Here is a 127,942-nt window from a genome sequence, read left to right as displayed (position 1 = left end):
GACACAGCTACATACAACCTTATTCTCATTCTCGAGATCAAAACCCTGTCGAATGATGTTCTGTGAACAAACTGAGCCAGTGTGGTTCTGTCCTCACAGCTGAGCTGTATGAACTTCTTCGTCACTGTCGATGCTTTTAGAATAAAAGGTGTAGACCAGTGGTTTCAACCTTCTCCAGCTCATGTCCCAGTAGAACCTCTTAAATGTTGTTTGTCTACATCTGAGGCTGTGACAGTACAGAGGCTGGATAAATCCTCCTCAGAGCAAAATGAGAACAGGTGGAGATCAGGTTTGATTTAGTGTCTGATGGGGAGAGCTCATGTGTTGATTCACCATCTGTCTCTGACTCTTTCCTTTTTTTAATTCTTCCTGTTTTTAAACAGCTTCTCCAGTTTGTGTCATAGCAGTGATCTTTTAATCAGACCGAGACACACAACAGGTCCATGATGTGGTCTGACGACAGGTTCCTGTCAGGTCTATGAGAAGACAAAACAGTGAAAGTTTTTTTTTTTTTTTTTTTGCATTTTTAATTGTTTTACATTTCATTTAAAAACATGATTTCTTCATTTCTTTTGTAATCACACCTTTTCACTATAATTGTACTGTTTTACAAATGATCTGCTGGCCCACTTGCAGTACCTCAGCAGGCCACCAGTTGGGAACCTCTGGTGTGGAATGTTGTGTGAGGTGTAGGGAGGTCACAGAGGAGGGAGTGGGTGGACAGTGAGCTGAGGACCTGGGGGCCTGCTCAGGACCTCCAGCTGGAGCAGAGACAGGAGACATGTGGACAGTGAGGACAGACTGAGCTGTTAGACAGCTCTGGACACTGTACTGTGTTTGTTGTGTTGCAGAATGTTGTATATACTTTGTGCCATCATATGGTGGATTATTGTGTGTTGAGATCTGACGTCTCTTTAACTCAGGTGTCATCGTGGATGTTATCTATGGTTATGTTCTCCTCGCTGGCTTCTTTGAGCTGTAGATATGTAAAGTGTTTAATAAGATCGAAGGTCAGGAACAGGCCATCTTTCAACTGGCCCCCGGGAGCTGATAGTCCCCGTGTTGAACAGACAAAAGGCCTCTTATTTATCTGGAATATTGACCCAGATTGGGACAAGCTGTGACTGATAGTACTGTTGGTTTCCACCGTGCTGATAGGTCAGTGTTGAAGGTTGGGCAGTGGGATAGGTTGTGATGCGTTCAGTCTGACACAGGTGTAATGGGTCAAACAGTCTTGCTGTCAGTGATACTAATGATGTTTATGTCTGAGTTTAATCATGTGACAGTGTTGTACGTTTTGATGAACGATGAACTGAACATCTGTTTGAACTACTGGACGTGAACTCATCTGTCGTTGTGCCATTCATCCACCGCCATCGCCTCATGTGCGATGATGCACGGCCCCACGTCCTGAAACCTGAACACATCCCACTTCTTTCACAGCCTGCGTACTCACCATGTCACCCCCTGAACATTTTTGAGATGCTCTGGACGTGTGTGTACAGCAGCATGATCCACTTCTTGTCACTATCCGACTGAAGAGGAGTGGTCCAACAACTCTGTACAAAGCACATGTGTGAGGCTGGTAATGGTGCTCACACCAGATATCAGCTGGTCCAGGTACTGCTCCAGTTCAAAGTCTACCCAAGTACACATCAAATTTATGTGTTCTTGCTCCATCGTGGATGGATTGGGACCTGACTTGCAGAATGCATTTTTCACCAAATAGTGACAGTGGCAGGGATTCTGACTGAGGCTCAAAGCTGTGACAGTTTTCATCTCAGGACTGTTATTGTATCACTTCATTAAGTGTTGATATTTGACCAGATTCTGTATCTGTGTCAGGTTATATAATAACGCCTGTTTGCTCTGGCATTTTCAGAGATGTGAGGACTGTCCTGCCGGGTGAGACCACAGGTCATATCAGCAGCTCCAGAGAGGAGTGGCTGGTCAGCATCTCTGCAGCTCCTTGCCTCTGTCTATTTTGATTTATGATAAGAATCCTTTTGAAGATCAGTCTGGGTCTCTGAGGTGAAGTGTAGTAGCCTATTTGTTGCTGCTAGTTTGAGAAGATAAAGCTAAATAAAGAGGTGTTATTACAGTTATTACAGATTGGATATGAAGTAAACTCTGTTCAGTCAGGTACAGGTGTGGAAGAGGAAGACGCCCTTTATGTGGTTGGGAAAAATCTCACATCTTTTGCTCATGAAAAATGGGAGCAGAAATAAAAATGTGTAGAGATGATATTTGTTTTGACAGTGTATTTGTCAGATACATAAACAAACAACATGTCCTCCTGGTGAACAGGAAACACACCTGCTGTCGTAGTTTCCTTGTATAGAAAGGTCATTTCCAGGAGACAGGGTCGCTCACATGTATGCACTTAGAGAACAAGTGACAGCATGTTATTCTGCTGTTCATTCAAAAGCCCCCACTCAACCCCCCTCCCCCTCCCCTCTCATTCTCTGTGTATCTCTCCCTCTGCTGGCTAATAATACCTCTGTTCAGGCCTGAGTATACAGGCCTGTGATGGAGCCGGCCACTCCAGACTGCCGTGCGTCAGCCGTGACGTCAATGCATCTGAACACACAGGGCTCTGTGTGGAGGAGCAGCCTGCTGTGGGTGGGTTAGCTGGGTCTGTAAGCTGCTGCATCCCCGCTGTAGCTTTGCCTGGTAGCATAGCACAGTGAATGAGAAAAGAAAAAACAGAAACGCATGAATGGAGTGTGGTGGGAGGGAGGGAGGGGGAGAGGGAGGGGGAGCAGGAGGGACAAAGAGGAAGGAGTGTACCAGAGAGCTCTCATGAACTGTCTGCCATTTTCATACTGCACGATCTGATACACAGCTGCTCTTATTGCGTTAATGCTACATTTTCTTTACATCCAGTTTCATTTGGAGTTGATGAATCTTTTCCACCTGAGACAAGTGTAAAAATGTTTCTGCAACACTCCATTTCTTTGAATTCCCAGTGTCACTGGGCTTTTTGTTTTTGTAATGCACAAAACAAGGACCAACAGACTCAGGGATAGCTTCTTCCCGAGGGCTATCACTCCAGTCAACAAAGACATAAAGATCCGGATGACCGGATGATCACAATGAATAACTACCAATTACCTGTGCAATAAAACTGGGCCTAAAGTGCAATAATCGGGTTTTTCATTCTTACCACGTGTAAATATCTGTACATATTACCTGCCTTTTTATACCTCCTTTATTTTTAATTTTGTGCTCTCTTTAGGTTTTTATTTATTTTATTTAATTACCATTGTTTGAACCAAGGGAGCAGCGCTCAAATTTCGTTGTACTATGTATAATGACAATAAAGGCAATTCTGATTCTGATTCTGAAATTGAAAAAGCATAAAGCAGGTGGATGTAAACCGAGCTGGTGGTTACAATAATAACAATGAACGGTCATGGGTAATAGAAACAACTATCTCCTGTGCTCTCCTGTGTCATATTCATCCATCCACCCCAACCTCCTCCTGACCTGGACTTTGTCGCTCTATAAACTACATCACCGCACTTTTCCCTTTGCTCCTGTCATCATTACTACAACCACTAGATGTCGCCTAGCAACAAAACCTAAGTATGGGTCGTTATCACCTGCTTACAGGTTGGGCTCATTTATTACAGGACAGTCTCACACCAAATTACTGGAATCTGGAATCATTTTCTTTCACAGAAGCATTTTCCTCAAACACTGTTTTATTGCTCACTAGTCATCACAAAGTGTCAATCAAGACAAACAGGGCGGAGCCTCTTATGTGACTGGCTGCGGCCTCACTCTGAATAGCAGACACAGTGTTTCATAACTCTTTATTTATTCATTTTGTTATGTAGTCCTTAACACTGTGGGAGTCCTGATGTTGTTGAGTGTAAAGGAGGAAAATGATGGATGACCTGCTTCAGTTTAAAATCAGTATCCTGTCGTGGGCGTGATGGGAAGTGATGACAGACAAATTACTGCACCAACAGCTGTCTGACTTATATAACAATTATCCATCTTGTTTTGTCAAATCATATTGTATGGACTATCCTGGGTGTTGATGGAATGGTGGAATTAAATAGCGTGTTTGTTTTCACAGTATCAGAGCCACAGTTAAAGCCTGCTCCTCATCTGTGAGGGTCACTGCTGCTGCTCACTGGTACAGTACAGTATGATTATACACATTAACAATATGAGAAATTCATCTGACCAGAGGTTGAGCTCCTGCTGTGACCTGATGACACAGTGTGTGACTGGTCAATCAGAAGAAGTGGTTGTGGTGTGTGTGACAGGGGTTCTGTGTCTTCTCTCTGACTCACATCTTCTTTGGGTGTTTACTAGAAAACAACAGAAATAAACAAATAAACAACTGTTGAAATCATGTAGAAAAAAAAACAAAACGACAGAGAGCAACTGAAAGTCTTTAGTTGATAATTGCTCTAATTTTAGTTCCACTCGGTGAACTATCCAGTTACATCAATAGCTGAGTGTCATAACACACACACACACACACACACACTCACACACACAGACTCCTTCCTCGGCAACCGCACAGTTACTAAGAGACTGATTGCAAAGAGGCAGTGTTTCCATGGCAACACTAGTGGCTGACTCATCCTCACTGCAGTGCGTGCTCTTATATGAGCACACATGTGTTTGTGTGTTTGTGTATCAGTGTTCATTCATTTATCTTCACACAGTGTTTGGATATGATCAGCAGAATTATACATAATGACCTATTATCAAAATGTCTGCGGAGCATCATCATCATCATCACCATCATCACCTCCGAGGTCACAGATGATGATGATGATGATGACGATGTTTCTTCTTTTCATTGCTGTAAAGCAGTGTATCACTTTCAGATCCACTGTTGCATCTTTCCTGTTCATCTTGTCCAAGGGAGCAGTGCATTGCAGAACTCTTCCACCACTAAAGACCCCACCCCCTCCCCCGTCTTAAAGTGACAGTAACCCCTGAAGATTGTTATTGTTTTGAGTGACTGTGGAAACACTGTCACACCACTGAAACACCACATGAAGGGAAACCAACAAACACATGATGCTGTGGTAACACCGAGCAGCTTCTTCCATCTGCGCACTACGGTCAAACCTCCAGCAGCTGCAGGAGGATGTGGGGCTGGGATTCATTTTACATTTTCTCCAATTGCTGATATCATGAGAGATAATTATGCATTGACTGTTGAGTAGCAACAACAGAACATACAGTATGTCACAATATGTTGTGATGCATTAAAACTGACATAATAACAACTTACTAACTAACTTAATAAGTGATATTTGAACCATGGCTTTTACAGAGCTTTCCACTAATGAGTTTCGGCTCATTGTTTATGTCCAGACACAACTTTACTGTTCTGATTCACTCTCACGATGTCACAGAGAAACAGCTGTAAACAGCCTCCGTCCTCCACCTGCTCATCAAACAGACTCAGTCAGAGAGCAGCTGGAGAACAGATGTTTCCTCATAGCTGGAGGAGACCAATCACTGAGCTAACAGAGAGGGAACACTGGACTGAGACTGAGACCACAACACATCCTGTTGATCTGTGGCTGCTGGAGATAAGCAACTGATGTTAAATACATCACCTTAAAGCTGATGATCAGTTCAGTTTGTTTCCACTGTGTCACTGTAACATCCCTATGGGAATATTATGGAAACATTTCAGGGCTTGTAACAGTAAACTAAGTGAACTAGTCCTCCCAGATTGTATGGTGCAGTGTTCAGTGTGCAGTGCTCCCAACCACATACAGTTCATTCTCATTTTTCACTGAACCGGTTAAATAATCCACTCATCAAACAAATACCACAGAACCCAGAGAGACATGTTTCTTTACTGTCAGCTGGTGGAGGCAGTGTGTCTCCTCAGAGGTAAATATTAGTCTGTGTGGAGGCTGATGGATCAGTGGTGAACTGACAGTCTGTGGAACTGTGATCAGTGCTGTCTGTAGAGGAACATCCCACACAGTTAGCTCCACCTTTCCAGTTTGTACAGACCACCATACACACCACCATGAAACCAGAGGCCTAAGTGCTGCGGTGAGAAACTCTGAATGTGAACACAAGTCCACAGGGTACCTACAAAACACCACCAAAGCTGACTTTGTAGAACACTAGTTTTATAGAAATCTGCACTGCGGCATTAACACACAAACAATAACCCATCTGTCCATCACATGACAGGCAGGTAAGACTGCAGGGGGATGTAGCTGCAACACACTGGTATTTTCAGTGTTTATGTGGTGGATCTGTCAGACACACACACACACACAAACACACACACACACACACACACACAGGGTAGATAAAGGAATGGATAGGTAATTGTCCTGCTACACTACGCTAGAAGCTGTAAAGGAGTGGAAGTCCCCTCCCCCTATATCCATTACAGGGAGTGTTCTTGTTCCTGCTCACTCGCTGCATTATTAATGCTGTAGTATGAGCAAAATGACGTTTTCCTGTTGTTTACTGGGCTCTGCTTTGCTCCTGACATTTTTATGCCTGTATTTGTTCACGTGTGCAAACTGTGTTTCTGTATTTGCAATGTAAATGCATAAATTCACATTCTATTCGTGTGTGTGTGTGTGTGTGTGTGTGTGTGTGCATGCACATGGTTTTTACAATATGGTGTGACACCCTGTGTGTTGTGCTTGCATGTAGGCTGTCCATGGGTGCTTTGTGCTTTGCTTTGTGTGTCTATGTGGGTGTATCTCTTTGTGCCGGAGGGGGTGGGAGGCTGAACAGGCGGTGGGATTCTATAAATAGAAAGCTCTCCAGCTATCTGCCTGTTTGGACCGAAAGACAGAAAGAGGAGGGGAGGCAGTGAGCCATGGCGTCACTTCCTCCGTGAGGTGATGCCCATAACAGGACAAACCCCAGGAAGGAGGTTTATGGCAGTGATTCCCTTAAAATGAAACCACATCTGCTCGTGACCTCACGTCACAGGTGAGTGGGCGTGAGCTGCGAGTAGATCCAGTGGTTTTCCCTTTCAGATGGTTTCATTTGAAAAACTTTAAGCTCCACACAGGTGAAAGGGCTGAGTTTCACAATATACATCAGTAAAAAGAGAGGAAGTCCTAAAAAATAAACATATCAAATAAACTGCAGACTTCAGCAGCTGCAGCACAATATGGCTAGTGTAGTTTCCACCTTGTGAGTTTGTGTGTGAGTCATCATGGCAAAATATGGCCTTGGAGACACCTCCTGTAGCGGCCACCAACACAGAGGGGGTTTTGAACAGGGGTTTCAGTCTGTCTGTGGACAGATGTTGTCACCATGATAGTGACACAGCTGTGAAAGGTACAGTCACTAAACTTTACAGGCTGTTTGAAGATGGTGTGGTATCACCTGTGAGTACTGAATACTCATGCAATAATGTAGTAATGAACACTGAGTACTCATCCCATTCTGACACTCAGAAACATCTCTGATCCTGCCTGAAACACTGGACCACGAATAAGCAAGTACTCAAGTCTATGCACCGATCTGATGCCTCGTACTGTAGAGATAAACTTTAAACTCTCACATCAAGATAAAATGGCAGGTTTCCCAGAAATCAATTCTTTTTTGTTGCCCTGAAACAGTAGCCAACACAGGGAGTTGTGCTGTGCAGCCACTGGCAACTAGAGCAGTGAAGAAGAACTGATTTCTGGTAACTACTGTAATGTTAGTCTTTGGCCGAGGTCACCAAGAGGTGAACGGCGCTCCGGGATCAGACCCAGATGTTGCCCTATCCAGAGCTGGACCTATAACCTATTAATTGTCATTACATTTTGATGGTGTGTTTCTGTTTAAAGCGTCACAGCTTTTCTAGTCTTTGCGGCTCTAGTCATGTGATGCCACTTAGCCAATCACTGCGACTCGGTGAGTGAGATACACAAAAGGTGAGAAGAGACAGAGGCAGTCTGAGACGTAAGTCGGAGAGCCTCAGCATAAGACAGCTGCAGCAGTGGGCTACAACAGTTTTGAATTGTTGTTGTGTATGTACAGACCCAGAATGAAGACTGGGAAATTAGAACTAATTATTTAAACAGGATTTATGTAGGAATGATTCTGCACCGAGCTGTTAGATCCATATAAATGGCTGGTTACTGTAACTGATCAGCATAAGAGGTTTCCACTGTAAAAAGAGATTATTAATGGATTTGCTCATGTTTTACAATGAGCCACACAACAATGACACAGTCATATCACAGCCACACAGTGTTAGTAGTATGCAGCTGATACAGATATTACATTTGTTTTTTATTGCATTAGTATCAGATCAGTACTTGGTATCGGAACTGGTATCTGTAAGAAGAAAATGGTATTGGAGGATCTTTAGTAGTATTGACCTCTGAGTACTCGTGTAATATTGTAGAAAGGACCAAAGTACTCGTGTAATATTGTAGAAAGACCAATATTACTTTCTAATATTGTAGAAAGTAATAATGTCATTTTATTGTGTTAATAACCTATAGAGAGTACTCACATGGTAATGTAGTAATAATATAGTAATGACTACTAAGTACTGATGTAATAATGTAGTAATAATGTAGTAATTTATAATAATTTATAATATAATAATGATGTAGTAATTTTGTGTCCCAGTCTCCTGAACTGGGAGAGGAGGCTGTAATTTGTAATGTTGTATTTTCCTAATAATGTGCGGAGAGTTTCCTGAAAAGAACTACTGATCCCAATTCTAATAAAGGGGGATGTATAACTGTCCTTTAAAGAAAAGCTCTATTTAAACCAAGTAAATGTCCATTCATTTTTCATTTATTATTGGAAATGTTTATTTTCCTAAATATATTATATATATTATATATTTATATATATATTTATATCATATATATTATATATATGTGTTATTGTCTGCTGACAGATTTCATGTTTGCATGTTCATGTGGGACTGAATTAAAGGTGGAGTAAATGTTTATCATTGCTCTTTATCCATTTTCCACCATGATGATCTGATGATGTATTTACCTGAACTCTACATATGATTTATTATTAATCTATTCACATCAAATGTGCAAAACATTCATATGTGGATGTAACTGAGAGACACATGAATGGGAGGAGTACAGGAATGAACAGGTTAATAACAAAATAAATAGTTATCACCTCACAATGGAAAACAGCCATCAGCAGATTAAATAAAGCATAAATAACGGTCAGTGCTGCTGATCTAGGAACAGTTCACTCCTGCGGCTCTGAGCTCAACACATGCTGACAGAGGGCTGCAGGAAGGAGTCCTGAAACCAGACAGGAGGCACTCTTCAGCCCCTCCAGCTCCCTCCTCCTGAAGCCCGTGGTTTGCTTAGATGTTCTGCAGTAATCCAAAAGCCAATGGACAGATGTTTTTGTGTAGGGAACCAGGATTAGGTTAGCCTAAAAAACATGCAGCACTGTATAGATTGCACACAAGCCGAATAAGAAAACACCTTTAGCAACCTGACAACATACACAGCGTTTACAACTAAATGTTTGTTCTTGGTTTTGTGTGTTTGCAGTGTGTGTCAGTGTGTGATTGCTTTCTCACTTTGCAGCAGTTTTGTAAATGTTGTGTGTCCCTGATCTGAACACACTGAGTTTACTTGTGTAGACAGTGATCACACTGTGTGTCAGACGTGTGTATGGTGTGTGGAGGACACACACTCTGCTGCTGGTTGTCATGTTCCCCAGCATGAAGCAGCAGTTCAGTGCTGCGTGTTTTTGGATGCATCAGCTGACATGTCCGGTCAGTTAGCGGTGTGGTGGATGTGCCCCCCTCCAGTGACAGAGGGGGGCACATCCTGTGAGTCACACAGGTGAAGCAGTCACCTGTGCCTGGCTGCGGAGCGGCGAGGAGCGGCCCCGGGCCCAGCCCGCTCCCGCGGCCTCATCCTATCTCTTTAAATGCGAGGAGCTGCTCCGCGCTGCGTGCGTGCGTGCGTGCGTGCGTGGAGGAGAAATTACGAGGCAGAGAGGGCCACTCTGCTGTGGAGGAGGACGAGGCGACAGAAAACACAACAGAGGCGCCGTTCAGCTCAGATTTGAAGGGGCTTTTTTTGGGAGCAGGCCGTGGACCGGTCCCCCTGCGCTGGGCTGATTCTGGTTGTGGACCCAGCCGCTCTTCGTGTATGTATGGGCTCGGCAGGCGCATCTCTCGCCTCCCGATAGGACATAACGGGCAGGGCTGCCTCCTAATAATTATTTATTTCGCCCTCTCTGCGCCGCAACGCTGCGAGAAACGTGATCGAGAGGCAGCGGCGCTGATCATGGATTAATGCCCGAGTGACTCTTCATCTGAGAGGTAAGAGATGCTGGAAAAACAGGCCGGGCGCGGAGGATACGTCCATGGGCGCAGTGTGTGTGTGTGTGTGTGTGTGTGTGTGTGAGTGTGTATGTGTGCTTGTGATGGATGATGGGTGTTGGGTTATGGCAGCAGCATCCACACTGCGGCTCCTCCGCTCAGCCGAGGCGGAGGAGGGGATGTGGTGAGCGGCGCTGGGTCTGGGTGCTCCGGCTCTTTGTGTGCGCGGTGCGGCCTGTGGGAGACGGCGCTGATCAGCCGCATCGAGCTGCGTATTATTAACAACACAATGACGCCAGCGTCTGTCAGTGACGCAACCTCTTCCCCTCTCATCTGGGCAGCAGCAGCGTGATTTCTCTCCTCCACACGGTTCTTCTCAGAGCTTGTGTTTTGTCCTGGTTCCACATCTGATGCTCGGTCAGCTGTTTTCAGTCTCTGTCTCTTTATAGCCTCCAACGTTAATGATGACAGAGTTAATGATGACAGAGTTAATGATGACAGAGTTAATGATGACAGAGTTAATGGCTGTGGACTCACACACAGTCTGCCCCCACCCTCCTTCAAGCAGCTTTAATTCTGATAAATCATCTCAGTGTGTTTGAAACTTTCTGATTCCCTGCTGATCAAAAAAGCTTCTGTGGACATAAACAGTGTTTGGTTGCAAAGCATTTTTTCTGAGTGGGAGGGAGGTACACTCCCCATAATGCAACTAGTCTTGAAACTGAGATAACCCTGACAACATCAGTATGACATCATCAGACTTGACAGAGCTCCTACATGAGGGAGGTTCAAGATGGCAGCCGACAGGCTGTGTCACTAGAGGATGGAGAGTGGCCATTAGACCAACAGTGTTTACGTTTGGAGATAAATAACCAGCTTGTGAACAAACTAACAGACTCTGTAAAGTAAACTTCTTCTAGTTACGCTAAATGCTAACACATGCATTTAGCTTAGCATAGCTAACCGAATGTTAAAACACCTAAAAATGAAAAACGGTGCTGCCTGTTGCATCAGCCAAGATCCCAGAACCAAAGACCGTTCCCTGCAAAGAGTCCAGAGATTCAGAGGAGATGTGTAATGCTGACACTGTGAAAGGAGCTCCCCTCTGAGCAAAACATCTCCAGTAACGTGGAATCATCACCTTGGTGTGTGAGGAGCTGTGCTTGATTCAGTGAGGCTGGGGTAACAGGAGGACCTGATGCTCTGACATGATACAAGGAAACAAGCTTTGGTCAGAAAGAAGCCAGGAAAGAAAAGCATACATCAGACACATACTGACAGGTGACAAACCAAATTCTTGCAAAGGACAGAGGAACTTTTTTCAAGCTCCCACAAATCAAGTTTATGTTGTATAAATGTGAAGTGGCAGTTCTCCTGTTTAGCAGATGATGTGATGGAGAATTCAGTTTCTTACAAGAAACATTCATGTAATAGTAATGAAAACCTCCTGGCCCACATGGTTCAGCTGGAGCTTCTGTGCTCTTGAATAGATTTAATGGTGATACACTGGAGTCTGAGGCTTCAGGGGAAGGAGGCTGGAACATTCAACTTGCCTGTTCTGTTTTTGGACCTAATACGTGAAAGGAATATGAAGAGTTTGCACACTCTCTTTAAATCTGACTAGTGTTCTCATCACCATCTCAGTGTAGTTTTACATCTCCTCTCTCAGGCTTCTCTCTGGAGCTCTAGTAACAACAGGTCAGTCAGCCAATCAGAAGAGAGGATCTAAGCCTCTCTTCTGATTGGCTGTTTTCTGTGTGATCCAATAAAAATATAGCAGATTTCAGATGGTGGATGGTGGGTCCAGGTGGGCGGGGCTTGGGGTGTGCCTGAGGACAGTGATTGCTTTGTTGTGACATCACAAAGTTCCAGAAGTCCTGACGGCTGGTTTTAAGGCTCAGTTTCTGAATACAGGCTGTGTGCATTTCTCTGTGGACTGAGGCTTTGATACTGTCACAGTATTAATATAGAACCTAGACCTGCTTTATAATCACAAACACATGGACATCTACCTTTAGACTGTGGAGCTTTAATACTATGAAAAGTAGCTAAAGCTGCTGGGAAAGTCGCTAAATATTGCCAGATGTTTTTAATGTGATAATTAGCATAATCAAGACGTCATCATGTTGTATTACCATCCAGTCTAGTATCAGCTGGTCTCAGCCTAGTGTCAGCTGGTTTCAGCCTAGTGTCAGCTGGTTTCAGTCTAGTGTCAGCTGGTTTCAGTCTAGTGTCAGCTGGTTTCAGTATAGTATTAGCTGGTTTCAGTCTAGTGTCAGCTGGTTTCAGTCTAGTGTCAGCTGGTTTCAGTATAGTATTAGCTGGTTTCAATCTAGTCTCAGTTGGTTTCAGTCTAGTATCAGCTTGTTTCAGTCTAGTATCAATTGGACTCAGCTGGTCTCAGTCTAGTGTCAGCTGGTTTCAGTCCAGTATCAGCTGGTCCATTAAGATGACATGTTAACCAGCAGTCACTTCCAGCTGCTGCTAAAATCCTGATTTTATGACCACGAAGTTGTCTGACAGAATCACAAAACATATCAGTTGCAGACAAAGACTGAGCTGTGATTTCAGCTGGATTTACTGTAAGATGAAGTTAGAAGACACAGAGAATGCTGACTGAAAAACAGACTAGATACAGAGAAAGGGCAGGACCAGAGACTCTCTGCTCCGTAGCTGAGGTTTGTCCAGAAAGTTGCTAGGTTTGCTGCTAGGTGCTAAAGGGGTCTAAGAATGAAAAATGTTGTGGATCTGGAGTAATTATAATTCATATTAATGTTAGGATGGTAGACAAAACATGTGTTTCACACAGGAAGATGCTGTTTGTTTTATCCATGACTGTTCCACTACCTTAACCACATAGGTATTACGTAACCATGACGATGAAGGTCCTCTCACCTTAACAAAGTACTTATTCTAACCCAAACAATAGTTACCTCCTTAACCTAACCAAGTAGCTTTTGTGCCTAAACACAACCAAACCAAACCAAACTGGGATCATTCAACCTTAACCATGTGTTTATTATTGTAACTGTGATAAAGGTCCAGGACAGACTGCTGCAGGGCGCTGTTTCAGGAGACCCTCCTATGGGTCGTATCAGAGGGTAGGGGGTCCAACCACCTGTGTAGTCGCTCAGGTTGGAGACTTGTTGTAAAAGAGTGCAGTGTGTGTGTGTGTGTGCTGTCAGAGTGTCACTGACAAAAGCTGAAGGTGTATCCAGATTAGCATATCCTAATCACTGTCACTTTTTGTTAGTGATAGAATCTGTAAGGAGATTAATAATAAAGATATACTGAGTTTAGATCAGAGCAGGAAAATGTAATTTGTATTAATCTGAAACATTCTTAAGGATAAATGTTTAAGATTACAGAGTTTCATAGCACATATTCAAAGGATTAGGTGGTTTTTATTTATTTATTTCTTAATTTTCACAATGAAACAAAATACAAACTCCACCTAATTCATGTTAAAATTAACAATATTAGAGAACACAAGACAACTGAAGGTAATATGAAGACCTGAACGTGATAGCAGTGATACAGTGAAAACAGCAATAACAACAACAATAATATTAAAAATAAAAACAAGAAAATGTGAAGTGAGTTTCTAATGTGTCGCATTTACATAATTTCTAATCTCCCAGTAAAAAGTTCAGGTTCACACAGACAGGAGGAATTCATTTGAAAATGTTGTTTAATATAGTAAGAGCTGCTGATTGTGGTGATGTGGTTTCACTGACTCAGACTCCGTTCTCCTCATCAAGTATGTTCTGGTTACAGATATTCATTTTCAATGAAACCACCTTATACCTTACTGTGCTATGTTGCTGAGTTCTCTGAATAACTGTTCCTCTTTTTATTTACCCCATATAAACTTAAATAATGTTGATTAGATACATTTGCAGCATGAATCTGTCTCACTGAAGAACTGTAGGTTGTAGTACTCAACATGACAGGTGACGTGAATTGTTCCCCTTTAACTTGTCCTATCTTGTCAGTATCTTTAAAGAAGAAAACACTACCCTAACTCCACCCACCCCAAATGTGTCTGAGCTGACCCCTGGAGCAAATCAGGACTCAAGTTGGACTTGAGTCCTACTGCACTGGTGGATGGTATCTGCTCACAAAACAAATAAGGAAGGAGTGTCAGCAGAGGTCTGTACTGCATCAGTACTGAACTGGTCGGTTGATTCTGGTCCAGAGGGCGTAGGTTGGTGGGGGCCACAACAACTTCTTAATGCTGTCAACAGAGTGGTTCATTAACATATAAGATCTATATTTACATATAAATAACATGACACACGCTAACAGACCAGTTCAACCTGATGCATCAGTATTAACAATCTAATAATGAAAGGCTGCTGATGTTAGCTAACAACAGCAGGTTTAAATCACTGTGGCTGCTGGCTGGTTACTTCACTGCCTGTTACTGATGCTCTTGTGCAGTAAAAGCCCCTGAAGTCTACTACCTGGTTAACCTGGTTAACCTGGTTAACAGGTGAGAGCTGGTGTCAGCTGCAGACGGAGCAGGAGCTGCTGCTGCTGAGAGATGTCACTGCAGCTCATCGTCATGTGTTGTTGTTGTGCTGACACAGATCAGACCAGGCTCACACAGATTGACTCAGCTGTATGAGCCATGCTGGCCCTTCACTGTATCACACAAGTCTTCTCCCATCATGCATTTGTGGCACCGCTCTTTCTGCCACACGTCTGTACACCTGGTACAGGTACAGTGTCCTCACTGTATATAGACAGTAAAAACACATCAGGTGTCACATACACACACACACACACACACACACATACACACACACATACACACACTGGCTTTGTGTTGATTCACACACAGGTTGTATCAGTTTTCATTGCAGTGAGTCTCAGCAGGTTTTTACTTGGGAGGTTGGCAGTACGACTCCCAGCATCCTTTGGGCCAAACACTGAACCTCAAACTGCTCCAGATGGTCAGGTCAGCACCTTACATGGTAGCATGCTGCTATCAGAGTGTGTGTGTGTGTGTGTGTGTGTGTGTGTGACTGGGTGAATGAGGCAAGCTGTAAAGCAGTCTGGATAAAAACACAATGTAAATGCAGCCGTTTAAAAGGAGCAGAGTCCACAGAGGCAGCATCATTGTACGTTAACATGAATCTTTAAACTTCCTCCAGACATGTTTTAAACTCTGTAAAAATCCTCTGCTCTGATTCATATTTTGTTGAACATATTTTCATAAAAACTGGCTTCCTCTCTTCTTCCTAATTGAGACACCTGGATCAGGCCTTGGCCCCGCCCACCACCTGCTGGCTCCAGGTGTCCAGGTGAAAGAGCAGAGAGTATGAAGATGTTAGAGGAGGAAACATCAGAGAGACTCAGCCTCATGTTGGAGCCTCAGTCAGACCCAGACTCAGAGGAGGAGTCTGTTGAGACCAGAATCAGAGACTAGCAGACAGGTCAGAACGGTTAACGTAGTTAGTATCTTTTATTTGTTTATGTTGTTTGTCAGCTTGTAACTGGCAGTGGCTGACACAGTGTTAGTGGTTATGCTACTGCTAACTCTGGCTCCCTTTATTGTCCCTACAAGTTGACAGGATTGGTTCCTCAGGTTCTATGACGTATTAATCCTTAACTGTCTGAATCTGTTTTTATGAGACAGGGTGGAAACACTCAGTCACTGATTATTTCACTCATCGTATGTCTTTGATATATTAAAACATTGTGTGGATGTTAACGAGGTGAAACTTTACTGTCAGACAAACATCAGATCCATGATGATACAATGAAAACAGGATTAATGTTCAGGTCTCTCCAGATGCTGGATTGGGTTCAGGTCAGGGCTCTGGTCTGTCCACTCGAGGACATTCAGAGTTGTCTCTGAGTATCTCCTGTGTTGTCTTGGCTGTGTGAACCTTCAGTCCATTCTGAGGTCCTGGGCTCTGGACCAGGTCTTCATTAACGATCTCTGTATTTAAACTCTCGCTCACATCTACTAAAACACTGGGAAAAATCTTCCAGTCAGTGTTATTTTGATAAATTCACCACATCTTCAGATTCTAACAGTCAATTTTTCCCCAACTAGTCTCAAAATGTAATTGGTCCTGGTTTTGGTTTGGCTCAGGGACACTGGGTGAACCAGCAGAGCTGTGAATGGTTTGTGGTGTTGACTCAGTGTAACTTGCTCTCTCTGGTGGTCTAGTGGTCTTACATCAGAGCAGGACTCTCATCCTCCACTCTCTGTACCTGTAAAAGTGTTTGTTCAGTTAAATGTTTCCAGCAGGTTCAGGTGAATTTATTCCTCTGGAGTATTTCTTTGCTCGTATGTGTGATCACAGCAGCAGGTTTCCTGTAGAGGGTACAGGTGTATGATGAGACAGTGAGCCAATCAGGAGCCACAATAAATCATCTGATCAGTATCAACAGGATGTAACAGAGGCTGTGTCTTCATCATCATCATCACCTCATGCTGTTTACTGTGAGATCTCTGTCCCTGATTTCTGTGGAGCTACAGTCTGGTGCACTGTGTGTGTGTGTGCATGTATGCGTGTGTGCACATTGTTGGTGTGTTAACAGCACACAGGCCTCAGGCCTCAGGAAGCATTGTTTCCTTGTTTCATTGTTTCATATTTACTCTGCAGTGTTAATGGCTAAACTCTCTCTGAGCATGTGCAGATGATGGAGCAGCAGTTCTTCACCATGCTAACAGGGTTTCCTATTTGTTCTTCATGTGATGACAGATGCTGACTGTTGTATGACTCAGGGGGGCAGGGCCATGGTGACCTCTGTATCAGGAGAGCGGTGTTCGATTCCCATGTAAAAGTAGCAGTTTATGTTGTTTCTATTATCCATGACTGTTCGTTGTCATTATTTTAAAGGTTCCTTTGTTTGGCCACACCTCATTGCTGTGTACTGTACTGTGTCAGCTCACCTGTGGGCGGAGCCTGTATGTTTATAAATGTGAGGAGGGCCAACAGTTTAAAAGGAGGGACTAACATGCACTAACATGCACACGCTACCAGACTGGCTATCAAAACAAAGAGAACCTCAGATTACATCACACACAGAGGGGATGTAGCCTCATTCTCTGCTCAGGACTCCATGACTCCATTATATCTTTACATAGAATATAGTTGCTTGCTGCGATCTGGTTTGCAGGACCTTTAATGTTCTGTTGGTTTGATCTGTGTATCCAGATCTTGAAGTGAACCTTGAGCAGGATGTTAATCCCCAACATGTTTGTACAAGAAACTGTGTAAGATGGTTCAAACAAAAGTGAACAACTCAAACATCTACATCTACTAAGCTAATTGTTATTAAAGGTCCATCCAGTCTAAAGGCAGATGTCCACGTGTTTGTGATTATAAAGCAGGTCTAGGTTCTATATTAATACTGTGAAAGTATCAAAGCCTCAGTCCACAGAGAAATGCACACAGCCTGTATTCAGACACTGAGCCTTAAAACCAGCCGTCAGGACTTCTGGAACTTTGTGATGTCACAACAAAGCAATCATTGCCCTCAGCCATGCACCAAGCCACCTGGATCCACCATCTAGCCTTGCAGGATTTGGTTTCTCTGAGTGTTTACCTGAAATCTGCTATACTTTTATTGGATCACTCAGAAAACAGTCAGCCAATCAGAGAGGAGGCTCAGATCCTCTCTTCTGATTGTTCAAACTGTTAAAATATGGATCTTTAAGTGACATGGACTCTGAAGACAGTTTGGGTCAAGGACTCAGATATTGTTGGTCCTGTAGATTATGAACCGGGTCTTCCCAGCGGTTGTGTAAATGATGGGGCTCAGATGGAGCTGAGTGATTCACGCTGCTCTGTTTCACATGTGCGGGTCCTCTGCAGTGAAGCCTCACTGTGTGTATTAGGACTGTGTTGGAGGGAAAGTGTTGCTGTGGTCATCTTTAGCCCCAGGCTCTCTGCAGTAAACAGAGATAGTACTCCTCTCTTCAACACTGTGTTTTTAGTCCAGTGAGAGCTGTCAGCTGATGTGACTCAGCAGGGGGGGCTCTGCTGTACAGACTGGGAGCGTTTCATCACAGAAATACAGCTTTGACCAGGGAGTTCCCATACGTGAATATACAGTGTGATACATGTGTGTGAATGTTGACTTTAAACCATGGGTGCATATGTACAATACGTTATGACACAGAGAATGTTATATATGCTCTAACAGAGGACGTTATTACATCTGATGTGGATGAATGAACAAGTTTCTGTCATGGGCAGTCTGTTGAACAGTGTTGTACAGTGTGGTACAGTGTTGTACAGTGTTGTATAGTGTTGTACAGTGTTGTACAGTGTGGTACAGTGTGGTACAGTGTTGTACAGTGCTGAACAGTGCTGAACAGTGATGTACAGTGTGGTACAGTGTGGTACAGTGTTGTACAGTGTGGTACAGTGTTGTACAGTGTTGTACAGTGTTGTATAGTGTTGTACAGTGTTGTACAGTGTGGTACAGTGTTGTACAGTGTGGTACAGTGTGGTACAGTGTGGTACAGTGTTGTACAGTGTTGTACAGTGTGGTACAGTGTTGTACAGTGTTGTATAGTGTTGTACAGTGTGGTACAGTGTGGTACAGTGTTGTACAGTGTGGTACAGTGTTGTACAGTGTTGTACAGTGTGGTACAGTGTTGTACAGTGTTGTACAGTGTTGTACAGTGTGGTACAGTGTTGTACAGTGTTGTATAGTGTTGTACAGTGTTGTACAGTGTGGTACAGTGTTGTACAGTGTGGTACAGTGTTGTACAGTGTTGTACAGTGCTGAACAGTGCTGAACAGTGTTGTACAGTGTTGTACAGTGTGGTACAGTGTTGTACAGTGTTGTACAGTGTTGTACAGTGTGGTACAGTGTTGTACAGTGTTGTATAGTGTTGTACAGTGTTGTACAGTGTGGTACAGTGTTGTACAGTGTGGTACAGTGTTGTACAGTGTTGTACAGTGCTGAACAGTGCTGAACAGTGTTGTACAGTGTTGTACAGTGTGGTACAGTGTTGTACAGTGTTGTATAGTGTTGTACAGTGTTGTACAGTGTGGTACAGTGTTGTACAGTGTTGTATAGTGTTGTACAGTGTTGTACAGTGTTGTACAGTGTCAGGGACAGACTGAGGCCTCAGTGTGTTATTTGCGTTCATTATTGTTAGTGTGACGTTGTTGTTGTTGGGACGTCTGCTCAGTGATCCTCCATGATGATTATTAATGACAAAAGTTAATGGACACTTACTTCACTTAGGTTTTTGCACTTTGACATCTGATTTTCAGGCTGTTGGGAAATGAATGGAAACTGGATCAGTGGAGAAATACATTAGGTTCTTTTTAAAACAAAACAGCTTGGTTAGCAGACTGTGGGGGTGGGGGTAGGATTTAGTACAATAGAATTTCAGTAAACAGTATAATAGGGGCATTAACCATCAAAGTGAAACTGCAGTCAGTGGATATGAACAGGGTTCAGAGAGTGGAGGTGGTTTATAATCAGGCCACTGCAGGTCAGCAGGTGTCATTTAAAATCTGTTTTCTTTTTTTATCTTAACTTCTATGTCACATTTTTATAATCATTGTTATATGATTTACACATGAAGTGAAGTTAATGTAGGCTGCTGCCTTTACAGGACAGATAGTCCAGGTGTGTGGTGAGGGTTTTATTTGGACGTCCTGTTATTGATCAGAGGCAGGATCGCCATAGCCTCATGGATAGATAGATAGATAGATAGATAGATAGATAGATAGATAGATAGATAGATAGATAGACTGATGGATGGATGTATGACTTTATCAATCCCCAGAGGGAAATTATACTGTCATAGAAGCTGAATTAAAATACAATAAAATCCGAAAAAAAAACAAAGACAAAAATATTCAGAAAGTCCTCATGTATACAATGGAAATGAGAAAGTAGATAAATAAAAACTAATAAGTATATGTATATGGACCAATGTGTAAGAGTGTTCAGGTGGGGAATGATAGAGATGCATCATAGTCTGACTGCACCAGGCAGGACCGACTTAATGTCCCTTACGCAGCAGGGTTGTTGAGTCCGTTGCTGAATGTGCTGTTAAGTTTGTCTGGAGTTTTCAGGAGGGGGTGGGCAAGGGGAGAGGGTGGGGTGGGGTGTCACATTGTCCTGTCATAACAGACAGAGGTAAATACAGGTTGCACTGTAGTTGTACATTGTTAGTTTACAGTAAACTCATTGTATTGTAGCGTGGTCAGTGACATTACTGTGCACATACTCCTCGTGTTCTCTGACAGGTCAGTCCATCAGCGCTCTGAGTGTTTGTGAGTGCTTGCTCTAGTTGACAACACTATTATGTAATGGATGAACCTCACTGATGCTGCAGCGGAGGCAGAGCCAGTCTCCATCTGCTTAGGGACCGACAACAAATTCTTGACAGTGATGAAACGTGAAACGCTGCCAGATGTGCTCGTACTGAAACACGCCCTTGATAACTCATAGATGGTACATATATGTATAAGCAGTCGTGCGTGTAACTGGACGTAGCAGGTGTGAATGGCGCAGCTGGTCGTGTCAGTAGAGCGGGACAAAGAGATGCTGTGGTGTGTGAAGCCCAATAGTCAGCACGTTACATAACTGAGCCGCCCTCCTGCTGCTGATACAGTGAGATCATACAGGCTGATGAGGCCATGGCTGCCATTTACACTGTGGTGTCCAGCTCTGTTCAACACACACCACAAAGAGCAGCAGCCTATTCACACAGCCTGCTGAGTGTGGTGACATGTCACCTGAGCTGGGGTCAGTCACATCACAAACATCTGAACAGATTAAACCACACTGTTTATATCCTCTTCTCTGTCAGAGTGAAAGCTCAAAATATTAGTTTGCTCAGTCTTTGCTCAAGAGCTGCTTACAAGCTTTTTTCAAGTGCCTGTCACAGTTTTCTCAGTCGTCATGGAGATGGTGTAACTGTCATCATGTGACCAGTGGAATGTGTGGAGAAAAAAAAGAATTAAATATTTTATTTGTGTTATTTCTTTATGTATGTGCAGTGTCCTGTTGTCATCTACAGTGGTGTGTCTCCTGTGATTCCTGTTTCACTGTGTGTGTGTGTGTGCAGGTCATCAGTGTTTGACTATGGATCTTCTCTCTCCCCAGGTTCCCAATGTTGAACATGTCCACCCCCAGCGAGCTGAAGTCTCCCTGTGTGACTCGTAACGGTATGGTCAAGTTGCCCCCCAGCCAGCCCAACGGTCTGGGCAGTGCGAGCATCACCAAGGGGACACCCGCTGCCAAGAACCGCCTGTGCCAGTCCTCCTCGGTACCCTCCATCCTGCCCCCTCCGCCCTCCTCCCTCCCCTACCACCACCACCACCACCTGGACGGCCCCGGCATGCCCCACTCTGCAGCCTCTCTCCTGGGCTCCGACCTGGAGCCTGGAAAGCCTCTGGTGGGCTTGAAGCCATCCCTTCGCCAGCTACCCCCCCTCACCCTACCCAAACCCCTGCTGCTGGAGCGCCAGCTGGTCCTGGATGAGAAGCTGCTCAACCGACTGCTCTGGTACTTCACCACAGGTGAAAAGTGTGTGCTGGCACAGGTGTGCAAGACGTGGCGCAAGGTGCTATACCAGCCCAAGTTCTGGGAGGGTGTGACCCCCATCTTGCATGCGAAGGAGCTATACACCCTGCTGCCCAATGGGGAGAAGGAGTTTGTGAGTCTACAGGCCTTCGCCTTGCGTGGCTTCCAGTCCTTCTGCTTAGTGGGTGTGTCAGACCTGGACATTTGTGAGTTCATCGACAACTACCCTCTGTCCAAGAAGGGCGTCCGCTCCGTCAGCCTCAAGAGATCCACCATCACAGACGCTGGCCTGGAGGTGAGTCAGGACGTCTGGAGAGGACTGAGCTCATTGGATGATGAGTAGTTCAGAGTCCCTGGGAGATTAGAGAATTCACAGCTATACTCAGAGTTGTTCAAGCTCTCCTGCTGTCTCAGCATCAGAGTAGAGGAGGTGGTCAGCAGCTGTGAGCAGACACCAACATCTCTACGGGTTTTGTATCATGTTTCATCTGATGGATGCTGCTCTCTGATTGGCTTCGTGTTTTCAACCAGTACAACAGCAGACATGTCAGAGTCTCTGTTACTGTTATACTGTGAAGATACTGTCAGGGGAATTCAACACTTCCTGCATAGAAGTTTCACATTAAAAGCATTCCAGCCACTCAAAATCTCTTTGCCTTTAATTTGAAACACGGACAGGAAGTGTTGAGATTTGTTAACACTAAGGAGAAGTGATTGGCAATCATTAGAGAAGAAGACAATAGTGGTGAATTTGCCATCTGCACCATGAAGGTCAGGATCCCCAGTGTTTTTACAATGGTCTGTATTTGACTGGATGATTTAAGGTGGAGACCACACGGAGGCCCTGCAGTTAAATCAGTCAGTCAGTTTATAGTTTGTATAGAGGTGATATGTTTGTATATCAGCCTGGCGGTTGTGTTATGGTAACACAGTGTGTTAGACACTGTGTTGTCGTTGCTCCGTCAGTAGCTGAGCTGCAGTTTAAAGTTTAGGAGGTCTTTGTCTGGGTCCGACTCACATGATCACTTTATCCCACTGAACCTGCACCTGTGGTTTAGTGTGAACCAGCTGCTGTGCCTGATTCAGCCCGTACAGTTGTCATGAAGGAGGAAATTAGCTCTATAGACCAAAACTGTTGACTCACTGTTGGAGCCAGACTCTAGTGGTCATTAGAGAAACTGCAGCTTTTAGCTCTTCGCTGTTGATGCTTCATGTTTCAGACCTGGGGGTTGATGGTTGAAGCAGACCTGGTTTAACTGAGGCTCAGTATGAGGACAGATTTGTAGCTCAGGTCATTTTATTATTTTCTTTTGAAGACAACAGTAAAACCAAGGGTCAGACTTATACAATTGTGTAATTACAGTTAATAGAGTTCTGCAGGAGTGAGTCCTAAAACCAGAAATAAGTCATATCTTATCACTTCCTGTCCCTTGGTCAGATCTCATTTTCAGGTTTGATTCTCTGACATAAAATCCATCAGTAAATCCCTCAGTCCTGATTTCTTGAATCTTTTCCATCTGTTAAAATGGCCGGTTGCTAAATGAGATGACAGGACGTTAAACGTCATCAGTCCAACATGGAAACCGACCTCCTCACCAGTCCACCTTTACAGCCTCGCTGTGTTTCTACAAACTGTCACTAACTCTGTCAGAGAAAAGGCTTCTGTAGAAGAGCTCAGAGCTAAATCTAACTACAGGTTGAAGTTGAGTGGTGGTGACGGTGAAGTCATGTGACCGTGGTGTAGTTGGTTTATAGCCTAACATGAGCTTTTTACTGCTGCTGATTGCATTTAGGCTTCAGACATCATAAAGTGGTGTCATTAGTGAAGATTATCAGGATCAGAAACTGTTGCTGATATTCTCCAATCATCCAAAACACAACGGAGAAATCCTATTGGGTGTTAGTGGAGGGAACCAGGTGATGATGACATCAGGGTTGGATTACAGAAATACAAATTTACAGGCGATTTCCACCTCAGTAAAATCAGACGTCTGCCTTAGGAAGCAGAGTTAAGCAAAGTTCTATTTGTTCCACACCATGTGAGGAACAAATAGATGAGGACTGAAGTCTCTGAAATCTCTTCCCACTGAGTCTTTATATTATACACAGAGGCTGGATTCAATCATGATCACTCCAGTTTCATTGTGAGATAAGTTTGATCATGTATAGATTATTGATAGATATAGATCTGCAGTAGACAGAGGGGAAACAGATGTGCTGTGACAGGGACCAGTTTCTCCTGGATGTGATTCATTGGTGACAGACAGAGCTGAGACCCTCAGTGATCCTGCTCACAGCTTCACCCCCGCCGACTCAGTCTACAACAGATCACAGTGACACCACTCACACTGATGACAGTGGTCATTCCATTGCCCCAGTGCATGCTGGTCCACCATCATCCCGACCTCCTCCCACTGCTCTGTATGATGATGAGGTTCCCTGTCAGACCTGGTTTAGGAGCTGAGCCTGGGCTCATGTTTACGCAGCAGTCGGATCTAGATTCATGTGAAACCCCTTGTGCGGCTCCTCTCTGAGACTCTCAGGCCTCACGGTGTCAGGCTCCATTGGCAGGAACAAGGAGGCGTGAAGCTCATAATGCAGAGTGTTTCTCAGATGGCTCTTCATACCTGCTAGGCTACGCTGCTATTCTGGGATGAGTGGATGGTTGCCATGGAGAAAGATGGAATTGTTGGCTGCAGGATCTAAATATGGGCTTTCCTGTTATGGGGTGCTGATTTGTGTATTACCATATTATCTTGTGTAGATCTACAGCACAGTCATGTAGATCAGCTGTCATCAGGTTATTATGACCTGTCAGTTTTTATCCCAGCTCTCTTCATGTCAGCTGAGACAAACAGGAGCCAGGGCAGGTCATGTGACAGGCTGAGGTGTGGTCACCTGATTGACAGAGAGAAGCATGTGATATTTTACTGTTTGTTGATAATTAATCTGCAGACACTTTTTAACGTACAAATCATACAACTTGGAGGAGACACTTGTTTTTTTCATATCTGTTCCAGACAACATGAGATCATTTTTCTCCAATGTTCATAATAAAATTCCTGATACATTAAAATGTGAAGCACTTTGTAAAGTACCACACTCATCCTGCCCATAACTGAACTCTCCTATAACTGTAGCGTGTGTCAAACAAACACTGCAGCTGAAGTGTACATGGTCACATCAAATAACACAAAGTCTACTACAAATGAAAACACAATTAGAAACAACTGTAAAATAAAAACTATGAAAGAAGTAAAAGTAAAAAAAGAAAAGGAGGTGACTGGAGGTGTGGCTTTGTTCGTAGTAATGGACCTGTCTATAATCTGGCTGTGATTGTCTCCATGGTACTGACCTTTCTTACCCCATCGTCATGGTGGGGGCTGCAGCTTCAGCCACTGTGATCACTCTATTTTCTATGAAGATCAAACTTCTCAATAAATCAATCAGATCTGTATCTGTCATATGTCATATTATCAGCTGATATACCCAGTCTGAAACCTGTTGGATCAGAAATCTGGTTGATCTCTTTTTTAATACTCCTTCAGACGACACCCCCCCCCCCCAACCCAGTTCATATGTGTTGCTGTATGTGGACATGATGAAATCAGTTTTAAAATACAGCCCACTCTTTTAACCTTTATAGTGTCATTGTCAAACTTATTGATGCACATTAATATAGATAAAGGTTTGTGCAGAGAGTGAGACTGAACACAGCTCCTCTGGAGTAAACCAGCAACTCCTGATAAAACTGAAACTGTCTCTAAAACACCAGCAGCATAAGTGGATCAGGAACGAGTCTAGACAAGGACTGAAAGAAGAGCAGCTCAGCTGACCTGATACAAGATGTGATGTTAAAGTACAGAGTACTTACTGTTCACTGACAGAGCAACTGTTCAGGACTGAACCAGTGTTAACAACAGGTGAGGTACTCACTAAAACTGTATGGAACAGGTGTAAATACATTTATAGGTTTGCAAATTAATGTTAACGATTCATCAGGCTACAAATCAAATGAACAGGAGGAAGGAAAAACAACAAGGACAGAAATGAAATGAAAATAATTAGTTTCAGTGTTTTTTATTTTTCTGAACCGTCAGTCCCAGAGATCACAGGAAGTTGGTTTCCACTTACAGAGGAGCTCTTGCCCCGTGCAGGACTCTTTTGTGACGCTTCAGGATTTTAGGATCACAGCCGTATCACAGCATTCATTCCAAGATCTAATATAAAAGCAGCTCATCTCTGGCTGCAGTGCATGATGTTTTATTAGACTGACTCAAAACAGGAAGTGAGTGTTTCCAGATTGAATGGATCCTTCACACTGAAGACAATAAAACCTGTGCTGCACTGACAGATGTGTGTCCTGATAGAGACATGGTGCAGTACACACCCACCTTTTCTCTGGTGTTTGTACATTTACTCTAAATACTGTACTTAAGTACAGTTTTGAGGTACATGTACTTTACTTGGATGTTTCCATTTGATGCTACTTTTTTTCCAGTAGTACATTTCAGAGGGAAACACTTTAAAGTTCAATACATTTATTTAATAATAATAATAATAATAATAATAATAATAATAATAATAATAATAATAATAATAATAATACACTTTATTTGTATAGCACCTTTCATACAGGAATGATGCTGCACAAAGTTCTTTACAAGAAAGAAATTACATGAACCAAGTGCATCACATGAAAAGACAGAAAATGAACATTTAAACATGTTAAAAACATAAAAATATGTTAAAAACATTCATGTAAAATAAGATGGAAACATATTAACCCTATAATGCCAAATGCATCATACATTACAAGCATTTCTGAGACCTATTGCATCACCTTATGGTAAAAACTTCACTCAAAACCCTCTTGTATCCAATCTGATACTTGTCTTCCAACCCCTGGTGGATCCTTTATCACTACAACAATTCAAACACAGTACATGGGACAATCCAGGTTGGCCACCTTCAGATAGTTCCCAACTCACTGGATCAAGGTAAAGAAAATTGCAATTTTTACGATTTTCCAGTGACATTTTCTTTGAAATTTTTAGTAATATTCTAACATGAACACTTAATCTGTTGAAGCAAGTTATAATTACATAATTTTTTGCATTTTAATATGTAGTAAAATCGTATATAAAATTTTGAAAAACCTAAATGCAAATAATTTTTGGTAATTTTTTTTTTTCAAATTTTGTGAAAGGGCCAAATAAAGGTTCCAGATTCAAGAAAACAGAATTTTCTGTCCATTATTTCTGGGGTCAGGCATTACAGAGTTAAAATAATAACAAACAAAAAAATGAAGTAAATAAATAATTAAGATAAATCAAAAATGGATGATATAGAATCAAATAAAATGCAAAGTTTCAGAGTTAGTCCAAGGCTCAAGTGAGGAGATACGTTTGTATCTTTTAAAACACTCAGTGATCTTCTTCTTCTCTGGTATCTACAGGTCATGTGATCCACAGATGTGTAACTGACACAGGCTGCGTCCTGATTCTCCTGCTGCTGCTGCTGCTGCTGGACCCTCCAGTAAACCATTAGAAGGTCTCAGTGTTAGTCAGAGAGTTAGCACAGCTTGGTCCTCGCCAACGAGGGGCTTCGTTTATCAGGAGGAGGAGCTTCAAATCTCTCCCGAATGTAACAGGAAGTTAAACTGGACTGATGTTCTCTCTGCTCCTGGTTCTCTATGTTACAGCTTTAGTTGTGAAGAAGAATACTGTTACACAGTGGATGATATAAAAAGCTTAAATCATTGATCACAGTGGTAAAGATGAAACCAGTGGTTTGTGTGGTCAGGTCACATTATGTTAACAGCTCCATCAAACAGTGATGGTTCCCTCTGAACATCTCTCATGGTTTCACTTCAGTAATGTTCAGATGATCCAATATCTCACCAATAATCAAAGATCACAGGTCTGTGGGTCATTAATGATGTCAGATATACTCACACAGCAAACATGACTTTAATGCTTTCATTACATTTTACTGCTGATACTTGTGTCCTTTTACTTTTGTAGGATATTTCCTGCAGGACTTGTACTTGTAATAGAGTATTTATACTTTGATGTGTTGGTACTTTTACTGCAGTAAAAGGTATGAATACTTCTTCTCAGATACCCCCCTCATTAGACAGGTAAATTAAACAGTGGTTTGTAAAACAGCTGCTGAACTGTGGACACTAACTTCCTGTTTGATCAAACATCATCACCACACACTGACGCTGTGCAGCCATTGTCTTCCTGTGATTTGGTTCTTCAGGTCCTTGAATCCAGACCTGCTGTGTTTCTGATTGGTCGGGTACAGTCTTACTGTGACCCCATGTCAGCAGCTACATCACTGATTCAGACTGGCGGTCTTTATGTTGTAGGTCATGTTGGAGCAGATGCAAGGCCTGATGCACCTGGAGCTGTCAGGCTGCAACGACTTCACGGAGGCCGGCCTGTGGTCCAGCCTGAACGCCCGGCTAACCTCCCTCAGCGTCAGCGACTGCATCAATGTGGCGGATGACGCCATCGCTGCTATCTCACAGCTCCTCCCCAACCTATCAGAACTGAGCCTGCAGGCCTACCACGTCACCGACACGGCCATGGCCTACTTCACAGCCAAACAGGTGAGAGCCAGAACCAGAGCTGGTGTCCCAGGGCTCACAGTTACACACCTGAACTCTCACTGTGGACGTCAAGTCTGCACACAAAGCGGCGTTCCACATTATTAATGAGCTTAGTCATAAGGCCAGCTGGTCTGGTAGAAACACAATAACCTCTAGACATTATTAATTAAAGCTGCATATGTCATCATATTTTATTTTAAAGCTCCATATTTTAACTTCTGTGTTTTATTTTTTATAAGTGTTGATCTCCATCAGAATATATTTGTGGTTTTAAGAACCAAAAACCACCTAAGTGTAGTTTTACTCATTCACTTTTATCTCCTCTCTCAGGCTCCTCTCTCGAGCTCTAGTAACAATAAGTCATTCAGCCAATCAGAAGAGAGGATCTGAGCCTCTCTTCTGATTGGCTGTTTTCTATGTGATCCAATAAAAATGTAGCAGATTTCAGGTAAACACTCAGAGAAACCAAATCCTGCAAGGTTGGATGGTGGGTCTGGGTGGGCGGGGCATGGGGCATGGCTGAGGGCAGTGACTGCTTTGTTGTGACATCACAAAGTTCCAGAAGTCCTGAAGGCTGGTTTTAAGGCTCAGTTTCTGAATACAGGCTGTGTGCGTTTCTCTGTGGACTGAGGCTTTGATACTTTCACAGTATTAATATAGAACCTAGACCTGCTTTATAATCACAAACACATGGACATCTACCTTTAGACTGTGTGGAGCTTTAATAATGGATCAATGACAGTGTCTGTCCTGATGAAGAGACACAGAGAATTAACATCAACTCAGTTTTTACTTTAAATGAATTGAGTTTGGAAATAAAGGTTAAAACAACCATGATTACATAATTACTTCCATCAATAATAACTCAATGAAAGCATGTGAATATGTATTTATGAAATGTAGTCCTGTCTTAGTGATAACGTGAGGAAGAGAAGCAGGTAATGTTCAGTTGGCCTCTGTTCAGGTTGTAGTAGAAGTGTTTAAGTTAAATGAGGATGAAGAAGGTGGAAGGTTTCTGACTTTATCCAGGATCCAGGAAAAGTTGCTCAACAATGACTTTACTGTTGTTACTGACTCACAGCTGCAGAGAGGATAGGAGAGATCACCCATACAGAAATATGTTCCTTATAAGGGGATATTCTATTATCACTTATATACATCCTCTGGATATATGAAGATATAAGATATAAAAGGTATGAAATACCCATAGTAAAATTTATACATATGTTAGAAATATCTGGATGATAAACTTTTAGATTGTTGTGACCATGTGATATATAACAACAACAACAACAACAACAACAACAACAACAACAACAACAACAACAGCAGCAAGCTTTATTTACAGTATATAGCACCTTTCATACCAGAAATGCGGGACAAAGTGCTTCACAACAAAGTAATAGATCATTTATATTATTATATGGAAATTTCTTAACAACATACATATAAAAGTTCTATATTCTTCTATATCTTTTCTTATTGATTTGAAACATTTATGTTCATCTTTTATATTTACACTTATAATATCAATATATTCTGACAGGCCTGAGGATGGATGTATATAACATACAGTATGTCTACAATATAAGAATATACACATAAACATATACAACAGACATATATGTCAATATATAAAACTGTTCCAGTTCTAATAGGTTTCGTATATGATTTTACATATAAGTACAGATATGTTTTTACTTCACATGTACATATATTTCACATATTGATATATTCAATATACTGTACATACATGTATATTACATTTGTGTGTGGGTGCTAATGGTGCCATGAGTGCAGCATATTCAGAAGTCGAACAGAGCCATGCAGAGGCTGATGTCTGCAGTGATGACGCTGCCACAGGTCTTCATCAGTGTCCTTTTCTCCACTGACATGATCAAATGAAGTTAAATCACCCTCCACCCTCAGGGCTACACCACCCACACTCTGCGGCTTCACTCCTGCTGGGAGATCACCAACCACGGTGTGGTCAACATGGTGCACAGCCTCCCCAACCTGACCGCCCTCAGCCTCTCCGGCTGCTCCAAGATCACAGATGATGGTGTGGAACTGGTGGCTGAGAACCTGCGTAAGCTCCGCAGCCTGGACTTATCCTGGTGCCCCAGGATCACCGACATGGCCCTGGAGTACATCGCCTGTGACCTGCATAAACTGGAGGAACTGGTGCTGGACAGGTCAGTGTGTTTGTGAACACAGTCTGAGGTGCAGAGGTGGGCAGAGGAGCCGAAACTGTTCTCCAGTCATTCAAACATAGAAAAGTGGTCATAATAAAAGTAATAATTACTAGGAGTGAGGAGGCATCTGGTGAAAATGGGAAGTGAGCAGCTGGGTTTTTACACTCACACAGAGTCAAGTTTTAAATCAGATATTTGTCTGTGAATCGGAGATGTGGCTGAATTGGAAGAGGCTACTGAAACTCAACTGTGGGGAGCATCTGTCCTGGACTGAGAGAGACTTCTGAGTGGAGGTGAAAGTGTCTGCTTCATCAGCTGCACCTGTACAGTCTCATTCAATCCACTACAACCTTTTTACCATAATGCCTACTCAGTGATGCCTGTAATGTTCAGTTTTTTGTTGACACTGTCACAGATGTGTTACACATAATTTATGAGCTTAGTCATAAGGCCAGCTGGTCTGGTACAAACACACTAACCTCAAGCCATTATTAATTAAAGCTGCATCTATCATCATATCTTATTCTAAAGGTCCATGTTTTAACTTCTCCAGTGTTTTATTTGAAGTGTTGATCTTGTGTGTGTGTGTGTGTACATGTTTGAAAGCAGACTGTATATGCTGGTGCTGTATGTGATCAGCAGAGGATGAATTATGTCCTGGACGACACCTCATACTCTCCGGAGACTAACTGGAGCTTAAATCGTACAGTGGCTCCACAGAGGATGACCTTGATAAAGACACTGATGGAAACAATTACAGTGACTGTCACCAAGTAAGAAACCAGCCCAGAGGTCGACTGAGCAGCAGCTCATCAGGTTTTATTGTCAGGTGACCTCTAGTGGTCGTAGTAATGATGACAGGACCAAGGGAGCAAGTTAGGTGTTAAGTATTAAGAGCGACAGATTCCACATGAGGAGGTTGGGGTGGATGGATGGGTCGGCAAAATATTTATCTATGACTGTTCCACAACATTAACCATGTGTTTATTACTGTAACCATGACGACCGAGGTCGGCTAACCTTAAGAAAGAACTTATTTGAACCCAAACCTCGATCTTTTCCTAAACCTAAAAGAACTGGGTTCGTGCCACGTGGCAACCTGTTCCACTTCATATAATCAATAAGTCGTGATACTGTAAAAGATGAACTTTAGCTTACAGAACACTGAGCATTTATTATACATAAAAATAAATAAATAAAAATCCTTATGAACCCTGCAGTGCCAAGTGTTGGAGAAATCAGATTCTCCACTAATAAGGGTCTAATCTCTGTCCACAGCAGCTTCTTCAGCCTCAGGTTGTTGTGACTGTTGAGCTTCCTGTATCCACACTTGGAGGAGTGTTGAGCTGTGTTTCATAGACCAGGCTGTCTTCAGCAAATCACTCTTTCTTTCACCATGTTCTGTTTCATAAAAGAGGTTTAAATAAGTCAGACCTCAGTTACCATGGAAACCTAACCCTCCTAACAAGCCTGACCCTGGTCAGGGTAGTCTTCACGTTTGGTTTCACCTCAGACTTCAGACTGAAACACAGAGCTCTCACCAGAGCTCAGTTTCCTCTGTGAACACGAGCAGACAGAGACACAGCCCCTCCCCAGAGGTTTGATCAGTACAGTCTCACCCACTGGAAATGGATGAATCCTCCTCTGATGGTTTTAGATGGGTTTTCTCTGTTAGTCTTCTCACATAATTAACAGTCATATATTCATCAGCCCAGAGCACAGTGGTTCAGTGGACTGTCCCTGTGGACATCAGCCTCTACATCAACACTTCATGAGGTCTGAGTCCTGCAGTTGTCTGAGGTTCACTTTGAATCCTTCAGCCTGCTCTGAGAACAGACCTACAATCACCAACAAAGGTTTATAACCCCGACGACTTCTGCACCAAATCTATGTGCATCTCTACAAGGGGACCTGAAGACGTTTCACTGAGCTGTCTTTACTCCTGGTCTGTTGACCTGTCCTGCATCGGGTCACTAGTTGTTGCTGCCTGGGGTAAACCACTGTGAACCAATCTTTTCATTCACCCCCCTATTCCTGCATGTTAAACAGTCCTGTCCCTCAGCACAGGTTCATACATCCTGCTGCCAGCAGGGCCCACAACTACAGCTCCAGTCAAGATTCTACACTGAAGGTTTCACTGTTTTATTCAGAAAAGTCTGTTTTTTCTTATAAAATCAACATGTTCTGGATCAGGAACAGGAGTCAACCCAACCCACTGATTTGTGAGCTGCCATTTGGTTGGTCTCCTTGTGAAACAGAAGAAAACATATTTGGAAGAGAAGGTGAAGCTGAGGAGTGAGGGGTGGCTTTGACCTGCTCTGTATTCTATCCTGATTGTGTGGTACAGTCTGTCAATCACAGTGTAGCCCCACCCTAATGCATACCTGCTTTATGGTCTATTTTCCTCTAAATGGACCATAATTTAATAAATGAACATTGTGTTGTATTGAAGAAGACTTGAAACTGAGACCATAAACTCATTAGGAAAATGTTTACTGAGGTAATAAATCAAGTGAGAAGTCGAGACATTTTCACATAGACTTCTATACAATCAGACTTCCTTTTGCAACCCGTGGAGTCGCCCACTGATGGTCATTAGAGAGATGCAGCTTTAAGGCTCTTCAGCACTGCCTTCACTTTTCAGACCCAGAGTCCACATCCAGGTTTATTTACAGTCTGTGATCAGGACCAGGAGTCACTGCTACAGTCAGATGTGGACACGAGTCTTTGACCTTGAACAGTTTGCTGTGTGTGTCAGACAGAGATCACAAATGCTGCTGATGTTGGTCAGTAACGCCAACAACCTGCTGACGTTCAGCAGAACTGACAGTTAGAAGCCTCACTGTCGGTAAAGTTCAATCAGTCTCTCTGTCTGTAGCTCCTGTGTCTCCAGGTCTCCTACAGTGTTTTTATATATCAGTCAGACCAAACCAAGACTGTGACTTTACTACTTTACCAGAACTCATGTTCTTTTACTTCAGTAGGATTTTTCCTGCAGGACTTTATCTTGTAATGCAGTATTTTTACTTTGATGTGTTAGTACTGTTACTGTAGTAAAGGACTTGAATACTTCTTCCTTTCGGCTCCTCAAACTCTGCAACATCACAGTCTTTTCATTCATGCCACACATCTAAAGACTGGATTTCCATTACTGGGTCAGAAGGAGGACTGAGCTCAGTCTGCAGGGAGATAGAAGAACATTCATGTCTCTGATGAGAATTTTTTTCTTGAGGATCTTTTGCTGAATTATTCACAGGTTCACCTCTAATCTCTGCTGTGGACTGATTATTACCCACATTTACAACATTCACATGAATGCATCAAACACACACATCAGTAAACACTACTGCTGCACCAAAGCTCTCTGTTCTCTTTAACTGCCACATTTGAGGTCACAGTAAAAACACTTAATTTTGCTTCCAGTGTGAACTCAGCCGCTCAGCTTCTGTCTCAGGCTCTACAGGAGCTGACGACACAGACTCACCACTGGTCCTGATTACTCTGCACAAAACACATTTCAGCCTCCTCAGAACCCCACTGTGGGTCTTAACCACAGTCTGTGAATAAAGATGGACGTAACCTCTGTGACGTCACCCACAGGTTTCTGAAGCTCAGAATGAGCTGCTCCACTGCCGCCATTTTTGCAGTGCCTGACTCTGCTCCTAACCCCCAGCTAATCCAAATATGGTCAAAGAGGTGGGGCATGTGTTGAGCCGAGACTTCCATGCATGTCAGTTTGTGGCAAGGATATGCTCACTCACCTGTCACTCAAAGAGGCCACGCCCTTGGGCAGGCAGCTGTGGCTCAGGAGGTAGAGCCCCTCGTCCACTTGTCAGAAGGTTGGTGGTTCGATCCCCGGCTCCTCCAGTCTGCATGTTGAAGTGTCCTTGGGCAAGGCACTGAACCCCAAATTGCCTCTGATGGCTGTCCCATCAGTGTATGAGTGTGTGTGAATGGTAGAAGCTCCATGTTTAGATATAAGTGCTGTATGACTGTGTGTGAATGGGTGAATGTGGCTGACATTGTAAATTGCTTTGAGTGATCAATAAGACTAGAGAAGAGCTATATAAAAGTACATTTACTGTTTTTGCCCTCAATTCTCCGTCACTTTAGTCCTTAATAAAATGTAAACAGGTGAGTTCTATAAAATTCAGCCATACAGTCGTCATGAAGGAGGAAATGATCTCTAGAGACCAGAACAGTTTCTGTACCAGGCTGTAAACATGTTTCTTCCTGCTGTAAAGTTGGACATTTGAACATGGGAGTCTCTGGGGACTGACTCACTGTTGGAGCCAGACTCTAGTGGTCATTAGAGGAGCTGCAGGGTTTAAATCTTAAGAGCTGGAGGTTGATGGTTGGTTTGTTGCAACTCTGCAAGCCACCACTCTAGTTGGTGCTGTGGGGGTTAACAAACACACACAAACACACTGTCACTGACATTGACCTTCACACACTGAAGTTATTAATAACTTCATAAGCCACATTCAAGTTCTCTCTCTTTCTGCTCATTAGTTTTTTTAATCAACATGTCGCAGAAAATTGACAGTTTATTCATTAACCGTCAAACAAAGACATGATGAGACAAAAACAAAGAAGAACTTTAAATTCACACTCACCAGTTGTTCTGTTGACGCTCGATGCTTTGAGGAGACAAGTGATGAGTGAGGAGATGAGCAAGGAGTCAGGAGATGAGTGATGAGCATCACAGCAAGTTCACCAGTAGTAGCCACCAGACCTCTGAGGCTGTCCTTTGGAGGTGTTTAAACCCAGATGGCACCAGCTTATACATGAGTGAAGACTGTTGGACACATCTAAAAATGAGCTCATATCTCACCTGACTCAGGTTGTAGATCGCAGACACTCAGAGAGACACGTGGTCAGTCGCAGAGATGCATGTCAGACGTCTTCGGCAGAAACATTTCCTGAAGCGCGATCCATGGAGGAGAAGAGAGAGGAGCAGAACACGTTCTCCCTAACTCATGTTGTACGTCTCTGTCCCTGTGTCAACTTGTGTGAGGGTTTGTGTAACTAATGACACTAGCTGTTTTAATCACAGCCGCGCACCTCCTCCACTGTCTTTATCTATGAGGGCCTTCAGTGGAACCTTGGTTGCTATGGTTACCGCTGATGGGAGCTGAGCAGATGCTCCTCCACAGTTATGTTGGAGATAAACAATGAGCTGTGGTCTACACTCAGTGACGTGAGTGGAGAAGAAAATAGATTTAATGGAAGTAGATTCCTCACAGTGTGTGATAGCTGAGGAGTGTGGATGTGTCCCGTCTGTGTGTGAGAGCTCCACTGTGACCAAGGTGTGGGAGGAGGGATTAAAATTAAAGCAGCGAGCAGCAACGAGCAGGTTTCAGTGTTGGAGGAGTCACTCTATCACAGCTGCAGCATTTCAGTAAATGCTCTCTCTAATGCTGCCATTAGTCTGTCCTTCATCCCTAGTCAACAATGATCAAAGGCATCTTGAGTTACTAGCAAATATATGACCACATCCACTTATGCCAATCAATATGGTACCTCAGATTTTAGTTAATACTTGTATTAGGTAACTGTGGTGCCCCCTATGGAATCAGGCTCAAATGCTTTGGTAGACACCTGCATTTATGATGATTGCACAAATCATCATTGAGTTATGGCCCTGCTAAGCCCCGCCCCTTCATGAAATGTATTGGTCTGAATGTTGAAACTGAATAAGGTCAACAGGCTTCATACGACTTTTCATAAGCTTGGCTCAGAGACGATCCTCAGAGGCAGAAGTCGCGAGCGGTTGAGGAGGAGACTTTCATGGTCCCAGAGGTTTTTTGTGGAGCACACTGTCAGTTCTGACCTGATCCCCTGCAGCAGGTTAGCTGTGCGGCACAGGTTACCATGGTGATCTACAGTTAACAGTTGACAGTGATCCAGCTTAATGATACAGGAAAACCCAAACAGCTGGATCACAACAAATCTGTCCTCATGGTGCAGGCCCCAGGCTTGGGCATTTAAACCAGGGGCCAATTTTCCCCACCACACTGAGACCCTGTCAGCACATGTTGCGTTTGACCTGATCCTCTGGATGTGGAGCTCAGTATTTATTTATCAAGTAAATGTGTGTGTGTGTGTGTGTGTGTGAATGTTGTTGCTTTGTTGCCCCCAGTATTTGTAACTGCACCAGTCAGTAAAAAGGTCTGCTCATGTGTGTTGTTGTGTGTTTTCAGGTGTGTGCGGATCACAGACACTGGCTTAGGCTACCTGTCCACCATGTCGTCATTAAGGAGCCTCTATCTGCGCTGGTGCTGTCAGGTAACACACAGACACACACACACACACACACACACACACACACACACACACACACACACATACACACACACACACACACTCACTCATTCACTGGATCTTCATGATGTATTCTAGATACTGCAAGCAGATTTAAACCTGGACAATGTTTGAGAAATTACTATAAATATCCAACAAGCAGATGCTGTGAAATTATCTGAGAACAGTGACGCTGCTGACAGGATGAAGCTGTCATGATGTCATGACCTCTCCTGTGACACTAACTCTATACCTTTACTCTGACGTGTAGTTTGTAGCAAAATATATAACCAGCCATTGGTTTGTTGCTTTTATATTTCTATACTGCAGTTTAATCACAGAAAAGTGTGTGTGTGTGTGTGTGTGCAGGTGCAGGACTTTGGACTGCAGCATTTGTTTGGAATGAGGACTCTTCGTCTTCTGTCGCTCGCAGGTTTGATTTCACAGACACTGACTCTGCTACACTGTGACAGTCTGTCGTCACTGAGAGGCAGATTTTAAACATGACAACATCAGTCTTTAAATATAAGAACCTTTGTCTTTGTTTAGTGCATTAGATTATAAGTCACAGAGAGGAAGTAAAGAACCAACGACATATATGACAATATACAGTATCAGTCAAATCTTTGGACACACCTTCCAATTCACTTGAATAAGAAAGTGTGTCCAAACCTTTGACTGATACGTTGTGTGTATATATGATATATAAATGTGATGCGATTTTCATTTCATCTACTGAACTCATCACAGTCATTCAAACTGCTCATGCTAAGCTGTCAGGGACCTGAAAGACAAATACACCACTGAACACAACATTTACTAAAACCTAGACTGAACCAGGTTTATGAATTCAATCATTAATCACAGTCCACTTGCTTTTTCCTTTTTTCATACACATCTGGGGCCAGATGCATGAATGATGCATACACACAAAACAGAATGTGAGACTGTGATCACCTCATCATTCTTCTGACCATGTGATCACATGTTTTTTTTTAAAGCAGCCACGATTCCTTGTACAAATTCCTTGTATGTGAAAACATACTTGGCAATAAAACTGATTCTGATTCTGATTCTGATTCTGATTCTGATAAAGTTACAATGAAATGAAAATGAGAAATAAAGAGGAGACACAGTATTTCACATAAAACTAACAGACAGCTTCACTGAGCTTCTTCATACACTTCACTGGTGTCCAGAGTTGACAACGGAGAATAAACTGTAGAACCTGGAGAATAAACAGACTGTAGAACCTGGAGAGTAAAAGACTGTAGAACCTATAGAATAAACAGACTGTAGAACCTGGAGAGTAAAAGACTGTAGAACCTATAGAATAAACAGAGTGTAGAACCTGGAGAATAGACATATTGTAGAGCCTGGAGAATAAACAGACTGTTGAACCTGGAGAATAGACAGACTGTAGAGCCTGGAGAATAAAAGACTGTAGAACCTAGAGGATGAACAGACTGTAGAGCCTGGAGAAAAAACAAACTGTAGAACCCGGAGAATAAACTGACTGTGTATTTTTTTCAGTCACTGATGAAGTTTGTTCTTTTTAAACACAACAAACATTTAAACTACAGAACCTTTCTTTGGTTCTAAACCTTCAGACTCAAACCTCAGATCAGGTCCTGGTCTGTGCTGAGGAACCTTTATCTCACAAAACTTTGTTAGGACACTAACAGGTTCAGACAGACTGACAGTGGAGGAGTTGACTGATCTGGTTTTTCTCCAGTGATCAACACAGTTTATGGTCTATCACATTTTCAAAATAAAATCTCTGCTTCAAAGTAAGAGTACTTCATAGAAATGCAGGGGAGTCAAAGGTACAACATTTGTCTTTAAATGTAGTGAAGCAAAATTCAGAAGTTTACAAAGAAATAATAATGGATAATACTGTAAAATACAGATACTGAAAAATACAGTACTGAAGTAAATGTACGCTGCTACTGCCCACTCCTGGTGGGATCTGTGTATGATACTCACCTGTGTGCTCTGCTGTGGCCCTACACTTCCATCTAGTGGCTGCTCCACTGTTTTAGACCTACAGGGTCAAGGTGACCACATCCAATCACAATGTTTACTCTTTGTGAGCTGAGCACAGAAAAGATTTGATCTGACAATCAGATTCTGATGGAGAGTGGAGACGCCTTAGAGCTGAAGGTCGACTCAGTGATTCATAGATCAACAAACACATCATCGTTAGAGTCATCTTTTAGCTTCCAATGTGACAGGAGGTTTGGACTGTTGGTGTGTGCCCCTCTCTTCTGTGACCCTCAGCTGATTGTTGCCCCCCACCCCTCCCCCCCTTTAGGCTGCCCCCTGCTGACCACCACTGGTCTGTCAGGCCTCATCCAGCTGCAGGAGCTGGAAGAGCTGGAGCTGACCAACTGCCCGGGAGCCACGGCCGAGCTCTTCAAGTACTACTCCCAGCACCTGCCCCACTGCATGGTCATTGAGTAAGACCACTGACCCCCCCACTGACCGACCAACCGACCGACCGCCATACTTCAACCTTCCTCCTCTTTACTCTTCCCACTTTTCTCTCAAATGCTAGCCAGGAGACTGACGCGCTCCTACTGTACCACACCGTTCCCCATTACCTGCCCCCCCCCACCACCCCCCACCCCCCCTCCCCACCCCCCCCACCCCACCCGTCTTCCTCCACACCCATTGAGTAGACTGACCCACAGGCGGACAGAGAGGCAGGAAGGCAGATGATGGTACATGCCAGACCCAGAGGATGATGGGATGGCGTTTGAGCTTCGTTGAAACAGATGCTGTGTGGAGAGCTCGGTGTGACGTCTTGTCTGACAGCGAGTCTCTCTCAGAACCAACAGATGGATTTTGTTCAGAGCTTCTTGAAAGACTTGATTTTTTGGAGCTGAGTAGACACTGGCGTCATGTTTGCAGACACGTGTGCAGTGCAGACAACCGGAGAAAAGGGAAATAAAGACCTTTGTGTTTGAGCTGATATGGTGGAACTCATGCACATGTGCTCATACACTGTAAACACACTCACACACACACATACTGTATATGGTAAGTGAAACAAATGTAAGTCCTCAAGACCATGAGTACTGATGTTTCTATCTCCGTCGCTCTGTGTAAATGAACTGCTGTAGTTCTTCTCTCAGAAGGCGTCAGGGTTCAGTTTCTCTCGTTCGGAGACAGACCCCACGCGTCAGCTGGACAAACAGGAAGCAGAGAGAACTAAAGGTGCAGTTCAAGAAGTGAACTCTCTCTCTCCCTCCCTCTGTGTGTGAAGTGTGTGTCATGGACTCACAGGTTCCCGTCTTTTTGGGACACCACCACTTTTTCCATTTCTGTGTCTTCTCAGAAATCAACAAAAGGAGAAAACTTAAAAAAAACAAACAACTGTTTACATTGTTTTTGTGTTGGATTGCACGCTTGATTGGCTCATTGTTTCTCTTTTTCCCTCCCTTCTTCATTTTTGTATGATTTAATTTACGGATACCGACGCTGTGGTAAACTGTGAATGTCGTGTTGTAGATGGGAAATGTGTGGCTGATGCAGTGCGGCGTCAACCGGCCGCTGCTTCCCTCAGCTGATCAACAGACCACAAGCTGAACGTGGTTCAAACTGACACTGATGATATTTAACCTCCGTCAGCAGCAGGTGAGAGGGCTCTGTCCAGACTGGGTGCACATCTGGAATCAAACATCTGGAATTAAACTCATTATTTATTTTAAATGCTGATAGAAACACATGAAATTTGGTGTTTGAATCTGAGCTGCTTGTATGTGATCCCCCTGCCCCACCCCCACCCACTCCCTCCCTCCCTTGGCTAAGGTCAGGTTACCTGAAAGGTAAACAGGGGAGGCTGGGAGATTTCAGTATTTAACAGTAGAGCAGTTCCTACAGTGTCCACTACAGGCCGGGGTCAGAGAGGAATAGGAGCTAAGAATTGTGGGAGTTTTTCCTGCAAACACAGAGTCAGAGAAACTTGTATTTGAAAACCATGTTGAACAATGAGCCTGCTTCAGCTCAGTTAACTGGAAACAGTGAGATTATGACCCAGCCCATCAGCTGATGGTGGCTCCGACATCATAATGTTCCTGATCTCACAGAAACTGACAGGTGAGTTTATACCCAACCTAAAACCACACGCTGTTTCAAAACACACTAAAGAAGCTGCTTTTTTCACTCATTTCACTTGTTGACTGGTCAGATGTTCAATGTTACAACCGCTGTGTTGTTGGTAGAGAAACCCTCTCTACAGTGTGCAGCATGTTGCAGCAGCTAAGATGTGTTTAGTCCCTGTAGTTTCGAGGAAACACCCAAGCTTAAAGTCTGAAGTGCTGATGAACAGAAACGCCGCACCGTGGAGAGCAGCTTGAAATATTAAAGACGCAATGTTTGTGGAGCTGGGTGTCGAACTTTGATCTTCTTCTGTGGAGCGACTGAATCGGTTTGATTCTATTGAGGAGTGAAAAATGTTTGTCGTTCGATAGCTAAAGCGTAAATGAGTAAATCTCATCAGCCTCACTGAGCCAATCAGCACACAGCATGCTTGGACCAACATCTAATAATGCTGTTGATTGGCTGTTTAGTTAAAGAGACAGAGCTTTAAAGTAAACATTTGTACTGCGATGTGTGTTGTAATTTTCATTGATAAGAAAAAAATAAGTATCACTAGGAATCTGCATTGAAGTGAAAGTATCAGTATCAATACTGATATTGAATATTTTTGAATGATACCCAGCATATACTTACACACATACAGGACCATGAACCACCTGTCACCTGAATCTAAATCATTCCTTTAGAAATTGTTTATTTCTACCTGGGTCTTACTGGTTCAGTTAGTAACCACAGAGATACCGGCTGAAATGTGGGAACGCTGCTACGACTGGTTGTAAACAAACTAACAGGTGAGAAGAATAGGTGCAAGTCCCAGATTCACACCATAACTGAGCTGAGTGAGGCTAAACTTTGTCCCGCACAGATACAAAAAGTCTGACTCTGTGTGAGAAGGAAAAAGACACACAGTTGATTTAGAAGTTTTCGGTGTTGCAAAGGAAAAACCAGCGTGTTTGACGTCAGTCGTCATGTTTCTCTCCACCATCACCTGATGTAAGAGGGAGTGGACAAGCCGCTGTGCTGCTCTTACCTCTGTGTCCTCAGACGTGCTGACTGCCGATGAGAGGCCTGGATCAGTGTCAGCTGGTGTTAATTAGGTTTGTGCCAAATGCATCGGCAGCAGTGCATGAGCTGCGGCTGGCTGCCTCTGGTGGACTGAACGGACACGGCAGACCGTGCATGTTTTTAGTTGGTCTGCGTTTCTGTTTGAAGGTTGTTCTGCATCTCTTCATTGTACATAAGTATATTTATTTATTTATTTATTTATCTATTTATTTATTTAAATTAATTTGTATCTTGTTCATGTGATTTATTTATGGAAGAGACATTTTTCAAGGGTTTTTGTTTTATGGACCTTGCTTCTGATTTGAACAAGCTCATGCATTAACTGCTGGTTTTTTTGTTTTTAAAAAAAAATGATTTTCTGACTTTTCAGACCCTGAGATGAAACGATCTGAACATTTACCACACACTCTTTTAGACACCAGTTAAAATCATTAAGACAGACGTTTTAAAGTTTGAAATCTTAATGGGCAGGAGTGTGTTTTCCTGTGTGCAGGTGTGTGTCACTGTTTGTTCCTTCACAAAGAACAAAGGGACCGACAGTGGTGACGGGTCATCTCTGCTGTCATTGTTCTGGTGTCAGAATCACAGATGATTTACATGAAAGCATTTGAAGTGTGAGGTCAACCTCTGTCACGGCTACGCAATGTTTACCAGAATCTACGGAAGCTTATTACTGACAAAACTATTAAACCCACAACTACAGAGCACGATCCAGGGAGCTAGCTTTAGCACTAGCTCTGTGCTTGCTAGCTGTGGTTTGGGAGAGCGTCACGGTGCCATGATACAAGACAACCTGAGGATGGCAAGTGTGCTGATATGCAGTGGTATGTTTTCATTATTAAGTATTAGACTTCACTCGTTAAGGCCTTTTGTTGTTACTGTAAACATCCACTCAGGTGGAGGCCGCCACCTAGAGGCCACACTGGATGTGTGTTTACTACTGTGTCCTCTGGAGCTGCTGCAGAGTCACTGTAGAGTGTCATAGTTTTCAGTTTGTTTATGGTTCATCATTAATTGGCTGCAGCTGAAATTGTACTAAAGACTTGGTTTGACAGAACTAATTACTAACATGCCTGATTAGACAGACAAATGCTTATTATCTATTTGAAAATATTGATTTTGCTGTTTGGTTTTCATTGAGCAAAGTTAAGTCATTTTCTTTATCTTCAGTTCATTTACAGCGTCAGATCGACATTTCAACATTTTTCATGCTACAATTAAAAATCAGTTCTGCAGAGTTGTTTCTGATGAGTTGTTGATCATCACTGGTTTAAAGTGTGTTTGTACGAACAGCTCTGCGCCTGTACTCTCAGGCCCTGGCTCACAATCTGATCACTGATCAGCACACACACTCGTCTCATGCTCTTTCAGTATTTTAGCTTTTAATGAGCTTCTGACAGATTCCAATGTAAGTTTACATATCATGAACTCTGACATGCATTTCTCAACAACTAACAACTGACCTTTCTGAGGTACCTAATCTAAAGTACATTTTCTAAGGTAAATACTTCCTGTCACTTCTGTCTTTGGTCTACATCTGTCACCATTTTGTTACAACCCTTGTACAGCACAACTTTAAATAAGTAAAATAAATACTGACAGTTTACTGATGATGTTGACAGTGGCAGAATCTATGTGTTCCTTCAGTGTCAGTGTGTTTGGCATGCTGGTGCCTGAACTCATCCTTCTTTGATTTATCTATGCAACATCATGGCAACATCATGGCAACACCACGCCAACATCATGCCAACATCACACCAACACCATGCCAACATCACGTCAACACCACACCAACACCACGCCAACATCACGCCAACATCATGCCAACATCACACCAACACCATGCCAACATCACGTCAACACCACACCAACACCACGCCAACATCACGCCAACATCACACCAACACCATGCCAACATCACGCCAACATCACGCCAACACCATGGCAACATCACGTCAACACCACACCAAAACCACGCCAACATCACGCCAACATCACGCCAACACCACACCAACATCACGCCAACATCACGCCAACACCATGCCAACATCACGTCAACACCACACCAACATCACGCCAACATCACGCCAACACCATGCCAACATCACGTCAACACCACACCAACATCACGCCAACATCACGCCAACACCATGCCAACATCACGTCAACACCACACCAACATCACGCCAACACCATACCAACATCTTGCCATCATCATGCCAACATCATGCCCACACCAACCAACTTCACACCAACATCACCAACCGACATCACACCAACATCACGCCAACATTACGCCAACATCACACCAACATTACACCAACCAACATCACACCAACAGCACACCAACATCATGCCAGAGTACAGTGTCTGTAGTCATTGCCAGATCCAGAAGTTTGGATTTGTGCACACCTCAGTATTTTCAGTGACCAGGTGAACTGGATGTGTCAGACTTGTATAACAAGTTTAAGCTCTGAAGAAAATGAACTGTCATGTTGTAAAGTGCAGGATCAACTAAATCACCAACTATTAACCAATTAGTTACACATCTACTGACAATATGCTTCAACTCAAGGGCCACTTACTGCACAAGCTTTCCTGGAGCTCTCAACCTCATCGGCCTGCACAGTTGTCATCGTGTGACCAAAGTCTGGAACTAGACTCTATTCCACAGTGAAGAGGAAGAGGATGGTGAGCTGCTGATATCTTCATCTGAACTCCAACTACCACTGAAAACCTTAAAGGTCAGAGGTGAAGACCAACCTCCACAGAGCACAGCCTCCTATCAGAGAGGAGTCGGAAAGGGAGTGGGAGGGGCACCTGCCCCAGCACAAGACCAGGACCGACACTGCTAATTCAATCAACTGGGCACAGTAGAAGCATCCCAGTGGGATCAGATGCAGATGGGAGATGGTGAACTGACCTTTACGTATGAAACCTTCATGTGTTCATAATTTGTCATATCTATAAGAATCTGACAGTCACTAATCAAGATGTCATGAAGAGGTCCGACAGACATCAAATACACAACTAACTAACAGGTGCCAACATCCCGACAACAGAGCAACATGATGCAGCTCTGTCTCCTAGTTATGTCCAGAAACCAGGGTCACGTCCAGAGACCAGGTTCATGTCCAGAAACCCATCAGAGCTCTTTGGTACAGGTCAGTAAAGATGGTGGTTTAGGATAAAAGTAAATAAACAGGTTGTGAACTGTTTCTCTGTTTTAATTGTACCAGACCAGGATCTTAAACCTGGACCAGGATCTGTGAGAGTGTGAACAGAACTATGAACCAGTTTAAAAAATCTGGAGTCTCTACAGGTGGAGACTCAACTGAAACATCTGATGTTCTGGTGGAAAACAAACATTTTACTGATTCGTTCAGTACCAACACATTTGTAACTTAAATACATGAATGAAAATTTCCTCATTATGTCAATAGAAAATTGAATCCAGTCGCAGTTATAGAAATATATTATATCATAGGATTAGAATTCTATTATTTTGCATTTCAGAACTGTTTTCTCTTGCTTGACAACACATAACCGTCAGTCTGTCTGAACTAGAAGCTAATGGTAGCATGTCTGACGTGTAATTATGAAGATGTCTGATCATTTATTTATCCATAGAGGAGCTCTGGGTAAGTTATATCTTTATTTTCCAACTCATTTGAGCTTCACCAATGACAATTCAGGCATTGGATTTAAACACTTTAGGTCTCCCGACACACCCCTTTATGCAGACCGGAACCGCCCCCCTTTTGCTCCTATAGACATGACTTGCCATGAAGTATCTCACTCCGCCATGTAAAGTCTTTGTAGGACGTGTCTGTGGCAGCTTGACAACAAGTAAGTGGCGTCAAAGGGTCAAAATAGTAGCAGCCAGAGACTCTAGAATGTAGTGCTCTAGAATCTTTGGTAACAGCACCAGTGACGGTGTAAAATAAAGAATCTTTTACGGCACAAGATTAATGTGATAATGTGTGGTCCTTAATCTCATTGCAATTAACACCTTAATGCAGACAGCCCTAGTAAATACAGTATAAACTACACTAAACTACACAAAGCAGAAAATACTGTCCCACGATTCTTTGCTGCAGCAACATTTAAAGCAATACACCATTGTAGTTTCACTCCAGACCATGTAAATGAAGAAACAACAGATCCGTCCCATCCGTTTATAACGCATGTCAGCTACAATCCCATTGGTTCCCCCTGAAGATGTTCATCTTTAAAAACCTCACAAATGATATAAAGGCTCAGTGAACCAGTAGTAGTTCCACTGTAGTTTTTATCTAACGTTGCTTAAACAGGAGGAAATGGTGCATTTGTTGGGGACTATTTTCAGCAGTGGATTAATCCACATTTACTGCTCTTGTGGCAGCAGGACAGTGTGTGTGGGACTGAGACAAAGTAAACTACAGTGTGTGTGTGTTGATGGTGATGAAGGAACATGGTTTTAATAGTTTCTATATCAGGCTTTGGACACATACACAATATGTGTTAGTGGGATCAGCTCCATGCTGATTTAGGTCTCTTCATATTCACATGTAACTTACAATAATAAAAGATGCTGTTCAATTCAGCGTCTTCTGCTGAAGTGACTGTAAACAAACGAGTAATGAGGGAATCACACAGTTTTCCAGAAGACACAGACAGACTGACAGAAACTCCTGTTAGAGCTGACAGCAGGGATCAACTGTGATATCAGTTCTCCTCTCTTGAGCTTTGAAGGAGGTAGGAGGACGGGAGGACCTAATGACAGGACGTAGAGGTAAAAGGTCAGGGTCTCTCAGACTGTATCTGATGTTGACCTTCTACACCTGTGTCTTGTGAGTCCCTGGAGGACTCCTCTCCTCTCTGCTGCTTTAAATGATTTAGTTGGTTGTTGTTTTCAAAGTGTTTGGGGCAAAAAGCTGCTGTTGCCCCCCCAACCACACACACATACTGCCCTCTGTGCATTGTATATGTAACATAGTTTGTGTTAATTTCAATGAAACACAACCTTTTCTGATGGGAACACAATATGACTTCAAAAATTAAAGGTATTCAACTTGATTTTGATGCGGTGCCTCTGGACAGGTCAGAGCCTCAGGACTCTGCACTAAAGCAGGAGCATCTTCTGTGATACTGTTGAATTTATGCACTAATACATGTGCAGTAAATGAACAAACCTGATGACAGACAGAGTCACAACCAGCAACACGTGTGGTCTGAAGTTTTAGTATAAAGAACAACTTTATTGTGAAAACACACAGTGAACCAGGGCTCTATTAGGTGGTGACGGTGGAGAGGCCACAGGGTGACCGAAACCAGCAGGTTTAATACAATGACTTTACACTGACTGAGAAAGTGACAAGTATTTAATTATAAATCAACAGTGTTAACATGTGTGTCATTAATACTAATAAAAAAACATAGTCAAAGACATAATCATACGGATCATACTGTTAGTATATGTATAAAACACAGGGTGGAGGTTGACAGGAGGGTCAGGATACAGAGAGGAGCTGAGAGGTCAGAGGTCAGGAACACTAATGTCTGAAATGCAGCACATGATCTGAGTCAAAGAGACTGTGGGTGTGGTCAGTCACTGTGGATGACAGGTGATGACAGGTGACTGCAGAAGGAAACTGACAGTTTACATGACAGGTAGTTAAGCCTCAGACAGATTCCTCCTCTGTTCTTTACTTACACAGGAAAAATGTAGCCACAATGCTAAGTGTGTCCACACTGTGCATGCTAACGTATTAACATGGAGCTAACTCTCACTCAAGTTAATATAAAGGTAAAGGTTCCCTGTGGAGTTTCACATGCAGCTGACAGGTTATACCTTCCTGACCTACAGGTGGAGGTAACACAGTGAAATGTGCAGCACTGTGAGGCAGAGAAGAAGAACACAGGCGGAACAATGATTGACCTCTCAAATGCTTCATGGGAAATGGTCCTGATGGATTCACACGGTGAGTTTGGCAAATAACACTGAGTGTTACCGTTAGTGTAGAAGAAAACTCCACAGGTCCCTTTAACTTTTCGTTCATCCCTGGACACACAGCTGAGCATCTTCTCAACATCACCAATCATCTGAACGTTTCACAAATTCAAAGCTTTGAGCAGAGAGTCACTACGATAAACTACAGGAGGAAGATTATCTCAGTGACTCACATCAGTTTTCACTTAAAACAACTGGTCCAGATTAAAGGTCTCAGCAGTCCTGGACCAGACTGAAGCAGACTTGTTTACCATGTTACTGACCAATGCAGTCGCGGACATTATCTCTGTATGACCAGCCTGGAGGCAGATCACTGACACAGAGAGACATTTCTCAATAAAGTAAAACTGGAAATAAATGTGAGTCAGGCTTTACACAACAACACGTCTGGGAGGACCAGGTTCCAGGTCAGGTATCAGAACTTTACAGACCACATGCCGATCAAGCGGCTGATTACCTTAAATACTGATGAGCTGCTTCAGTTCAACATCAGTAATTTGTTGTTGTGAGGTTCACAGGTAGAAATGAGAGAAAATACTGTGATTGTGAAATTTAAGGTAATTCCTGCACAAACTACAGCTGGTTCAGCTCTGGTCTGCAGCCATAGGGTTGAGTCCTGATTGAAGTCGACTACTTTAAACTGTCTGATTACACTTAAGGTGTCTAATATAGCTATGATGAATTCAGACCAAGGCACGGACAGTCAGACATGAATCCCCAGTAGAGAACTGGGAACCACTGGGAATGGAGCATGTATACCGCAGAAAGCTTAATCAGCTTTACTAAGATAAAAAATATCTTTGGAATATCTAAATAAGAAATGCAAAAACTGCAGCAATGCATCATGCAAACTCTCTCTAAGCACGATGGGGACGGTCAGAAACCATGTGGTCAGTACATTCAGTAAAGAATGGTCCGACTGTTTCAATCAATCTGAGGTGAGAGCTGTCAGTGCTGGCTCATGACGTGAGCCATGTGAATCACACTATTGTGGATGAATCTGAAAATCAAAGGTTTCTTATATCCTCCGGCCAGGCTGAAAGCTGTGTGTAGAGCTGGATGTGGTACAGGTACAACACACCCTGTCTGAGCCCATTCAGGTCAGACACAGACAGATGTATTAGCGCGTGTCTGAGGAGACTGAAGCTTTGACCTGAAGGCTCTAACTAAGGCACGTTTCTGCTGAGCTCCAGTGGCTCAACCTGTCTCCTCCTGCAGTGATGAAGAGGAGCTGAAGCTTCATTACTGGTACAGGTGAGGACACCCTCATAGCTGCACAGTGTGTGAGGAAGATGTGTGGGGTATTGGGTCAGCGTAGGCATAATGACGTGCCTGTTTTGTATCTGGAGGCCAGAGGCCAATAAAATCACATTAAAAGAGTCTGTTTAATGAGTATTTATACCTGCTCTGATTGGTCACACTCAGAGGCGGGAAGAAAAGTCTGCTGTCACAGGACGCCAACAGTGCTGATGACGTCCTCTGACCCCTGTTCACACCTGACATCAACATGCGTCATCACCTGCATCTCAGTGGTCACATGTGACCCGATCTCACTTCCTGCTTCGTGAGCAGATACAGTCCCTCATCATTCTCCTGGAGAACGTAGCGGAGTGCAGCAGCTGGATGAGAGGAGAGATCATCACTCCGACAGATGTGTCCGCCCAGAGTCTGACTAAGACTCAACTGAGACCACGGACACGTAGTTGTTGTTATTGTACTCATTTCTGCTCTGATTGGAGGAGTGTAGAGCCTCGTAGTAGAGGCTGCACTGACACAACCAACGGGATGGTACATGGACGTCCACACAGAACCTCACCTCTCACCAAGTGTCCTGCAGAATCTTTGTTAAATTCAGAGGAGCTGTGAGGAGGAGCTCTGTCTCTCCCTCAGCTCAAATCACTGAGCCCTGCATCTACAGCACGTCTGTGGTTGAGGAGGAAGCTGGTCCCTGATCTGCTCCGTGTGTTACTGTGACCAGGTACTCTGACCACAGCTGCTCTTTAAAGAAGGAGGAACCACTCTGATCATTTTTCTGGTGTTCTGGCACTTTACTGTCGACTACCGGCTTAAACACATGTGGGCCAAAAAACATGTCTTGAGTTTTACCTGCAGTAACTGGTCTGGTTGTAGTTAAATGAACTCAACATCTTTCCTCAACAACAACATGAAGAGTTTCTCCTGAAAGCCATGTGACCTGACCAGGAAACGCTGCCAAACGTTTATTAACTCATGTGTAAAGTATGCAGACACCCAGACACTGTGACATGGGCAGTAACCTGACTCTTCCAGGTCCTGGACCAGGTCCTGGATCTGGAGGAGTCAGGTGACAGGGTTTGGGCTATCCACATACCTGTGAAACCACTGATGTTACTGTGCTGCCTGCTCTCCCTCCCCTGCCCACTACATGTCACCATCCTTCCAGAAAACAGTTCACATTCAAAAATAAATTCATATCTGATGCATTTCCTGTGTCAAACTTTAAAATGATCCACTAGTTGGTCCCATAATGAAAAAAGGAAAAAACAATTTAAAAAAAATCATTTCTCCACCTTATGTTTTGTGTGGTAAAAATAGGCTTGTTCTGATTGGATGATGGACAGATCAGAGGTGGCTCTCTGATTCACATTTGTCAGCAGTCCCGTTCTCCAGGGGCCAGGGGGTCAGTCCCAGTTCACTGAAGTCCATGTTGCTCTCATTGAGCCGCCGTACGCGGTACGTCTCGTAGTGGATGTTGTGTGTCACGTCTTTCAGGTCCTGCAGGTGAGACCTGAGCAGAAACACAAAGGTTCACTCCTTCATTATCATTGACCCTCATGCTGAACATCGTGGAGGTCCTTTAAACACCTGACTTGTATGGCCCTCACAGAGGACTCCTATCCCAGCTCCTTTATGATGAACCAGTCACACTCACCTGATGAGCAGATCTCTCAGGTTGGCAAACTCACAGTGAGCCACGTTTTCAACTGTGAAGAGAGAGAAGGATTTAGAAGTCAACCCATTACCATAATACTGACATACAGAGCAGTCTTCAGACTGCTTCACTTCACACTTTGTCTTTTGCTAAAATCACTGAAACTAAGCAGAAAATGAATTTAAATGATTTTAGCAAAAGGCTGCAAATTAACAAACAGTGAATAGGTCTGAGGAATCCATTGGATATATCTGTATGTTTTATCAAATATCAGAGTGACAGCACCCGCACTTTGTTTGTATTAACACGAATGCAGCAACATTAAAGCTCCATATTTTATCTTTTATTTAACACTAATCATCAGAAGATATATTTGTGGTTTTAAGAACCAAAAACCATCTCAGTGTAGTTTTACATCTCCTCTCTCAGGCTTCTCTCTGGAGCTCTAGTAACAATAGATCAGTCAGACAATTAGAAGAGAGGATCTGAGCCTCTCTTCTGATTGGCTGACTGTTTTCTGAGAGCGGTGACTGCTTTGTTGTGACATTACAAAGTTCCAGGAGCTGGTTTTAAGGCTCAGTTTTGGAATACAGGCTGTGTGCATTTCTCTGTGGACTGAGGCTTTGATACTTTCACAGTATTAATATAGAACCTAGACCTGCTTTATAATCACAAACACATGGACATCTGCCTTTAGACTGGGTGGACCTTTAACAGGAGCAGATCAAAACGAGGTTAAAACACCACTATGGCCAGTTCTACATATCAACCAGAGGGAGGGAGAAATAAAGACCTGTCTCTAATAAACACCTGTTACCTTCTGCAGGTGATGTAAATAAAGGCCCTGGTCTCTGTTTGAGTAAATACAGCAGCTAAAAACTGTTGTGGATCAGCTGTAAACAGCACCCGATGATGTAATAGAGACTGTTTGCACCAAGTCATTTTGAAAGAGCAACAGCCAAAATGAAAAGACCAACACTTGGCCACTTGACCAATGGAGTAACTTCATCACTCAACTCTACTTTTTTATTTCTATTTCAGTTTTTTGAAGGAAGAGAGTTTGAAGAGACTTGAATGTTAAAAGTATTTCAGGTGTTCCACTGTGGACACAGCTCTCTCTCCCTGTGTGGACATGATGAAATATCATGACTAGTTTTGAAACATTGTTGCCACTGAAGCAGGAAATGACATCACTGCTGTGGGTACAGGGGCCACCGCGGTGGTTTCATCCCTGTGGCTGTGGAGAACCTGTAGGTCAGACTCCAGTGGGAGGTGACGGTGTCGTCCTCACACCTGTCCTCCAGAGACAGCAGATGAACTGAAGTTACTGAACCTGCAGCTGCACCTGCTCACCTGCTCTGCCACAGGTGAGATCACACTCTGTCCACACAGGTAACAGTAACAGGTAAATGTTAACACCAGGTGTGATGTCTTACCTTCAATGATTCCCCACTTGGTTTTACGGCCTAGCACCTTGTTTCCATTCACCTGGTGCTCCTTGTCCGTCCCCACCACAGCAAAGGGGATGCTCTCCTGGACACAGTGAGGACCACTCAGTCACTTTAAATCTCTCAGCTGGCTCAGGTTACAACATGATCACAATGTAAACTACGATAATTATATTGAAAGAATAAATATTAAAACAGTGAGCTGTGATGAGCAGTGTGACCTTTAACAAAGAGTTTTCACAGCGCCTCTTACTGACCAACAACAACAACAACAACAACAACAACAACAACAATGAGAAGACAGCCCGGGTGTGAGTGCGCTCTGTGAGTCAGCTGTTGGTGGAGACATTACCCTGATCCTGTCGTTGAGGATGTGCTCCTCTGGATCCTCGTCGTACTCTTTCTGGGGGTAAACATGAATCCCATTGGCTGCCAAGTCTTGTCTTATCTGTCAAAAGGTCAAAGGTTAAACACATGTGAGATGGGGTCAGGTCAAGTTTACAGCCATGGGCCTTGTTTTCCACACATGACATTTGCACTGTCTGTTGTTAGTGTTGGTGGAGATGGAGGTGGAGGAGAGGGGCCACCAGGAGGAGGCCGCACAAAGAGAGGCGGTGGTGTTCTGCTGCCAACCTCATCACTTTGTCAAATTCTTCAAGCAAATGTGCAGCGATAATGAAACACTTGAAATGTAAATTAACTAATTTAATTAAAACGGAATGTGTTTAATTAAAATGAATAAATAATGTGTGATGTATTTAAAACAGGAACTTGTCTATAAATTCATATGACCGACAGTATCTGTTCTCCACAGCTGTTTTACACTGGATGAAAAGTTTCTTCTTCAGTTCATTAAAGTCCTGCAGCACCTGATTGGCTCAGCTGTTTCAGAGTGATGAGACCAGTGATTGGCTGAGAGAGATTTATTAATCATCACACCCTCCAGTTTAATAATAATAATAATAATAGTGGTGGAGATTATTTTGGTCATGTTGAACAGTCAGAACATCCTCTGGAGGAAGAGAAAGTGACAGTTGTGTGTGTGTGTCTGTGTGTGTGTGTGTGTGTGTGTGTGTGTGTGTGTGTGTGTGTGTGTGTGTTCCCTCACCCTCTCCTTGAACTCCTGCCTCTCCTCGATGGTGAGCGTGTCAGCTTTGGCAATGACGGGTACGATGCTCACGATCTTCCCCAACCTCTTCATGAACTCAATATCGATGGGACGTAACCTGGAAACAGTTTGGACGACAATGAACGTGTGTTACACAGAAATAAAACAAAGACTGTGGATACACAGAGAACACCAACCCTAACCCTAATACATACTGTTCATAAATGTTGGTTTTGGCCTTTTCATGGATTTAATGACAATATTAAAAAAAAAACATAAAAAACATCCTGATACATCTTGGAGAACTGATAAAGAGAACACTCAGGAATCACTGACACGTGCCCTGGTCCTTCTACTTCAGTCCACCTGAACTCAGACTGGATCCTAACCCACCAACATTTCTCAGTCAGTCAGTCAGTCAGTCAGTCAGACAGTTGGTCAGTCATCAGTCAGTCAGTCAGTCAGTGAGTCCACCCTTTTCCTGGTCCAGCCTGAAATGGTTCAAATATTCATCCGAGACACCTCCATGAGAACGTGTATGACTGTGACTGAGACCACAGAGTACAGTGGAGTGTGATGCTGCTCCCAGCCTTGAACCAGCACTGACCGGTGTCCTGTGGCAGGGAGGAAGTAGATGCAGCAGTGGACTCTGCTGTCAGGTATTCTCCTCTTACGGTTCACATGCAGCTCCTCTCTCAGGTACTTCTCATACTGCTCATTGACGTACTTCACTATGGGCTCCCAGCTGAGGAGAGGAGAGGACGAGAGGAGGGGAGAGGAGGAGCGGATGTCAGCTGAAGTGGGAGTTGAGGAAGAAGAAGAAGCCTTCAGGCTCTATTTGAACAGTCTAAAGCTGATGGTCTGAAGTGTGTGTTTGGTGCATTTAGAGTGTGTCCACATCACTTTTGCTGTTTTACCAGCAGAGGAAACTGCTGCTCCAGGTTCATGGTTCAAAAGACTTGAACTACATTCATTAATCATGGGAGTGTCCCAGGCATAACATTCATTGAACATAAAACATAAAATCAGATCTCCATGTCCCATTCCCTTTAAAAGCCAGGTGAGCCTGTTGCACCTTGGTGTATTACAACATCACTACATGATCCAGTCCTGGAGAGCACCACCTCCTCCTCTCACTTGTCCTCCCTTGGCTCCGCCCTCCTGCCACTTACCAGTTCTCGTTGTTGATCTGGTCTCCAAACCCCGGAGTGTCGATCACTGTCAGCTTCATTTTCACCCCCTTCTCTTCAATCACTGCACAGAGAGGGACAGGGGGGGGGTTATCATTCAGCAAATCCTCATGCTGAGGTGTCAAATCTGCAGCCAGCGTGCAACTACACAAACAAGCAGAAAATAAAATCACATCCTGATCTTAGCTGCTTTCTAATAGAAATGAAAAGCAGATGCCACCACAGGAGATAAACCACAGACTGTGAGAGAGGAAGGAAGAATTTTCAAAGTAAAGTTTCCAGGTAAAGGTAAAAAAATAAAACACAACACACACTGATGTCAAAGACAGTAGGTGCAGACAGTAACGTGACCTTGTTGAGCAGTAGTGGGTGATGGGTAATCAGCTCAGTTTGGTCATGGACTGTCCAGTCTTGGACTCCTGTGTGTGTCAGTGTCAGGTTCAGGGATGAGGCCCAGGACCGGACAAACAGAAGTGTGTTGGTATGATGATGACATCACAGTGATATGTAACTCAGGTGGGTGTACAGCGTGTGGCCACGTGTGAGTGTGTGAAGAAAGAAAAGACTGTCATTTGAGACCGCTGCCATTGCTGAGTAAGGCCACAGGAATCCTCTCTGAGCGGAAGGATGACAGCAAACATCTGGAACCTGGTTATTAGGATTTTCACAAACCTGCAATAAAGTCCCCCTGTGTGGGGCCTACACCAGTCAGCCAGTCCACAGCACAGTACAGGGACTGGTTTCTCTGGTTCACACACCTTCAGCCTGAGGACAAGATCTGACTAGATCTGTGAGAACACACATCTGAATCTAAAGTCTGTGTTAGATATGACCTGATAGAATCATCATCATCATCATAATACACCACATGAGGGAGTTAATGATGTCAACTGTCAATTATGTTAAATGTTTTCATGATTCCTCAGTCATCATGTCTTCCATATATATATATATGTATGAAAGAGCCAGCCAGGCATGTGTGTGCATGTTCACACTCCTGGGTAATCACCTCATGAAGCAGACATGACTGTCAGATGATTATGAAGGTTACAGACACTGTCAGACCTCAGTTCCTCCACCAGAAAGAGGTTCTCAGATGTTCTTCAATCCAGAAAGATGCAGACTGAAAGGCTTCAGTGTTGAACACAGTCTGAACACCTGGTTCTACCTGTCACCTATTAGTGTCACAGAGACATTACACTTTACAAAGAATAAACCATGTTGATTACTTCACTTCAATGACAAATTCAGTCTGTTCACAGTTCAGCAGCAGTGGATTTCAGACACACACACACAGAGGACACTATCTCAGTTTGTTCACCCTGCTCTACAAAGTTACGGCCTGTATCTGACTTCCTGACGTCTGCTCTCCTGTAGACTGAACTGAAGCGGCTACAAAAACACAGTCTCGGTATTTGGGCTGTGTAGTTCATGCTGGTGCTGGAGGTTTGAGCTTTATGTTGTTCCTGCGTAGACCTGGGTCTACTCCTCTAAATGAACTGAGTAGTTTGAGTATTTGGTGTTGAGCATCCCTCAGGCCACTAGAGTGCAGAGCACACGAACATGATACTGCAGTGAGTGGAGTAAATCAACAGGCTTCATTATCCTGCTAAAACATGACGATTATCACCAATGAAATCTGGTTTCCTGTGATAAATGTGCTTCCTGTGCATTATTTTTTATAGTAAATGAACAAGTGTGTATGTTGCATCATCACAGTAACAGAAATAATAAAAAAAAACCTGAAGATAACAGATGTATTTAAGTCAAAACACTGAACACTAACAGGCTCTCAAAGTCTAACTATCAAGCAAACTGCAGCAGGGGTTCTAAGTCCAAGTCCAAAGGCATCAGGAGTAGTATCCACAGGCCAACAAGCACCGACTCTACTGTGACTCTGGTGTGTGAACGACAGTGATGAGCAGAAGCTCCCAAATGGTGTCTTCTGTTTTCTGTAGCATACAGGCTGCAGATCAGAGAGTACAGGAGGTGTTGTTGTTGTAGGATTTCTCCTTTGTGTTTTGGGTGATTAGAGAAAATAAGCAACAGTTTCTGATCCTGACAGGTTTTGTTCAGTAGGATAATCTTCACTAATGACACCACTTAATGATGTTTGAAACCTAAATACAAAAAGCTCATGTTAGGCTATAAACCAAATGCACCACGGTCACATGACTTCACCGTCACCACCACTGAACTTCAACCTGTAGTTAGATTTAGCTCTGAGCTCTTCTACAGAAGCCTTTCCTCTGACAGAGTTAGTGACAGTTTGTTGTAGAAACACAGCGAGGCTGTAAAGGTGGACTGGTGAGGAGGTCGGTTTCATGTTGGACTGATGACGTTTAACTTCCCTGACAACCTCCATAGTCTCATCTAGACACCGGCCTTTTTTAATAGACAGAAAAGATAAGACAAGACAAGACAAGAAATCGGGACTGTTCAATCAATGTCTTGAGCTGGTGTTAAACACAGACTTCATTTCAGTCCTCAACCAAAAACACATTCAAACAACCAGACACTCAGGACCAGGGGACCAGAGAAGTTAAAATGTGACTAATTTCTGGTTGTAGGACTCATTCCTGCAGAGCTCTATACAGGTTTGTAGTACTGAATGGTCTAGAGTAAGTCCTGAGGGGAAAACGTGTGTCAGTCACTACCCTCTTAGAGCTAAAGGTTGTCACGCAGTAAGCAGGTGAGGTCTGTAAGACTATTTCAGTTTGCAATGCTTCCATTTATTTGGCTGCCAGTTAGTTCGAAGGTGAAAACTGTCATTTTAGACTTCAGAGATCGTGCACATGGCTACTTCCTGGAGCTCAAACGTACCTCACGTATCAAACTCCAGTAGAAACGATTAGTTTCCTCATTTTCAGCCAATGCTAGTTACAGTATTGTCTGGCTTGGTAATCTGTGTGGTCATCTCCTCACTCACTGCAGTCTCTACCACAGAAGCACAGCTAACTAAACAGCTGAAGTGAGAGCGCCACATCATTTTCAAGCTAGCTGCTGGGACAGCCTTGCTAGCCTTAGCTTAAACTAAAGCTTAGTTTAATTCTTAATTTTCCAATAGTTGTTGACTGGAAACAAAACAGACAATTTGAAGAACTGACAATTTGCTTTTTTGATAATGTATTGATAATGTATTAAAAAAGTAGCAGCTAAAGAGAAAAGGACAGCTAAACTCCTGCTAAAGGTAGCTAGCTTAGCAGATCTCTGCAGCTATCTCATTGTTTAATGAATAGCAGGTGATTTGGTGGTTAAGCTACTTTTAAATCAGATACTTCATAGTGTGAAATTGTAAATTAATGTACCTGGACAGAAACAAACACAGAAACCCCTGATTTCGATAAACTATGGACTGTAAATAATAATGAAGCTCATTAATTTTGTTGTTAAAGATGTTAAATGGAGCAGAGATCTGGGAGAACAGTCTGTTGGTACATACTACACAAGATTATCCAAGGACAGAGTCTGTGTTCACAGGTCTGATGTTTTGGGGAAAATAATCAGGATAAAAAGACATAAAATTAAAACACAACAACCTTTCTGTCTGTTCTATTGTAAACTTTACATCCTTTTTTCTCAGTTTCATTGCTTCTGCAGTTTCTGCACTTTGTCTTGTGTTATTATTGGGAACCAATAGTACAGCATTATAATGTCATTTTAATAAACAATATTTAGGCAGAACATTTTAACATCAGTTACTGTTCATCTGTTGTGGTGATTTTAATGTTTTTGGGGATGTTTGACAGAATGAAACTTCTTTCAATCAGCTGGAGATTTTATTTGACACACATGGGATCTCTCTCTCTTTCTCTCTGTCTCTCTCTCACACACACACACACACACACACACACACACACACACACATAACACACTTTGTAATGGACTTTACAGTTGCTGGAGGGTCGTTTCCAGGATTTATAGGCAGTGAGTTAGCAACTGTACACGAATGACTCCAGAGATGAAGCTTCAGGGAAGTTTCCACCATGAGAAGAATTTTTTTACAGAAACAAGAGCTCGAGGTGAAGAGACTGAACATCTCTCAGTGTGACCCTGAGGCAGAGGTGGTACATGTAAAACCTCTCTGTACAGGTATCTCAAAGGAGTTTTAAATCGAAAGCAACTGGACTTGGTTATTTGTCTAGGAAGAAGTTTTACCTCTCATCCAGGCTCGGACCAGTCCCAGCCTGGTCAGGTGCGAGAAGGAACTGATGAAGCCTCTTGGATGAGAGGTGAAACGTCTTCCTAGACAAATAACCAAGTCCAGTTGCTTTCGATTTAAAACTCCTTTGAGATACTATGACCTGGACAAATGAGAATATTCACAGGCTCTCTGTACAGGTGTGAGTCAGAGGTGTGGCTGAAGGCTGACACAGAAACACATCACTGTCTTTAAAAGAATGACGGTGACCACATCCTGTTGCAGAATGATAGACAGTGTTTGACCAGTGATGAAGAGCTCAGAGTCAGCTCTGCTTCATGTAGGATTTAAAGAGGGAAACAGATCAAGATCCAGTTTCACTCTGACAGTCCTGTCATGTGGAGGCGAGCCTCACTTCCTCATCACACCACCTTCACTTCACGATAGACCTCAGGCTGATGTGTGGTCCAGAGCAAACTCTTCACCTCCTCCTCACCTCCACCTGTGTCTGTCTGTCTGTTGGTTTGTTTGTATGTTTGTTAGTGTGTTTTTTGGTCAGCAGGATTACACAGAAAGAACTGATTCACAAACCTGGTGCAGGGATGGGTCATGGACCAGGGAAGAACTAATTACATTTTGGTGTCGATCATCGTTAAAGATGTCGATCCAGGATTTATTTTAACACTCTCCTTAACATTGTGAGTTTGTTTTTTACATTGTTGTGAAGTCTCAGGGAATAAAGTTTGGATCTGTATCAGTGCTTGAAGTGGAAAAAAGAGTGCTGGTGCTCACCTGTGCATCAGCTGATGAAAGCAAAACATTATTAAATTCTAAATTTCTATAGTAAATGAAAGATGCTATGAAATAAAGTTATTGCTATGTTCACAATATACAGTAAATGTATTTTCTCAAAGGAACCATTTCCCAAAGTATTAATTTGATACTGTAAATTGTATATGTGGTGTGTGCAGTGGAGTTACTCCTTGTGATTATTACTGTCACACTTTGACACATTTTGGCTCATTAAACAAGCATCAGAGAACTTTTACTAAGCATAGACAGACTCTACTAGCAGCCCACTTCAAGCACTGATCTGGATTTAAAACAGAGTGTATAGGACTGTCTGACTTCTAGACTTCCATTCTAGGTAAATACCTGTCTTCATCACACTTTGACATACAGAGACCGTCAACCTTCACATACGTGTGACAAGCTCCTCTAACAGTCTGAGTTAGTGTGTTAACTGCTCACACACAGATCCTCTGTCACTCTCACTGATCCTGTGAAGAGGTCAGAGAACACAGAGGATGATGGGAAGAAAATCACGACCATATTTAGTCTTTTAGCTGCAAAGCTGTCGTCACGGTCTGTTACTGTACATCTGCACCAGAGCACAGGTTTTCATGTTTCACTGTTTTAATGTGAACGTGTCCTGAATGTGACAGGAATTTAAACAGTAGAAGACCTGGTGGTGGGGGGTGGAGGGGGGGCTGGCTGGAGTGACGAATGAAGAAGAGCATTCCTCTAACAGTGTGTGTGTGTGTGTGTGTGTGTCGGGGGGTGGGTTGTTTTTGGCCTGAGGTTTTCTTTAGAAGCGAAAAATGCGCGCACACACACACACACACACACACACACACACACACACACACCTCCACCTGTGTGTCATATCACTGAACTGTTACTGCACCATCACACAATAACTGTATCGTGTGTGAGCGAAAGTGCAGGATATTTCATCTTATCTATACCTGCCTCACACCAACAGATGATCACACCTGATGTCTAAGACTAATTACAGGAACAGGGTTCTAAAAGAACCTCTGAAGAACACTGTCTCCTCAGATCTGGTCTGGGTTGTGTCAGGTAGAGATGTTGACTGCACTTACACTCGAGGTTTAACACGCTAACATTCGCTAATCTGTGCTATATAAGAGCAGTCTGTTTCGCTTGTTGCACAACTGATGTCATCAAAGGTCATCCCACTGTATGGAGAAACCTCTGTCTGTCCTGCTCACATGATCCACTTCAGACTGTGTGTGTGTGCTGTTGAGGAAGTCCAGTGTCATGAAACATAGTGAAACATAAAAAGGAAACGACGGTCAGTGCTGACGTTAGGGTTTGGGCCACTCATCCACTCAGCATCAATTACAACACCAGCCCATGGCAAAGATGGCTGTACCGGGTCAAAGCGTGGAGAACTTTAAGTCAAGTTGTTCAGTAAAAATACTGATTCTCCAGCTCAGGGACAGAGCTGCTCGAACACAGTCACTGGGGCAGAACTAATGCAGTGTAATACAACAGGCCTGTTATGAGGATTATAATGTATTATGCTGCACTGCCAGGATTATAATCGTCAATCAGTCAACATCCTCTTAAACAGATTTATTACAGAACAGGTTTATTACGGGCCTGTGTGTTTTATCTCAGTGGACCTGATGAATCTCAGCTCCAGTAGTTTCTGATCAGGTATCTGACCAATAGGGTCTGTTATTATGATCATAATGATGATACGACAGCATTGATATGGAAATCAGATGATGATGATTAGATGACTTAATGAGCATATTTTAAACAGCCACTACTCTAGTCAACATCAGGACCCTACCATTACACTGAAATCATCTATCTAATGATTCCATTAATCAGACCTGTTCATTGATTTATTATAACGACCATAACGACCCAATACACCTAGAGAGACAGAGGCGAGGGTCTACCACAGTGTTAATGGTTATCTGACATCATCTCATGTTCTCATCACATCCTGTAGATCAGCAGATTCTGCTCTGTGAACCTCTACAAGAGACAGCTACAGCTCTGATAATACTTTACTGGGAAACAATGTCATCTGATTCCAGCATCACAGGGTATGGTCAGATGCTTTGTGGCACCTGTAAACACACCTGGAGTACACCTGTGCATCAGTGCAGCAGGAGGAGGAGTTAAACCAGGATTTATACAACAGGTCACAGAGGGTGTGATTAAAAAAAACCCTGCAACACAACACAGCTGACCCATGATGTCCACACCTGTGTGTGTGTGTGTGTGTGTGTGTGTGTGTGTGTGTGTGTGTGTGTGTGTGTGTGTGTGTGTGTGAAATAAACTGGTTTAATCTAAAACAGATGTGCAACAGCTGTAAAACCACAGACCAGGTCTGTGGAAGCTGATTCCTGTTCATGAGATGAGAAGTGAAAGGAAAAGTGACAGGAAAGGAGGAAGTGAGATCATGAGGTATAAAACTCCTCAAACTAAGAGAAACTGTGTGTGTGTGTGTGTGTGTGTGTGTGTGTGTGTGTGTGTGTGTGTGTGTGTGTGTGTGTGTGTACTTGTACTTGCTACATAGTAAGGACCAAAAAAAGTATTTTACTAACAGAGTGAGGACATTTTGGGAAAGTGAGGACATTTTGGCCGGTCCTCACTTTTTGAGACACCTTCAAATCACATGTAGAGGGTTAAGACTTGGTTTTAGAGTTATGGTTAGAATTAGGTTGAGGTTAAGGTTAGGGTCAGGGTTAGGGTTAGGCACTCAGTTGTGATGGTTAAGGTTAGGGTAAGGGGCTAGGGAATGCATTATGTCAGTATGTGTGTGTGTGTGTGTGTGTGTGTGTGTGTGTGTGTGTGTGTGTGTGTGTGTGTGTGTGTGTGTGTATGTGTGTGTGTGTGCGTGCGTGGACTCACTGTGGCTGACTGAGTGCAGTTTGACTGTTTTGCAGATTTTCTCTTCGTAGTTGGGGGTGCAGGACTTCCGGCTGACTTTGGACTTGAACAGAGTGTTGACCAGTGTGGACTTCCCCAAACCGCTCTGACCTGCGGACACACAAACAGCACTATTAACCACCTCCACGTGTGTGTCAGAGTGTGTAGGAACAAGAGACACCACAACTCCCTCAGATTGAAGCTCATGGCTCATCACCAGTCTCCATGTGTACGTGCCCTAATGTGCACAGCTTTCCAGCCAGTGTTACAGCATCATTGTATTTTCTGCAGACACAGGTACACGAGTGTCCACGAGGGTCTGTGTGAGGTAAGTTTCATTGTTGGAGGTTCTGGTGCAGACACACTGCACTACACAGGTACCAACTGTGCATAAGCTGGAAATCAAACATGGCTGCTGAGGCTGTGGGGAGGTCTACTGCCTCAGCTGCTTTGAAAACCACTGACGTAGTAACGTAAAGAATGCTTTCTCCAAGCAGAGTGCACATAAAAACATCTACACATGAAAACATCTACACATGAAAGTATTTACACATCCCCGGTGTCCACAGGCCAATATCACTGAAGCCTCAGGTGACAGCTGTTGGGTAAGAGAGGGCCCAGTAACATGAAGATGCTCCCGCTTCACTGACACTGAGCGGGTTCAGGTGAGAGCAGCCTGGAGCAGATGTCGTCATTGGCTGTTTCGACCCTGAACCGACCCTCTTGTTGGTGGGTTGGTAACAGTGGTCAGCTCACCACCCATATGCCCCTGGTTTACAGCTCAGCTCTTCCCTTCACCAACCTGCTGCTGTTTCCCTCTCCAGTGCCTGTAAGCATCCTCCACACTGACTGTGCAGGAATCCTCTGCAGCCGACCTCGACTGGAGAAAGTCTGCCATCCCTTCTCTCTAGCTTCTTGTCCTGCCACTCTGGCGTCTAACAGCTTGTCTTGATCTGGTTGGGTCCATTTGTTGTTTTCAATCATCATGGGCCATTTTATTCTTTCCCTTGTTGGTTGGTTGGATTTCTAGGGTTAAGACATGTTCCTGCTGTGGCCTTGAGGTTCTTCCTGTCTGGACTCAGCAGGTGCTGCCAACAGAAGCTGGTAAAGCTGTTAAAGCTGTTCTAATGAAGATATCTCTGTTACAAGTCTATAAAATGACTGTGTGTGATGTGAAAGACGATGAACCATCAGGATTATTGACAGCTCAGTGTCTCCAGCTGCAGGCAGGGACGACCTGCTCAGTAACAAACAGCAGAGTGTGTCTGCCAGATGTTTTCCTCTGGAGTGGATGGAGACGTACCTGATCACACTCAGCAGACTGCTCATCTCAGTGTGTTGGCATCCATGAATTAAAAATAATAACTTCCTGTTTACAGTCACAGAGGGTATTTGTGTGTGAGTGTGGCAGGAAAGAGCAGCCAACCCAGACTCACAAACCACTTCCTCCTCATACTCTCCTGCTTCCTCTTCTAATATGTTGGGTAAAATATATCAGCTCAAATCACGTACACATACACACACACACCGGTGACCTGGTGGCCATCGTGTGAGCTCTGCCATTGGTCAGACTGAAAGCTTGCTACGGTGGAGAGCTCTGCTTATTGGTTCAGAGGAGGCTGATCTCACTGAGGAGCTCTGTGATTGGTCACAGCAGGGTGGCTGAAATCAGTGAAAGAACATTTTAGCAATGTTGGCTCACACACAGAGAAAAGATGCATGAGAGGCAGGGAGCTGGTGTGTTTGTGTGTGTGTGTGTTTGTGGGTGAGAACTGGCACAGTGGCAGGTGAATGAAGTGAGACGCAGCTCTGCTGAGGAGGTGAACACAGCTGGTGTGTTCTTGAGTTTCAGCCTCTTTTCTACAGATGAGGTAGAAAGTAAAGTCACTGACTGACAGCTCCTCTTCCTCGTCCTCCTCCTGCTGCAGTGTTGTTGTCGTCACTTTCAGCTAATTCATGTTCATTCCTTGAGTTGGCCACAAGATGGTTTCTTTAAGTAACACTGTTCAGACCACATGTTGACAAATTCTTTTAGCAGTGTGAAATGTGTCCTGGACCACACTGAAGGACTGCCTCCTCTACTGCTGTCCTCTGACGGACCGCATCCCCTACTGATTGTTTTGAGTCTGTCACTGTCTGATTGGCTAAAAACAACAAAACATATTTATTTGCATACAGAGCAGGGAAGTGACAGCTGATCACAAGAGTTCACTGGAGACACATGTTAAAAACAGGTGTGAACAGGTGTGAACAGGTCCTTTATAACCTACTGAATTATTGAGTAGCAGTGTCACCAGTTTTCATCAGTTTAGAACCAGGTAAGTTCACCTGTAGATGGTGATGTAAGTACTGGGTTTCAACTAAGTTGACCTGCTAACAGTACAACTGTTAAAACCAAGGACCTTAAAACCTAAAAATTTTGTGGAAAAAAGTTATATGTTGTCAAGGTTGCTAGGCAACAAGAGCGGCATTTTGCGCCACAATGGTAACAGTGCACAGTGAAAACCCTCCATAGACTAGACCACCTCATTTCGGTTTGGTCTTTGCTGCAACTGTTTTTTTCTGCTGTTAAATTACCAAACGTGATCTGGACACGTCCTGAATGCACATGCACTGTGATCTTTGGACTGTTAAGACAGAGTCCTAGATTTCCTAAACAACAAGCCAAGCATCATTTTATCCTTTCTTTCCTTTCATTGTGTGGCTTATACCTGCACAATGAAGACAAATAACACCCAGAGTTTAATTGACATTGGGGGACACTCACCGACCACCATGATGTTGAACTCGAAGCCGGCCTTCATGGTCTTGCGCCTCATCTGGTCCAGCACTGCCTCGATGCCCACGTAGCCGAACAGGTCGGTGCCCTGGATGAAGCTCATCTGCTGGCCCGGCACCGACTGGCTCAGCTCCACCTTCACCTCTGCCTCCAGCTCCATCTCTTTCTTCATCTCGTCCTCCTCCATTCCCTTCTCCATCCCCTTTTCCTCCATCTCTGTACACACCTCCACACAGTTCTCCTCTTTCTCTGTCGTGGAATTCTGGGTATTCGTGCTGGCTGGCTGTCCTTCACTCTTGCCCTCAACCTCTTGCTCTTGTCCCATGATGCCACTCTCCTTCTCCTTTGCCTCCTCCATTGGGTTGAGCGGCTCGGTCTCCAGCTCTCTGGCAGTTTCTGTGGGTAAAGACAGAGATAAAGACGAGTTCACACGTGCTTCCTGGACGTTCAGACTCACTGTCAGGTCTGAACCATCGTACCTGCACAGAGACCAGAACCAGACCTGTGTTCACTGATGCTGATGGTGCTGTAGCAGCTCTGTACAGCTGATTAATACACTGCTGTTTGTCCACAAATATTTCCAGCTTGTCCCTCCCCCCGACAAACTTTAGGGGTGTTTTTTTTTTTAATTTACTCAGCAGAACGAGCCTAGCTGTTTCCCCCTGCTTCCAGTCTTTATGCAAAGCCAAGCTAACCACATCCTGACTCCAGCTCTGTGCTGGAGATGCTCAGATGTGACTGGAGTCAGTGAATGAGGCGACATCCACACGACTTCGTTTTAGTTTTAAACTCATGTCTTCTTCTACGTTTCAGTTTTAGTCTCAGCTGTTGTTCAGTTCAGTTCTCTACTACTCTACAACTGTCTTTGTTGTTCCTCCTTCAGAGGATTTACTGTAACTGATCAACTGAGAGGAGACAACCTGCTTCCTGTTTACACCGGCTCGCACATGTGATAGTGTGGATGGTGATTATTTCTGATATGGAGCTAAAACACTTATCTGGATGGACATCGATTTCAGTTTTAAAACAAAAACACTGTTTTGAAATGAAAATGTATCAGCGTGGCGAAGCCTGAGACACAAATACACACACACACACACACACACACACACACACACACACACACACACACACACACACACACAGAGGGGAGGTGAGAGAGAGATGAGTGTGATGTAAGAGGACAGGAGGAGCGCAGGGGGTGTTCCAGCTGTTCACGTGGTGAGATTGTTTTATAAAAATGTCTGAGGCTGTCAGAGCTAACAAAAAGAAGAAAGGGGAAGCTCAAGCTACGTTTAATTAACCTCTGCATGTATACATATATATATACAGTGCATCCAGAAAGTATTCACAGCGCTTCACTTTTTCCACATTTTGTTATGTTACAGCCTTATTCCAGAATGGATTAAATTCATTTTTTACCTCAACATTCTACACACAATACCCCATAATGACAAAGTGAAAAAAGTTTGCTTGAAATTTTTGCAAATATATCAAAAATAAAAAACAAAAAACATCACATGTACATAAGTATTCACAGTCTCTGCCATGACACTCAGAATTGAGCTCAGGTTGATCCTGTTTCCACTGATCATCCTTCAGATGTTTCTACAACTTGATTGGAGTCCAGCTGGGGTAAAGTCAGTTGATTGGACATGATTTGGAAAGGCACACACCTGTCTATATAAGGTCCCATAGTTGACAGTGCATGTCAGAGCACAAACCAAGCCATGAAGTCCAAGGAATTATGCAAGGATTGTATCGAGGCACAGATCTGGGGAAGGGTACAGAAATATTTCTGCAGCATTGAAGGTCCCAATGAGCACAGCAGCCTCCATCATCTGTAAATGGAAGAAGTTTGGAACCACCAGGACTTTTCCTAGAGCTGGCTGCCTGACCAATCTGAGCGATCAGGGCAGAAGGGCCTTAGAGGTGACCAAGAAGAAGATGGTCACTCTGACAGTGCTCCAGCATTGCTCTGTGGAGAGAGGAGTACCTTCCAGAAGGACAACCGTTTCTGCTGCACTCCACCAATCAGGCCTGTATGGTAGAGTGGCCAGACGGAGCCACTCCTCAGTAAAAGGCACATGACAGCCCGCCTGGAGTTCACCAAAAGGCACCTGAAAGACTCTCAGACCATGAGACACAAAATTCTCTGGTCTGATGAAACAAAGATTGAACTCTTTGGCCTGAATGCCAAGTGTCATGTCTGGAGGAAACCAGGCACCGCTCATCACCTGGCCAATACCATCACTACAGTGAAGCATGGTGGTGGCAGCATCATGCTGTGGGGATGTTTTTCAGCAGCAGGAACTGGGAGACTAGTCAGGGTCGAGGGAAAGATGAATGCAGCAATGTACAGAGACATCCTTGATGATAACCTGCTCCAGAGCGCTCTGGACCTCGGACTGGGGAGAAGGTTCATCTTCCAACAGGACAATGACCCTAAGCACACAGCCAAGATAACAAAGGAGTGGCTTCAGGACAACTCTGTGAATGTCCTTGAGTGGCCCAGCCAGAGCCCAGACTTGAACCTGATTGAACATCTCTGGAGAAATCTGAAAATGACTGTGCACCGACGCTCCCCATCCAACCTGATGGAACTTGAGAGGTTCTGCAAAGAAGAATGGGAGAAACTGCCCAAAAATAGGTGTGCCAAGCTTGTAGCATCATACTCAAAAAGACTTGAGGCTGTAACTGCTGCCTAAGGTGCTTCAACAAAGTATTGAGCAAAGGCTGTGAATACTTATGTACATGTGATGTTTTTTGTTTTTTATTTTTAACAAATTTGCAAAAGTTTCAAGCAAATTTTTTTCACTTTGTCATTATGGGGTGTTGTGTGTAGAATTTTGAGGTATAAAATGAATTTAATCCATTTTGGAATAAGGCTGTAACATAATAAAATGTGGAAGAAGTGAAGCACTGTGAATACTTTCCGGATGCATTGTATGTATGTGTATATATGTATATGTATGTGTATATATGTATATGTATGTGTATATATATATATATATATATATATATATATATATATATATATATACATGGTTGTTTTAAAATGTGTCACATACAGTTTTATACATGCACAGTCACAATCATCAGTACATAATAATATTTACTTCATATCTGTATCGCACCAAATCAAATCAAACATTATCTCAAGGCTCTTTACAGGCTGAGGTCCAGACCTGACAATGAGCAGCCGATTAGATGTGGATGTAAACATTTCCATGACAATGGTTCAGGTGTGTGAGAGGTTCAGATGTGTTGGACACAGAGACTCAGAGAGAAAGATCATACATGTGCAACACAAACAAATCAGTCGTGTGTGTGTGTGTGAGATAAAACACACACACACTCAACCACAGGTAACACTGAGCTATATATGGTGCTCTAACACAAGCCACACACACACACACACACACACACACACACACACACACACACACACACTTCTTTAGACTTAGCTGGGCTATATCTAACAGAGATCTATCCTTTCTCTTATCTGTGTGTGTGTGTGTGTGTGTGTGTGTGTAGTCTGGCCTGTGCTGTAAGAGGATTGGATGTCATTTACAATCCCCATGAGAACTTGAAGCTGTGTGTGTGTATGTGTGCGTGTGAGTGTGTGTGTTTGTGTGTGTGTGTGTGTGTGGACGTACAAATACTCTCAAATACAATTATGACACAGACATCTGAAACCAGCATGACTGAAGGATGTCTGTGTGTTTCTGCATGACTGAAGGAGTTGGACCATTTTTCTAGGCCTTACTCTAACAGCGCGCGCACGCACACACACACACACACACACACACACAGGCTGATGGTTAGTGTTAGTCCACATAATTTAATCAGCTATAAATATCCAACTGTTGGACCATTGGTACAGAACTAATCCTCCTGAGTCAGACAGTGAAGGGCAGAGTAAGTCTGGGTTTTTGTGCATCATTACACTGTGCACTCTACTGAAGCGGGAAGTGTTTTACTTTGAAAATATACTATGATGAAAGCAGGAATGGGAGTGTATTTGCTGAATAAGTAATGAGGTTTACACATCAGCCTCCGAATTCTTCTATTCTAGCTGTGTTTTCAGCTTTTTGTGATGGTCACATGACTCTTAGCTGGTGCAGAGATGATGAAGGAGTCCTGTGCATTTGAGGCTGAGAGATAAGTGTTTCCACTTTTTGTAGCAGTGGCCCACAGCTGCAATGTCATGAAGTTGCATGACTCTGCAGAGGGATTTTACTTTGAAACTACAGATACAGGTGGAGACATGTGGCGACACTCTGACCACCAGTGTACTGGACACGAGCACCACCCGAGTGAATAAAACACTTCGTAGTCTGACCGCCCATCAGGAGCCTCATCGTCACATCCATAGAGTTCTCACTGTCCCTGTCTCTACCCTGTGTGTGTGTGTGTATGTGTGTGTGTGTGTGTGTGTGCCTGTGCTTCAGGGTGTGCAGGCTGTGTGTGTGTTCCAGGACGCTTCACTGACCTGAAAACATGCCATGGAGTTTTATTGGCAATTCAGTTTCATCAGAAAGATGCAGTGGACTGCATCATGGGAAATGTAGGATCTAGGGATGTTCATTTTGAATGTTTGTTCTGACTGATGGCTGACACGTGTTAATCAACTATTAACCAACAAGATTTAAATAATATGTAGTGTTAAAATGGACCAGAACGATCCGGACACACAGAGGCAGAAGAGAAGCCCACTGATCCAGGAACACACAAAGCTGCATGTTATAGATTGATGAGGTTATTATAAAGATCAGCTGTACGTGGAATTAAAAAGAGCAGAGGAGCAGAATCACTGGTTGAGCTGCGGAGAAATGATCTTCTGGTGTGAACAACCAGGCTGCTGCTCATACAACACAGAGTCAGACCGGCATTAAATCTCAAAGTAAAACAAAAAGACCTCAGGCCGACCTAAGGCCTCAGCAGACAGCTTGTTATGGTTTTTATTCAGACAACATGTCGACTGTGTGGGGTCAGTCTGGTCCTCAGTCTGTTAATGGTCAGACCTGTGGAGGACAGCCCCCCCCCCGATGGGACTGATGTCCCAGGATATTTAACTGTTTAAATGATGCAGTATTAATATGTCAAAATTAGTATTAATGGTTAATTATTACAACCATATAGGGACACAATAGGGATTAACAGTCAGGCTCTCAGTCTCTGTTAGATAGATTGAGACCATTAAGTGTGTGACACGTGTCCTTTACCTGGACGTGTGTTACTTTGAGATAAACTGAGAGACTGAGGTGTTCATTAACGATGAATCCTCATCAAGTTATCAGCCGACTTTATCTTTACATATTTAAAACACACAGAAAATACAGGAGTTATTTCTGTTTGTCTAATAAAAAGAAACTATTCTGAATATATTTGTTCTTTTACAGGTCACTCATTGCTGTCTTGTCTCTGAGTGAGGATGTTCTGGTGAATTTCATCTGCTGCTGCCTCAGTAACTGTGGAGATGTGGAGACAAAAGAAGAGAAGCACACACACCTTCACACACACACACACACACACACAGAGGATCGTGGTCACTGGAGGATTCATGTGAAAAGCAAACAGAGTGTGCGAGAGGAGAAAGAGACTGAAGGAGCCTCAGACACAGAGAGACACAGATTTATACTGAGATCAGTTAGAATACAGTCACTGCTGAGCAGAGTGTGTATGTTACTGTGATGAATTAAAGCTGAGGTAAATGCAGATAAAGTGACATGGTACAGTATATACATGAATCCCAGTGTGTCAGCCTGACTGTAAAGTACTGAGACTCATCAGGTGTTTGTTCAGTCTCTATGGGGACAGTATAGTAATAATATACAGGGTCTGAAGTGATGGAGTCAGCTGGTACTGTCCTGTCTCTGCAGTCCTGCTGAAGAGAGGAACGTACAGGGGCAGACAGGAAACAGGAGAGTAAAGAGACAAACAGGGACTTTGTGCTTATGAATAATATCACACACCTCCTGCCACCTTCATGACACATATTAGAAGTGTAGGTTAAAAAAACCACACACTGACAACAGATCTACAAACAGAGACACATTAGTTAGAGCTGGTGTGTCTCCTCAGGCCTCTGTCAGCAGCTGAGGTGGAGGTGAGTCTGTGCAGGCTGATGGATCAGTGCTGAGCTGACAGTGTGCTGAGCAGTGATGAGGTTTCATCAGATAGCTGCTGACATGGCTGAGGAGGGACAACCCACACAGATCTTTAGCAGGCCTGGAAGAGTTCTTTATATCGTGATACAGTCCAGCCCAAATATCACCATATACAACATTATCATATTTATAAAACATAATTATATTATTGTATGTGATGTTTCAGGTAGAAGTGATGCTGCCACTAAACAGCAGTTCAAGTTTTATTCCACACATATTGTAACCTGACGATATAACATGTTGTAACCTGCAGCTCAGTGTTTTCTCAACATCGTCCTCTACACACTCACGAAACAGTGACGACAAAGATCAGATGACAACAGAGCATCAGCAGTGACAGCCCCTCCCTCTGTGTTCTTTAGAGGTGTTAATGCTCTCATGAATATCAGCTTATATGGTGATTGTGGGGGTGGGATCACATTTTGAAACATTTGGGCTTTGGGTGGGACTGTCTCCTCTGAACAATTGTTTGTATTTAACAAATGGTGTGAAGGCCTTGTCACACTGGGATCAGCTGATGGAAGGTGAAGGTCTGCACAGAGACCTGATTGTGATTCACACTTTAACTAATGGATTCATGGTTTTAGCAGAGAAATGTTTACAGTGTAGCATCATGACAGAGCCATCCTCTGCTCCTGATCCACGCCACGCCACGCCACGCCACGCCACGCCACGCCTGTCCCTGTCTGAATGTTCCTTTAGTGGTGTGCAGATGCACCCTCTGACTGAAACCAGCTCTACGACACAACATGTGGCAGACGTCAAGAGATGAGCAAGATATGATGAATTGTAAAATATAAGGTGCACATGCTCAGACGTCTCAGCTTGAAGGTGTTCAGATGTACACAAGAGAAGAACCAGAAACAGTTGTGTTCTGAGAGAAAAGATCAAACCTATCACACTTTTGATAATCACTGTGTGTGTGTGTGTGTGTGTGTGTGTGTGATTGTTGGATTGTCTTCAAGATAGAACCTGGTTTAGGACTGTGGCCTTGAGTCAGACTCTCCACTGTGACGTGCCCGAGCCAAACCCACTCACTCAGGCCTCGTCAGTGACGGACCATGACAGCTTAGGTGTGAACCACAACCACACCGACTCAATCCCCTGAGGCTTTAAGTCCTGTTCAGCTTGGCTCGATCCTCAGCCTGAACCTACTACACATGATGAGTCAGGATTAACAACAGTGTGTGTGGAGATCAGAGCTCGGAGTCTGAGGGAGAGCTGGTCTAATGACAGAGACCTGTCTGAACAGTCAGGTGCTGATCTGACAGTTCAACTTGACTCATCTTCCACTGAAGCAGCCACAGAATGAAGCCTGGATCTACATGTCACAACTTTACTGAACCCACTGTTGGTCTTTCATCATACAGAGGTCAGACAGGTAATGAACAAAAACAACAGTAAATCCTCTGAAGGAGGAACAGCAAAGACAGTTGTAGAGTTCAAATCCAGAACTGAGCTGAACAACAGCTGCTGCAAAGACAACAAGGACAGTAACACTTTCATTCATTATCCATGTGGTTTCACACAAGAGCCAATCAGGAGCCACCGTGGGCGTCTACATCATCGCTTCCAAAGGTCTCTGTTTCTGTCCGTCCAGACTACAACACAACCTGGAGTTTTAGACTAAAATGGGTCCAGCAGCGTTTCTGAATGTCTCTGTTTGAGGGGCTGAAGACTCTGGAGGAGAGTGGACGGAGGAGGAAACGGAGAAGAAGAGACGAGTTTAAAACTGAAACGTAGAAGAAGAGATGAGTTTAACACTGAAATGTAGTCATGTGTAGTCTTCATTCATCCTGGTCGGTGTTTACATCCCACCACAGGCCACAGCAGATACTGTGTGTGGAGCGGACCAACCCGGACTCCTTAGTTATTGTCCTTGGTGACTTTAACAAAGGGAACCTCAGCCACGAACTGCCCAAATACAGACAGTTTGTTAATTGCCCGACCAGAGAGGGGAACACTCTGGACCACTGTTACACCACAATCAGTGGTGCTTATCACGCCGTCCCACGGGCTGCACTGGGCCACTCTGACCATGTCATGGTCCACCTGATTCCCACATACAGGCAGAAACTAAAACTGTGTAAACCTGTTGTTTACAAGAACCTCCAAGAACCTCCAACTGCACCAATCACCAGAACAAATTCCTTGTATGTGGAAACATACTTGGCAATAAAACTGATTCTGATTCTGATTCTGATTTTTGTGTTTTTTTAAAGTTATTTTTTTGGCCTTTTAATGCCTTTATTAGATAGGTACACTGAGAGAGTGACAGGAAAGTCAGGGAGAGAGAGAAGGGATGACATGCAGCAAAGGGCCACGGTTCAGACTTGAACCCGGACCGCTGTGGTTAGGACTGAGCCTTAATGGTACGATCTCTACAAGGTGAACCACCGAGGCGCCCCTAGGAAAGCTGTTTTCTAATGCAGCCACCAAACTACACACTAACAAGTGCCTGTCTGTCTCTCTGTGTGCCTGCAGTTCAGGGTGCACAGCTGCTGGGACAGAGCCAGATCGACCTCTGTGTAAAAGGGAGAGACATCGTGGTGGGACAGATGCTGACATCACGTCTCCGATTCTGATCTGAAATCACACACGTGTCAGCATCATGTCAGCTTTGTTTGGTTATAGGCTGAGTAAACAAGCAGAGGCTCCATGATGAGGCGTTGTCTGATCTGTTAAAAGAAGCTAATGAGCAGCTGCCTATCACTGTCACATGCTTTGAATCTGTAAAATCTTCTGCTTCATCAATCAGCTTAATCACAAAGCTGCAGCTCATCATCTCTGAGCAGCTGCTGTTACAGTTCATACTCCTACCAAGTTTGGTTTCTAATGACAGACCTGCTTACATGAGGAGGAAGGAAACACACACATACACACACACACACACACAATGAGCTGTTGACTTTCAGTCAGTTTCATCTTTACAGTTGATTAACACACATCTGGAATTAATGAACAAATGTGACATAAACAAGAACAGAGTCACTTCACCTGTAAACCTCTGATCCTCCCACAACACTGTCCTCACACCATACAGCTGACAGCTGATTGGACAGATTCAGAGATAAACTTATTGATCAAAGGAAAATACTGTTTGATATTGATTACTATCATTTGAGGTTCACAGTTAGGTCGACACTTTTCCCTCTTCTCCACACAGGAAGGTGAAACCGCTGATGACGTGTTGGAGGTGTGTTAGTCACTGACTCAGTCTGCCGCTCTGCTCAGCTCTCTCCATTCACTCAACAATAACTGTGACAAACACACTGCATGGCCAGTCACTTTTTCACAATAAAAGCAACCTGACAGTTCACCAGGAAAGAAGCTTTTAATGTGAAGCTGTAAAACAACAGTAGGAACTGTGTTTGAGCAGAGAGTGATCAGCTGTGATCAATCAGCTGTGATTGATCAGTGAACAGTAAAATCAGGGAACAGGAGTGACTGTGAACCGGTAGAAGCTACAGATGCTCTTCTCTCTGGTCACTGGCACAGACACCACTGAGGACAGGAGACCGTCACAGGTTGGTTGGGGGTCGTCCCTGCTACCAAGCAGGACCCCAGCAGTGCTGTCGGGCCCCGGTCGAATTCATTGTTCACATTCTTGGTGTGTTTCACTACAAATGAACTGATACTGAAAATAAAATGAGATGCAGCCTGTCTGTATTGTCTGTGTGTGGAGCAACCACCCTGCAGCAGTGGTTGTTGGATTCAGAAAGGATCGGTATTTATCTGTCACATCTTCCACAGAGTGGTGAACTAACAGCTGAGAGCAGCAGCTACATGAACATGTGCTGCATTCACTTTCCACCTGCGTGTTTTAAGCCCGAAGCAGAAGTTTCAGTCTGAACTTTAAGGCTCAGTCTGATTCAATGGCGAGCAGCCAGCCGAGGCCTAACAGCCCCCCCCACCCCCATTCTGACCGCCAAAGTGGACCAGTCCTGTCAGCCCTCATTGTTAGCTCAGGAGCCTGAGCGTACCCCGCTGATATCCATGGAGAACCAGAGAAACAAAAAAAAATTCCTACCTCCTCTCATTCACAGGAGCCGGTGGTGTGACTCTGTGGTCGGTGGCGAGCGTCCGAAAACTCTCTGCTCTCCACACCCCTCTGTCTGCAAAGTCTGTCTGCAGGGATGGTCCTGCTCTCTCTTTCCCTCTCTGAGCCTCTCTCCCTCACCCTCTCCCTGATTCTCCCTGATGTCAGGAGCAAGGCCGAGAGACACAGAGACAGAGAGAGAGAGAGAGAGAGAGAGAGAGAGAGAGAGAGAGAGAGAGAGCGAGAGAGAGAGAGGAGAAGGGAGGGGGTGCTGGTGGTTAAAAGCAGCTCCAGGATCCATTCACATGCAAATGGCCCAAGGAGCTTCCACTAATCCCCGAGAGGAGGAGGACTACACCCCCACCCCCTCCTCAGCAGAGTCTGAGCTGCTGTCGGTGTGGCATGGAGGTGTAGAGCTGCAGCAGGTCTGTGGTCTATAACAACTATAAGTTCAATTCAACAACTCTTTAAAGCGACCACCCCGCCCCCCTTAATCACTCTCCCCTCTCTTCTTCTCTCCACCTTTTCTGTGCAGCAGCTCTGGTTTGTGACTGAACTCTGAACAGTGTTGTCCTCCATCAGAGCTCTGAGGTGGTGAAATACTGATGAGTCCATTCAGGACTTTCCCCTGGGTTTTGCCTCCCAGGCATCACACAGCCTGTCCCAACTGTCTAACTGTTGCAGAGCGAGACCTGCAGGCACCACTCAGTACTGCATTCTGTGATCCACGTGATTATTATATTCTTGTGAAAAGACGCTAAAAATTAAACCATCAACCAAGTGCTCAGTGAATAAAGACTGAACCTTCCCCCTCTTTGTGTTTTCTTCAGTCACCAGTCAGAGTTTCAGCTTCCTGCCTCACGCATGTCACTGGGTGAAAGATTCATTTAGCTCCTGCTTGAGGTGGGTGTCGACCTTCAACACAAATTAAACCTCAAATCAAGCAGCAGTGAAGTTCTTATGAGGCTGATCCTGTCATTATTGTATAAGTAATCTATCAAAGATGATACAAATAACCAATTCATCAATAATACAGTCAACATTATTTCCCTTTCTGGCGGTATGTGATGTGTTTCTGACCAGAGGCAGCCTCAGTTATTTTCTTACAGATTAATAAAGGCAGGAGCTGATGGATGTTCCTGTTGACTGTTGAAAAGTCAGAAAACAGATGGAGACGTTTGTGAGGCAGGAAATAGAAGAGATGTTTCACAGAAACAGGGAAGTGTGAGGCTGTTATGAAAATCATTTCCGTGATTTTCACATCAGATGTTGCAAAACCATCAGAGAATCACATCCACAGTGAGCACACACACACACACACACACACACACACACAGCATCACTCCACTGTTTCATTAAAAAGCTTCATTCCCATTTAACTGATTCATGTTTCCAGATAATCTCTCCACAGTAAACTCATCTGTCTGATCTGATGACTCGCATTAAGGAGTCAGAGTCCACAGGATCATCGTGACCCCGTCCTCTACTGACTCTTAGCAGCATGATGTCACACAGGTGAGGCTGAGACACAGAGGTGAGGTGGGTCTCTGCTCCTCATGTAATGAAAATATTACAGGTGAATTAAAGGAGATGGTCATATTCAGCTTATACCTCTGCCAAGACCAGAACAATCCTACATGTGTCTGTCAGATCCAGATTATTATCAGGACCTGCATCAGACTGTACACAGTCCCAGATGTCACCACCATGAATACCTCTAATGTTTTTTTATTTCCTTAGAAATGGGTGAAAATGTCAAAAAATGCCTCACGACCTCACAATGTTAACTTGATCAACACCAGCATCAACAGGATCTCTGGAGCTCAGAGACCATCAGGGTCCTGGTCTCTTCTCACTGATGTCTCAGTGAGTCCAGGTCCAGGTCTAGCAGAGTCCTGGTTGCTCCAGACTTCTTCATGTCAGAATGATGGAGACAACTGAGCTCTTGAACCTTTTTCACTGAGCCTCGACACAATCCTGTCTCTGAGCTCTGCAGCAGCTCCTTCCTCCTCAGGGTTTCTGCTCTGATCTGCATCGTCAGCTGTGAGACCTGATATAGACAGGTGTGTGTCCCATCAGCTGGTTGACCACAGGTGGAGTCCAGTCAAGGTGTAGAGACATCTCAGAGAGATGGAGGAACCTGAGCTACATTTAGAGTCACAGTAAAGTGTCTGAAAACTTCTGTCAATGTGATGTTTCAGTTTTTACTGTTAAAGACATCTGAACTTCACTGTGTTGTTATGGAGAACTGAGTGTGTCCTGACTCTGCAACATAACAACATGTGAAAACAGTTTTCCTTATTGTCAAAAAACCCAACGTTCAGACTCAAGTAAGCAATAAATGTCTCCTCATAACAGGAAGTGTGTGAAAGTCTGATACATCTCATTCATCTGTGCCACAGCTCCACTGTTTCCTGCAACTGTTAAAGCTGTTAGAGACTCTGAAATTATTTGTTTTACATCCTCAGTGAGAGGCAGAGGATCTGGAGCTGAGAGGGAGGAACTGAGTGGTTTTCATCACTTCATGGAAACTGTTGACGGTTACAATAAATGTAATTCAAGGCCCTGCAGCATAATCCTGTTAAAACAACATGGTTGACACGGTCACACACTGTTCAATGGCTGCAGCTTCTGTCACAAACTGAAGTGTCTTGGTCATAGGACAAATTTAGCCCCAGCTCTTTATGTAGACGTGTGAATGGACAGTTCATGTTAATTATCATTGTGAACTATGAGGACAAACAACTGCTTCTTCAACATCAGACATAAGCTGCAATAGCAACTCATACAATAACCATGGTCCACTCATTAAACCGACTCTACAATTAATCTGAATGTTAACCATGAGAAGCACTGAAAAGTTGGGTAAACTCACTTCACTTGTGTCTGCACCACAGTCCAAACCTCATCCACACACTCTCTGTTCCCTGAGAACACTCACTGCTGACAAGCCTGCAGACTAGTTTTCACATGTTCAGAAGTGAAGTGCCAACCCTGAAACACTTTCCCCACAGAGCAGCAGTTGGTGACGGACAGCGTGAAGCAGCAGATACCAGCAGCAGAGAGGACCCAGGTCCAGTTAGAGGCTGTTTAAAGGGCTGAAAACAGGAAGCAGAGAGTCGTTTGTTACCTGGTGTGGAGACACAGCAGCAGTCAGCAGTGACACACATGTACAACTGGGCAGGATGTCCTTTCACTGCCTGTGTGTGTGGAGAGGTGTGGCACTGTGTGTGTGTGTGTGTGTGTCTGTGTGTGTGTCAGAGCAGAGGATGATGCATTTCCTGGCATGTGGGGGAAACTGTTTCCTGGTTAGATCTTCTGCTGGCTGGCTAACTGTCTCAACACCAGCACACTGTTAGATAACAGTGCAGCTACATGTATATCATTATTATTACGCTTTAATCTGCAGAGGTGGTGCCACTGTTTCCACGCACAAGTTGTAAACAGAAACTGAATAAAAAGTAATAAACAGCAGCATGTTCCTCTCATCATCATTAAAGCTGCAGGAACAGATTTCCGTCCACTTGTGGGCAGCAGCTGAAAACGACATCTGACCCACTGCCAGGTTAAAAGGTTGTTACTGTGAACATGTTGGTCTACATGATGAGTCATATGTTGCCTGATCACGATGTAAAGGTAGGCTCAATCAGAAAACAGCTGCTGTTAGTTAACAGGCTGTCAAACCAAAACTATGAGCTAAAACAGGCTAAAGAGCCGTGTAGAGCTGAGGGAAAGTGTGGGTTCATCACTACCACGTCCACTGTCAGTAAAACTCCACTGATGTTACACATCAGAGGCTGTTTACAGTGCAACTGCACGTTGAAGAACAGGTACACACAGAGGGAGCTGTGTGAAGTCCATGATGAGTTTGTTGATTTGCTGATTTGGTCATTTTTCCTTGTAGCTGTTTTCATTGTGTTTATTGTTGTTACTTCCTACTTTGTCATGCAGCCTATATTTACATATGTACTTGACTGTATAATTCCCATTCATTTTGTTGGGCAAAATCAAATATTCAAATGGTGACTAACGACTCATCTTCCACCTCACACCTTGTTGTGTCTGGGGTCGTCCTCCAGGTGTCATATGACACTGTGTGACTCCTCCTCATTAGGGTTGTCACAAGAACCGATACTTCCGGTACCAGTTCGATACCAACACGCAAAAAATACATCGATACCTTTTTTCTGGAACCGTCAGAAGCGAATATTCAACTTTCCCGCGGAGAGCCGCGTCGATTCTTGGCGGAAGTGACGGGGGCAGTGTCCGCGTGTGAGCAGCACAGAGCAGTCAGCGGCGCTGAAGAAGAAAACCTGAGAGAATAACTTTTAAATACAGTCTGTGGATAACAATGACAAGGGTTCAGCAGGGGGGAGCGGAAACAACACGTCGGCTCCGTGACGAAACAGGTGCGAAGAGTCGCGAGTGGAAATATTTTGCATCGGAGGCGGATGAATACGGAGCAATTCTAGACACAAACAGGCCGACATGCAAACAGTGCCTGGTGTTAGAGGTTTTAGTGATGTGAGATCAGGCTCCACACCACTGTTGTTTAGTTATTTATCTGCATATTTATAAGAAGAAGAATATTGTTTGTTTTATATACTTGAAGGCTCCATGCCACTGCTGTTCTTTTTTGAATGTAAATAGTTGAATATTGTTGTTATTTATTACCATAAAGCACAGTATTGCTTGTTTTTATAGTGGTATTAAATACTTGACAGTTTAAAGCAGTTTTCAATAAATTAGTGAATTTAAAAGTACATGGGCTCTGTTTTTTTTTTTAAGATATTTTTTTGGGCATTTTTTGCCTTTATTGACAGGACAGCAGAGAGTGACAGGACAGGGGCAGAGAGAGAGTCGGGCCGGTCGGGAGTCCAGCCGGCGCTCAGCTGCTGAGAGCATCCGCTCATGTGGTACGCGCCCAACCACTCCGCCATCAGGCGGCCCTGTTTTTTTGTTTTTTTTTAAATTGTGGTATCGAATTAGTATCGAGAATCGTGGAAAATCACAGGTATTGGTATCGACTACTGAAATTCTGGTATCGTGACAACCCTACTCCTCATCCATGGTCAAAGCCCTCTGACTGGTTGACCTCTGGTTATAATGTTGATGAAGAGATGTCATATATGATCGGGAGTCTGCAGTGTGTTTTATTTTGAAAACTGACCAGATGCTCTTTGCTGTTCCTGTGTCTGACTTCCTGTCTAGGTGTGTATCTTTAGCTTCTATTGGAATCACAAACATTGTCATCTAACCCTAACCCTAACCCTGCAGCCTGAAGGTGTCACAGCTAGATTGACTGATGAAAAAAAAAATCCTCCAAAATTCAGGTTGTTGTTGTTCACAGTGTGTCTGTGCTGAGCTACAGTGGGGGAGCAGGAACTGGTAACTGTGAGTAACTGGAGTGATGTTATGAAGGGATGTCTTAATAATCAGTGTGGACTGAAGGATGAGTATAGGAATAAAAAACTGTCACTATACATAAGGACATGTAATTATTGTTTGAAGACAGACTTAAAAACCATGACCCTGCCTCTAAATCTGATGTTGAACCTGTTTTCTACCACAGTCTTGTGTCAGGACGGAGTCCGTCCAGTGGTTTACTCGGGTTTCTGTCAGATCTTCTGCCTCCTTCACACTTTCTGATGATGTGATCAGCTTGTTCAGCTCAGTTATCTGTCTCCCTGTCGCGTTGCCTTTCTGTCCTCAGTGTGCTGCCTCTGCTGCAGTGATGAACATGAACAGTCCAGTTCATTTTCCTTCATGGAGGACACACAGCCTGGGACTGGACACTGGACACATTCCTACATCACCCACATTATACCATTCCCAGACACTTCACATTCTTATCCCACTCCTCCAGCCCACACTGCAGACACATAGCTGCTCAGTAACCTTCCCCTGCACCATCACATCACCTTTCCAATATCTACTGAATATACTGTGTGAAAATACACAATCCCTTCCTCTCACTGCGTCTGCCTCTAACGTCATGTTGGACACACATGAAGGAGACACTGTGCCACCAATCTGAGTTGGACACAGTTAAAACCACAGCTGCACTTGCTGTAAAACTATATCTTCTAATTAATGAACCTTTTTAAATGATGTACAGTTTCATTAGGTAACTGCATTATTAAACTAGTATGCACATAAATACATGTCGGCTTTGCTGCTCCCAGTTACATCATGTATGATCATTAATTCTCCATCTTCATAGACTCAGTCTCTGTGAAGGTAAAAAATGACGGTGTTAACATAGGCAGTGGTCAACTCCTGTTCAGTTACATAATCAGGTTTTACATTTTGCTGTTTTAATCAACTACAGAATGAAAGACAGGGGAGCAAATGGAAGAGTTGCTCACATCATTTCGTACAAGTAGAATCCTGCTTTCACCATCATACTTCAGTATTATCAGCAAGATCCACTCAAAGTAACAAAGGCTCATAGTTACATGCAGTATATTATACAATAATTATCACAAATGTATAAGTAGTATCTTTATTGGACATGGTGAAGCAAATGAACCCTTTTAAAGTTCAATCCAAAAGCCTCAGTTGTATGAAGATGATAGTGAAGAGAGAGATATTCTTATTTAAAGAATCAAATAATAATAATAATAATAAGTAGATTGTAGCAGATTGATGCCTCATGGTGTCTTTCACACAGCAGCTGCAACACATGTTGTTGTTCCAACCCACGATCACTGAGTACACATGTGATAATGTAGTAATAATGTAGTAATGACCACTTGTACTCATGTTATCACATAGTAATAACATAGTAATAACTACTGAGTGCTCATGAATCAGAACATCATTGTTGATGCAGCTGCTGTGATCCAGCTGTAAGATGATCTCTGGTCTGTGGTCTGCTGTCAGAGTGGTGGTTATTGTTTTCACTGTATTGTAGTAATCAATGTATAATAATATATAATAAAGACATCTGTAACAGTAATAAGTAGCTGAACGTAATGGATTTTTCATTTCTCCACTTTGATCAAATTTTAGGTTTGTGGAGAAACGAGCAGCGGTGCTACATCACACATGCTTTCATCTCCACCCAGCAACTACATGTAAACAGTCACAGTGTCTGTCTGAGTTCAGTATTTATCAGGCAGCACCACAGTTTAATGTGTCACAGTCAGGAGACTCACCGCAGCCTGCTGTCAGACCCCAGTTCACCCAGTCTGCCCGTCTGCACTGAGCTGAGGTCAGTTTACAGTCAGGTCTGAAGCAGCTGGACTCGTACGTCAGTATGTCAGTCATTCTGAGAGATGAAATATTATAAACTCATCCAGGAGGAGTTTTTCTGTTGTACATGTGGGGAGGTAACAGTGCTTCCCCCCAGTGGTGAAAAAATACAACTACAACACACACACACAGACACACATACACACACACACACACACACACAGCATCCTGGGTGATGGCAGCAGAGATACACTGCGGTGAATGTGTGGCGTTTATCTGAACCATCTGTAAACTCTCAGTGAAGCAAAACTAAACTGTGTCTCACATCAGCTCTGAGAACAAGACAGAACCAGGACCTGCTCTCTCAGCCCACTCGCTCCACATGCTTGACTCTGAATAACAGGCATATTCATGACGGTACATGTGTGAAGGACAGATGCACACTGTGCTGAAACACAAACATGTTATCTAAGAGGCACTGACACACACACACACACACACACACACACACAGACACACACACGTACTACAACATGACTGTGAAGAAAATCCTGAAAACAAATGACGTTGTTTCATTTAAATTTGTTGTAGATGTTCACAGTCACTAACATTCATGCAACAGTTGCTCCCAGAAACACACACTGTTCATACTGGATAGGCTTCCATATGGTTTTCACTCAGTGAGCACTTTATTAGGAAATCTTTGCTCTCAAACAGCCTTGGTTCTTCATGTCATGGATCCACCACAGGTTGGGAACTTTTCTTTCAGGTTCTTTGGCCTCCACAATCCAAGATGGTCTCTAGACGTACAGATGAACGCTGCACATGCAACAAAAACGTCTTAGAATGGGGGTCAATGCTTTGTTGGTGACCCCTAACCTTTCTCCTCCATCACACTTGGGTCAAAATGTAAAATCTGCTAACAAAACCTTTCATAACCTGTTTGATTTACTTCCTTAAAGGAGCTCTTTCTAAGTTTTGCTATTTCTACATGACTAACGTTAGCATTAGCAGCTGTTTACTCACCAGTCTAGAAGAAATGTGAGTTCAACATCAAACTTCATTCCTTCACTCATCAACATCTGTCTCCAGAAGTGGAATGCAACCCTTTTTCTTTTGCCTCTATTTCTATCACTTCTACTGAAGTTAGCATGCTAACCAGCTAGCTGCAGTCTCACTACTTTCTGACACTGAGTCACTTCAATGTCCAGTCTGCTCTGAAGAAGAAGCTGCTCAGAGGACAATGGTGACTGAGGCTCAGTGAGACTGGTGAGGAAACAGCACTGACGAGACTCTGAAGCTCAAACTACACTTTCTACATTGACACATGTCACAAAAAAGTCATTATCTGCCCACGTCCACAGGAAGTGAGTGAGTGATGTGTGAGGACATCTCTACACAGACACCCAGCACAACCTAAATCTTTTCTAGTGGACTAAAGTTCATGCAACAGTGTGAGAGTTACAGTGGCTGTTTCATTTAATTGTCATCTCTGGTCAACTTAGGCCCACCCTGTCAGCCCTGACCCTCATGACATCATCAATCATCTACCATCATCATCATCATGTACCAGGACTCTTATGCTGGTGTAGGAACATATTCAGACCAGTGCAGTGACTGATGCAGGCATCATGTTTCCCTACATGCACCACAGTGTAGCTCTCCAAAAAGCTGTCATCCCTCTCTGCCTCTCTCTGGGACAAAATAATGCTTTGTCATTCAACCCTGCTGATTACCTCCTCACACTCATCTATGCAAGTATTCACAACAGCAGTATATAGGTGTACGTTTGCAACCAAAGCCAACACATCAACACAGTTTCTTATTGACAGGCATAGTTCAGCAACCACAGTCACGTCACGTCAAGGCCGGAGAAAGGTCTGACATCTCAGATACAGTGTGTTCACAGCAGAATATTAAACACCTGCTTCTTCTAACTCACTGTCACAAGGAGGCTGAAGCGTATCCCAGCATGTCTCAGACCCTCACAGGTCCACCACTGAGATCCACCAGGAAACACACTGTGGGAATGAATGATGCAGTGGCTACAGGTCATGTGACCAAGTATAACTTATAAACACATTATATCTGTTATACAAAAAACTGCAGATGGTCTGATACCATGTTATCTTCCTGATACCAATCCCAGTACCTAAACCTGAACTGTCAGCTGATACTGAGTACTGATCCAGGACCAGCTGTGTATTTCTGACCCTGTGTGGATGTGATGTGGTTACTGTCATTGTCATGTTTAATAAATGTAGGAATAGTTAACACTTCCGGTGCTAGTGCGCCTTCTCTAGATTAAAGCTGTCACACTGTAACATATTGGTAAACTGCTGATTTGCTAACGTTACACAAGTTACAGGAAATTAATTCTTCTTCACTGCTCTAAAACAGTGGCTGCCAGTGGCTGTGCGGCACAACCTCATGTGCAGGCTACTGTTTTAGAACAGAGAAGAAGAATCAGTTTAAAATCTGAATCTGAGTGTGAAACTAAATCTGGTCCAGTGTTTAGGCAGGATCATGTGTGACACTGGTGTCCAGAACCAGGAGGAACATTTCCAGATCTCCACACATTCAGAGAAGACTGTTGATCCATATGTTTACTGGGATGCATCAACAGCTTGTGGCAGAGCTTTGTTTCTCCACCTGATACAGACCTGACCCTCATCACTACAGTCAGAAAACATGGTTTCTGATTGGACCAGGACAGTATGTGTGTGTGTGTGTGTGTGTGTGTGTGAGAGAGAGAGAGAGAGAGAGAGAGTGACTGCAATTTGTAACATGAGTTAGTTTGTTAGGGGTTTGTTGTGTGATGGTGAAGGACAGGAGGATACTACTGTTGTTAGACAAGAGAAAAGAGGGAAGACCATTGTCTCTCTCTCTCTCCCTTCCTCTCTCTCTCCCTCCCTCTCCCTCTTTCTCCCTCCCTCTCTTTCTCTCTGTGTCTCTCTCCCTCTCTCTCTCTCTCTCTCTCCCTCCCTCTCTCTGTCTGTCTCTCCCTCTCTCTCCTTCTCTCTCTGTCTCTCTCTCTCTCTCTCTCTCTCCCTCTCAGGCATATGTGTATATCTGTATGATGAGCTGAGGTGAATCTGTTCTTACATGACTGCAGCAGTGGGGCCAGAGAGGGAGGGGGGTTGGACAGACTGACAGATCAGCAGTACGTCACACACACAGCACCCAGGGGAGACTCTGAGGCAGATATGCACAAATGTGAATTATCCTCTGAGCTGAAGAAGCTTCACTGTTTCTCCATAAAGCTGAGTTGTGCTGGATCAGTGATTGTACACAGACACAGAGAGGCAGCCACTAGGTGGTGTACTGGTGGTGCAGGAGGAAAGGTCGGTGGTTAGGGAACATGTGAGGGTAAAGGTACCTGAACAGTGTTGGTCAGAGGAACAGTTTGAGTTGGTCAAAGGGGCAGAGGTATTAAAGGCTGGCTTGTCACAGTGAGTATGTTAGCATGCTGATGTCACTGTGACTCTACGTGTGCAGCACATTAAAACATGTCTGACTTCACTTCAGCTTCTGAATGATGGTCTTCATAGAGTCAGTGCAGGAACAAAAAGTTTTATGTAGAAGAAAAGAGAAGGTAACATTTACACAGCTAAACACCAGCCCTGCTAAAAAAAAACCTTGCTGATCCATCCACCACAGAAGAAGACTGGCACACACTGATGAGACACTGAAATCCAGACGACGTTAAGACAAGATCAGACTTCAGCTGAGTGTAAGAGCTGCTTTAGTCTGACTCAAGTCCTGAACTCGACTTGGACTTAAACTGATGACTCAGACTTGGACTAAGACTCCACCATTTACTGTTCAGACAGTGAAGTTTTAGGCCATAATAATTAAACATAAGATATTGATGGTCTTATCAATACTCTAACATTACTGAAAAGTGAAATGGTGACAGTTTTTCATTTGTGTTCAATGTCGACCTTTTTTAATTGTGTATCAGCTCTTTGTGTCGGAGTGGAGCACTAAAACACTGGACTCGAACACTGGAGACTGGAGACTTGACTCGGCCTTGAGGTTTAGTGACTTGACAACAACGTTGCTTTAGTGATGAACTTCCTGTCACAACGAGATCTTTATGTCTCCAGCATGAGATGATGTCACAGACGTACAGACTTCAGTGACACTGTCTTTTAAACTATATGTCTGTGTATCTGATGGTCATTTTACAAAGTTCAAGTTTGTTTAATTTTCCGCCCGTCTCCCTCTGCCTCGCTGCTATCATGTAGGTTATCCCACCTCCACTATAGCATCGATCAACACGGCCTGTGTGGTAATAAAGGAGGAGCAGGAACAATAAACACTTGCTCTGTGCCGGCAGAGAAGCAGAGTGTGAAGCATTAACAGGAGGGTTGCTGTGAGGGTCAGGGAGTTGATGTGGCTGCAGGTAAACAGACACACCCTGGACTGAGACGATACAGAGGATTATGTACACACACACACACACACACACACACACACACACACACACACACACACACACACACACACACACACACACACCAAAACGTAAACATCTTATCTTGGGTATTTCCTCACAGCGAGGAGGAGTTTTACGACCTGTTGATAGGCTGAGGAGCACAGGTTACTTCCTCCTCCTGTGTCTCCATCTATCTTTCTTTCTATCTCTGGATTATTTTCTCTTTCTTCATGTCCTCACCCTCTTTTCTTCTGTCCTCCAGCTGAGGCATGAACACAACACAAACTGGGAGCGTGTGTGTGTCTTGTGTTCATGTCCCAGTGTGACCAGTTCTGTTGATCCACAGATGGAAACCACACAGCTGAAGCCGTACACTCTACTGCTGCAGGGCTGCACAAGTTTGTGCCACTGCAACTTCTCACTCAAGATTACAGATGTAAACACTTCCCATGATGCAAGTCAATGGTAAGCTTTCATTAGACCCCCCCCACCTGGTAAACACTGATGCCTTACACCTTGTCTACACAATCAGCAGCAGCTTCAGAGCTCCTTCACCATCACACACGATGCGTTCAGGCGTAGGACACCAGTGATCTGGCAGTGCTCACAACCCAACACACGGTCACCATGGTTACATATGTTAAACAGAAGAAAATAAACCTGTGTAGACAGCCGTATTAATGAATGTATGACTTTCTGGTATAAATCTGTCGTCCCCAAACCCAAGATGAGGTAACTCTGATGACATCACCATGACATCATCATTGCTATTTTGTCAGATTAAACAAAGCAGAGCTGCGAAGGACATCATACAGCTGTTTTCATGGCTCCTCTTGGTTAATGAGCTGAATTTAAAGGTTCATATTTTAACTTCTTCTGTGTTTTATCTGAAGTGTTGATCTCCATCAGAAGATATATTTGTGGTTTAAGAACCAAAAACCATCTCAGTGTAGTTTTACATCTCCTCTCTCAGGCTTCTCTCTGGAGCTCTAGTAACAACAGGTCAGTCAGCCAATCAGAAGAGAGGATCTGAGCCTTACTTCTGGTTGGCTGACTGTTTTCTGAGTGATCCAATAAAAATATAGCAGATTTCAGGTTAAGACTCAGAGAAACCAAATCCTGCCAGATAAGATGGTGGATCCAAGTGGGCGGGGCTTGTGGCATGGCTGAGAGCAGTGACTGCTTTGTTGTGACATCACGAAGTTCCAGAAGTCCTGACGGCTGGTTTTAAGGCTCAGTGTCTGAATACAGGCTGTGTGCATTTCTCTGTGGACTGAGGCTTTGATACTTTCACAGTATTAATATAGAACCTAGACCTGCTTTATAATCACAAACACATGGACATCTACCTTTAGACTGGATGGAGCTTTAACATCTGAGAAAGCCTCTTCTCTAACTTCAGACCTGAAGGGTTAAATCTCCTGTGAGCTGAGCAGGTTTGTCCTGTAAACGTCTCTGTAGAGCTTGAACTAAGAAACAACCATTATTAAACCAAACAAGTGTCTGTGCCCAACACACATTACACACACACACACAAACACAGACACACACTTCCACAGACAGAGGGGTCTATTAAAGATGAGTCAGGCTCTGAAGCTTTGCTCAGAGTGATACTTGAAGCTTTACAGTTTCCTGTTGATGTGAAGTTAAGTACAGTACTGTGTGGCCTCAGACCCACAACAAAACATAACATCAACACACACACGAACACACACGCGCACACACGCGCACACACACACGCACACACACGCACACACACGGAGCTCGGCAGCTGGAAAACCTCCAATCAGGATCAGAGAAAGCCCTCGACACATGACTCCTCGCAGCTCCACCATCCTCTCAGTTTGTTATTTCAAGATAAAAGACAAATCAAACCTTTAGGTGATGAGCCTTTCACTCTATCTTTAATCAAACACTCAAATATACATTTCATGGACATCCAAATATGTCATGCACCAAATTTGCAAAGACTGTGAGGGCAGAATAAACTTTGGTTATTGATCAGTCAATACTTTGCTCAATAATTTGAAGTTTTCTGGAAAGAACTTCTAGAAAAGTGAAAAAGTGGAATTTCTGTCATTTTAACATAAGATGATCTTCATTCATTGATCCATTCATTTATTATTGTAGCTTCATTCTTCATACATGCTGAAATTCATGTTTGTATGTAGACGAATGTCATGTTGCCCTGCCAACTGTAACCACTGACGTGTAACCCTGCAGCTTTACGAGGGGGAACACTTCCTGTTGAGATCGGCGGCCGACCTGCACAACTGCTGCAAACACGAGGACCAGCGGGACGGGCAGCGGCTGAATTAATGATTTAAGCCTCAGCTCATGGTGTGATAAGAGCGGTGAGAGTACAGGCTGCTGATGTTCCCTCAACGTCAGCCACAGAGGAGCATAAATCTCCAGGTTTTCCATTGGATACTAAATCACACTCACTGTGGCTCAGAGGAGGTGAAGACGGTTATGACAGAGCCAACTGCTGACAGAACACGACCCCCCCACCCCGGCACAAGACGGAGGAATTTAATATCTGTCTGATCATTTCTTTCATCCTTTCACTAACTCTCCTTTTCCTCCCCGTCTCTCTTCCTCTGCTCTGTCTATCTCTCTCCTACCTGCCTCTGTCTGTCTTACATTAGAGGGATTAGAAGTGAATGCCGGTCCCCTGAGGCCCCAGGTCCACATAACAGGGACCTGCCGATGCACATCATGGGAACACCCTCATGTGAACCTCAGTGGAGAGGAGATAATCGTTAGGGATAATGGCAGCTATGTAAGTTAGGGTGGGGTGGGCATGGAAAAGGTGAAACGGGGTATGAAGAGTGGTGTGTGATGGATCTGGAACATGCACAGACACACATACATGACTGAGATTATCAGCATTCTCTGTTCAGTCTGGACCTGTATTTATCAAAGTCCTCATCACTGTACTTCAGAGACCTCTACATGACCAGCTCATTAGTAAACTATCCATCACTACCAGTACAGTACAGGCCATTTATGAAACAGCTCATGGAGTCACCTTTAAGAGCTGACCACTGTAAACTACACATGGTTACCAAGCTCAGTGCTCAGAGATGATCGGCCAATCAGCTCCAAGATTGTAGCCCCACTAATAACTTTGTTCTTGGTTTCATTTAATGAAGTCTGTTTTTATTCCATCATGTTATTATTGTTGTGTGGTTGTTGACAATGATGAAAAAATCACTCTGACAGATGAATAAACACAGTTTCTGATCCTTCAATACCAACCATCCTCTCCAGCTACAACAGCAACCAATGTCTCATCTATCTATCTATCTATCTATCTGACTGTGGTGGATGTTCAAGCCATATTAACCCATTCAGACCTGAGTTTTCCTCTAAAACCTCGGCACTGTTACAACCTAAAACCTGTCATCATACTCTTCTTAAGGTTTGTTGATTTTTTTTTTTTTAGAAAATGTTGATGAACATTTACAATAAAAGTCAAAGGTTTAAGCTCTCACATGGTCTTTATTGCATGTTTCTTTCTGCTTCAGGGGCAGAGAAATAAAGGTTTTAGTGACAGTGTTGCATCAGGTGACTCTTTAAGTCTAGCGATCCTCCTCCTCCTGCTCCTCTCTCACCCTGAGACCTGACTAGCTGGTTAGCATTTAGCAGGTTCAAGTCATTGTCTGAATTTTCTAAGTTGTTGTTTTAGTTGTTTTTATCCAGGTACCTGCTGAAATTTGCTTCAGTATTGCTGCCCTCACTCAGGTCGTCAGCCATTGTCTGAACCGCAACTTTAAAAACTTTAAAAACCGTGGAAAAAACAAACAAAACACATTTCCCATTATGCATTTTGCTTTCCTGAACTCATAAGGCATTTTTCAGTCACATGTCTAAAAAACGATGTAATAATTTACTACGTGTGTATGTCTCATCTGGTCTTAATGGATTAAAGGAGCTATGTGTCAATTTTGCTATTGCTACATAGTCAGCGTTAGCATCAACAGCTGTTTACTGACCAGTTTTAACAAGAGCTTCATTTATTGATGCATTCACACAACAAGAGGTAATAATCCGTCCTCTGAGCAGCTGCTTCCTCAGGACAGACTGGACGCCACAGTGACTCGGTATCGGAAAGTGATGAGACGGGCCGACTGGGCTGGGTGTAGCTGGTTAGCATGCTAACTTCGGCAGAAGAAGAGAAATGAGGTAAGGAAACAGCTGTTAATGCTAATAGCAATGTAGCAAAGGGAAAAACGTACATTTTTTTAAGTAAACACAGTATCATATACAACTATCCCCTTTAATATGAAAAGGAAAATACATAATGAAGATTCTGTGGTTCTCAGATAGCAGCACACTCAGACTGTTATGTCGAACATGGATATAAAAAAAAAAAAATTCACTGTGACTGTGACCTGACTTCGTCCCACAGGTGTGTGGAGCTTCTGAGTAGAGAAGGCAAAGGGCAGCCATTTTAAATCAACTCAACAGATTGAAAACAAATCCAAGCAAAGCCCAGCTGCAGGCGACTGCTACACACACACACACACACACACACACACACACACACACACACACACAGAAATCCCCTCTTCCTTCACACATGGCTGCAGTGAGTGAGAGAGACACGACCATGACAGGACCTGTGTTTTTCTGACCCTCCAGTCTCAGGATGGCTGGAGCTCATACAGGGACGTGTACTAACCAGCCTCTGACCCAGAGCAAACAGCAACACAGCAAATATGTCTGAAACCAGAGACTCAACAGTTCTGACACATGGCACTCACAGGACAAGAGAAGAAGACGACTGTCCTCCTTCATCCCCTCCTGACCAGGCCTCTGCTGTGCCTCCACACCTCTGGTACACTGTCACTTCACCTCAGGAACACACACAGCTGGTGAACACACACACACACACACACACACACACACAGCTCCACAGGAGGACATGACATCAGGAACAGCTGCACAGACTCACAGACTCACAGAGTCATTTACACTACTGCTAAACGTGTGATGTTCATCGTGAGGCGTCAGTGAGGAGATGAATGAAGTCTGTGCAGCTTGTGCCGTTACTGTCCACAGGGTTAAACTGGGATCTATTCTGCCTTAATGTTTCATTTACTATTTAGATCAGTCCCATGTTGCAGTATTACCACTACTGAAGATAATGTTGCATTTATGCAACAAAACGTCTACCGACAAACAACGTGCATCGACAGCTTGATGGTGCAGGACTCATGCTGAGCGTTTCACTGTGAGAACAGCAGCAGTGTGATGCAGCTGTGCAGGAACCCCAGAGGGTTCATCAGGCTCCTGCAGGATTACACCACCACCTGAGGTGATGTAATCCTGATGTCACAGAAGAGGAGCCTGGACTCTGTGTTTTTGCTTGTCACCTTGACACTCTGAAAGAAAATGTTTCAGCACAAAAGAGTAAGCATCACTGACACTGATGCTAGCTGAGCATGAACATTCTGGGGGGGGTCAGTCTGCTGTAGGTACACTGACTCCACTGACCTCACCCGTAATCTCATCTGTAACCATGGTAACTGTACACAACAAAAATGGTCGCAGATACAGCCTCAAAATGAAAGCTAAAAGACGAATTTCACTGACTGAGACGAGACCCAGGTTTCTTTATTTTTTCAATGACTAAAACAAATTCTGAACAAATTCATCAAAAGACTCAAACTAATCAACGAGGACTCGAAATGAACCAGATATTGATCCAGTCACTGATCAATTGATCATTTGGGTCTAACAAATGAACAACATTGTGATTTTCTGTGTTTTGAGGGGATTGTTCATAAATTGGTAAGATGCTATTATTTGATGAATGTCTAACACCTGACCGAGAACCTGGAGCTGGAGACAGTTAGTTTTTGTGTTGTCACTCACACACACTGACTCATCACCACAGTGTTTTGAAGAAGATCTGGTCTGTTGGTTTACTGTGCACTCCTTCACTCCTCAGCCTTCTCCTGTCACGCTGCTCTCTCCCTCCTGACGCCCCTGTCCCTCCCTCCTCGTGTCCTTCTGTCTCTCCCTGTACTTCAAATGGACGTTATTTAATTTCATGTGATATTTTACCTGACCTTCCCTCCTGTGAGGGGGAGGGGTTTAAATTCAGGTCAGAGTCAGTCATCTGAAGTATTTTCATGTTCGCCTGTCACCCCGCCCATTCTGCGTCTGTCAGTGTGTCCACCACTGTCCATCCTGTGTGTGTGTGTATGTATGTGTGTGTGTGTGTGTGTTGGTGAGCTAATCTTATCTGATGCAGGAAACACATTTAAGGGCCTTGAACCAAACAACTGGACAGGAAGCCGGGCTCTGATCTGAGCTGATGGGAAGGACAAACCAGAGGCTGAAACAGCAACAAACACAGGCAGAGAGGAGGTTCCCTCATGAGAAGACCTGATTGGCTGCTTCCTCCATCTGCACTGTGTGTGTGTGCTGGATTACCCACATCTTCTCATGTTTAAGACCAACAGAGACAAACACACGCACACTTCATGTTCCTGATTTGGAGAAAAAAAAAAACGTCTGGAAGAACAAAGTCATTCAGGATTATATTCAAGGTCTCTCCCCATCCAGGATGTCCCAGTCCCTTCACTGAGTCTCAGAGGGGACAGGGGGAAACTGACCAATCAGGATGTGTTTATTGATTGATCAGCTGATCTGATGGGACAGTACAGGACCGACCAGGCTGCTGTAATATTAATATCACCTTTTGACTGTAATACTGCAGATGACGGTATAGTTCCTCATATTTATTCATGAAATTAAAAAAATCACATGAGGAGAATCTGAGCCGGCTAAGCTCTGTCACCAACTCATACAGCTGTTACATTTACAGCTGTTTAGCTGCTGCCTCACATCTGTTCTGTTTGTTCAATGATAGACATAATTTAATTCTATCAGTCTGTGACATCACAGCAGATCAGTGTGTCAGAGCAGCAGTTATCAGACACTGGTGTTTTCTCAGATGATGATCATCAGTTATTTCTGTCTCCTTAACTGACCCTCAGTGAGTGAGGAGAGTGTGCAGACCCCTCCCTCTCTTACCAACATACAAACTGATATAAAGAGAGGAGAGTGAGACAGGACGGCAGCTCAGACTCAGTCTGGACAAGTCTGGACATGAAGAAGAACTGAATAAAGTTATCATAGATAATGATGGTGATGTTTGTGGGTCTGGACACTGCATGTCTATAATCATGGCTTTTCCCACCTGTATCCATCTACATCTATCTATATCTTTATCCATCTGTATCTATACGTTGATCTATATAACGATCTATATCTATATGTATATCTATCTATATCTTTATCTATCTATCTATATATATATATATATATATATATATATATATATATATATATATATATATATTTAACAATGTCTTATTATTATTTTGTATTTCTTAAATGTTTTATTGTTCATCATCTATGTAAAGCACTTTGTGCTACATTTCATTGTATGAAAAGTGCTATACAAATAAAATATGATTGATTGATTGATTGATTGATATCTATATATCTATATCTCTCGGTCTCTATATCTTTCCCGAAGGGGAACAAAGAGAACAACGCTGCTCTGTATTCAGAGAAGTGTTGTCTACATGACATTATGAGTCGTGCTCCTGCAGTACCTCCACTGATGATATCTTGACTGACTGTTTCTTCTGCTCTGACTTTTCTTTTCCTGTGTGTGTTTCTCTAAGAGCAGAGGAAGGGAGTAGAGGAAAAGGCCCCGGGGCCACTTTTTTGTTTTCATGCTTTTTATGGGAAACAAACCATGTGAGTGAAGAGCTGGGTAGAGCAAAACAGTCATTTCACTGTGAACACCCATTATGGCACATTAGCCTGTTATTAGGTGAATGTGAATGTTCCCGTGTGTGAGATCAGACTGGAGCTGAACTCTTCATCTCAAAGTCTCGACACAGAGGAGTCAGAGCTCGAGCTGCTCAGTCACTCAGAGCTCAAGCTGGTGCTCATCTCCTCCACCAGACTCTCACATCAACATCTGCAGCATATCACAACAAATACATGTCTGACAGTATTAACAAAGAGACATTTACTGATCTATCCCCCCATCACAGAATGAGCCTGTTATTTGAAGAAAGTGCATTATGGGTAGTTTTTACAGTCTAAAGCTCAGGGTCTGAAGAGTGTGGTGCATTCAGGGTGTGTCCAGATAACTTTTGCTATTGTAACTGCAGAAAAAACAGCTGCTGCTTCAAAAGGGTTGAACTTAGGCTCTTAATGAATCATGGGAGTGTTTTGGGTGTAACATGCAGTAAACCAATCAGAGAGCCATCTCCTGTTCCCTTTAAAAGAGTATATTACTGTCTTTATAATGTGTCCTTAAAATAACAGTGAAGCACTGACCACTGACGTCAGACCAGGCTTTTGTTGGTCAATACACCAACACTGCTCCTGACCTCATCTCATTATAAGGCCAACACACCCATGGGTGCTCAGACGGGCATAAGTGTATTTGTTATTTAAAATTATATTCTATTATTTTATTATATTATTATAATTATATTTTAGAGTGTGTTGTCTGAAACTATCGAAGGCAGTTGTGTTGTGCTTTGTGCTGAGAGTAATATAATGTTATTGTTTCAAGGTCATTGACTTAAAGACAGGAAGTCCCTGACATCATCATCACTGCAGTGAGACTCAAACAACAGTGAAAACACAGTGCTGATGTTGATCAGCTGATGTGGACATTTTTCATTCAGACAGTTCAGCGTCTGTCAGGTGTGACATCATCACGTTCCCACTTTCTTCATTGTATAAAAATCTCTGAGTGAAGGGCAGCAGCCTGTAGCAGACCACTAAAGCTGAGTTCAGACTATTTGACTTCAAAGGCATCAGATCGCTGCACAGCTCACACTACATGACTTGCTGACTTGTGATTGGGCAGCCTTGGAGTCATACAGAGCTCATAGTACACGACTGAGCAGCGACACAGAGTCACACACTACCCGCACTTTCACCCCAACTAGTCTGTCCGGTCTCCAAAACAACGTTCTGCCACAAAAAGAGACAGAAGTGATACAGGAAATGACACTCTGATACAGGAAATGATGCAATTCTTTGTGCGAAGCACGATTTGAAAAATGGAGGTCAGACGAAAACAAGCACTACTTGTTTGCACAATGCTTTGTGCCATGTTCTCCGCCATGTCTGTTGTTGAGATTCCTGGCTCCTTCCCCTCATCCCTGCAGCTCGTCAGCGACTGTGCCAGATACATAGCATGCTAGATATCTGATTGGCATATGTGACGGGTCAGCGAGCCTCAATAATCGTGTCTTTGAAGAGTTCACACATAGTGATTGGTGTTCGCCAATCAATCGCTGACTTGCCTTTTGTTGGTGATTTCTAGAATCCGTTGTTGCTGTCAAAATCAGGCTTAAAATCCTGTAGTCTGACTGTGGCGTAACTCTCACGGACACCAGTTCAGCAGGATCAGCAGAGGTCACGACTGTGAATCACGGGCTGAGAATAAAGTGGATATCAGAGTTCCCCTCCCTTCCCTGAGCAGCTGAACATCATGCTGGAAATTTTTTCAAAACTTCTAAATATTTAAGTTATTTCTTTTTACCACTTTGTCACATGATAATATGATTATGTTTCTCCGGTCCACATTTGACAGGGTTAATGCCTCTGAAAGAGACGTTAGAGGGGACAAACACACTCCTCTGCCTTGTTTATGTCTCCTGTTGTCATGTGATTCTTCTTGGAAGTCAGAGCTCAGATATGAATTGACAGGAAGCTGCAGTTGGATCCCTGCTCTATCTCTCTTTCATCTTGGGGTAATTGGACTAATTCCCTGATGCGTTTGGAGGCGACGTGGGGAAAATCCCTACAGGTGCCTGGAAACAGACGCCGTCTGTTCGTTGAACGGCTCAGCTGAGTTTCTGAATCTGCACCAGACAAGATTCTCGTGCAAACGTCCAGGTGTCTCATCAAACTCAAGCAGTGGGACAAGAGCAGGGCAGGACTTCCCACTGATCCGACCGACATGTTAGAGATGAGCTGCATGGATTAAATCAACAGAGGATATACAGGCTGCATTTACCATTTACCTCACAGTTTGTCCCTTGTAAACACACTCACCCCTGTCACTGAACCACCTGCTGGTGCTGGTCTGAGCGTCAGGAGAAATGTAGGATTCAGCTGCTGCGTCTCAGTTCACGTTTTGATGCACTCAAAACGATAGACACTTCTCACCCTCAAAAGTCTCCAACTTGTGAAAACGGCGACTGAGGAAGAGGAGACATCGTCTACAGTAATTTCCATGCCACATGACACAGAGGGCACACGCAGGAAAATAAAATGTTTGTTTTCAGAATCAGAATCAGAATCAGAATCAGAATCAGTTTTATTGCCAAGTATGTTTTCACATACAAGGAATTTTTTCTGGTGATTGGTGCAATTGATCAGCAACAGTGGGGCTCTCTAGCCTTGTTGATGAGGCTAATAGCAGATGGGAAGAAGCTATTTTTGTGCCGAGAGGTTTTGGTCCTGAAGGACCGCAGCCTCCTGCCAGAGGGGAGTGTCTCAAAGAGTTTTTGTCCAGGGTGGGAGGAGTCAGCTACAATCTTCCCTGCACGCCTCAGAGTCCTTGAGGCGTACAGGTCCTGGAGGGACGGAAGATTGCAGCCAATCACCCTCTCAGCAGAGTGGATGATACGCTGCAGTCTGTTATTGTCCCTCTCCGTGGCAGCAGCGTACCAGATGGTGATGGAGGAGGTGAGGATGGACTCAATGATGGAGGTGTAGAAGTTCACCATCATAGTCCTTGGCAGGTTGAACTTCTTCAATTGCCTCAGGAAATACATCCTCTGCTGAGCTTTTTTGATGAGGGAGCTGATGTTCAGCTCCCATTTGAGATCCTGTGTGATGGTGGTTCCCAAGAAGCGGAAATGCTCCACGGTAGCCACGGGGGAGTCACACAGGGAGATGGGGGTGGGTGGGGCTGGGCTCTTCCTGAAGTCCACTATCATTTCCACTGTCTTCAGAGCGTTTAGCTCTAGGTTGTTCTGCCTGCACCAGGTCACCAGACGCTCAGTCTCCCACCTGTAGGCGGACTCATCGCCATCAGAGATGAGTCCAATGAGAGTGGTGTCGTCTGCAAACTTCAGGAGCTTGACAGACTGATGGCTGGAGGTGCAGGTGTTGGTGTACAGGGAGAAGAGCAGAGGAGAAAGAACGCAGCCTTGCGGGGATCCAGTGCTGATGGTCTGGGAGTCAGACACGTGCTTTCCTAGCTTCACGTGCTGCCTCCTGTCAGACAGGAAGTCGGTGATCCACCTGCAGGTGGAGTCAGGCACGCTCAGCTGGGAGAGCTTGTCCTGCAGCAGAGCCGGGATGATGGTGTTGAAGGCAGAGCTGACGTCCACAAACAGGATCCTGGCATAGGTCCCTGAGGAGTCCAGGTGCTGGAGGATGAAGTGGAGAGCCATGTTGACGGCGTCGTCTACAGACCTTTCAAGTCAAAGGCGAAGATTGTCACTACTGGTGAGTTCACAGCAGCAGTGTTTGATTTGAGATACTACACTGTTGAAATTTACACACTACGTCAGTGAGAATACTGTGTGTACACAGTCTACTACATGTGAATGTACTGTGTACACGACAGTCTGTCTCTAAACCTGGACGTGGACTCTGGGTCTGAAAAGTGAAGCCGATGCTGAAGAGCCTTAAAGCTGCATTCTGTCTAATGACCATCAGGGGGTGACTCCACTGGTTGTAAAAAGAAGTCTGATTGTATTGAAGTCTATTGGAAAATGTCCCTACTTCTCACTTTATTTATTACATCATTAAACATTTTCCTAATGAGTTGATGGTCTCAGTCTCTAGTTTCAAGTCTTCTTAAATACAACATGATGTTCAGTTTTTAAATTATTATCCATTTAGAGGAAAATAGACCATAAAGCAGGGGCTGCATTAGGGCGGGGCTACTGTGTGATTGACAGACTGTACCACACACTGCAACCTGCCTGACAATCAGAATAGAGTACAGAGCAGGTCAGCTCCACCTTCTCCTCCAAATATGGTTTCTTCTGGTTTAAAAAAAAACAAGATGACGACGGACAAATTGGAAACTGGAGGCTTCAGAACAGCACCTCACAAACCAGTGGGTGAGGTCATGGTGAAGAGCTGTAGTTTGATGAATATTGTCACACATTATATTGATTATCCTCTGACCTCTGACCTTTGACGTCTGAACTCCCTGTCACTGGCTGCTGCAGACGGTCCAGTAATGGACAGAGCAATGATATTTAGTACAACATGTTCTCTGTGAACGTGCTGTTCACACAGAGGAGCTGACTGTTATCACAGGAAGCAGGAGCTGAAGGCCAGCTGGGGGAGGTGGAGTAAAAATAGCTATAACCCCAGTTAAAAACTGTTAGACAAGCAAACACAAAACAAAGACTTGTGAGTGTGTATGCATGTGTTCTGCATGAGGACCAGAAACTGCTGGTGTAAGACCATTTAAAATTTTAAATGCGTGTGTCTGTGTGTGTGTGTTGAGGCTCAATACAACAGGAAACAGATCCAGTGGGTGTGGCTGCGACGCTCATCTGTAAACCTTGACTTGTCTACACCAACATGAAAACAGAAGGAAGCTCCGTGTCATCATTTGTTAAACAGACCTTTTCACACACACGCAAACACACACACACAAACACACACCAGCCCACAACATGAAGATTGTGTTACAAGTGTATCAGTGGTTCCTGACATGTTTTCCACTGTGCTGCCTCAGGCTCTGTCAGTTTCTCTTCCTGACACATGTCCAGACTGATGGACGCTTGTTCTGTGCAGCTTTTGATGCAGCAGCAGAACAACATGAGTGTAAAAGCTGTAAACAGTGGAGCGTCACCGCAGAGATGACTGTCAGCTTCCACCATCGTCTACACTGCAGAGTCCCTCCTGTCTCCTCCGCATGATCCTTATATACTACACTGTTTCCTGATCACTGCAGGTGGATACTGAACTTAAAGATCCAGATAGACTAATGATAATTCAATATCATCATTTCCTCATTAATCTAAAAGAAAATATAATGGTCATGATTAATCTGAAGGAAATGTAACATTAATGTAACTTGATGTATCCCGGCTTGTTCCACATGGGATGTAGTAAATGATTATATCACAAACATCAAGTACAAATTGTCCTGCAGTTGTTTTAAGACGCTGGTGTGAAATTGGCTTTGGCCTTTTGCTTCTCTGACACTAGATGGAGGTGGATAAATTGGTTCAGAGAGGAAACAGTTCTGGTTAAATATCTTTCTCAGGGATTCTTGTTGCTCTGAGCTCTTGTTTTTGTTGTAATTTCCTTGTTTCTGCAAATTTAAAATCATTCCAACAGAAACACCGAATGCGGTGGTCGACAACAGGTGGTCCACGGCCTAAAACTAGCAATAACAGATTTCTATTATTAAGTTTACACACACAAGAAAAAAACAGGTAATTGGACGAGTATATTACATGAACTTCAGTTACTGTAAATCTGTATAATAAATAAATCTACTTCTTGTTTTTTGATGGAATCATGTTGAATATAAGGATGCAGCACTTCATGTGAAGATCATCTGGTCCTGCTGCACGCTGCCACAGCATTACCTTCACTGTCTGAAGACATTCAAATGCCTACATGTAATGACAATGATTACAACCCTGTTACCTGTGTGCACGACCAAGAAACTCTGTAATCCCCCACCCTGATTAGAGAACCCCGGTTCATCATTTACTGGACAGATTACAGCAGAAAGTCAACTGTAAGTTCATGTAAACACACTGACTGTAGACAGTAGGTTTTACCACTGTATGAACCCACTAGAGCATGTACATATTCACACGTACATATACATATACACACACAGCACTGATGTGATTCTGATCTTGTTAATATGATGGCAGCTTGGATGAACTGAATTAGTCTCACTAACCCTGGAAGACGATTTGTTGTGGTCTTGTTAAGTCTTGTTGAGTCTTGTAAGTTGTTTATGCACCACTGAAATCCCTCCCACCCTTTGTGATTGTCTCATGAACCACAGACATCCCAAAACACACGTACAATCACTTAGAGATGGGAAATGCAGCTTTTTAAGCTCTTTAAGAAAAATCATCTTACCTTCGTGTTTCTTCTTCCCCTGTTTCCTTGAGGGCACGGTCTCAGCAGGACGCCCAAATGCAGATGACAACTGACCGCTGGTTTGGACCATAGGAGGCTGGGTCACAGCTTCGGGGTCAGTGGCAGCAGGCCGAGAGAAGGAGGCGATCCTCTGTAAGATTGAGCCCACACTATCTCTGGCATCCCCTGGGCAACCCTCCAAAGACCTCTTGGCCCTGGGACTGGAGGGGCTAGACGAGCTGTAAGGGCTAGGCAGGTTTGGGACCATCTGGACAGTTTGGGGCCCTGAGAGAATCTGCAGCTGAGGGCTCTGGGCTGGGGATTGGGGCACTGGAGAGCAACTCATCTCCGGGACAGGGATGGAGCCCTGTGAGGTGGTTGGAGAACGTGGGGAGAAAGGCAAAAAGGGATGATGGAGAGAGAGGGGTGGGGTGTCAGATGAGCTATCCAGGCTGCTGAGAGAGGCTGAAGGGCTGGCTGAGATGGAGGGTGGGCTGGTGAGGTGCTGGAGACTCCCTGTGCTCCTTGGAGGAGGCTTGGGAGGGTTGGGGTTCATGGATCCACCTTGAGCCTTGGTGGGAGAGGTTGTTGATGTGCTGTTCACCAAGCTGTCCAGATCCAAAGGAAACTTGTTAAGACGTGGTATCTCTTTGGCCTTAGGTTGAGGAGCCTTGAGGACTTTGGGACTTTGCTGCTGGCAGTGGTTTTTGAAGCCACCGTAGCCCTCCTCCCCAAAAAAAATGGCATTATGAGGATGACCATTCCAGTTGGCATTAGCATTAGCATACTTCAGCCCTGGAGACATTCTGCCTTCACCTCCACCTGTTTGTATACCCACTATTCCTCCTCCTCTATCATGTATTTGGAGGTCTAGGCTGGGCATGGAGCCATGATTCACCCCCTGAGGCTGCGGAACCCCCAGCACTATCCCCGGCCTGCGGTCCATTTCGGAGTGGAAAACACTCCCGTGGGAGGAGAACTTCTTCAGGCTGTGGTTGCTTCCCATGTTGGCACCTCCTTCAAGGTGCTGTTGTTGGAGTTGGGGCTTGGTTCGGTGGTACTCCACTTGAGGTGGAGGGCTGGGATATGACCCAAGCTTGGTAAGAAGGGCACCCCCACCTCCCCCAGAGTACTCCAGGCTGGATGTGGAGCTGTGTAGGCTGTCGTTGTCACTGCCTGGCCCAGACAACATGGAATAACTGTTGGGGTTTAACCTGCTCTGAAAGGATGCCGCTCTGGCCACGGAGGAGCCGTTGTTGTGGATGGCTGGCTTGTTCATGGTTCCTCGGTTGAAGGAAAGGCTGCTGACTACTGTACGGGACTTGAGGACTGGGCTGGGACTGGAACTCAGGCCTATGCAGGAGTGGTGGGCAGCAGAGCCCAGGCTGTTGCTGTTGTTGTTGAAGGCTAATGAAGGGGACTGGCTGCCTCCTCCATGCTCCTCATTGGCTTTATTGTGGTTGAGGAAGAAATGGGAGGAAGAGGGGGTGGAGACGGGGGAAGCTGAGGAGAAGGATGGTATGTCGTCCACATCTTCAATCTCAAAGGATCTCTTCAGCGCTGCAGGTGGAAAGAAAGAAAATACAATTCATTAAAAAATGTCTCAGTTCTAACACCTGATTGTTGAGTCGTGACGGACGTCTTTGTGGATGCAGAGGTGCGCGTTCTGTCAGACAGTGATGGACATCTAAACTAAACTAAGCAATTCATCCCTCATAACATATCTCCTGCTAAACTGGTCCCACTGAATATACAGCAGCATCAGTGCTCCAGCCTTTGTTTAAATCTGGACTTGAGGAAGATGTGGTCAGATTTACCAAAGGGAAGCAAATGACATGTTCCCCTCTCTGCTAAAGCATGGCCTATAGGCCTGTACTTAGGGCTGGGTGATCCTAGGATCTTATATTGTGGACGATCTTACTTTGCGTATGATTTACTTTTCAGATGAATCGTACAGATTGCATCATTTAAAGTTATTTAGGTAATTTTAGGAGTTCAGTTGTTGCTAACCAGCCCATGTTAACTCTTAAACAGCTAGCTGCTACCTGCAGCTGGAGACAGCAGTCCTTGTTCTTGAGTTCAGTGCAGCAACACATGAGCCAGTTCTCCATCTGAGCAGAACAAGAACCACCATCCCTAGCTGCAGTCCAAGACAGTGGAGTAACAGTCCATCCATGGGACCAGAGACCTGCTTGCAGGAAGGCAGACAGGAGGCAGGATAAACCAGGGCAGATACTGAACTTTCAGGCAGCTCATAAATAAATAACAGAACTCACCAAACAAATACTCCATATGAAATGAGCAAAAAGTGAGACTGGTTGTGACATGATTTGTAAACAGAGGACAGGATTGTGGCTGAAGGGCAGCAGCGAATGGACAAACATCTAAAAGAAGTGTGAAAGTTGTGGAAAATTAGGAATCACAACTTCCAATCAGGTCTTTCAGAATAAAATCAGAAGCAGGCTGTAGAGATGTGTGAGTTGGGCCCTTGGACAACTAGTTACTAGTTTTGGCCAGAGCAACCCCCCCACATCCCCCCTCACCATGGTTGTACTAAATTGTAGTTTTCATTTAAATTCTCTTGCTACTGCAGATTTTGAGCTTCTGAGCGTGGTCAACAGTGACTTTTAAGACCTTCATCTAGTTGTTAGGACTAAACCTGGAACCTCCAACTTCCCTCACACTGTCTCTCTGCAGTAGCACGATGCAGCTTTAACCTTTTAGGTTTGTGCACTAGGTTGTTCTTAAAAGTGTGTGTGTGTGTGTGTGTGTGTGTGTGTGTGTGTGTGTGACAACACATTGACAAAACCACCTACTATCACATGGTTTGCATGAACTGCCAGCCACTTAACTTCATTAACAACCATCATGTTTATAACAGTTACAACAGTTATGCAGCTAAAGCTAGGAAGACACATCTGTGATACAGTGCAGTGAATGCTGTGTGTGTGTGTGTGTGTGTGTGTGTGTGTGTGTGTGCCCTTGCCTCTGCTCAGAAGATCATATTAAATCTCTTTCTCCCCTTTAGTTTCTTGCATTTGTATGGAAGCAGTGTCCCTTTCCTGCTGAATGCGCACACACACACACACACACACACACGCACACACACACAAAATTTCCTCTGTGGTACAAACACAAAGGGTGGATTGAGGTTGGAGCTGCAGTCAGGGTATCCAGTGGGGTTTTGTGTTACAAGAACCAACCACTGCAACGTGACACACCATGAGAAGAAATGGGCGGGTGGTTGAGTTGCATGAGGGAGGTTGGGGGGGCAATTATAGTTCCAAAGTGAACAAAGTGTAAGTTGAGATGTCATCCAGAATCATCCACAGCTGTTACCTGCAGCATTTTGAGGAATTTGCACCTAAAAAACTTGAATATCAGAGCTACACACATCAGTTTAATACAACACAGCTCTGCAGAACACAACACAGAGCAGACACACTTTTAGTGTGAGGCGAGAGTGAGTGTGTGTACACTGCTCAGATTAGAGAGCTAAGGTGTAATCACAGGACTCCTCTCATGTCATTATGACTCAAACAGAGTATGTGTGTTGTATGACCAGTACCCAGTGACCAGTGCTACACACACACACACACACACACAAACAGCGTTCTCTGCGTGCTATCACTAACATCACTATAAGCATTTGAGCTGCTGTCTTTATTATCTGTCAAGAACTGGTAGAACTGGTCGAGGCAGACCCCCCAACCCGCTGAGCAGCACAGACAGACTCAGTCAGGGAGCAGCTGGAGAACATAGAGGAGCATTCAGCAGCTAAAGAGCTGGTGGAGACCAAACACAGAGCTACCAGAGAGGGAACACTGTACCCCACACCACATAACTCATCATGTTCATCTGTGGAGATATGAAACAACTTTCTAACAAAAAAATTTTTTTATTCTGGGCTTAAGTAAAAACAGTTGAAAATAATTATCTAAAGTGAGAGCAGAAGAGTGGTGAGGCTAATTCAGGTGTGGAAATATATAATATTATCCTAAATTCATGTGAGACATTACCAGCTTTTATTTGAGAACTTATGAAAGTTAATTAGTTGACATCACAGGAAATGACCTGTCACAGAATTAGAATAAAATACTTAATTACATCATTTATTACTGAAAGAGCCATGTGTTGCCGACGTGTTGTGCTTCCACTCCCACCTGCTGAAGCCATTGTCATTGTTATCCACAGACTGTATATAAAAATTATCTCAGGTTTTCTTCTTCAGCGCCGCTGACTGCTCTGTGCTGCTCACTCGCGTATACTGCCCCTGTCACTTCCGCCAAGAATCGACACGGCTCTCCGAGGGAAAGTTGAATATTCGCTTCTGACGGTTCCAGAAAAAAGGTATCGATGTATTTTTTGCGTGTTGGTATCAAACTGGTATGTATCGGTATCGGTAAGTATCGGTTCTTGTGACAACCCTACTAACAACACACCCATAATTATTTTATCATTAACTATATCACACGATTGTGCGTTCTATGTGCAGTTTCCCGAACAGCCGAATCAATTCGTCTATTAACAGAAAATATTCATGATCGAGGTCAGTGGAACAAATCTCTGGTTCCAGTGGGAGAATTTACTGCTTTTCCTCTTTATGCCATTTTAAACTGAATATCTTTGTATTTTGGACAAAACTTCTGAAGTTGAGATCTGGTGTCAGGTGTTCTGTCTTCATATTTTTGGACAGTTTATGTCAAAAGTATGAATTAAAATAGATGGCAGATTGTCACTGGCAGCCCAGCCTGGTGTCACACACCGACAGTAGCTTGGTTCAGTTCCTGCTTGAGCAGCTAAATGCTCACAGCCTCTGTGGGCTCCGGGCAGGCTGGGGAGGGGTGTGTGTGTGGGGGGGGGTGTGTGTGTGTGTGTTGGGGGGAGGGCTGTGTGGACTCTTGCTGAGGCTACAAGTGTGAACCTGCCCTCTGAGAGAAAGATAAGAAGTCCCGGTATCAGGTAATTTCTGGCACCCTGTCAAACGCTGGGGAAATAATTACGGAGGCAGTGTTACGCCCCGTCTCCACTCTGTTCTACCTGTGTGTGTGTGTGTGTGTGTGTGTGTGTGTGTGTGTGTGTGTGTTGTCTATGTTTGGCTCCACTCCCTCTGGTCTCACTGTTGTGCAGACCCTAATCCTCTCCTCTTACACAATGCCTCAATCTGATAAAGAGAGATGCTCCAACTCTCTCTCTATCTAACACACACACACAAACACACACACAAACACACACAAGCATGTTAAATTCACTCAGCTATGTCTGAGTTTCTGTGTGTGTGTGTGTGTGTGGACATCTTTATGGCCACTGCAGGTCAGTTCAGTGGGAAACATGTCTGTTCTCTGTTTATGTGAGGCAGTGACACAACTTTGAGATTGGGTTTCTGTTGTTTTTGTTTGACCAGAGAAAAGACTGGAGACTGACTGTTGGTCTGTCAGATGATGGTCTGGTTACCTGCCTCCTCTCTGAGCTGGTTACACAACCACAGAGAACATATCATCACTTCTAGGTTAATGATCAGAGAAACAGTCAATCACAGTAAAGTGATTACAACAGCTCTGTTCTGAAGACAGACTGTCAGCCTGTGTAAGTCATGTTAACACCCAGACAGTCATCACCCAGCTTACTGTCTGTCTGTGAAGAAGAAACCATTGGAGGTGTCTTTTTAATATTTGCCTGAAACCACACATTATTCTGGACGGCTGCAGGGTCAGCAGAGGCGTCAGGAGTCTGACTGGTCTGTAAATCAGCCATGTTTGATGGAAGGTCTGTAAATACTATAAATAATGGAGTTATTGATTCTGATCTAATACAGTTTTTTATCAAAGAAGAAGAGAAGAGGGGAGCTGGGGGAAGACAGCGACAAATTGTGTGACTACAGTTTACTTTCTAGTTGACCCAGATGATGTGCAGCAGGTGTGGTGCTGGCGACAGCAGCAGGAGAGGTGAGTATCCCTGTCTGCAGCTGCTCAGCTGGCTCTGCATGGTGTTTGTCTGTACAACATACAAAAGGTTTGATGGCCACAAAGAACTAAAAACACCGGTTTGTTATCACAGAGGATTTAACTGGCTGGGTGAATTTGAAATGCTATGCTAGGTAAAGTCAGCTTCCTTGTTAGCTTAGCTACAAACCTACAGTCCTCTCTTCTGTCACTGTAGTTCAGTAAAAACAATCTAAACAACTAACTCTCTGATGTTTGTGTTCATGTTGTTTGTGTAGTCTCATATTTCAGGTTTGTTTTGCTTCAGCTATGAGAGAGTATCCACTTCCACACCGTATTCCACTCCGTAGACACTCCGGATTCCACCATTGTGTCGTTGCCATGGCAACGAGCGTCCATGGATTTGGGAAGGGCGGAGCTTCTGACAGAGAACTGAAGGGAGGGGTGTATTTATTCTGTTGTTGAGTTCAAACATCACCAGTCTTACTCCACCTTTAAATACAGATCTGCAGAGATACCTTCAATTATTCTAAATATCATGGAACACTAGTGAAGTCATCAGAGTTGAGGCTGTGAACCGAAGTTCAAGCCGTGACATCACCTGACTGCATGGTGAGCAGCTGCTACACACTGCTTATAAATATGTAACATTTCTGACTCCATCTGTCTGTTCAAGTGATGACTTCCTGCCATTCAGGCCCAGGTCTCTGTTATGTTCTCTGTGGCTTTAATCAGACATGAAAGAGCTGATACAGTGAGAGACCTGACGCTCTGTGATGTGAGTGAGATGGAGCAGTGTCACTGAGCTGTTCTGATACAGGTACTAGTATCAGAAACGCCTCTGATGCGGCCTAAACACTGGATCAGGAATCAGCAAGTATGACACCGATCTGATACCTCATAATGTCTAATGTTTAACTTTGTAGTTTCACACCCAGATAAAAAATTATGTTTTTCTCAGAAATCAGTTCTTCTTCTCTGCTCTAAAACGGTAATCTACACAGGAAGTTGTGCTGTGCAGCCACTGGCAGCTACTGTTTCAGATCACATCCACACAGCGTCAGCAGTATACGGCTGTTAATGTTTCAAAGCACTGGTATCGGGTCAGTACACAGTTCTGGACGATACACGAGGTTAGGTATGGTGTCTGTCAAAAGAAGCCTTTGTACTGGAGAACAGCAGTGAGCTGTGTGTCACAGACAGACTTTAAGTCACAGAATTACTCTCTGACTGACTGAAGTGAAGGTGTGAGGGGGCTGGGGTCTGTACACTGAGGGAAGTGAGGAGCCGAAGTCACTGCAGCTTTTGGCAAAAGGCCAGAACCAGAAGAAGGAAAACATGGAACAACTGGCCTCCAGTTCAGCTGGTCAGGATCACATTCCCTCCAAGAGGAAATCAATGCTGCTGTATGTGTGTGTGTGTGTGTGCGTGTGTGTGTTTATATTCCTGTGCCTCTATCCTCACAGAAACCAAATGTTCCTTCTATATTAGAGAGATGAGGGAAATCCTTTTAAACTTCTCTGAGCCTGTTTGTCCACTGCAGATGTGACAGATGACAAAGCGTGACCAGAGGTTGTGTCAGACTTTCTCATTGTTGACTGGCCAGGAAAAACTTCCATCCTAGTCTCTTTTTATCGGTCATTTTAATTAAAATTTTTTAAATGATAACCAGACAGTTAATTTAATAGTATTTAATTTTTAAAAAAACTTGATCACAATAGAATCTAATAAACAGATCAAATGTACTGATTATGGATTCATAAGAGAGAATAACAGAAGAGAGAAAAGGTGAACGGAGACACCACCGAGGCTTCAGTCATGTCCCTCACTGTGAGTCACTTTGTTAATAGCTTCTGTTGACTAATATTAACAATTCACTACAGGTGGAGTTGAACCAGTTTGTTAGCTATCTCAGCACCCTCACGTCTGACACCTGGGACATGTGACCTGCAGAGGTCTTGAGCTGCTGTTTGTAACAGGCCAATAAAAACAAAAACAGACCTTCTTCATCCAGAAACATGGAGGAAACCACACAACATCCTCATGGGTAATGTTATGTTGTTGCATGTTTTTAGTCAGTGTGATTGTGGGGTTTTCTTACTGTGGGTGCAGAACTTAACTGAGGTGGACTCATCTGATGAGTTACCAGCTCTGGGCCAGTGAGACAGTTCATTTGGGAACCAGTATGCACTGGGAGGCCCAGTCAGTCCTGTGGACACACAACGTGAGGGGATGCTGAGTCTGGGCATGTCCATGCATCCCCCCCCCCCCCCCCCCCCCACCCCCAACCTTCCCCCCAACTGGCACATTCCGCTAAATTGTCTGAGGGACAAGACAGCATGTGCACCAACACGTGTGAACATGCACGTACAAAACACACATACACACAAACCCACAGAATGAGGTGGCTAAAGTAAAATGCAAAAAACCAATACTACACACACACACACACACACACACACACACACACCCCCCCCCCCCCCCCCACCCCCAACCTTCCCCCCAACTGGCACATTCCGCTAAATTGTCTGAGGGACAAGACAGCATGTGCACCAACACGTGTGAACATGCACGTACAAAACACACATACACACAAACCCACAGAATGAGGTGGCTAAAGTAAAATGCAAAAAACCAATACTACACACACACACACACACACACACACACACACACGCGCACACACACCCACACACATGAACGAACACATTAAAACAACTTCCACTTACTAAAGCACATCTGGAAGACACATTCCAAGCGGCCGTTTGCAATGTTATAACACTGTAAATAACACAGTGCCTAAGGACACACACACACACACATACACAGACACACACACACACAGCCCTTACATCACTGTATTTCAGATGTCTGGCTATTTGCCTCTTAAGCACCTGTTGCCTGAAAACATTGGACAGAAGCTGGGGTCTATTAAAGGGACAGTGCGTCCAGAGTTTCACTGCTTCACGTCTGTGCAGAGACAGAGCCACACTGGTTCACTGAGACAGGCTGCTGACCTGCAGCAAGATATGACTGACACCAGCTCAGTTCATTGGAGAAGACTGTCTTCAGAACAGAGACTTCACACTCTCCCTGCATTAATGGTTTTGTCTCTGCTCTCTGATTGGTTCATTAAAACTGATCCAGGAACTGTTGAGGATCTGACAGCTCCAGACATGTCTGAGCACCAGGCAACCTGCACTGATGTTCTGCCAAATTCTGATCCATTATGGAGGAATGACTTGGCAGCAAGCCACATCAAGTGCTACCTGTGTGTGTGTGTGTGTGGTGTGTGTGGTGTGTGTGGTCAGAGGAGGATTTAGGGGAAACATTTGTTCCTGAGAGGTCAAGAGACACACACACACATATTCTATTTCTATTATTTTACTTTCTATCCATGACACAACTCAGACGTCCTCCATTAAAGTGAAAACACAGATCAGTGTGTCCCGGGCTGTTATGCTCCACTGCGTTAATGCAGACTGGAATGTCAGAGGGGGACCAGCACTTGTCATGAGCAAAGACAACAAGGTGTTTATGTGTGTGTGTGTGTGTGTGTGTGTGTGTGTGGTCACTGGGTCAGTAAGTCATGGGACCCTCTCTGATCTTCGCAGGGTTCGCGCCCTGCTGGGGTGCAGTACCAGGATGTGACAGGGCTGGGAGGGGCAGCTCTCAGCCCCCCTGACCTCCTCTAATCTCCAATGTCATCTGAAGGCTCGAACGCCCTCCTTCCTCTCCCTCCAATCAACCACACACCTTCCATGTACACCAAGGTTGGTGGGTACAAGTTGATTTTTTAAACGAGGGTAAACCCACTACACTGCCAGCCCTTCTGTTCTGACTGAGGACACACACAAGAGCGCACACACACACACACACACACACACACACACACACACACACACACAGGGGAGAAACAGTGAGCTGCCAGCTGCCGTTCAGACTGGTAACATGGATCTGTCGTGTCTCAACTCCAGGTTGTTGCTCCTGTCAGCATTGCAGCCTCTGTGTGAGACGCTGCCATCGGTGGTTGTGTGTTTTTGAAACTTATGTCAGGGCTGCAGCCCACTCTTCATCCCTGAGCTCAGTGTAGCTGCAGTGCTTCTGCTTTAGAAAGCACTGTGCTGGGCAAGTCACAGGTGACAGGTTAGTGGGTTCACTGGGGTGCTGTGTTTACATCACTGCTGCTCAGAGCCAGAGCCGATAAATACCCACGGCTACTGCAGAGTCATGTGACCAGGGTGGAAATGTTGATTGTTAGTGGGTCTTAGCAGGTTTTTTGATCAGTGGAGAAGGGGCTTCAGTTCTCTGATTCACACAAGTGACTCAGGTTTTTTCTCACCATTAAACAGACTCCAGACTGTAGAAGACTGAGACTTCACAATAAAGGCCACTGAGTGTGATTGTCAGAATAAGTTCAGCACATTATTTATATATACTATAATATTATAGTATCCACGTTCTGAGACTATCTGTGTATTAATGATAGAGGACATGGTGAAGTGACACACACTGGTCACGTCATGTAGCTTTGTATCAGTCAAAATGTGTAGCACACACTGAACTGAACGGACAGCCGACCTACATCCTCACTGACACACACTGACACTGAGGTGAGTCAGTTGTGTGTTCTGATGAGGTGATGTTGTGTGTCAAGATGCCACAGGCTGAGGAAACAATGGCAGCAGCGGCTTTGTACCACAGACTGTAAATAAAGATGGACGCTGCCTCTGTGACGTCGCCCACAGGTTTCTGAAGCCCAGAGCGAGCTGCATTTTGGCAGTGTCTGACCCCGCCCCTAACTCCCACCTGCTAATCCAAATATGGTCAAAGAGGTGGAGCGTGTGTGCAGCTGAGCCACGCCTTTGGTTTTTACACAGTTTTTAACCATCTAAAGGTTTTTACTATGTCCTGCCACAATTAGGACTGGCTATTGTTAAATTTTATTAAATTTTAGTATTATTATCAGTACTGATACTGATACCCTGACTTTGATTGTTCTTAACAATATTTTTTTTCAATGCTACACATTTCTGCACAAATTTTAGTTTTACTTTAGTTTTATTTTGAAGCTCTGTCTCTTTACTGAAACGTGTTCATGTAACTAAACAGCCAATCACTGACATTATTAGATCTTGATCCAACCATGCTGTGTGCTGATTGGCTCAGTGAGGCTGATGAGATTTACTCATTTACTCCTCAGGTGTCCAATGACAAACATTTTTCAGTCCTCCATAGAATCAAATTGAGTCAGTCGCTCCATAAAAGTATCAAAATTCAACGCCAGGCTCTCCACAATACAAGAGATGTAAACAACACCATGAGCCAGTGACATCACTAACAGCCTTCACATGGAGGCAAAGCTTCACTCATCAAACTGTCAATTCAGGATCTAATCAATAAAATTATTTCTGACCACAGGGACCATGAGGTCATACTCTCTGTTATCATTACTAACTTAGATCTGTTTGTGATTATTGGCCTGAAAAACCACAACAAAGCGATTCAGGAACCAGATATTTCCTGTCACACAGGTGAATCTGCTCCTCTTCCTCTCCTCAACAATCACACTGGACAGTTGGAGCTACTGATGCATCGTTTCATGAGTCACTTTCTGCTGTAGAGACCCACAGCACAATCACATGCCTTTTGATGGTGGCTCTTAACCATCTGATTAAAACAGAAGTGGGCGCAGGAGATGAGGCACCAACCTTTTACCCAGCATTCCACAGCTGGCCGGCCGGCCCAGCATCAACAATCACTGCCCTGTTACCAAATCAAATTTACATCTGTCCCATCTGATGATCCTCTCTGGAGGAGGTAAGTGTGGAGCCTCTGTGGTGGTTGAGGATACAGCCACCTGTGTTGTGTTGTTGCGTTTTAGGTGTGAAGGCTCTGACTGTTCAGTGACAGTGGTTTGAAGTGTCGAACAGACAACAGTCCTGTAACAGCAGCTCCAGTGGCGGTCTGCAGCCGAGGGCTACAGCAATTTGTTTCGAGGCACCAATCAACACCTGTCTAAACACAAGAATGTGGAGAGAGAGTCAGACTGAGAGGAGAGGGGGCCTTTGTTGTAGTGTCCCTGAAGGGTCCCAGGATGATGGATCACCCTGAGGAGGAACAAAGTCTGTCCTCTTTGATATCATCTCCCACTGAGTTTACAGCACTTTACTGTGTTCCTCCTTCTCTGGTATAAAGACACAGTCACAGTCTGAGATCATCTCTGATCAAGCTCATTATTTATCAAGGTCATTATTCTTAACAACCACATGGCGATGATGCGTTGACCCCTGACAGTCAGCGGTTCACTGCATCAGTCAGAAACTTGTTTTAACTGTCTCACTGACCACAGAGCAGCAGTGTGGCAGGCTGGAGGCGGAGGTAAAGAAGGATGGAGTGAGGGAAACAGAGACAGCACCACTCATGTCTGCTCTGACGCCCTCAGCTGACTGTCAGTGAAGTCCACTTGTGAAGCAGACACTGGTCCAACCTCCTCCACAGCTGTCCAGTGGGACTTAATGTCTGACTGACAGCATAGCAGGAGAGACGCTAAGATTTAGGAAGTGAGCTGGGACCAGGACCAGGACCAGCACACTTTAGTCTCATTTAAATGATCCAAAGCTCATGGTCTGAAGCATGTGGCACAAGTGCACTCAGAGTGTGTCTAGATCACTTTTGCTATCTTAACTGTGGAAAAAACAGATGCTGCTTCAAAACGGTCGTACTTAGGCCACGTTCAGACTGCAGGCGAATCTGATTCAAATCAGATTCCTACTCAAATCCGATTTTTAGGGCTGACTGTCCACACTGTTTTTAGCAAGTGTCCAAAGCGGATATGGCTCTATTCAGACTGTGCCACATTATTGACTGATCTGACAGGTTGCTGTAGTAACGGAGCGTCTGACGTCATATAATTGCGACAGCAACAACAACAACAACAACAACAACAAACATGATGGAGGCAGGTCACCTCAGTATATTGGCCTTATCACTGTCCAGTAGAGGTGCAGAACATCTCAGACGCACTAGACATTTGCAACGCCGCAGGAGGCTGGTAGGATTATACACAACAATGCTTCGTGCTGCACTCACTGCCGGAGTTTCTGTGCAGTGACGAGTGTGGTGCCACCCGAAGAGCTATGACTGGTGGGAAAATGTAGTCCTAGGCAGTTTTGACAATGACCAATGGCTTGCAAATTTCAGAATGTGCCGAGCAATGTTTAATATGCTCACTGATCGCCTGCGACCAAGGCTCACACGCCTGGACACGCACCTCAGGCCGGCAATAGCGGTGGAGAAAACCGTCGCAGTTGCCCTGTGGTGGTTGGCCACAGGGTCAGGGTACCGCACCGTTGTGCACCTTTTTGGCATCGGTAAGGCAACGGTGTGCGTGGTCGTCCATGAGGTGTGTACCGCCCTGACTGCTCTGCAAAAAGAGCACATCAAGATCCCTGTGGGAGATCACCTGCAGCGCATCGTCCGGGGCTTCCTAACACACTGGGTCTGGCGTCGCGTAGAGTGACGTCATGGACAGTCAAAACCGATCTGAGTGTTTGGAGCTGTTCAGACTGAGACGCATCTGTCCAAATGCGATCTGAAACTACCTCCCGAAGGTGGTTTCGATCTGGTTTCCAAAAATTGGATTTCATGTGATTTGTGACTGTTCAGACTTCAAAAGAGCCAAAAGAGGATTTTGGCTGGCAGTCTGGACAAGGCCTTAGTCTCTTAATGAGTCATGGGAATGTTTTGGGTGTAGAACACACTAAACCAATCAGAGTGCCATCTCCCATTCCCCTTAAAAGGTGCATACCACTCTCTTGATAAAGCATCCTCAAAATAAAAGTGAAATACTGCACCACTGATGTAAGACCAGGTTTTTGTTGGTCACATGACCCCACCTCATTCTAAGTCCAATACGCCCACGGGTGCTCAGACGGGTGCAAGTGTATTTGTTATTTAAACATTGAGGACGCTGGACGGGAGAATGACAACTGTGTCGGTCTGAAACCAGCTGAAAGACAGCTGTGTTGCGTTTCGTGCCGGCTGTGAGACAGAGCCCTTTAACTTCCTCTGACTGTGTGGACATGTGATGCTTTCACTTCACAGGTGATGTACCAGGCATTAAAACGTCTCGCAGGTTGAAGATGTGTAGTGAGAGGCGGGTTCACTGAACCGACACTGACTGAGCAGGACGGTGACTCATCGACGTCACACATGAGTAATAACGTTCAGTCTTTATGTATGGAAATGTCCACATGAGGAAAAGTGTGACGCACAATCACATGACAAACTCTTACGCTGCAAATGCCCCGCCCCACCCCCACTCACACAGTCACTGCATTGGATACAAGTGCAGACTTTGAGCTGGGGACAGACCTGTCAGTATCAGTACTGACGTCACCTTCAAGAATCCAATCAGTTATTAATAATGATTCTCATTCATCATAGTCAATAGGTCGTCTGTGAGAAATGCTTTTTATGTTTTTATTTTCTGCTAATTGTATCAATTTTCTTTCTTACAAAAATATGAAGTTAATGCATTATTGGATTGTGGAATATACACTTTTATGAAATGAAATAATGGGAAAAAATATATATATTTTATATGTTATTTTTAAATATTTAAATATCATTTTTACAGACACAGGGAAAAGTCAGTGAGAGTCTGGCCTCAGGTTAATGGAGCTGATGTTGAGCTGAGGGGCCTCTGAGCCACGTCAGGACACATCTAACAGACACTGAGTCTTTGAAGCTGAGCCAGCTCATTCACAGCTGAATTTACTGCTGCTAAAAGTACTATTGTCTGCTGATGGGATGCACTTATTGCACACACACACACACACACACACACACACACACACACACACAGGAGCTCTTCAAGGCTTTGCTCACACTGTTATTAGTGCTGCTCTCCTACCTGTGCAGGCTGTTTTACATCTGACTCCAGTAATTACACTGTACCCAAACCAAACAGTTTCAGGTGATTCAAACTCTTTCCTGCTGATACATGTAAGGATGTGAGGACAAAACTTACTCCTGTTCAGACACCACATTCTGCAGGATGATCTACGTGCTCTTATAAACACACTGACTAACTGGTTCTGTTTAACTAGTCTACCAACAATTTTCAGTCCGCTGTCCGGTCCATTGAGCAGAGGACGCTTCAGACAGTTGGACCTCAGAGGAGTGAATTACAGTTTCACTTCAGACCTCACTGATGAGCTGATCCATATTTTCTCTTCATGGATGATTTTCATTGCAGGCTATCGGCGTGTTACAGGGCCTAGCCTGGTTTAAACTTCGGAAGAAGAAAGTAAACCCTGCCGGGCGGGTGTGGACCCGTTTGCCGGGCCGGCCCTGATGCGGACCCTGGAGCAGCCTGTGAACCCGCCCGGGGCAGCAGCGCAGCGCCGCAGTAAAACTATCCAACCCTGCAGCAGACATACCTTCAAAATCTGATAAAATCCCTTCGAGGTGGTCATTGACGGAGAGCTCCGACATCCTGTCTGAGAGCCGAGGCTGCGGGCGGATCCGAGGCACAGACCTGAAGAGAGCTCGTCACTGCGGGACAGTGCGTGAAGCGGTCCGCTGCTCTGCTCCTCGGGACTGACTGAGCCGAGCCGAGCCGAGCGTGCGAGTGTGTCCCAACTGTCCCGCAGCACCGAGGAGTGGGGGGTGTCGCTGGCCCAGCCCCCCTGCTCGGCAGCCTGCAGCTATGGACCCGGTGGGGGTGGGCCGGGGCGGGGGGCGAGCGGCTGGTGGGCGGAGCCGTACGCAACACCTGGAAAATATCCTCAGTCAAATTTCTCTTTTCTCTGCCCCCCCCCCCCACCTGGCCCCGCTGAGGCTCCCACTCAGACCCAGAGGGTTCTTCAGGGTCCTCAGAGTCCCCCCCCCCCGGCTTTAGTAGACTACACAGACCAGCTGTAGTCTGCTGCAGACCTGAGCCTGTTTACACGGAGGGGGTCCTGTGAATGGAAGCGGGACCAGAGGACTGACGCAGCTGGAATCTGCTGGATGTTCATGGTCCTCTGAAGACACACACCGCCCAGCACACAATAAAACACCACAAACACACACCACAGAGCTACAGCTTGTGTTGTTGTAGTTCAGTCTCTTTCAGTGTAAAACTGTCTGAACAGTTCAACTGTCACAGCTACAACACACACACACACACACACACACACACACACACACACAAGCCTCTGTGCAGACTATGAAAAGCCACAGTGACATTAATCCTCCCTGGTTCAAAGCCACAGGGCTAATGAGAGCCCCCCGACCCTCAGTCCTAACAGGAGGGTGTGTGTGTGTGTGTGTGTGTGTGTGTGTGTGTGTGTGTGTGTGTGTGTGTGTGTATGACAGTAAAACTTTTAAAAGATGGCAGCATTGTGAGGGCCATGTTCACAGGCATGATTAAGGAAACAAGTTGTGTGTCTGTTTCAGAGCACAGGTAAACGTGGCCTTGTGTCCATGTGTATGTATGTTTCTGTGTGTGTGTATGTATGTTTTTGTGTGTGTGTATGTATGTTTCTGTGTGTGTGTGTGTGTGTGTGTGTGTGTGGTGGCTGTGGGAATTCAGTCACATGGGTTGGCCTGCTCTCTAACTCTCCCTCTCTGAGGCTGCTTAATTGGCCTGTTTCCTGTGATATGCTCGATAGTTCCAGACAGTGCATCTGTGTGTATATACTTGTGTATGTGACTATGAGACCGTGTGTGTGTGCGTGTGTGTTTGCTTGTGCTCTGACTCGCCTGAAGGAAACTTCTTGCACGGCGCTTGATGTCTGTGGTGGATTGTCACGGCCAAAGAATCCAGGCTCCACATACCAGAGCAATTTAGATAGAGAGGCTCATAGACATGACGGAATATGATCCATGAAGCACAGCAGTACCTCGAAGCAGAGCTCACTTCACTGTGAACATGAGAACACTTCATCCACCAGCTTCACTGCAGAGGTTGAACGCCGCTCTGCAACATGTGCACCGCAGCAGAGAAACACACAGGCAGGTTTTAGCAGGAACAGGTTAAAGGTAACCGGGGGAGTTTTAATGTTTGTATTCAGAGTTACTCTATAAAACTCACTGTGTGTGTCCTTCATTTCTAATAAACGTGTTTCCTTCCTCATGAATCACATGCAAAACCACTTCAAGTTTTTAAAATAGTTGACTTCCATGTCTTCTGACGGGCTGTGTTTAAAGTGTACCTCGGTCTGTTACCACCACCTGTTGATCAGTGCACAGTGTGACACCACTGTAGGACTGTGGACTGGTCTGTGTGTGACTGCAGGAGACAGACACACCAGAGAAAACAGCTTCAAACCTTTAACACAGCTGTCTAATGTGTTTGGATGTGGGAACAAAAATCAGAGTTCATCAAGCCAAATTATAATATGATAAAAACTATTAACTTTATTAGTATCAGACCTGTTTCAGTGTACAGTAATGGATGGAATGAGTAGTAAGGGATGGAGCAGGTGACTAGCAGGGGTCATAGGTCACTGGTGTCTTGTGGGGGTGTTTTAAAAAGTATGACAGGGTCACTTCCAGGTGAGAAATGGTCCTGGTATGACTATAATCAGTTGGAAAATCAGACCTATACATGCATTTGATGGCCAAACAAACTCAACGATCACTGCAATGTAGACCTGGTTTGGAGATATGACGACACTCAGTGTCAGTGATAAATAGATTAGACTCCTCATGTTCCTGCACACATCACATCCTGAGTATAACCAAACCAGGACGCTCTGCATGGAAGCTCTGTGGTGCACCCTCAACTGATATCATGTAGAAAGAAAATTAAGGTGAAACTGAAAAAGTCTGAGCTGATCTACAGAATCAGGATCAATCCAGGCCTTGTTGGCTGATATAACCTCTGTACTGCTACAGAGCCAGATGTTCGCCCCTGGAAAGTAAAACACAGACCACGGTGACGTGAGCAGGTGAAACCGCAACAGTTTCCATCTCCATTCTGGTTTTGCCGATGCTGATCTTGATCAGACGATTCCAGCACAGCCTCCATGGATATGAAGCAAAACACAACAGGACAGTGTAGAAAATATTCTAGAAAACCACTAAAAGAAAGTTTTCTTTCTTTTTCTGGTGATTAAAAAAACACTGAATCATAAAATGTGGTCAGGACTGTGAGAAGTGTTGGAGTGGAAAAACATTTGGAGAGTTCACTACACAGTACACACAACACAATCCATAACACACTCCCTCCAGAGCTGATGCAGGAACAGCTTCAGTATCCACAGTTACTCATGTCACTACAGCCATGTTTCATTACTGGATCTGGTCTTCATGACTCCAGACATGACCTTTTAGTTGAGGTCGGGTCCCTCCTCATGACTCAGCTCACTGTGAGGACCGTGTTCTGGACCAGTCTGCTCAGGGCTCAGACTGCAGGGTCTCCTCTCTCTTGTTGATCCATTTGAAGCTGATTAGACAGCTGGACTGTCACATAAAAATCTTACCTGGAGCATTTTACAGTGCATAAACAGTCGGGGCCTTGTAAAAGATAATGATAAATTCCTGACCTCACACATACATAGGTATGGACTGTACATATCTGAAATGATTTCATGTTTGTCTGATGATTGGAGGAAACAAGATTTTACCAAACATGCTGGTTGAGTTTCAGTTTTTAATGATGTCATTTCAGTGTCAGTGTTGTGTTTGTCTGACAGAAGCTCAAACTGACTGTGATCCAGTTTGAAGTCTCATGTTTCAGATCCTCTTTCTCCACCTTGGTGGTTTTCAGTTCTGTGTTTGAACCAGATGAAGGATTTTAGTCGTCGAGCATCTGGATCTGAAGTTATCAGAGAAACAAGCTAAGGAAATGTTAGACAGCTCAGCTCCAGCCAATCAGAGACGTTCTGTGTCACTGAAGAGCGTCGACCAATCACTGACTTTAAATGTGAAACTGTTTGATTCAGTGTTTTTACTGGTTCTAATCAGCTGCTGTATTTGTTGTGGAGAGGAGGAGACCTCTGTGGAGAATTCAGCTCCAGGTCCACATCTCCTGAACCACTGACAGTCCAGTCTTGACTGATAGACCTCTAGTGGCAGAAAGTTACATATTGTGTGTTTGAAAGTGTCTGACAGCCTCAGACTCCAGAAGGTTATGGTCTGTCTGGATCTGAATCCTCCATCCTGTTGTCCCATACACACAACCACAACAGTACAATCAGGCCAGAATGGATTCACCAGACAGACGCTAGCTCAGCCTATCATTTCCCTGGGCTTTTCTCCTCTTACTGCCATTAATCTCTACCTGTAGGAAGCAGGACCCTCATTTCCCACAAACTCCGCTCCAGATCCCGTTCCTCCACAGCCTGTCACCTCAGTCACCTCTCCAGCCATGCAGCCTGTGTGACTCAGCTAGCGTCAGGCCTGCTAGTTTCACGCCTCCACCTCAGTTGGCTTGTCCTTGCCCTCCCTGTCCATGCCTCCTGCCTGTCTCCCAGCCCCTGAATGACTAACCTGTGGCCTAGTCCTGGCCTCAACTCACTGGGCCTCACCTTGTTATTTTCTGTGGGAGTTCACATGTTGGAGCCCCCAGAGGGAATCATGACCCTAGTGCCCCCTGAGAACATCAACTTTCTCTGCTGCTCTGTGCCTCATTTCACCCTTTGAATTATTTCTGCTGCTGTGTCTTTGTCCTGCTGTCACACACTCTGCTCTGGATCTGCTTCTGATGAGATTGGTGAGTGGTTAACCATGTCCACCATCTCTGTCTCAGAGTCCACTGGGTTTATGGTGTCTCTGGTAAGTGTGCTCTACTCCAAGCACCTGCCACCATCATGTCCATCATGACTTTACTGCTCTCCTTTTGGAGGCTGAGCATGTTCTCTGTCTCTTTGGAGCGTCCATCAGAGGTTTGTGGTCTGACTGCTCTGTAACTGATCTTCTATTTGTACACTGACCTTTTCATACACTGTTTTACTATCTGTAAGTACTGTGTGGTGGCCCTCCCTTGTAGCTGTTTAAATCTCTGTAGCTAGCATGCTAAAGGTGTCTGAGTGGTTTCACTGGGAAATTCTATAATTTTTCTCCAGACATTATTGATATTTATGCATTTTGTTTCCTCTTTGATGTGATAGAGCAGAACTGATTATGTCACTGAAAATAATAAGAAATATCAGGTCTTACCTGACTCAGTCCTCCACCCAGCTCTTGGTCCAGGTCCTGGTTATCTGTAGACTACTGCAGTGCTTTTCATTTCTTAATCCTAACGAGACATGCAGTTATACACAATTTAACTATTACAATTAGAATATCAAGAAACTTGATATTGAACTGAACTGAACTCAGGACCTGACCTGTTATAGCTCAGTGTGCATCAGTATAACTGTGTGTGTGTGTGGTACCAGGTGCCATGCTCTGCCTTCGTCTCAGGTGGCAGTTGTTTGCTCACAGGAGGTCACAGGTAGGACACAGCACATACCTATCCCCGGAGTCTCTCCAGGCTGAACCTGCAGGCAGCTGAGGGCAAAGGTCAGAGGTCACCTATTGTCCAGCCGACCTGATTTAACCTGATGGAGAGGGAGGTAAAATGTCTGCCTCTAAGATATACTGAGAATGTGTCATAGATTGGTCAGGAAGTGAAGATAGTTAGTGAGTCTGTTGTCTGTTTGTGTGTCTGCTCACAGCAGAGACAATAACTAAAGTTTATAACAGGAAAACAGGCACAAATAAAGAGAACCCTGACAGACGCCCTTGTGTAATGACTCAAGCCCCCTGCAACTCTAAAAAGGAAAAGCTAATGAATGTTCTCAAAGTAACATGTTGATTTTTATAAATTAACTATAGAAAAAAAAAATAATAATAATAAAAAAAAAAAATACATATCACTCACTCTCTGATGCCCTTGGACACCACACAGGATGTGCTGGACGTCCTCTTCCTGTGTCTGGTCCCCTCGCTCTTGCTCGCTCCTCTGGTGACACTGAGCAAACCATTAATGCACTTGTCAGAGTCCGGCTCACTCAGACCCTCCTGAGCTGCGACAGTCCTGGATGTCTGATGAGGACTCAGGAGATGCTCCCCTGTTGAAAACAGCAAAGATCTCTGACAGGAAAGAGTCACATGCTATGAAATAAAAGAAAATGTGTGTGCTGCTCTCAACGAGGTGAAAACTTTACACATGAAGCATAAACTCTGCAGGGACACAAACCCCATGTCAACATTTGTACCTTCTTTATTGGATTCACTATTTAACTTGCTTCTAAAGAAAAATATTGATATATGTGATTAATTTAGATTAATCAATCACAAAACATGTCATTAATTAGGCTGATTTTTAAGATACTTTTATAAAACAGAGCTGATCCTCTGTAGCCTCAGGGGCCTGAAATACACTGCTTCACCTTTCTTCTGCATTACATAACAGAGGCCTGCAGGACCCTCAGGTGTGTGTGTGTGTGTGTGCATGTGTGTGCATGTATAGTATGTGGTGCATTCACTCACACACGTTCGTTTGATAAGACGCACCACATCAATCTCAGCTGACAGGCTGGATGGGACCAAGCTTCTGCTCAGAGTTCAGAGAGATGGAAGAGGTGTGTGTGTGTGTGTGTGTGTGTGTGTGTGTGTGTGTGTGTGTGAGAGAGAGAGACCAGATAAGTCATTGTGAGCCAGAGGGGACGTAACAATTAACTGTAACTTTAGGTTCAATAAAGTTTGTGTGCTCACTACATGGATTCACTTCCAGACCTGAAGATACTGTGAGACTTTCAAAACTCTAATAAAAAAATCTTGTTTTCCTCTGTGTTTGGAGCAGCTTTCAGCTACTGAAATTAAAATATGGAGCTCAGGGATCATCCTGAAAACAGCTGCTTTATTCCAGATGTTTCTGACTTTGTGTGTAATAACATCAGGTTATTGTGGCTCATGTGTCAGTGCACACAGCACTTCTCTCAGTTTGGAGATCGATATCGTTCCTGCTGCTTTGTGATGACTACAGGTGTTTCATGAAGTCACAGGGAATCATCTAAACAGCTGTGGTCAAAATACAGAGCATCAGGCTATAAGGCTCTAAAATATTCAGGGATGAAGCCTGAATGATCAGCTGTAGTGAGGCTATAAAACCTTTCTCACATTGTGCAGATAAACATGATCCAGAACAAACAAGGAGGCAGCTGCTGCTAAGCTAACATGCAGAGAGGAGGAGACCAGAGCCAGCTGAGCAGCTGCAGACAGAGATACTCACCTCTCCAGCTGCTGTCGCTAACACCACATCTGCAGCACATCAACTGAATGTCTGTGGGCAAGAAATGTAATGTTACTGGACACAAACATGTGACACTGGTACCTGATTGATAACTAACCAGTTGGGTTAACTATCACAAACATTAGCAAATGGGACAGAACCATACTGTCCCACTGGCAGAGTTCATGTTACCACCTGTCAAGCAGATCCGTCTCCATGCCTTTCAACTCTCACAGCTCTCTCCACCATTTGAACTGGTCATCAGGACAAATCCCAGTTGGCTGTAGCAGCAGTGAGTTGGTGCACCATCAAAACATCCATAAAGTTGTTACCAGTCTCTGGTCCTCAGTCCCAGTCAGTCCCAGTCACAACTCCTCACAGGCTGGTGGAGGACAGAAGACAGAGGAGACTGCTCCTTCTCCGTCTCCTGCTAATCTTTAAATTGACACTATGTTTTAACATGCGTCTGATTTATCATGTCTTTCTCCCACTGCTCCATGCCCCCCCCCCCCTTCTCTTCTTCTGTCCCATGTCCACGAGCATGAACGTCCCTGTTGCTTCAAATAAAGCTATAGTAAGACTCAAACAGCAAAACCATCCACTGATCTGTATGAATAACTTCTGCTCATTATTATTTTTATTTGTAGCACTTTATTCCAAACTCTTTTGTCCCTGTCAGGACCCTGTAGAAATGGTGACTCAGTTTGTCCAGGTATCTGATGGTCAGTAATTTGGCTGTTGATGTCAGTCAGGAGTTCAGCATCAGTTACCATGGTGATTTACCACAGTAACAAGTGAACCACCAGTAGGACTGAAAACCAGAGTTAAAGCTGAAGTTACCTGGATGACCTCAGATCCTGCTTCATAGTACAGACCTCTAGGTTGTGTAGGAACACCAGACAGAGCAGACAGCTGGCAGACCATGAGGAGATATCCACGTTGGACTAGAATCACTTAGTCCACCTTTAATAAATAAGGAGGTTTTTAGGACCAGTTGGAGTCAATTGTTAAAGACTGAACTTCCCAACAGGACAATCAGAGGTTAAAACTAGCTGCTCCTCTGTCTTCACTTTGTCCTGTAGTCATCAGGTTCCATGGCTGAGTCTCATGTCTGAGTCACGATCTGTTCGTGTTTGAAGAGGGTCTGAGCAGACATGGGATCAGAGGGATTGCCCCCCCCCTCCGTTTGTAAAACGTATAAACTATTGACATGGTTCATATTAAGGACTGTACATTACTGTATATGAATGCCCCCCCCTCCCTCCAGGTTGGTGACAGTACAGACTGGATACAGATTGAAGCTGTGCTGCCCTCCAGTGGACAACAGGACACACTGATGATACAGTCTGTGCTGTCTGACTGAAGGTGATGGGAGGACATATGCATATGTGAAATACTCTAGTGTTCATTACAAATAACAAACACAATATACTCAAATGAACAAACAGATGTAAATAGATAAATTCTCTTGAGAATAAACTGAAAGTGAACTATTCCTGACTGAAAGCTTAATCTTTAACTGTAACTTTTTGTCACACTGCGGTGAGGTCAAGTTGGGTTTTTGTCCTGTCTCCATGTCTTGTCTTGTCATTTCCTGTTTTATTTTGAAAAGTAACTCTCCTCTCGTTTCAGGTCACTTGCCCTTCCTCGTGTGTCTCGGTCTGATTGCCTGTTGAGTGTTTCCACCTGTCCCTTGTTACCCTGTGTATATGAGTCTGCGTTTCCCTTTGTCTTGTGCCAGTGTGTTCGTCTTCGTCGATGTCTGTGTGCGGTCACTCCAGTCTACCACAGTCTTGTCTCTGTCCTGTACCCAGTCCCATTTGGTTTTTGTTCTGGTTCCTCCTAGATGAGAGTGATTTTCTGTTATAAGTTTCATAGCGTAGTGCCTCCAGTTTTCAGGAGAGTTTTTTGTTGGTTCGACTTCTTTTGTTATTTCTTTTGCCTCCGTAGCGGGAGTGATTTTCTGTTTCTATTAACGTTTCATAGCCTTTTGTGTTTTCCTCCTTTAGTGGAGCGATTATTATTTTGGTACCTTTTGTAGTCATGCTTCTCCCATAGGGAATTATATAGAGCTAATTTTCTTAGCCTGCTTCTGTTACTCGATCTCGGAGGATTCGTATCTGATTCTTGCAATAAAGAGTTTTATTGAAGAAATTCTGCATCTGCGTCCTGCCCAGGTGTGACACTTTTAACCGGGCAGATGTGTGGTGTTCATCCTCCTCCTGAACAGCTGGTCAAGTCATTGTCCTACAGTCAGTTGGTCATTGTGGAGGAAGTCGGACGTTAAACAGCCAAACTGAAATCAAAATGTTTTTCAATGTTAAGCTTCATTTTTAATGAATGAAACAAAACAATATGAAAAAGTTTGATGGTTCTTCCATCAATAGTTTTTAGGACTTCAAGATTAAAATTATAGAAAAATATTTTGGGAAATAAATTAATTCTCTCTTTTCTTTTTCTTTTTTAGGTTGAACAATAACCAGCACCAGTGGGTAAATAGACAAGCAATATCTTCATCATCCTCCACACACACATGCACAGAAAGTATTTAAGTACATGTCCTAAAACCATGTTATCCCTGAACATACCTCCAGAAGGCACCTGGCACCCTGAAATCACTGTATTTATATGTAGTGTGTGAAAAGTTGTATTCAGGTGTTTAAATATGATGTAATTTTACCACTGATAGTTTCTTGTATAGTTTCACCATCAAAATAATAAAACTTTCAATAAATTAAAACGTTTTACTGATAAAAGAACAACAACAAACAAAACACACACACACACACACACACACACACACACACACACACACACACACACATGTATGAAAGAAACAACAACCTTCACATCCACAGAGACTCAGGACCAATAATCTCCTTTATTAATCGTTTATAGAAACGTTTGTGTTGAAAATATCGTGAAATATCTCGCCTGTTGTGTTTGTGTAGATTTTACTTCCTGCCCCAGTGTGTTTCTGTGATTACTTGCTCTGTGCTAATGTATGTCACCTGAGAGTCTTTTCCACAGCTTCACTGGACCTGTCTGTGTTTGTGTGGCTCTTTACTATGGAGGTGGTGCTTGTGTGAACCTTATATATCTTTTGTGTAACTTTGATTTGTGTTCTCCTCTTTGTTTAACATGAATGTGTTTATTGCATTAGGAACTGCTAGAGGTTGCAGTCAGCAATACTTGAAGTTGTAGAGAACTTAAACTAAAACTAAAGTAAATATATTTGTAATCAACATGACCAGGTATTGATTTCTTATCGGAGTCCCACCCCAGCTCTCCTTGGCTGAGTGCGTCTGGAGAACAGAACCGGGATCAGTCCAGGAGCTGACTGACTAACGAGCTGCTGTCTCACTGAGTCAGACACTGAATACACAGCTTGTGGTCACAAACAGACAATGTGATGGAGCACATCACCCTCCTGAGTAGAACATGAACTCTGGTCTCCTACATTATTTTCATCGTACAGTTGGTTGATCAGTTGTTCAGCCCCCCAACTGCTGGTCAGCTCGTCAGAACAACCTTGTTCAGACTATCTGTGGATTTGATCCCTGTCAAACCAGTAAAAACCTCTGTCCCTTCTGTGTAATTCAAGTTTGATTGTTTTCCTCTTGCACCAGTGTTTAACTTGTTCTTACACAGCCCAGTATCTTTCAGTAATATAGGATCTACATTAATACTGGACAATTCCATGTTAGTACCAAAGTCCCTGTGTTGGATGGGTGTGCAGCACCTCAGATTTGTATGCAGAGTCCAGACTCTGATGTCTCAACAATGACTGGATGAGCTGTCACCACATCTGGTTTAGTAGATGAATTCCGACAGTATCAGAAACTAACAGCTGGATTAGTTTGTTGATCCACAGAGAATTTCAAATGAAGTTTTAATGTTTTGACCTTTCAGGCTAAAATGTTTTGTGTTGTGTAGAAATATCACATTTCAGATCCTGAACACATTCCTTCAGCAGGTTAATGCTGCTTTCTGATTTTACTGAGCCTGTTTACGCTGGTGCCTCAGAGTTTTAGCATCAAAAACAGGAAGATGGCGAAATATGAAAGGTGTAAAGAAAAATAACAGAATTATCAGTTTGCGTCTTTGCTCTAAAACATTCAGGATGTGATGATCATTGAAACAACATCACAAAATCTATAGACCTGTTTTCCTGTTGCCCACAGTGACTCTGCTCTCAGGGGATTGTCAGTGGACTCATACAAGTGTCTGGCCTGAGGTCTGTACTATGAAGCAGGATCTGAGGTCATCCAGATAACTTCAGCTTTAACTCTGGTTTTCAGTCCTATGACAGTGCTTCACTTGTTACCATGATAACAGATACTGAACTCCTCAAAACCTGTCATCAGACAAACTACTGACCATCAGATACCTGGAAAAACTGAGTTACCTTCTCTACAGGATCCTGAGAATAA

The 127,942-nt window shown here is 44.0% G+C and overlaps 2 protein-coding genes across 7 annotated transcripts; one reads left to right on the top strand and one right to left on the bottom strand.

The window, feature by feature from the left end:
* The first annotated feature begins 9,830 nt into the window (after positions 1-9,830).
* On the top strand, positions 9,831-43,714 carry fbxl16 (F-box and leucine-rich repeat protein 16). Of its 2 annotated transcripts, XM_071501494.1 has the most exons (8): positions 9,831-10,288; positions 15,544-15,729; positions 21,392-22,106; positions 28,188-28,430; positions 30,360-30,625; positions 36,829-36,913; positions 37,298-37,361; positions 39,243-43,714. In XM_071501494.1, exons 3-8 carry the CDS (start codon positions 21,399-21,401, stop codon positions 39,389-39,391), a joined length of 1,515 nt encoding a protein of 504 aa, XP_071357595.1. In that variant the 5' UTR covers positions 9,831-10,288; positions 15,544-15,729; positions 21,392-21,398; the 3' UTR covers positions 39,392-43,714. The 2 variants fall into 2 exon arrangements, with proteins under 2 accessions (XP_071357595.1, XP_071357594.1); XM_071501493.1 differs by lacking the exon at positions 15,544-15,729.
* A 3,595-nt stretch (positions 43,715-47,309) lies between these two features.
* On the bottom strand, positions 47,310-117,040 carry septin12 (septin 12). 5 transcript variants are annotated; one of them, XM_071501487.1, is made up of 11 exons: positions 116,743-117,040; positions 101,355-102,914; positions 65,351-65,758; positions 62,566-62,694; positions 54,729-54,810; positions 54,164-54,301; positions 53,557-53,674; positions 52,801-52,896; positions 52,437-52,533; positions 51,001-51,052; positions 47,310-50,856 (listed from the first exon to the last, which is right to left on the bottom strand). In XM_071501487.1, the coding sequence occupies exons 1-11, from the start codon at positions 116,795-116,797 to the stop codon at positions 50,691-50,693; spliced, it is 2,901 nt and encodes a 966-aa protein (XP_071357588.1). In that variant the 5' UTR covers positions 116,798-117,040; the 3' UTR covers positions 47,310-50,690. The 5 variants fall into 5 exon arrangements, with proteins under 5 accessions (XP_071357588.1, XP_071357589.1, XP_071357590.1 ...); XM_071501488.1 differs by lacking the exon at positions 101,355-102,914 and having other exon boundaries at positions 116,743-117,028; XM_071501489.1 differs by lacking the exons at positions 101,355-102,914; positions 116,743-117,040 and adding an exon at positions 78,705-78,838.
* Positions 117,041-127,942: the final 10,902 nt, after the last annotated feature.

The sequence above is a fragment of the Trachinotus anak genome, unplaced genomic scaffold (assembly GCF_046630095.1).
Source record: "Trachinotus anak isolate AG129_WGS33_773 ecotype Australia unplaced genomic scaffold, CSIRO_AGI_Tana_v1 ptg000017l, whole genome shotgun sequence".
In the NCBI taxonomy this organism is placed as follows: domain Eukaryota; kingdom Metazoa; phylum Chordata; class Actinopteri; order Carangiformes; family Carangidae; genus Trachinotus; species Trachinotus anak.
The sequence above is the reverse complement of the archived record's forward strand: the minus strand, read 5'-3'. Positions and strand labels throughout refer to the sequence as shown.

What these genes read in the sequence shown, in the direction of transcription:
- septin12 (XM_071501487.1), bottom strand. Translation starts at nt 116,797, where the DNA reads ATGTCGGAGCTCTCCGTCAATGACCACCTCGAAGGGATTTTATCAGAT. An exon ending in GATTTTATCAGATTTTGAAG is followed by an intron (nt 102,915 to 116,742) that starts GTATGTCTGCTG and finishes TTCCACCTGCAG; the next exon opens with CGCTGAAGAGATCCTTTGAG. An exon ending in TCCTCAACGACAGGATCAGG is followed by an intron (nt 52,534 to 52,800) that starts GTAATGTCTCCA and finishes CACTGTGTCCAG; the next exon opens with GAGAGCATCCCCTTTGCTGT.
- fbxl16 (XM_071501493.1), top strand. Translation starts at nt 21,399, where the DNA reads ATGTTGAACATGTCCACCCCCAGCGAGCTGAAGTCTCCCTGTGTGACT. An exon ending in TCACAGACGCTGGCCTGGAG is followed by an intron (nt 22,107 to 28,187) that starts GTGAGTCAGGAC and finishes TTTATGTTGTAG; the next exon opens with GTCATGTTGGAGCAGATGCA. An exon ending in GAGGAACTGGTGCTGGACAG is followed by an intron (nt 30,626 to 36,828) that starts GTCAGTGTGTTT and finishes GTGTGTTTTCAG; the next exon opens with GTGTGTGCGGATCACAGACA.